The 124004-nt window shown below is 34.6% G+C and overlaps 2 protein-coding genes across 2 annotated transcripts; one reads left to right on the top strand and one right to left on the bottom strand.

Annotated features, from left to right (window-relative positions):
• Positions 1-5005: 5005 nt before the first annotated feature.
• Positions 5006-62019, bottom strand: LOC142978931 (zwei Ig domain protein zig-8-like). Its single transcript, XM_076123573.1, has 7 exons — positions 61843-62019; positions 44065-44254; positions 32605-32741; positions 22902-23112; positions 21886-21985; positions 11345-11502; positions 5006-7498 (listed from the first exon to the last, which is right to left on the bottom strand). The coding sequence occupies exons 2-7, from the start codon at positions 44102-44104 to the stop codon at positions 7212-7214; spliced, it is 933 nt and encodes a 310-aa protein (XP_075979688.1). The 5' UTR covers positions 44105-44254; positions 61843-62019; the 3' UTR covers positions 5006-7211.
• On the top strand, positions 16525-20104 carry LOC142978930 (uncharacterized). Its single transcript, XM_076123572.1, has 2 exons — positions 16525-17040; positions 17419-20104. The coding sequence occupies exons 1-2, from the start codon at positions 16929-16931 to the stop codon at positions 19707-19709; spliced, it is 2403 nt and encodes an 800-aa protein (XP_075979687.1). The 5' UTR covers positions 16525-16928; the 3' UTR covers positions 19710-20104.
• Positions 62020-124004: the final 61985 nt, after the last annotated feature.

Below are 124004 nucleotides of genomic sequence, written 5' to 3'. Positions count from 1 at the left end.
ATACTGCTATTAAAGCGTTACTGTCCTCGGCGTGTTTGTATAGGCCACACGTTAAAATTACTGATTGTGTGCGGTCAAACAGCGTTGAGGTTTCGGACATAGTTATTGTTTTAAAGAGAACCACTAAATCTATTGTTAAATAAGTTATTACTATTGATTCAAATCAGTGTCAATTTTCTCATTGATCTAGATATTTCGAAGCTTAAAATTGAATTTCAGAAACTAGAAAGCCTACTTTATGCATTGAATTTCTTAGTATCAATACATTGTTAGCTGATAACATGACACGTTAATGGAAGTGAAATATTTTAAATTTGATTATATTTTCCGTGATATTCGATGAGGGGAATTGCGGTTCGAAGCTAGTCTCGGCAACTTTAATTGTTCATAGTCTGCCAGTATGTGTAGTTATTACTTTTAATGATAGACTGCGGTACCCTAAATTCTTAAGGGCCTCACTAATTAAGATTCTGTCTGAGTTTGGTCTGGCCTTAGAAAAAGTTTTCCGACATAAAATGTAAAGAATTTTAAATAGCCGCGACGCGACAAAGTAAATATTAAACTTACTTTTTGGATTTAAGTCTCAAGTGACGCCTTTTAAAAAAACTGTGTCTGTAGTTAAAGATTTATTTTAGTCTTTAATTGGCTTAGTTTTATGCAGCGCTTTAGTTTTCTTAACTATTATTAATTGTTATATGTTATTAACTCGTCCTTGTTACAATATAATCATAGCCCCTGCCAACTATAAACTAGAGCACAAATAACTCTAAAAAGTAAATTTATCGTTTGCGTATTTGTCACCCATTCAATAATGAACACAATCGAAAAGCCATAATTCTGTGACACGTTTTTTACAATTTATCATCAGTCGGTTGACTACCCCTCAGTTTGTCTCCTACAGTCGAAAATCCTGTTTGATTTGCGACTTTATTGAAAGGATTTATGTATTGACGACAAGTTAACTGTTTGCGAGTTGACATTAACGTCTTCCGCCTTAGGTAACGTGTCGGAGGCTTATCATCTTAACTTCGTAGAGTAAACACGAAGAAATGAGTGAAAGTGTCTGTTTGTAAGCGACGCTAAACTTGTTATTACTTTGAACGTCACTTGTTAGTGCCGGAGATGTAACTAACATTGTTACGAGTTCAATGAAATAGAAATAACATTGTATTTGTCGTAAGGACCGTTTTTCTAGAGTGTGATAGTTTGTTTCCTTTCATTCGAGATCGTTTTCTTAGTATTGAATTGATATTTCTTTGTACTGGGAACCAATGCAATATAACCGCCCACTTACACATGTCATTACTATGATATGAAAAAGCTATAACTATTTTTGTTTTTACTTTACTATCCTTCATTATTTAATCACCAATCAACACTTGTGTATGTAAAATCTTCTTTGCCTATTAATAACAATCCAAAATAAAAAGAATCAATTCATATCAGGCAACCAAATCCACAAAATACAAAATCCTCTGATTGCTTTCTTTATTAAAATACGGAAACGAAGCATTACGTCAATTTACCAGTCAATCAGAAGGAACCAATAAATCATTCGATTGGTAACAACAGACACCCACACGGCTCCGTAAGAAGCGAAATATAATAAAGGATATTGTTTTTTTTCCTAATACGATCTCAGCCTTAACTCAAGGGTTCGTTATATCCTTAAAGCTTGGGGTAGATATTATGTATTTAATTAATAACGGATATGTCTCATATTGTTTCATATTAAGCCTCCCTCAGCCTCAACCCACAAGGAAGGCGTGCTCATGGAACAAATTAAGTTCTACCGTTAAGGTAAAAACGCTTTCTTTTGTACTGGTTTTAGTAAAACGTTTTCTTGACAAAAAACAATCTAACTTACGTGTAAGTGTTTGTAGAACTGTCATTTTAAATCAGTTTAGGATTGTCCCAAGATTTTTACTTGACATCCTAAAGATTAACAAATTATGACTAAAATTATATATGTATGCGATGTTATAGTACATTTAAACTGCTTAGTGCAAGTAGTAGACAGCATTTACACGATTTAGTATCAAGCTTTATATCGAATCGGTAACGGCATGTAGTATGCAAAGATTGGCGTCAATTTTTTTAAGAATTTTACAATAACGTCACGCGATACTGTCTAAACTGTTAACCACGCTACACCTCGAAACATAAGTATAAAGTTTAAATGTTTAACGCTAAAGCTTGCGAAGCAAACTGCATAATACGTCACTTTAAAGTAATTACTGCAAATAATTAGTCACAGTTATATTTCGCATGCTTTACTAATTGTCGCTAATAACTTTGACGTCAAACTTTCTTAGTACATGAAGTAATATTAGCATTCGAAGAAATGACCGCTATAAAGCCGTAACGAACATTCTTAAACAATCATACGACTTCATTGTGATATTGCATGTATTTAATCATTTATTTCTGAATATATACTTGCATGATATTGCCATACATAGGTACTTATGAGTGATTAAGAAATTTTGCGTGAAAACTTATTCAATAATGAGGTATGGTTTCCCGCTAAGTTATGAGTAGGATGGATTAATTCAGTATTGGTTGACAAAAAGATTATACAATACATGGATACATAAAACCACGCCTTTTTCCCATAGGGTTAGGCAAAGACCAAAGAACGCCATTTGATACGATCCTTATTGCCTTCCCTTGGCTCATTCATGTTCATACATCTTACCATGAGCAGTACAATTAATCTACCAAAATCAGTTCACTTAGATTGAGAGGGCCAGCAGTGTAATGTTTATCGAAACTGCGAATAGACTATTCAATTTTCATTTTATCTTGTAATCGAAGCTTTAATGTTTCTACTTGATTTTTATAGTACTCCCGCCAAAATAATATCATTACGAAGGGTTTTATTCGACTGAAGACGCATTCAAAGTGAGTACATACTTAAAGCTAACGTTCGTAGCATCTCAATGATCTTTTGACTATTAGATTCAGTGAGCGTTCAAAACGACCGGCAAATGCAAAGGATGCGGTGCTACTGAGTTTCCGTCGAAAACGCTATTTAGTCCCGAGGGTTCTTCGTTGACTCACTTATCTTTTGGTCAGTTACTGGCTACCGGCTACAAGAGCAAAACTTGCTTCTTTTATTCGAATTCAAGCTTCCTTTTAAAGGTGGATCACGAGTTTCTTTACGATACCATCTTCTGCCTACGACTGCATCTGAATAGAAGATGTTATGTAATTTCCCAACTATTTCCCACGCTAAGAAGTACCCTATTACTTAAAGTTAAATCATTTTGAAGATTATGACAGTCGAACAAAGTTTAGGAAGGTTTGATAACATTGGTACCTACAGGAAGTATACTCAGTACATAGTTACACACTTCGGTAGTTTTGAAGAAGTCCAATTATAGTTTGGAACACAACAAATCCCTCTATTGTAATAAATAAGGGCCCTTCGTCATTCTTCCAGTTCTTAATCCTCGAATCTCGGTATGGTTGTAATATTGCTATGAAACTTTGGGTCTACCGTGATTGGCAATAAACTCCTTTTAGATGCATTTTGGAAAGACTTCCCCTTTGAAAAATGGAATTGCTATTTGATTTACGTTAGACATGAGCGCTGCAGTGTCTATTCAATACATTTTCCGGTTTGAAATTGCCCATTCATTCATGCAGATGAATTTGCAGTTTTTTGGCAAGCTACCTCACTTAGCTAAATAAGCCGTGCATATTTGAAATATTCTGTAATAAAAAATGAATACTGCACCTGAATTGGCTGGAATCGAGTTAGTCGAAAAAATATTTGGGAATATATTTTCTAGTGGGACGTAGAGTGTACTGAAAAAGCTGAGTTTAATTAATTAGTTTTAGTTATTAAAAATATAGAACTGCGCAATAAATCAATATAAATAAATAAATCAATAGAAATATGACTAATATTTCGTTAGAGCCTTAAAAGATAATTCTCACTTATAACTGTTTTTTTTTCCAGAACTGCATATTTACGTTACATCTCATATGATAATCTGGATGAGATAGTCAAAGGTATTTTGATCTATGAACTAAAGTGACTTCTAGACTGAACACTAACAGAAAAAGTTACTTTCAAATAGAGTACCAAAATGTATTTGAATGTTGAATATAAACAAATACAATAGTACAATTTAAGACTCAGACAATATATTTATAATATACAAAAGTTTTATTTTCAAGAGGCATTCACCTTCATTACCGTGTAAAGACTCTCGACTCAAGATAAATAATTCTATTGAACGAAACTCGTAAAACGAGAGAAGCATTCATCATTATTTCTGAAAAGCTTTAAAGTAAATATTCGTTCGAGGGAGAAATCATAATAATATTGTGTTCGGTTCTTACATGTTGGAATATTAAAATGTATTCTGGTGATATGATAGAATGTATTGTGAGAGGAAGGAGCAACCCTTGCTCATACATCAAGTGAACCCGTAAGACCCGGCGTCGAACACACTCGTGCGATACCGAGATAGGGCCAAAATATACCGCTTTCTCTGTTTCCTTTCATTTAGATACGGTTGGTCTCGGCCCTTTATCCCCTTTCCTCAATTTCGTCTTCATCTTTCTGCCCCACTTCCATGGCCGCATTACTTAATACAATGAATTTTTTTGTCCTTAACTTGCCTAAATGAATTCTTTTTGGATTTTTTTGACAAATCCAGCCGAATCTGCTTCATCTGGCTGCCACTTAAACAGATTTAATTTTATAAAACAACATAATCTTGACAAAACGAGATGTCCATTTCGTATTTTACAGGTTTTTCCTGAGTGTAGTAACCTTCAACTTTTATTATTTACCTTTTGTTAGAATAACGCATTGAAACTATTCCATAAAATCAAACAAAAACAATAACAATTCGGTCGGATTAGAAAGAAAACTTAGGGTAATAACGATCTTGAGTTGAATTTGATGGTTGATGATATTATGTAACCATAACTTAACAAACTGGGGATTAATATACAAATACAAGAACAATGAAACACATAATATTCGTCATCGTTTTTATTACTATGTTTGTATTCTTATAAATCGTTAGATAACATATTTAAATACATCTACAATTTGATAGTTAATTACACAACCCTTTTGTTAACTACTTGTAAAATGGCGTCGCTGGAGTACGTCGCCAAAGTAATCCGAATACATAAAATGTATTTTGGCTGTCAAGTCATTACAAACATAACATTTAAATCTTTTATTTACATCGTCAAATATTTACACAATTTCATCTAGTATTTACACTTTAATCTAAATCTTATAATTAAACATGATTTAATTTATTAAATCTTTAAATACAAACGTACGATAGTCCGCGTCTATAAATCATCTAGAGAAAAAATAACTTTTTATACAATTAAACGTGTCCTTGACAAGTTTTTATTATTTAAGATTAAAACAGATATATCTACAAAGTAACAGAGATTTAATATTGACGTACATGGTAGCAAAACGACCTCATGTTTACCCAGCTTTTTACTTGGGAAGTCATAAAATTGTTTTTGTCCGTACTGCTAACATAAGTAAGGAATGAGGACGAACGCAGAATAAAAACAAAACTAACTGAGAGCAATGTTTAGTACCAATCCGGCAGATTCAGTACATGAAATGAACTCGAAACGAATGAAGGCCGAGGTACGTAATTTGTTGCTTGCTGTCACTTGAAACAACTTTTTGTTGGGATGCCTTTTATTTCGCCTTATAAAGCAACCCTAATTCTAAACTTTGATTGTACAATTTTTTTCAGCAACAAGACTGTGTTCAAATGTGAAAAAGTGAGGCGAGTTTGTGGGAAAGTTATGCGCAGTTTTTGCTCACAAAAAACAGAGTATTTCGGCTGGGATTTGTAAGTGGCGTTTCTATTTGTGGTCGCAAAATACACATTATGCAACAAGTCGGTTAATGGCGAAGCGGTTGAAATCCCGTTCGTATATCAAAGATATTCGTTGTCGAGAAACTTTGACTGGCTCATTCGAAAGCTACTTTAAGATTGACGACCTCTATAAATTCTTAGATCTTTCGTGGAAAAGCGAAGTAAAATCGTCTTGTGGTGGCTAAGGAGTCAACTCGATTGCGTCTCATTTTATGTTTGAGCGAGCTGGAGATGAAATCGTTTGAGGACAGACATTCGCTTAAAAAAGACTTCTCCGGTCAACAACACTTAACAGCGACAATAGAGTTCGAAATTCTCAAGAACAACAAAGAAGATTGTGGTGTAATTTAATTTAACATCGCTTTATCTTTTCAAAAATTGAAGAATGAATTAAATAAAATTGGTAAGATTAAAACAGGAAGAAAGATCATAGCGATATTTTGTTAATTTACCTAAGTAACTTTGTCAATAATTATTTTGTTTGTTACGTTTAAATACTCGAAGTTATTGTTCGTTCATTTTGGTTCTTGTACTTATGTATTGTTTAATTAACTTTTGTCCATATTATTTTCATAACTGTACTCCTATTTTGCTTCATATTTATTTACATAGATACAAAACGAAACTCCTAGACAAAATACAAAACGGAATGAACATTTGAGTGCTAGCCGTAATTTACAATTTTATGGCTAATGTAAGGGTTATTATTCAGTAATATTGTTTCTGGTAATTGTTCATTGTACATTTAATTACACAAACAAGTTGTCTTTGCTTTTCATTACTTGTGTTCTATCTTAGTATCTAACGCGCTGTAACGTGGCAAAGAGAGCAACTGGCGGCTTAGATACGTACCCATAGATAAGCCTCTTGCTTCGATTGAATCTCTCTATATTCCTGTTGGAATAACGAAATCGATTTGCTTGTAATCTCGGCACAGGATTAACATTACCAGCGAAGTTAGCTGCAAGGACAAAGGAGATTCTGCTCTAAATAAGTCATCAGAAAGATTACTTCATGCGTGTCGCATTAATCTTAACGCTCGTAATAAATTGAAATTACTACGGCCAGTTTATCCATTCCACGTAGAAACTTTAGCATCTAATAACAAAACATTATTTTTCAGTTGTAACACGTACGCTATTGATTTACCCTCTTACAATTAAGCCAGGAAACATTAATGTCTATTTTATCGTTGTCTTCCAAACTTTCAAATATATTTAAATCAGATAACGAAATCCGAATCCCCAACACAAATTCGCTTGTTCACTCAATCATGTAAAATACCTCCTTAGTTCAAAACGTTTGGGAAGTCACTTCTTCACTAATAGGTCATCTTGAAGCCGTCGGCGTCGGTTCGGTGTAAGCTGTCGTAAATTTTGATAGGAATTTCATGACCGTGTTGGCGGAAAGAAGGATAATAACTAATGATGGGATGGTGATGTGTCGCGCGAGGATCGGTAGAAGGAGCAGGAGTGCGGGTTTCGGCTGCCGGAGCGTCGTGATTGTCACTAGAGTAACCAGCGTGGCTTTGTTCAGGCGCGGCGGCGTAGCCCCAGAGCTCTGCATGGCCGCTGGCCTTTCCCCACTCAACACGTGTACCAGCACCGACGCTGACTCTGCGAACAAACGAAATTATCATAAATCAGTTTGCTTTGTGTAACAAAAAGAAACGCGTAATAAATAAAGCTACGCTTAACATTATTCATGTGTATTTGTTGAAGCTAAATATTGTGCATCGTTAGCACATGATACATGATCATTAAACTTAGAAAATGCGCGCCATTTGCAACGTTATGCCTAGATTAATTTAATGTTAGTACGTAAATTTGTTTAAAGCGCTACATTTATAGTTCATGTAAGCCTAATGGCACGTTTATAACGCAAAATGCTAGAAACGGCGACATTTAAAGTTTCTAACTAATAACACACATACATGCACATAATTGACCGTAAGCATTATGCCAGACTAATATTACGTTAAATTTAAATATTAACATAATTTTAACTTTAAAATCACTATAGGTACAAACATACACTAACAATATCAAGTATTACATGATAATAATATAAAAGTAAAATCTACAGAAATAAATAACTTAAAACGAAGATAGGTGCTCAGAATCATATTATGTTTAATAATATTATTGTGATACTTTGGCTTATATTTAGCTTGTCGTTGCGCACTAATCGTTACTAAACAGAACGGCTTTTAAAACGGCCTCAATGTGTCGTTAGAGACTTTCCTACACTTACACATTGCTTAAGTGTTCATAAACTCACTTGGCGGGGTTCAATGTTTTTATAATCGCGTTTCAGATTACGCTGCTAGATTAAGGCGCTGTGCAAACCTAGTTACTGGGACTGAAGCTACTCTCAACACTCTTTTTATATTGTACAGAAAATTGTGTAGTTGAGTTCCTGGGTACTATTGGTATTTTCTGATCGATTGTAGAATATTTCTTAACCTGAATCATCTTCAATAGATGGACATAGGCCAATGATGATGTAGAATATTTCTTAACAGTAGCTCGGTGATCGGTAAATGGCAATAGGCTAGCCCCCTATTACATGGCACTAAAATTTGGTAATGGCGAGACTTGGGTGTGTTTCATGCACTCTGCCTACACTTTCTCGTAGAACAGGCGTCATATTATGTAACTGTGTATAAATTGTGAATATAGCGAAAAATAAATAGTCAATTCTTATATGAAAATAGTCGTAGTGAATTTGTGAAACAGAGAGACGTAAGCTACATTTGCATAGAGCCTAAGTTTAAGACTGAACCCGATTCGATCAAGATATATTCTTAGCAGTGCGCAGTTTCAATTGTGTCCGGCAAACAGGCTCGGTTCCTATCGCAGGGGATCAAATATTGGCGGATTGGGACACGGTGCAATTCTATTTAAATTGCAGTTGCGATGTTATACGCTTACTATCGTGTACCTCTATAGTGAGATTAACAACTTTGGTACTTTCATTTCGGCCCTTGTTGCTAAGTTTAAAGCGTTGTATTTTCATATACGGTACGAGCTCTGATTAATTATTTGTTGAAACTGTAATTTTACGACAATGTTTTTTAGGTTCAACTAGATTAGCTATCACAAAATCGATGTCTATTTTGTGACTTTTCTTTCGAACGACAAAATGACGTCAATTAAAAGTTGGCAGCGTTCAAACAGTCGTGTGGGTAATTGTAGAATACAGCAATAATGTTAATCTACTTTGTAAGAATCCAGACTGGAATAATTACACAGCGATTTGGCGCAAATCCTTGTAATTCAAGTTTTATTTTGTTGTGTGAAATTGCACGTAAGCTTTTAAGCCGGCAAAGTGTAAATAATCGCTACAAACGGAGTATGGAGAATAGCAAAATGTAGTTTTTGAATTACTTTTTTTAGTTTCTATGTAATTCTATCAGATGTTCAAACAAAACAGAAAAAGATATTCAAAAATATAAAGGCTCTCCATTTTTTCTAACCTAAAAAGGATCAAAAAGGCAGATTGAACATTCACCTTCTAGATAATGTTCAGTACAAAGCTTTTGAAAACAAGCTCATAACTGTAGGGGCTGTAAAGGCTCTATTATAACCATTATGATCTAGTGCTCTATTAACATGATCTAATGGCTCAATTCCAACGCGCTTACACAACTTACGACGATAGTCAATTCACACCAACATTACCCAATAAATACACACTACGTATTATATTTTACCAGATAGTTTACTACTTCAATAATTTGCCCAAAATCGATAGTCGTAACAGTGAAATATTGACCCGTTTCCCGACATTAATTGGTTATAAAATTTATGCGTTTGCTCTAATTCTCGGCTCAAACGGCAAGCGACGCGCGCGGTCCTTATAATTGTAATAAATAATTACTCCGTACATATTCCGAGTAATACGTTTATGAACTTTGTGATTTATTTTTAAAAGGCACATAATATAGCGCTTTGAAGTTGTGTGCGAGCGGACTATTGAATACGTAGCGACAGACTTTTTGCCGCGGTCATGTTTTGTGAACTGTTTCAGCGATACATATTGTATCAGTCCCTAAAATTGTTCTGCATGGAAGTTGGTGTGTTCAAAATGTTTGCAAATACACTGTTTCGTAACAAAATTGGAAGTACCTTCGTACCGCAATTTTATGTACACAATATTAACTTGCGTTGAGATAATATAATAGAACGAAATCCTACTTGCAAACATGATTTTGTTGATAGGGACTACATTTTGGAAATATGAAACATAGTGGATACAATATAATTTAATAACTAGGTACTTATGGAAATGCATATTGCATTGTTCGTTAGTTAATTTGTTGAAACACAATAAAATAGAACCGTCAAAAATATGCCATAGACCATCTCACGACCTTACTTTGATGGTAAAATTAGAATACAAATGGTGCAAAGACAGAATTAAAAAATCTTATTCTAGGCTAACGCAATCTAGGCATGCTGTAATTCAACACGGATCGTGAATAAGTATGCACTGAATGACATCTAACTGTAACAGTATTCTACACAGGGAACGAACATATACCCCGATCGTCCAGTAAAATGATCGGAATTTAATAACGAATTGATTAAAAATACCAATTCAATATTAATTTTAAAATAAGGCTGTATGAAAAATTCGTATCCGGAATCCGAGGATTTGTTTTTTTGGTTCAAGAAAATGTGTGGCATGCATTAAATTAATATGCAGTCATAAAGACATTACCTACTTATATAATTTAAAGAAAGATTAAACAATTTACAACGTAGTCTTGGCTCATTTTTGAGTCCAATAAGTTACCTTTACATCAACTTATTAATATAAAATGCCATACTGAACAGCAGCTGTGTACAAAAATGGTCGTAAATAAAAATAAAATGATGCTATTATCATTGAAAAGCGAGCGAAAAAACGATGCATGTTCATAAGCAATTTGATATTGTTGTACGATCGCTCCATTACGTATAATGCTGTACATGCCCTTCAATACATTCATATTAAAGTTAGCTTTTACAATCCCTGGAAAGTCTCTCAGAGATTTATGTTGCCCTTCATTAGAAGTCAACTGAAAATTGTCATTGTACACACTGTTTTCATTTTTTATTTTTCTTAGGAGAACAAATGCTCCGTTTGCCAAATAATACTTTTGTGACGAGTAACTTTTATCCTTTAGTTCCAGAATGGAATATCAGAAAAACATATAAACAGAAAATTTGCTAATTGTATAAAATAACCTGACACGCCATTAAAAGTTTCCTATCTGCTATGTATTACCAGTAGCGCAACTTTCTACTGACAATATTGACTTGCGAGCGTTCGTCATTTGAAATGACTTGAAGATATTAGTTCTTACGAAATACGCTAGGGGCGCTGGCCATTATTCCAATCAAAATTTGTCGATATTTAACTACATAGGTAGGTTAATTAATCTAAAAAAAAATTATAAATTTTGTATGTATTACCGCTGCTACTAGGAGCGCAGGTGTAGTTCCCGGAGTCGTGAGGCGCGGCGCGGGCAATGAGCAGCCGACTGGTGCGCGTGCGCTGCACCGTCTCCACGCTGATGCCGCCGCGCTGCGCGTAGTTCACCACTTGCTCGCCTCGGTACCAGTAGATAAAACTGTCAGACAAATAACAAGTAGTAAATATTGAATATAAAAAGTTTTTGAAACATATAGCATGGAAGTGTATTTAAGTCTCGCTTAGGATACTGCTGGCATAAGTTCAGAGTTTTGGATGCAACGGTGACTCAGTTCATAGGCAATACAGGATCTAGTCAACAGTTGGAGAAGTTAACTGAACATATTTCTAATTTGCTAATAATTTAAAATACTCTTAACAAAACAGCAATTGGCAACTCTGGCTATTAACTGGGAACTCTATGCTATATAAAGGCCAAAAAAGTGAGAAACTTTGGTATAATAATAGTAATATGTGGTGAAAGTAGAACTACTGAGAATTACCATCGCGCCGTGCCCTATTTATATTTAACTGCGTATTACAGAGGTCAGTGTTCCCTACTACTTTATTTTTACGGATTGGTCGACATGAAAGCTTGGTTTCGACCGCAACGGTCCCGACTCGCTTACACGCACCCTTTTATTGCACACTATTACAACTTTTATGGTACAGTGCTTAATGCAATTTGGGCAGGCGATAGCAGAATAACACAGTAGGATACGGGAAACAAAACTTATTTAATTTTGGCGGTTATCCCAGTTTCCGTTTTTCTTAATGTCATAGGGTTTCAGATGCTTTAGTTGGCCACTAACCACAAGGAGAAAGGAAGTTAAGAAAAAATATGATAAGAACTATTATCGATTTATCTCACACATCTTCAGTTTCACAAGTAAATCGAACGGTACCCTTTCTCTCCAAATACGATTTTAGGTGGTAAAATAAATGTGTACGCATGACAAATATTTTCCTCCTTCAGGCTTTGTTAAGGTTGACAAACATGGCGTCTCGAGGTAGACCTTTGTATAACGGATTTAAGTAAGCCGTCTTTATAGCAATAAATGTGATGTTCGCCTTTGAATATAATAAACAATATAGGTATACGAAACTTTCCTTGATTTTCAATATGTTTGTTGTAGTAACAGTTGCATAGTATGTATATATTATTATACGCGACGATAAATCTCTCATTAATATGTAAGCGTAAGTTAGAGTGTGTTTACATCTTGGCGGAGTCTAAAATTTCTAAATGAACTCCAAAATTTTAACCCATTAAATTCGGTTTAACTATTACTTAATTAGTTATGCAAAACAATTACAAAGAATATCTCATTATCAAACTGAAAAGATTTTAAGCACTCACTTTAAATTACATTTTTTTATTTGAAAACATTTTAAAAGGTTTCTTTCTAAAGTTTTTTTTCTTTTCTTTGGAGCTCGTGTGTTACAAGACAGACTTTGGATACTTAAAAATATTGAGATCTCAAGGGTCATGATAAAATCAAACCTAAAAGTTTGGAGTGGCTTTTATAATAAACACGTAGTTTTTTAGTTTCTTTAGAAATGTACTAGACAGGTCTTAGATCTAAAGTAAATAAAACTACACGAAAATACAGCTTTTATATTGTTACCAGCTCGAGGCCTAAGATTCTTGTTTTTCTGCAGAATTTCGTACTAAAGCCGATCTTGTTACTTAGAGTAGGTTGAAGGTATTGAGTAGTTCGTGCATTGCGACACCATACAATAAGATTATCTCTTCTATTCGTATCACGAAAGCAATGCTTTCTCGAGCATCCTTCCAAGAGGATCTGGACCGATTCCGTCCTTGAGTGTAATTGCGATAGCAATCTAATTTATGTTTGTTAAGCTTTAGTAAGATCGCAGACTGGCTGACAGCAATAAACGTAGGATTAAAATTCGACCGCCAGAGTGGTACAAATAGAAATGCATAAATTCTATATAAATGTTAGCTGAAACATAAACAAAACATTTAGCGCAAGAGCAAAACATAACAGAATTTGATTGATATTATTTATTCAAGTTCGGAGAGTCGCTTTGTCTGTGGCAGCTTAGACCCCGCCTGTTTTAATTCATTTTGTTTAATTATTTAACTTCACCAAATATTTATCGCCATCTTTGTTTTGGTTGCCGCATCATCGTAGCGTTGATACCTTTAATTATATTTTACTTTATCGGAAATATACTATTTAACGATCGGTGTTACTCTGTCGAAACATCAGGTAAACAAAGAAGGTGACCTTAAATTTTCGATCACGTAAAAGACCCGCTGCATCATAATATTATAATATTATATATTATATTAATAATTCCTTTCTAGATAACGTATTAGTTTCGGTTATCAGGGTGTCCTCTTCAGCTATTAACACTTACACTCCGGTTGTCGTGATAATTAAACGAATGGAATACACCCAACTGTAAGGTAATAATACGGACTTAAGATCACGGCTTGGCTATCATATTTTTGTTCGTGAGTCACGAATTTCATGTCGCAATTAAGAATGTCGAAATAATCTTGTTATGTACAAATATAAGTACTGGCTGTACTGCTAGTGGTTTTAAATACTGTGGACTATCAAGAACCGGCTAACTATCGAGAAATCAGCGCCTCTAGGGCACCGTAGGAACTATTTTTGCAGTACATTCTAAATGTCAAGTTTTCGATACTCGTTACCAACGACTGATAAGAATCGCGCTACCTACATTTTTCGTGAAATTATAGTTTATACTCACGTAGCATCTAAATAAAAATATTTCTATTTGGTTTTCCATAGATACTTTAGAATACGTAGAAAATATTTTAATGGCTTGTTAAATCTGGCGACAAGAACTGACGTTTGAGTGGATAAAGTTCGTATATATTTTTCACTTTAAAAATAAGGTTTACCTCAGTCTAATTTACATTGAACGTAATAGTTTATTTAAAGGCTATATAATATGTATATGTATTAAATATTTGGGTCAAAATATAGGGACTAAAAAATGTATTTGACATATATTGGAAACATGAAACTAGTTCTGTCTAGAATATTTTATTCGTCCCAAACCTATATTGATTCTTAAGTTTATTGGTTTTGCTTGAGCAGGTGATTTTTCTAGTATTACTCAAATTGAAATTACCTTTATATTTCATGTATCAGTTACCCTTTACTGATAAATGAAAGAAGTATTTCTATCCTCTTAAATTGATACAAAAAATTTAGCAAGAATCAAGTTATTATATAATAGAAAAAATGTCAAAAACATTGTGTAAAACATTTATTTTCAATTTATAATATTGTTAGTAAATGACTAGCTTACATATAAACCAGAATGTAAATAGTTTATATTTGAATTAATTTATTAGGCTGTTTCAACATTAATATCCCACTAAAATGTTTCATTTTACAAAAAGCTCAATTAATGTTTTCATAGAACCGTTGTACAGGTATATGATGGAATACAATACGTGGAATCATTTTGGCGTTGTATTTTAATTTGTGGTTAATAAACATCAGTCAACCTTTTTTTGATTTATATATAATGTATATTATTTTACTTGTTTACACCTATGCTTCTTTTTCTTGTCCTTATCCCACGTTAGTTGTAGTCGGCACAGCTTATTTTCTCGGTTTTGTAAGACGTCATACCACTTTTAGGCATTTATACATTAAGGAGAATTTTAAAAATATTAAAATATATATTTTCCTTTAATGAAAGTTTGTTGCATAAGGCTTAATTCTAATACATTCTAATGTTTAGTAATTGAAATTTCGGTTCTGTTAATGTGTTCATCAAATGTCTGAAACTCTATTTTATTTAACAATAGCTAATGTGAGTGAATACATATTCATTGTTGAATCAATGCTGTCGCTATTGATGGACGTAATAGACATGTTTGGGATCATTTTCATGAGTACCTTGTTACAAACACAGTGCTAATATCGCCCATATCATTAAAGTTGACCCGTGCAACTTCGCTTGCGTCACATAAGAGACGATGGGTCATAATTGTCCTCGTTTTTGTGACATTTTTTACTGGTACTCTGCTCCTATTGGTCGTAGCATGATGATATATAGCCTTCGTCAATAAATGGGCTATCTAACACTGAAAGCTTTTTTCAAATCAGACTATTAGTTCCTGAGATTAGCGCGTTCAAACAAATAAACAAACAAACAAAAAAACAAACAAACTCTTCAGTCTATATATTAGCTTATAATATTAGTATAGATTGATATTAAATGTTCAAAAATAAAGTACTACGAATTTGTGAATTTTCAAAAGCATTTATTTTTTATTTTTGAATTATAGGCGCCCAAAATAACCCACGGGCTTATTTGAATAAAAAATATAATGTTTCGGCATGGGGCATATAGGCGCATCAATATTCAGATTGGATGTCCCTCGATAGATCTCAGACATAGGGTACCATTAAACGGTGATAGGCAAAGAATGCCTCACTTAGGGACCTCAGCCGACCCTTTTATCTGGAAATAAGCTTATCATGTTTATGGATGCGAACACTAAATGTATAGGCACGATGCGGTGTGAAAAGGTGCTTACACGATAACACACTTCCATTATAAGATCGTAAGGTGGAAGGTGGGGTCTATTCACCCCGCAACGATTTGTGTTTGGTATTTATTCGAAGTTACCCGACCGCAAACACCAATAACCAAGATCGAATTTTTAGGGAATATAATTTCTGTGCCGTATTTGTTGTTTGGTACGAAAATAGAGCTGTTTTTCTTTTGAAATGTTTGAGATTGATTTTTCTTTTGTGTTTTAGTGATTGGGCAGAAGCTTGATGTGATCTCGATGTGTATTCAAAGCTTGAGAGACACACAATAAATTATATCAAGCGTTTATTTTATACCTTTGTTTGTTCGCGGCCTTTTTTACGTTAGAGGTGCTTATGTGACACAATCACTTAGTTAATAATTTAACCATACCTAATGTTGTACTCATATGTTACTAGATGACCCGCGCAGCTCCGCTCACGTTTTCTTGTTTTTATTTAATACCGGGCATTTTCAAATTTATTCACCGTTCACACCTTTTCTGGACTTCCACAAATAATTCAAGACCAAAATTAGCCAAATCGGTTGAGCCGTTCTCGAGTTTTACCGAGACTAACGAACAGCAATTCATTTTTATATACAAAAGTATATAGATATACTTCGACGGCCCCTACGTACATAAAGACATGTCAAAAGTGGCAATTTTTTTTTATTGCATTAATGGCTTTAGATTGTCTTTATGCACATACCTATATATTTTTTTTTCTTAAATATTATGCATTTTATGTAAACTACAAGTCGTATAAGAGAACAAGTATCATAATTACAACGCATAAGTGTCGTAGATGCGGATATCTGTAGTTATCGTTTTATACGATGTTTTAAAATGCGCGCCACTCGGTGCGAGTGCGGTCTTGTCTGACATAACGTCATTCACGGGAATTCCCGAATAAGTCGTGTCGATTCTTGTTCGCGCAGTGAAATATTTAACGTTTTGATACAATATAGATTCAGTAGTGTATTTTATAGTTATAAATATCCATAATATAATCTACAACAGTACTGTAAAACATGAATAACAGTAGATCAAAGTTATTGGTGGATATTGCAAGCTCTGGCAACAATGTTTTAACCGTTTCTGAAGCACAAGATTTGATTAATTATATCGATGAAGCTAATGATGGTAAGTAGTAATTCAAATAAGTTTATATTAGACGCTCAATAATATTTAAAACAGATTGAAATATGATATTCTTTTTCTAACCTAGTGCGGTAGGATGACAATGTAAAAGCGGTCATCTCAGACTTATCCGCTTATACTATGATATACAACAGAATATTATTATTTTATGAATAATTATGATAAGTTGTAAGCGTATTTAAAATATGATTAACTTACTATTTTTTACAAAGAAAACAACGTTTTATTTACTATCGCGGTATATGCAGTCATGTCCTACATGTTTGTTTATACGTGTAACTATTAATTTTTTAATGGATTTGTATTCATTTACGTTTATTATAGTTTAATAAATATAGTTTTCTTTCTTTCGGTTTTTAGATACACACGTATGTACCGGAAAATATATTTCATTGGATCTTGAGGACCGGCCTTTGGACGTTTGTGACGGCGAAAGAGAGATTATTACCGAAGCACCTAGATATGAAGAAGAAATTAATACATCAGCTAATATGATATTATCTCAAACTGATTTAAATTATATAATTAATACGGTAGGAGAAATTTCGAATGATGAAATTCAAAATTACTATCTTAATAATTCTGTATGTGAAAATGAAACACCACAAGCAACACTTCAAAATGATATTAATGAAGGATCTGCCCGTGATGTTATTTCAACAGCTTCCGAGTCTTTAGTTTCAACACCAATGCCAAGTCCATGCATGTCGTTTGGAGACACTGTTAATGAATGTAACTACTTAAGCGAAAGTACGGTTATCCTATCTGATGCAACATTAAGATCAAGTCCTCTAGGCTCCAGCGAAATGTCCGGTTCTTCAACGCCGCGTCAACGTAAAAGAAAGCGTCAGTATGTGAAAAAAGCAATTACAAAGAACAGAATTACTAATAAATCTAACTGGCTAGATGAAAAAAGGAAGGCGCTTGTCAACATAGGTGAAGCTCATACATCTCGATCCGGAAAACAACAAATGGCAAAACAAATGAAGGGTCCATGTGCATCTAGTTGTCGATTAAAATGTTTTGAAAAGTTTGGTGTGGTAGCTCGCCAAAATATATTCAAAACCTTTTGGAATCTAGGTGATCATTCTCAGCAGTGGTCTTTTATTGCGTCACATGTAAAAGAAATAAGAAAAAAACAATGGACACAAGATTCTAAGAGGTTAAATGTTTATAAGTTTTTTTTGCCTCTTTTGTCTAATACAGACCACAAGGAGAAGGTAATGGTTTGCAAAACCATGTTTAAAAATACATTTTCTATTAGCAACACTTTTATACAATCTGCCATCGATAAGCATGATAAAAATACTGGTATTTGTACTAAAGACATGAGAGGCTTTCATCTAAATCATCCAACTATAATCAATACGGCAATGAAGGAAAATGTAGTTCAACACGTTAAATCTTTTGCACCCGTAGAAAGTCATTATACGCGCAAAGACTCAAATAAACAGTATTTAGACTGTGAACTAACCTTTAAAAAAATGTACGACCTGTATGTTATGTGGTGTAAAGAGCAAAATATAACTGAAAATGTAGCTACTTCTGTAAGACAATACAAAGACATTATTAATAAGGAATTAAACATAGCTTTTCATATGCCTAAAAAAGACCAATGTGACCTATGTCACGCAATGAAAAACAACACCTCGCCTACCAATGATGATAAACTGAAGCATAAGGCACACATGGAAAATAAAAATCTTGCCAGGAATTTAAAAAACGTCGATAAAATTGAAGCTCAATCTAATCCTTCTGATATTTGCACAGCGATGTTCGATTTCCAAAAAATAAATAACACTCCACACGCCGAAATTAGTGTACTGTATTACAAAAGGAAATTATCAGTTTATAATTTTACAGTTTTTGATGCTGGGTTAAAGGAAGCTACATGTTATATGTGGGATGAGACAATTGCTAAACGTGGCGCCAATGAAGTGGCTAGTTGTTTGTTTTCTTTCATTAACAATAAGGTTAAAGATGGCGTAAAAGATTTTAGATTCTGGTCAGACAACTGTGCTGGTCAGAATCGCAATCGCATTGTTTTTTTTATGTATTTGTATGTAAGCAATACATTTAAGGTAGATGTGTGCCATAGATTCCTGGAAAAAGGACACACTCAGAACGAGGCAGATAGCGTTCACGCATTAATAGAGCGAACAGCAAAAAATAAACTCATTTACACGCCAGATGAATGGTACACACTAGTTCGCTGGGCAAAACAGAATAGCCCACCCTATAGAGTCGTAGAAGTGAACCAAGACTTGGTTTTGGATTTTAAAGCTTGGCTACATACTAAAAACTGGATTAAAGACACAAATTCAGAGAAAATTAATTGGAATAAGATAAGAGAAGTAAAAGTACAAGGGAACAATCCAGACATCATTGAATTTAAGTACGACTTTTTTGAAGAAAATTATAGAAAACTAAACTGTGGTAATAATTTAAAATTGACTAGAGGGCGGAAAAGGAAGGAACAAGAACTAATACTGGAGCAGTTATATAAAAATCCTATCCCTATCACTGATGTGAAATATAAAGACCTAAAATGTTTATGTGATACACTGATTATTCCGAATAAATATCATGACTTCTATAGAAACCTTAAGCATAGCACTGAGGCACAGGATACTGACAATGAAGCTTGTTAAGTTTAAACAAGTTATTAAGTTTTTTTTTTATACCTGTCATTGAGACGAACTAATAAGAAAAGTTTAATAGGAATAAGATGAATCAGTCTGAATAAAGCTGTGATGATTAGATAGTATTATAAATTAGGAAGATTAGATAACTAATTAAGCTAAGACGTATACTCAAATAAAGCTGTGATGATTATTAAATATTAAAAATTATATTTTTAGATTGGTCTGATGCACATGTTTATGCAAAAATGTTGATTATTATCTTAAGATTATTATCTGTGATTTTTTAATGTTTGGTTCCTACTTCAATGAGACTATAAAAACCTATTGTTTAGATGTAAGAAAATTGATAATTAACAATAAATGATACTCAAATTATTATAAAGCTTTTCTTTAATTAGTAAAACACAAACCTGGTAAATTTTATTCTTAGGACATGTCTTTGTTTACTTTACGAGAAATATATTTATGTATATCCTAATGAAACCGCGTATAAAGCGATATGTCTACGTTGATGTATATTTATATCGATGGGTGGCCATTTAAGGAAGTTAAATGTATTCGTTTGAAAACAATTACATAAATATACGTTTTCATAAAACATTTAATATCAATTCTATTTCAGATACTGTTTTCTTCTTTCCTGCGTATAATAAGATATCTTATACTTGTCTGACATGGTTTTATTTTAATATCACCGTAGAAACAGTCATCTATCAATTTTTCCAGGAAAGCATAAAATAAATAAATAAGTATATATACCATTATAAAGTTTCTAAGTCTCATAAGACATTATAGAAATAAAATATTCATAATTGCACATAGAATTATTTTCAAAGCGATTTGAATACAAATTCTGCTCTCCTGTAAACCTCGGTTTTTGACATGTCTTTTTATACGTAGGGACCGTCGACTTAATACAAATTATTTGATATGGAAGTAATATTTATGATATAGTAATACTAGCTGACCCGGCAGACGTTGTTTTGCCATAGACATAAAAAAAATGTGTCACTTAGGAGTATGAAAAATAGATGTTGGCCGATTCTCAGACCTACTCAATATGCTCACAAAATTTCATAGGAATCGGTCGAGCCGTTTCGGAGGAGTATGGCAACGAAAACTGTGACGCCAGAATTTTATATATTAGATTTAGTGATATTGCAGTACGTCCAGGAAAATACATAAGTACGTATGTATGTAGAGATTGTTCTAAATATTATATGGCACAAGGTACGCTTTCTGACATTATAGTGTTGGCTTTCAAAATAATTATAGTTAATTCAGTTGGTATTACAAACACGGTTTCGAACAAAGCAAGTTATTTAAACATTTTGACATTTCGCAGGGTTTATTTACTAAACTAAATGTAATTATACAATTCGGATACCGGACTAAATTAATAATACGTTCTAAAAATACCCAAATATATATTTTATATGTTATTCGCTGTGATAAACTTTAACATTGCGTTATTTTGGCCTCACGAAATGTGTGGTTTTGGCAGTAAAATAATACTAAAATATGTGAGTATCTCTAAAGTAAATTCGTCACGTTTGCTAAGATATGATACTTTAGTAGGTCGGAGTGCTGACAAATATGATCTAACTGAACAAGATGCTCTCATTACGCATTTGTCACGTAGGCACAAACGTCTCACTCGAGAGTTATACCTCTCTACCTCTTTTTTATGTTGGCAACCCACACTTTCATGGCTGCCGTTACGGTCATAGCCAAGTTAGAATAAAGTGCCCATCCCATTTTCTCGTTTATTCATATAAGATGCTCGATATTTAACTTTTATTGCAAATGCAATCGCTTATTGTTTGCAGAATATTCTGACTACGCTTTCCAAATGTTTTTTTTTGGTATTTCATTTTTGTTCTGTTAATTGGGTATTTCATAACTAAGCTTTGTTATGACAGGAACTCATGTTCGAATAAATACAATCAGAGTTTATTAAATGAATAACCTAGCTTAATGTTACAAAAAATAGCAATTTTATTCATTTACACGCAAAATGTCTTTATATTGACTAAAAAAATACAGGACATTAAGCGTTTGTAATCAGTAGAACCAACAAGAAAATGTAACAAGAAAAATAAAGAAATATATTCAGTAATTTATCAACATTTTTGTATGTGAGGTTTGGGTGAAGGTCTAGAACATTTTTCACATTACTTACCTCGGCGGGTCAGGGGCGTATTTCGCTTCACAAGTGAGATTGATGTCTGATCCTGCCCTGACGAACAGCTCGGGTCCAGACAGTATCACCGCTTTTGACACTGTTGATAAACAAAGTTTATTAGTTCTATACCATGTATGCGAAGAGCATTCTGAATCTGGACTGTGAAGAGATAAGGAGTATACCGATAGTTGAGCCGTTTGATATACGTTCTGGAAGTATAAGGATTGTAAATTGTAAGTCACTGAAGCGTGAAATATCAGACGCAATAAAAACACATTGGTGCCGCAACCAAGATTCGAAGTGTATCAATGTTTCGCGTCGAGCTGTCCAATCGTCCAACAAAGGTTATTTCTGATTCGATACGATGTCTAATCCTATCATTTCACTTTGTTAACAGTTTATTAGATTGACTTATTGAGAAAACTAAATGACCTTTACAGTCAGATCAAGGCCTTTCAGAAAAACCCTCTCCTCTGTCGAGCCCAAGGGCATAGGCTGTCTGATCACCTAAATGTCAGTAAAAAGCGAATTCTATGAAAAACGAAACATTGTCAAAATAAAGTTTAAGGCTCATTTAATACAGTAAGTAAATAAAGAAGGTCGGCATTACGAACGATGTTCAAAGGAATAAAAATACCTCAGAAAGATGTCTCTAAGAACAGCTAATTTGTTTTTATTTCCATTGGAGAAAGAACGATAAAAGAAACGTTTTTGGGGCATAACAGGTAAATGATGTCAAGTATTTTGTCAACTTTGTGGTTCAATTTTCATTATCGCGTAATAAGTAAAGTGCTGACGTATACTTAATGTACCTGATAATAATAATATGTATAGCATAATTAAAAACAATAGCTTTACGACTGTTTCAAAAGGTTACTTAGCGTCGAATCAGTCAAAAAATATTGATCGATTGGTCTTTTGTTTTAGGTAATTGTCAATCATCAAATCAAAAAGTTAAGATGAGAATGAGATGCAAAATATGTGATTATTTTAATTAGACATTATGTACTCACCAACAACAGTAAGTGTAAAAGACAAACTGATCTTTGGTTCCGTGGAGACCTGGCACTCGTAGGCGCCGGAGTCGCGAGGCTGCGCCGGAGACACTTTGAGCGTCCACTCGTCGGAGCCGTCCGCGTGGAGGGCAGCGAACCTTGCGTCGCTGCTGTACGTGTGGACCCCTACTGTGAGGATGTGCAGGTCTCTTTTGCGGATCCATGATACCTTGGGAAAATACAAGATATATTTATAGACTATTTAAACTCGAAAAATATATGGTGTAAATAACCCGATAAATAAGAGTCTGTTTGCAGTATACCGAAGATTATGCAAAAATGTCTTTGCCCAACAGTGGGATAACGTAGGCATCAAGTAACAGTGTGACGGCGTTACCCCCGATTTCTGAGTACACTTAGCGGTAGTTTATCTATTCAATTGCGTTTTTTTATATGAGTTTTAATGCTGTTAAGTGTGCCTTAGAAACCGGGGGAGAGTGGCGTAGCGGTTTATGTGGACGTTATATGAAAAAAATATAATGAAAATTGATAGAGGAAAAAAAGCAAAAGCAGGCTGGTTGATGGAATAATGTACTACATAAGTATATGTTATACAAATGACGTAAAAAGCCCGAAAATTCATTCTTATTTAAATGTAGGTAGGTGTTTGTGTACGGTAACACTCCATTAAAATAGGTGTAATTAAAGTTATACCAACTTCGTTTAAACAAAGGGGAAAATGTGTTGGGTGTTTTTAATTCCTCACATTATTTATTGAATAAATGATGAAGCGGTAAACGAACGCCAGAGTTTGTCTGAACGTACATAAATTAAAATTATTCAACTTATTGAATGATTGAATGAGCTACCGTGTATTAACAGAGCGGTAGCAATTTTAAAACTTTTCTCGTTATAATGTTTGGATGCTCTAAATATTGTATAGCGGGGCTTCAAAATTGAAGTGACTTCCATAGAAAGCCTTGTTTAAATAGAAACCGACCAGAAATAAGGCATTTTACGAAGAATTTTTAATACAGATATTGGAATTTAAATTATGCCTCGATTTCAAGTTTGTGCTATGTTTTGAAACGTTTCCATTTTGGTTTATGTTTGTAGGTAAATAGGATGAATACTTAATTAAGAGGATGCCTTGCCTGTTTCACTATGTAAACTATTAATAACCCTTGATGAGTGTAGGGTTCTGTAATTAATAACATTCATCCTTCACAATAATTACCCCATAATTTAGGCTGAAATTGTTTCTCAAATTCTACGCAATTGCTTTGATATAATTGTTGTGTATGGTTTTTTATGTAATTATTGTTTAATTAGTTTCCCTAACGTAATGTACTGATATACTAGGAAACACGGAACACCGTTTTGTTATGTAATATTCAAGGCCTTTATTACTATATGATATCATTGACACCTTTCCGGATTGAGATTGTTTAGTATTTAGGACCGTATCAATATACTCGTATTATTAAAAAAATCTAACGTAATAATATTGTAACATAAATTACATACTTTAGTCAAAAGCCTTAATTTATTCTTACAATAATCCAGCCGAGGTTAATCCAGATTTGGAGCTCAGTCAGATATTCAGCGTTAATTACAATTAAACTTTTATACGATTACACGTAGAGAAATTATATTACAACATCATATGAAATAATAACATAAAGTTAGCAAAATATAAATGGACCTACAACTCACTAGTACAAATGGAGAGTTTACAAAGCTTTTGACGGAACCGAGTTACTTTTCACAGGATTTTTATCTTACATTTTCCATAATGTAAATTAAATCGAGTATTACTTGAACTTCGTCCATAATCAAGATCTTTGAAGCGTTAGCGTTTTAAAGTCTCAACTAAGTGCAATTACTCTACAATTCTCATCAACTTTTTATAAAATCAAACAGTTGAACTAAGCAAGCATTTATTCTCTCCCACGCTCCCGAGCATTGCTTTGTAAAAGATAAAGAATAGTACATTTATTTACTTGAAACAATTTATTACACAATGTAGGCGTACTGTACTTCATTCTCAATAATCTCTTTCAAACTAAGGTTCAATAATTCGCGCATAAAAACCAGGATAAACATAAATTTCTTCACGTAAGTGCAAATTTGATAAATTTGTTAAGAAAAATTAAGAGGGAAAATAAAAAGCCCCAGTAATTTATGGAACGCCCGTCGTGCAAAGTAATTGTTAGCGAGGTTCGAGTTGTTCCAATTTTTATATGACCGCATCGAGAGAGTTTCATTCGAATTTGTATTCGAGACTATTCGCTGCGAGGTTTTAAAACTTTCTTGGTGGCACGGTTTAAAGCGTGGAGACAGAACTAACTGGATATAACTAGATATCCCTTTACTATTCTTTCTCGCGACGCTCAAGTTTTTGTGGGTCAAGCCTAGATCAAGTAGGATTGAATTCGCTGTCGAATATACTACGATATTATTGACGCTTCAACTTTAATTGGATCAATGACGTTTATGTAATTCAACTTGTGCTATATTAGCATCAAATATCGTTTGTAGCTATTACTTTGGTTCAGTGACATGTTAATGTAATGCGACATTAAAAACAATAGTCATACGTAATTTAGAAAAACCTTATTTAACTTTCCACATGCGACACGAGTATATTTTATGGCTTTTGCAGGTAACAGCATGGCATGTCACAAAGGTCGATACCCTTACAAAGATCGTGCGAAACATAAAAAAACCCTTCTACATAAAGGTGATCACAACAATTTCATAAAACGCTGTTTATAAGCAGGCTCCATCTCTTTTCATTACACAAATGTATTAAAGAGAAAAAGAGCTTTTATATTTGAAATACTTTTTCTCTGTAATGGGATCACTGGATAAAATGTGAGTGGAGTAAAGTGAAGTGAATCGGCGCAATCTGCGGTTCGAATGAGTCAGCCCTTCACTAGCAATTTGGACACCATTCACTCGCCGCTCACATCGGAAACCACATAGAAGATTGCCCAAATGCCCACTCCTCTGAATAGTTACCCACTAGAAAGCCAACCTTTAATGTCTTTCACTAATCTTTCGGCCAGTCTTTGAAAAGGGGATTAAATATTGAACCCATTCGAGGTAAAGTTTCGCCATGAATTGCGAAGACTGAAACCGCTACCGACCTCAATACTGTTTTTGGAGAATATCAACGAATATGATTTGTTGAAGCTACGTCATATCACGCGTAATCTAAATGAAATTGACATCCCATGCTCGTCATGATTTTGTTTATTGAGGCATATTTTTTTCGGATTCAGACATTTGATTTCATCTCTAATTTATTTAGGAGGGAGGTATGGCGTTGTTGTTCTTGTTTGTATATTTTAAGGCTTCGCTTCACCAAATTATATTAATGCTTGTGTACTCTCAAAATACCTCGGGGAAGCTCTATTCCTTGAAGTTTGTTTTGATGTTAAAGTCTACCAATTAGTTTATTATGTTCCAATTTGATTGTAAGTTACATTAATTAATATACGTAGCAATACATTATGTGTTATACACTATATATAAACAGAATACATACATTGACGTAAATACATTGACTAATTCATTCGTCAAGATTGGTCGAGCAATTCCGTCCGGATATGGGAACTATTTATACATACCTGTATGTTAAATTCATAACCCTTCCCTTTGCGGTCTACGATACATCTTATTAATATTGAAGGAGGGAGTGATAGCGAATCTCTACTTGCCACTGCAATATACATATTTACGTTTGCTACAGTATATTAGAGAGATCTATTTATACGTATGTTCTTCAGTAAGATGTTATGCTTCAGATTTGGCCGACTAAAATCAATGGAAGGCAAAAAAGTACTTATTAAGTAAATATAGTTGCACAACATAATATTTGGTTGTTGATCAGTTTTACCCGCGACATTTTTTCAGAGAACAATTTCTAAAACAATAATTATTGTATTTGTTAACACAGGCTTTAAAATGTCTATTTGTCAAAATTTAATGAAAATCCATCCATACAAACATCCGCATTTAGTAATAAGTATGATATACACAGTAATACACACCCAATACACCTACTTCTCGCTAGACAGAATATCGAATAACATCAATAGCCAACTGCCCCTGCTCTGCCCACGGTTCAGGTAAAGCAGGCGGTAATCTATACTAATATTATAAAGCTGAAGAGTTTGTTTGTTTGAACGCGCTAATCTCAGGAACAACTGGTCCGATTTTCCGACGGTTTCGATGACCAATAGGAGCAGAGTAACAATAAAAAATGTTAAAAAACGGGGTAAATTTTGACTCATTCTCTCTTATGTGACACAAGCGAAGTTGCGCGAGTCAGCTAGTATAAAATAAAACACAGTTTCGAAAAAAAAATCATTGGAATAAAAAATAATAAAGAGGTATTTAGTTAACATGTTAATTCAAACGTTCTAGGTGTGAGGTTCTCTTTGTTTTCTTTCCTTCTTGCTATTTGCTTTTGATTAATTTCGTTGTGAGCTTTAGGATAATTTAGCGTTGTTGGAACACGCGGCCCATGAAGTTCACCGCTCGGTAAATTAATGTGGAAAATTCATGAAGAATGTGTTTATAGAGAAAATTATTTCTATGCTTATGAACATAATAGTATCTTTGTGAACCTATGTAGCTATGGTTTGTAATAAAACATTAATAGAAATTTTGATTGTTGAAGTAAGCTATTTCTATTGTTCCCTAGCATTGTCAGATGTTTGTTATGTTCAGTCTAGGAAGAAATATAAAAAATTAATGGGTCAAATTGTAGTAGGTAATCTAATACAAGCAAAGGTTATTATGCAACTTCTCAATGTCACGATATATTATTATGTATACAGAAACCAACAAAAGTATTTAGTTTAAAAATAATTTGGCTACAAAGTATGGCTGCGCAACATAAATTTTCAACAATCTCGACATTTCCGACGAGTTTTCATATCAGTCAGTTCCGCTGTTTTGGTAGGACATCCGAAAATACAAAACAAAGAATAACTTGCGTTCAGCTTTCGCGTAATATTTATACAAAAAAGACGTACCATTTATCTTTTCGTTGACGTATATTAAGATTTCCATAATGTGATGCATGATATTCATTGGGCTAAAGAGAAAATATTCGAAAAAGGTTGCCCGAGGACATATCATTTGTGTTTGTGATTGATTAAACCACAGTTTGGCGTACATTTGTCAGTGTAATTGGAAACTCACAGCGAATATTGTAGTAGTGTTCAGTGATGTTTACAAAATGTTTCCTTTGTGATTTTTAACACGATGAATTAGGATAAAAATGTTTATATTATTATGTTATTTTACAATCTTTGTTTGTTTGTTTAGACTTTGTTCTAATTGTATTTAAGTAGTAAAACTAGGTTGGCAATAAACATCGAATTCCCAAAGATCAATACGCATCTCAATATTCTTAGGCTTCAGTATTATTGTGACGTTAGTGTATACGACGTGAATTCTGTGGCAGTGCGGCAACCTTTAAAAACTATAATTCAACTATTTTTTATTAAAAAAATATAGCGATTCTTCTTCGAGCAGGTTTTATGCGACATTTTACGCTTACTTTCACCGTCAACCATGTTCTTGTATCATTTTATCGCTTTATAAACTTCCTTATTCAAATCGTTACAATTTCCTTAGAAATAAAAAAGACATTTTATTCAAAGGGTTGTAATAGTACGATGTAGTGATAAATTACAAGGCGTGAGAGCCAGTGTACCGCAGATGTCCCTCTCTGATTAACACTTTATCTGAATCGAACCGTCTTTTTGTTACCAGTATATTGAATCTAGAAATACTACGACGACTCGCTATTGAAGTTATGTAACGTGGAAAATTGTACAAGATCTGTTAGAGAAGTCATACGTCTATATTGCTATGAATCACTTTTTTCCCCGTTCTTACATATTTTTCTGTTAGAGTAAGTATTTCACTTACTTTTACTCGAGTGATCTGTGATATCGATCAAGTTATATTAAACTACTTTTTGTATTTTGACTAGGACGATTTTGCTTATACTATCATCAAACGTATGCAAACGATTTTAATCTCTAAAAATAATCCTAAAAGTAACTTACGCTCCACTTTAAAAAATCCAGTCTAAATTCAGACCAATACAAATATTTATTCAAATCGGAAATGGATCCACGCTGCGGTTGGCTGTCATAGCATCTCAAATCTCTCTCCACTGAATATTGGACCAAACGTTTTCGGTAATATTCCGTCTGGCTCACTTACTTATTCCAGTTTAGTGATTCAATTAATCAAATCAATTCAGGCAAGCCTTAATAGTCTACAACAGACCGGTTTTAATGAACAATCTGAGGAGAGTACGGTCATAACGACTGCGGTCAGCAGTCAGATCAACGATCACTTGTAATTGTGTTTTGTTAAGCTGTCAAATTTCAAACAGACGAAGTTCCTCTTTAAACCAGAACTTAAGAAAAAAATTGGCTCTTATTTTTTTATGAAACGTAGCTGTCGTGAGCGAAAATTCTTTTGTAATAAACACTAGCTAGTCCTTCAAGATTTTTCTTACTTGTTTTTTTCAGGTCCGCCGCGTTTTGTTGGCTGTTTTGAGGGATCCAGTCGGTTCTGATTCACCTGTCTATCATCTGATACACGACGGACGTGTCCGGGCAGTTCTATTTTTGCTTGATAATTTAGTGAGCGACGTACGTTATTTGAATTTTGTCACATACGACAAGACAAACATTTCATATCTTGTCTAACACCAACAAAGAGAAATAATATGAAATGCTATCAAAAGCCTTACCTATACGAAATTTAGTGTCGTCTAGCGAAGATACTAGTTTTATTGTTAAGCGATTGAAGCTCGCGATAGCATCGTTGTCGTGCCCAGAATTCTTGTCACGGCATGCCTCCCACGATATGTCTATTATAGCCCGCCCAATTTTGTCGCCCTAATGTAACATGAAGGTGGGTTTCATAGTTACATCATTCGTTATTCTTCCCTCAACATGCCCTTCGAAATGGCGTGTCGATTCACCTTGAACGCAAATTACCGTCGCGACGAGGATAAATCAAGTGCCGATCGTTCATACCGATGATCGACACGTAATTAAGTATTCCTACTCACGCAAAGTCAAACTACGTGCTTGTAATATTCTTTTATAATTAATGTTGAAATTGTGTTGTGATTGAACTCACGCACCTCGTAAATTTTATTTTCCACGTGGCAAATATTCTAGAAAAAATAATTGAAAATGACACTTCTTCGATTTTCTGTGTACTGTGTACCTTGAGACCCTTGCCTTGCAGTGGGACAGTAACGTGTGAAAAATATATAAAAAAAAACTTTCTCCACATGGGTGGCACAATCACAAACTTCATTCTTACAATTAACAGTAAAAACAAAAATCCTTTGAGACTTAACTAATAAATAACGTAGCAATAAACATCATAAAGTAAATACTCGTAGAACATATTGAGCGGTTTCCTCTCTATCAGACAAATATAGGAGTAAAACATATTGCACAACTTACGTCTACAATTGCCAACAGCCAACTTGAAACAAATAATATGTCCATGCCAAGTGGCCAAGTGGGTGATATTAAAACGTAAAATACTAGCCGCTTTTAAAGCTCTAAGATTTTCATGTTGGCCGGTTTTTACTGACCTAAATAGCTGACTTATTAAAAAACTTGGCAAGTACTAAGTAGCCAAGCATATTGCCAAGTTAGTTTATCCCGATCACGTCGGCTTTACAAGTAGTAGAGGTAGTTACCATGTCGCAAATTATGTAAATATCAACCTTCCAAAGAACGCTGATGCCATTTACATGCGATATGAGCTCACCTTAGTAGCTGTAGGATCCTTTAATATTTTATCGTATATATGAAAGGATACGGCGATAAAATAACAGTATTTCCATGTTGTGTGGCCCGTGAAAGTGAACTGACGGACATTGGTAAATAGGTCATATTGGTATTATTCTTATACCGATAAAAGATCTTTTTTAATCACGGGTAGTCTATTATTATTACGTGTACTGTTAGTAAGCTATCAATGCAGGAAGGGCATATATGTATACATACAAATGTAAAATCATAAAATCTTCCCATAGGTGTACGCAGACACCATAGAAGATATACCTACTTATTGAAGATAGTTGTGTCGGACATGATCACAGTTTAAAATCTTTACATACTTTTTTAGTGAAATAAAGCTTGGAGCACAAGTTTTTTCATTTAACCTATTTTATTTCTACAGAATTTGCTTTACAGCTAACAGCAACACAATATAGAATTAAAGTTGTGAATTTACTACAGCAAACTTTAAAGTGAAGGCACGTAGTCTGTTTAGTGAACCACACAGCGCAAAAGCACATTTTCCTAAGCTACCCATAACGGCATTTCAAAGTCAGAAAAGCTTTACTGCAAAATATAAGCAGATAGTGACGCAGCTGCAACCGTATCGGTAAAATGAATGCGAGTGAAAATCTAAATAAATGCATACTAGCAAAATATGTGAACGTCTTGAAGTACGTAAAGCAAGATGGATACCGTCTTTTTCATCTCCGGGGAGTACCGTTCGCGGTAACAACTTGCCGGTAAATCCTTTCCTTTTAGTTTTAATGTCTATCGACCTGTTTGTACAAGCTTTCGTTTGAATTTACAGTTTGATATTCATAGTTTTGTAGGACAGCGGGAGTTTGTTATTATTTACCCCGGAATAAATTAAATGCCTAACTACTTATTTAGGTAGGTATATTTATAGATGGGTCCTCTTTTTGTTATGATTGGTTCCATTCCAATGACTATCTTGTATAAGTGTGGCCAACTCATCCGAGACTTCTCAAAACTAGAAATGTTTAAGTGTAAGAGCTAGGTCCAAAGTAAACGGAAATCTCGAGTATGGATTCATCTTATCACAATAAATTGTGTTCGAATAATACAAACGGAATAAACTCCCTAGATTCAGAATATAAAACGTTTATCGTCAAAGCGAAGAAGTAGCTACAATAATAGAAATATAAATATCGGAACAGAATCGGTAATAAGTTATTGACGTCATATAAAACTAATTCATCAATAGTTTTAATAGGTGAAAGCTTGATTGCTTAGTAACGAATGAACGTATAAAATTCAGTAAGTAATATTCACGGTTGGAAAAGACATTCGAATTAATTTAGTTGCCTTATCTGCATTTTCCGTGTGCGCCACTTCAGAATTCTTCTTATGAACAAAAATCTTAGCAATCAAATAATGCCCTAGAGTCCCGTAATTACGTTGTGACTACAGCAAACCAGAAGATACTGTACAGAGACAATTAACAGACGCAAAGTACAACCGAAACTACTGCCTATCTGTGAACCGCATAAATATTTGCTCTGATTGAGACTGAACTCTAGCGGTGTTTTCGTCGTGTTGAAGCTCCCAAAATTCGTTAGGTTTTGTATGATATTTCTACGACTTATTATTATCTTTCTAATACGTTTGCATGTATGTTCCTAACTCAATCAGGTCAAAACTACTGGATGAATTTTGATGACATTTGTTGTTACTCTTTTAGATGAATAAAGCTTGTTCATTGACGCGGAGAAACGGATCGGATCGGAAAAAGAGCGGTGATTTGGTGCACTCCTATTGGCTCTGTGTAGCAGGCACATGTAGCCTAATACATGCTAAATAAATGTTGTCCACGTCGGAAGAAGGTTAGATAAGAGCTAGTAGTAAACGCTTACCGCTCTATCAGCAAGGTTGCGCACTCTGCAGTGCAGGTAGGCAGGCTGTCCCACGGCGGCGGTGGCCTCGCGCTTCGTGCTGTTGTCGAAGTACGGGGTACCGAGGGGCTCCCAGCCTCCGCCGCCGGCGGTTACACCTGCAACAACAACCATCATTATTATCACTAACATCACTTACCCACGTTATATTGAAGTTATCCGTGCTTTGCTCATACGAGTAACATTTTGTTGAAGGTTTAGAATGGCAGACAAAAGTAAATAAAGGTGTAATATTAGGTTTTTCGCATTATAGTATGTATGAACTCGTAATAAAATCTCTTTGGCTTCAAGAATCATAAATGAGTACACGGTTCATTAGGTTTCTTTCAGTGAGCTCGTGAGGTACCCAAATATCGAGCTTTTTTGTGTAGAGAAAAGATTTTATTACAAGTTCGTACATACTATAATGCAAAAAGACTTTTTCCCGGACCTAATATATTATAAGATATGGAAATTAACGCAAACACACATTTTATTTTAAAATGTCTATCGTTTGGTTTTTCTCAGGAAATCAGTCTGCGAGCACGGCGAGTGCAACCTGCGCAACGTTAGGTTATATTAAACATGCAACGCAAGAGTTCAAAAGTTATAAATAAAAAAGGTGTGTTATCAAAAATGAAGTCTGATAGTATAAATAGTTCCTCAGTGAGAAGGTATTAAAAAACGAAAATCTCTTATACCAATTTTTTTAACACAACACAGAACGATTTAATAATAAATATAGTTCGTAACGTGAATGAGTTGTCAAACACAGGTTTCATTTTTAAATCGTGCGCAGTGAAAATCATAAGCGTGGGTTGACACCATTAAATGATATTGAACGCGGTAAAGACTATATTTGTACGCTATTATCATTATTTGTAATGTCCACTGTGTAACGCGAGTCCTTATAGACCGTTAAACTGAATGATCCTGTTACGGTTCGGCTACAACCGCAGTCAGTGGACAGATTGTTGATTGCGGTTGAAGATCTTATTAGTTTAATTAATGCTTAATAATGGTTAATGAGTTATAAATTAATCGTCAATTAAGTGACGTTTTTTGTGGATTCTAGAATACTGTATTGGGGGAATATTTTTGATGTTTTACAAATTCGTTTTAAAGGTTTTTTTTGTATGTGTTTCCTACTAGTCACATTAAGTAATATTCTAAGAGTAAAATTATATGACAAGCTTAAATTCGATCCTTATAGAAAACAGAGTGGTTTTACTAATAAAATTTTTTGTGTCGCGGGGACTTTTACAAGCGTGCAAAAAACGGACACAAAGCACAACCGGACCCGAAACAATTATTTGTGGATCGCACAAATAATTGCTCCGTGTGGGAATCGAACCCACGATCTCCCGTCGACCTTTGCGTGGTGCGCCACGGAGGCAGTTCGCTAATAAGTGGTAAAATAAGCGTAACATTCTAAATTACACAATCCGCAATATAGAGGTATGAAACATATATTTTGTTTTATTTGGAAGTACAGCTAATTCATTCCGGATCTCATAACCGGTGTTCGTTGCTCAGCTTATTAGAGGGACTATTGACCATTGACCTTTAAAATTAATATTCCCTAGAAAAATAAAATAACATATCGCTCCTTCAATGCAAAAGGGCCACAACTCAAAAAAAAATGAAAATCGTTTTATTGCAAAAATGACACCTGAACCGACTATATTTTATAGTAAAAAAAAACCCCCATCATTTTTGCTTATATTATGGCTGCACTGACTTACTGCCCTTTTTGCATTAGCTCACTTTGACAGGTAATGTCAGTGTAAAACAGCCACTTTGTGAGTTGCGCCCGGAGATTCAACGCAAATGCTCGTCAGTTGCATGAAAAAGTGCCACAATCCAAAATATGTCTGTGTTGGGTGCAAAATTTCGAGTTAATGTGATTATATTTTACAATACAAAACTGCCATATTTTGGAAAACGTCCTTTTTGCATTCAAACATTAGTATTTGTTATTTTTTATTTTGTACTACAAAATTGCCATATTTGAAATACGTCCTTTTTGCAATCCAATATTAGTTAAGTATAGTTATATTTAATAATATAACAGTAGCATATTTTGAAATACGTCCCTTTTGCATTAAATTATTGTGGAATAAATAAACATTTTTAGCGTGCTAGAATGGGAAGGCCAGAAATATGACCGTTTGGCATGATAATAATTTTAGTTTTCGTTACAATTTTAAAAATAAAATAATACATTTTGATGCAGGCAAAGGCAAGAGGCACCCTTTCCTTTCAAATTCCTCTTTCAGGGGCAAGATCCGACCAGTCCTTTTCAAATGCGTCTAGGTCTTCCAGCCATCTCCACTTAAGTCTCCCGCGTCTGCTATGACCATCCTCTGGCATCCAGTTGGCAGATATGCGGGCCCACCTTTCCGAATGCATGTGGATAATGTGGCCGGCTCAGTTTCATTTCAGCCAGGCGGTCTTCTCCCCTACATCGGCTATGCGAGTTTGGGAGCGCAGTATAGAATTTCGGACGTGATCTGTTCTTTTGACGCATAATATACTATGCTCCATCGCTCTCTGGCTCTTTCTGGTTTTCCGTAATGGACCATGTTTGGGCAGCGTAGGTAAGGACGGGTAGTAGGTATAAACATGTCGACGAGCTTTCGCTTCAGTGACAGTGGAAGGTTACCCTTCATTAGCTCTTTCCTGGACCAGGATCTCTTTCAGGCACTTGTGACACGTTTGTCCAACTCTTTGTCCCGTCGGTTGTTAAAAGAGGTTATCTGGCCCTAGCAAGTGTACTCGTCGACATAGTCTATGACGTGCCCGTCTTGCTTCTGTCTTAAGTTATTACGTATGTTATTATCATGCCAATTAAAAAAAAAACCTTTAAAACAAATAGACCGACCTGGCCATCGCATGATTTGATTATTAGTATGTATCACACTACACAGCACGACGAGAAGTAAATGCTCCTGAAATGTTAATGGCGAATTTGTGTTTTCTTGCGATGACCAAGTCGATCTATTTGTTTTAAAGGTTTTTTTTTTAATTGGCATGATAATAACATACGTAATAACTTAAGACAGAAGTTCCTTTAAGTAGAGACTAAATAGATTAATCGACTTGGTATTATATAGATCTCACAACTTTTTACGGCGAGACTTGAGGTTTTTTACAGAATGTTTTTGATGGCATCTCACTTCTTTTTGTAGAGCGAACATAAGTCCAATTTGTATGGAAAGACGTTTTTTTTTCATAATTCAACATATTTTCCTATGGGAAGTTGTTCAGTTTCATGGGCTAAACACCCTTACCCACCCTATACCCCCTCCCGTTATGCCTCATATAGTAGGTACCTATTTACACCTATTTATTTTTATTTTATTTTCTACAGTAATAATAATTCATTAACTGCAAATGTAACCTTGTAATCTTATACATTTATATGAGATTACAAAGTTATTGTTGCAGTTGGTGTATTTAGAAAACTGGACCGAAATTAGAAAATATTAAATTTTTCCCATGATTAAGACACTAAACCCTATTTGTATTCTAAATTTGAAGCTTCTAAGTCTGCTAGAAGTACCTTAGACTTTTGATGATCGGTGAGTCAGTGAGTCAGTGAATCAGTGAGTGACAAAATTCAAAATTTTATCAAGTTGTCATTCTTAAACTACTGGTTCGAATTGACTGAAATTTTAAATATACCGTGTTTATACAATGACTGATTAGTTGCTGAAAATCCAGGCTTCTTGTTTTATCCACAACGAAATTATGGGGGGGTCAAAAATAGCCCGAATTGCTTCGAGAAAAGGATGTTACGGCCGTGCCGCTTTTTTTTTGCTCGACTTGCGGGGGCACTTCCGTGCCCCCAGATGTTGTAAAAAATACGTCGCTAGATTCGGGACAATAATTAAGAAAGAATTTTCTCGGCGTGACAAGAATGGTTAACGAAGAGACACAATTATAAAGGACACTCAACAAAGAAAAATTACTAGATTTACATAAAGCTGATCTTATTTGAATTGTATACGAAACTAGCGGAAAATCCCAGCAATGCAGTACTATTTTCACAAGTCATAAAAATTTTCATCAAATTTGTTCGACAAACAAACTTTAACTCTTTCTTATTAACGCTAACCATTATACATAAATGTTTTTTATGACGTTTTGTTGTAGTTTTACATTGTTGATAACTTGAAAGAAGTTTACGGGCGTTTTATTTTCGCGTTTTTTGTGTGTTTCTATGTTAGTTTATCAATTATCAACATTCTTAATTGACGATGACGCAAAATCAGTTCGTAATTGCTCCTTTCTTCGTACTTTACGTTTTGTATTCAGCGGTTGAGAGTGAAAGCTCTAATTACTATGATCAAGCAATTTATTTTAGTGCCGGTACTCCGTTTCCAATTCTCCACTAAGTCAAAGGCTTGAGCCAAATAAGGATGGAGCTCAGACGCTGGATAAGGATTAGGCACACAGAATAGAGGCCGTTTCTTTTGTGATTAGATGCCATGCCTTTCATCATTGAGTCGAGGGAATTTATCTTAGTCTTGTATTTGGTTTGCTCTGATAGCTTAATGTAATGAGCGAGAAGTCTAGTAATTAATTTTGTTGTTAGAATATTCATCAGTATGTAGGATATGTGAAGTCAATTTAATTTATAAAATTGTAGGTTTAATTCTCACTATAACCGTAGCCACTCACACTCTGCAGTTGGACAATAATGTTTTCTTTAATATAATTGCCAAATTATTCCCGCGTGGCGGACTTATGCAACCCTTCCCACACTCCGGGAGCAGCACCCTTGCCTAACAGTAAAAGAATATTAGATTATCTTTTAACTGTAATAATAAGCCTATGAAAAAAAAAGTATTGGAACTCATATTTACATCTCTCTTGCCTAGTAAATACCTATATAAAAATTAATATTCTCACCTACGAAATAGTAACTAGACATTTTTTAAAGAACAGTAAAGCTCTAAGCAAGAGTACATTAGTACGCAGCAGGTTATTTAGACTCTCAATGTCGCCATTTTAAGAAGTTATAACGACAATATTTTGTGAGAATTGTAGTAATTTACGTAATAAACGTAAACATTACATTACACTTATGAGTCGGCGCGGGATACAGCCTCCAAGAACTGTTACAATTAGAGACGAAGGACTAGAGACAACAAATGGAGTAATTATGACTATTTATGTTTAGCTTCAAAAAAGATTATGAGTCTATATTGTGTAGTTACTACTGGGATTAAACGATGTTTATTATTGCCTACTTATTAGCTTGAATTAACGATAAACTTTTGGCAAATAGTTAATGTGCTGTTCTCTTCTACGTTTTTCATATGTCGATAATAATTTGGTATTTTGATATATTTAGATTCATGGAAATCTATATATTAAGTAGGTAGGCGTAAGATATTGTTTACCTTCGAGAAGTGTGGCGTAAACTACAAAATATTGGGTACTTAAAAGATTAATTCGTAGAATTTTCGAATATGTTAAAATATATAATAATATGGTTGATGTTTTTATTCCTATAATCCGATAGGTAGCTACAACATGGCAATATGACGGACAGTCGTTCTGAGAACAAGGGTCGCTCGGCTGTTCAAATATTGTTTTAATTAGCAACTCATTTTAGAATTTTCAATGAACCCTTAGTAATTAAACAAACTGAAACGAAATTAAGCCATCTTCTTTTGTCAGCGGGATAATTGTGTAATGGATATGATATTTTGATTCGGTGCGCTACGAATATAGATTTATGTAAAATCCACAAGCTATGAAGTGCGAACCGTTCACGTTATGAATTTTTGAAAAGCTTTTATAGGTGTACAGTTCTATTCATAGATCAGAAAATCCTATATTGTGTCGACAAAGTATCAAGCTTTAAACGTGGCATACCGACATTAATCCCGTGACGTACATATGACTCCTACAGAAAAAATAGTGCCTGGGGACATAGAGCTGCCGTGACTAGTCGATGTCACGTCACGCCAATGTTGCCGGCAAAATGTTTGATTGCTTTGTTTGTAACTCGGAATTGGTGTTTTAATGGAACTCCATTTTTGAATGTCGGTACGGAGTTACATTGTGGAGGAATACTCTATGATAGCCATTTAGATTACTGTGTTCGTATTACGATAGGTTGCCAGTCACACAGCGGACGGATTTATATTTTAATTTAATGTAAACTATGTACATTGCAGTGGATTTGCATTACAGAGAATGTCTACACTAAGCTGTAACAAGGAATAACGTTGTGTGAGTACAGTACGTTTATGTTAACGACACACTTAAACTATTTCTTAGCCTTTTATGAGTGTTTATGGCAGCACTTTACTTCAGCTTGTGGTTTTTCTCAATTAAGTTTCACTTAATTGTGCATGAAGCATTTACATAAAAGTCGCGGCTTTAAACTTAATTTTGTTCCTTAAGAATTTTTAATTGAGTGGTTAATAAATGAAGGGCAAGAGAGTCGGTAAGCCTTTAATTAGGACAGCGGGTCCTAAACATCAGATAAACTAACTAAAAGTTTGTCGCGAAGTTAGCCCACTTTAGTACATTCGACAGCAAAGTTCAATCCCTGTTCCACTTTTGGTTTTCGCCAAGTTGAAAAAGTTTTCAACTTTGTAAATTTAATAGTTTATCTTTGCAAAGAGTTTGTAAATGTATTAAAAATTATGACCCTTGGGCACAGCAGGCTTAATTCAGTCATCATAATGTTAATATTGTAGGTTCCGCGATTCCGAGAATGCTCATTTTGTATTAAACCAACTTTACTGGTTATCTCTGGGGAGGCCCCATGTTTGAGCATAACTTAAAAAATACTCCGCTGAGCTGCTGTACTTAAAAAAGGAATGGGGAACCACTTGCGCGTAATGCTGGTGAAATGAGGATTTGTTTAGTAAAGTCTCTAAATTGTTATTCGTTTTTTGTAGACATGATTAAAACTAACACCAAAATGAATGTCAGGTTTAAGATTTACTTAAACAACAAGCATAGAAAAGATTGTCGCATGTTAACATACAAACAATATCAATCTTGTAATAACTAGACAAGAGTAAAGCTAGCTAAATACAAATTGCACAGAAAGTAATGAGAAACGAAGAATGAGCTAAGCAACTTACTAGTGACGCGCAACCGCGAAGTTTTTGCGTGGGAGCCTCTAATACTTGATTTCAAGTACCTACAAGGTTTCTTACCTCTTTTTATTTATTGAAACAGCAAAACATAGGTCTAAGGCTTACAGAAAAGAACCTTTGATCACAATTGATGGAAACAACTTTACAAATCAAAATAAATACGAAACGGTTAAGGCAAATCTTTTTTCTTTTTTTATATTGGATGTATTTTGGGACCTTTATAACAATTTTGTAGCGGAACGTTTATCCTGCTTAATCCTTTTTAATGTTATAAATAAAAATAATTAATGTATATTAATAAAAGTGTATTTGTTACACTTTCACGCAAACTGTATAATGAAATCAGATACACTGATAATATAATTTATGACCTTTATGAATACCCTGGGGAATCTTTTCACGCGGACGAAGTCGTAAATAGAAGCTTTTAATTTAATAAATCTGTAGCGCAATTCTCTACAGCCGATTTGACATTTAAAATATGCTGAACATTTAGTTCCTACGGTAACCGCTAGGGGTGCTTATCAGGTTTTTGATAGCTAGCCGGTTGTTAATAGTCGCTAGTAGTAGGGAATTAATAACAATAGCCCCTCTGGTCATCTGCTGTGCCTCTCTTAAAGGCTTTAAAATATTTACTATTTGAAATATCTTCGAAAATAGTATCTCAAAGCCGTATAGCTAGTACATGTTGCTGTTTGTTTCGAAACTATTCTATCCGTATCTCTGATAAACTGCAAATATACTTAGCATTACTCCATGCGTTTTCCCAAGTGATTTAAGTAGGTTTCCAATCAGACTTAATAGAGTTGATTACTAATATCGAGTATGGGAACGCTAGGTAACTTCGTGACCCGATTCGTAGATGTATATCGAAAAGCCAAATAGACTCCAGTAGCGCGATTCTGTTCGGCCGGTACTATCAAGTATCGAGAGTTTGACATTTAAAATGTACAGTAAAAATAGTTCTTGCGGTGGCCGCTAGAGGCGCCTATCAGGTCTTAATACAAATGTCTTTTCCCTATGAAGGTTTGCTACAATCTCTACACTAATCTAAACCTCCTCTAAATATGTATCTTGACATCCATACCGTCGGTAACAAGTACTTACTACGCACATGATTTTATTTTTTGTCTAGTAATTTCTAGTTTGACTAGTTAACCAAAAGTTCTCCTTTTTTACTATATTTAGAAAGTCAAGTCCAGTCAATGTAGGTCAAATATGCTTAAATATTCGCTGAAAATATCTTTCAAATAGTAGTAAATTGCTTCACGTTATATTCAAGCATTTTAAAGTTTAATCAACTCCCATTTTCCAAAGCACAGTTTTAGAAATTTTAAACTTGCGGTACCGTAGAAATATAAACAACAAAATATAATAACACGTTCCATATTAACCTCGAAAATATATGTCAAAGACATTCAAAACTAATAATCCACGATTGAAATACTTGTATTTTAGTTAACTTTATTAAAATAATAAGAAGTATGTATTTAAACTGGCGGCCATACTCGACTTCGTCCAAGTTTAAAGTACTATTTTTTCTTGTTGATCCCTCTCCTCTCCTCTGAGAATTTGGGTCCCGTCGATCCCATACAAACCTTGTCTTAACAATTAAAAACACATTAAAAAAGGAAAATCCAATATAGTTTAACTGTTTCAAAGTTATACGTACATACATTTTGAGAATACTTTGTATTTATATATTTAGATGCAGGAGAAAATGTGACAACGTAAAAAAATATGAGTAAGTAATGAACACAATTATTCATTTCATTGTCTATTTACACAAACATTTTAAAGCAATGCAATTATTCTTAATTTCATTTAATCGCGTGCTACACCTGCAATATTCGAGTAACTTTCGAGTAGCTTTTAACACTTTTTTGCCGCGAATAGTTCTCAACGACACTTTTCATGGAAAATATCTACTACTTCATAACTAACATGACAACTGCATAACTAAACTGCACCGAATAGACATTAACGTATTATTAACAATATAATCAGAGTCAATTTTCGGTACATATTATCTTCAAACTCTCTGTGAACAATTTTTTCTCCCAGCACACAGTACCATGTTCGAACATAAACTGGGTTTTTTATTCAAAGTAGGCTCATTGCATGCCTGCTTGATAGTCAAACTCTGCAGTGGTTTTGTACGTGTTATCGCTACGAAGAAGAAACGGAACAAACTACATGAGCTGCATTGCGATTAGTTTCCTTGAAAAAATATCTTAAAAAGACTCTACTCCCACGGTAGGAAATCCTTTCTTAACAAGCTTTTATTTTATCTCTTAAATCCCATTGTTGAGCGAAAAGTCTTATATTTGATAAGCGTATATCTGGATTATTTGGCTAAGTACCTAAGTAATTGTTTATTATTATAGTTTAATGTTTATGAAACGGTTCGTGTTGAACTAAAACCGATAATCTATCGGTAAATTAACATATTGTTGAGAACGCCTACGTTGAAACCTAGTAAAACAATGTTTTCTTACGCACTGATGATGTTTTTTTTACGTTGTACCCTTAGAAACATGTACCTTGTATTGTTACAAGGCACTTAACGTTAGCAACATACTGTATAAATCTCTGTTGAATTCATCTTTCAAAATTCTATCCTTGTCAAGTCAAGTTAGAGAATAACAAAGGTTTCAAAGACATTTGAAACCTGAAATCAAATAGCTATTGTTACCGACGTTTCTATTCTAGATCGTTATCGTTGATCAGATAATACGGGAAGTGAAGATGGCTTAGCCTTGGTAGATGTCGGGGAATAAAATAAATAAAGATATTCTTTGAGTGGCCAAACTCGATACGTCGTTGGTGTGCCTCCGTATTGTGATAAGGAAGTAAAGTAAGTAGATACGCGAGTGTAAGGTGTGGGTGTCGCGGAGAGCAATATCTTGATGTTAGGAGTTCGATCGCTACACGTGAAGGTCTTATTGCTTTACTTCACATATCCGGGGCTATGTAGTTTCTTTCATGTTATGTGTAGGTTTTTGTTATTTCGTATGAACAACGGTAAAAGTTTTATATACTTGCATCTTTATATAGATATTGTTGTACGAGTCGTTTCTACAATGTTAACAATGATGAATTCAATAAAGATGTATTTCTAAATTGCCCGGTATAGCTTTTATTTCTTCCGTTAAGGAAAAATCGTTCCACCAATTATTATAATTCTCGTTTTATTGACATTGATCGCTCTGCAAACGCTCATTCTTCTCATTTTAAAAGATAAAGTGTATCTAAACAAAGCGATTTATATAAAATCGTTGGGGTGTAAGAGTGCTTTAATTAATTAATTCAATATGTAGGTATGTTTGCGGCGATTTTTCCCGAAAACGTAACGATTTTAGCCGAACCCGTTAGGATCCAGCATCCATTAGTGCGATCCCTCCAGCGATAAAAACGTGCTTTGTTCCGCGTCACGTCCCGTTATTTTTTATTCCTCCACTTTTTGAACATTAAACTGGGTATTTTGTAAATATTTCATTATGTAGTCGGCCTATTGAAAAATAAATTTCAGTCGAGATAAAAGGGTTTTGTTTGTTTGCATTCGAAACCAAATTGCGATTAGGTCATGACTGTTCTTTTTATTGTTAATCTGAAGGCAAACAATGTGCTTTTATAACTGAATTATACACGTCCATTGTTGTACTAATGGCGTTACATTACATTCGCAGCTGGAAACATATAAAAATATCTTTACGCTGATTGTAATTTTACTTGAAATCCTCACAATGGTTAGCGTTCGTGAACTTCGAAATTGTTGGGTGTGCTTTATTATGTGCGGATTTAGAACAGAATATGTTTATGACCAATTGTTTTATAATTCGTACTGTAGGTAAGGAAGTTTTTACTACATCGACATAGTCGTCGGAGAAAGGTTCTCTAGGTTTTCTGTGTCCAGTATGCGCATAAAATATCTCAGTCGACAAATAGTTTACGTCATGTTAATAGTCACTATTCAGTTCATTGCTGCTTTGACGTAACGTGTTAATCACTATAATCTTATGGGGAAAACCATATATGGCACAAGTATTTGTCCTTGGCCTGATTGACAATTTATCTACATTATAAGTATGTATCTGGAAGTATACAAGTATGTTTATCAATTATCCGGTTACCATAGTAGGTACAAGATCTGTTTAGTTTTAAATTAAATGACCTTGTATGAGTTGTCCAAAAATGTTTGTTTTTGTAAATAGTTATGTAAATTAAAATATAACTTTAAGAGAAATACATATTTATAACAATCTTAATCGGAATAAAACTTACTTACTTAAAAACCAATAACAAAACTTACCAAACAATATGAAGATACAGCTGAGGTGTGCTGCCCACATTTTGTCTATCGTCTGTTCACATCATGTGTCAAGCACTAATCACTGTCCACTGGCACTCGTCTGTCTATTGTCACAAACACACTGATCATTGTACTGTTTAGTTATGTTCAGTCCGACGATTACGATACTCGGTGATCAAGCTGCAAGTACCTGTAGAAAAAAAACGTTGTTATAGATTTTTTTATAAATAATTCTCCTTGTTGATTTTTTAAACCCACGTTTAGATTTGTTCTTGTGCCGCGGAGACTTTTACGAAAATACTAATAAAAGAAACAAAGTACTAAACATGTGGGAGTCGAATCCACCTCCCACAGCACTGGTAGTGGAGCGACGACCTAACCACTGCGTCTCGGAGGCGACAATGTAAAATATAGGTAGGTACAGTCACGTGTAATCAAAATATCATTAATATTATTGAATAGAAACATCAAAGTAGGTGTTGTTATAAATTAATAATGATTGTATAGTGATTTAAAGTAAAAGTTTCAAATTTCATAGCCGCTGTCAATTATTTGGTCGTGACCCCTGTACAACGTTTACTCCAGAGAATAGAACCTTGATTTATACCGATCAATAGAAAAAATAGAACAATTTTTAAAATTACACGAATGTAACGTATAATTATATAAATTATACGGCATTACGTATGGTTATAATGTATGAAAAGTGTGGAACTCGTTAATTTAATAGGAGTATTATGAACGATAGCTGCTCTATTGTTATAAGTTGGTTTAAGCCGGAAAGACGATTAATTACACACCAACGCCTACACAAATATGATATTACCATACAGTAAGCCTCCCATATAATTTTGATTCTACTTTCGATTTTAGTTTAATGTTACAAACTAATGGTATGTGGTTTACCCTTCATAGTTTCAACAGCATTGAGAATTCAATGTATTTTTAGAACAAGGCGTAACCTTCAAACACTTCTCGAGTAAGGCTTCTGTGATATTTGCCTAACAATTTAATTTCCACTCTGATTAAAATAACTACCGGTAGTACTAACCTTCAATACAATAATATCAACATCATTAGTATTTAATTTTAACAGGCGATTAAATTCGAAAACTCATAGGAAAAATATAATCAATCATGGAATAACTACATTAGTGTAAAAGAAGAATGAAATGTGACAATATAAGCAGTAACTTGTTACGTCAAACTAGGATAAACGCAAGACTATTTTTGGTCCAACTCTCTAAAACTGGGATTTAAAATACATTTTTATTCATATGAGATTAGTTTCTGCCGCCACTCTGCCTGAAAGGTTTTTCATGATGTTATTCAGGATAAATCCATAACCACGGCCGAATAAAACTAAAATTGCAAACAGGTAAATATAAAAAAAAAATATTTTTACGAAATATTTCATAAAAGAGCTTTCAGGCTATATTTTGTCCTTTACGTTTTACATATAAAGTCAGTCATGACACGGTTTTTTTAACACGTTATACTAGTAGCAACTAACACTGTAAGTTGCCCTTATTTAAATTTGAACCATTCCATTTTGTTCATATACGTAATTTAGAGTATAGTTCAAAGTTTTAGATATACCTAGTACCTACTTTTACGAATAGAGCAAATTAAATGAAGCATTTTTAAAATAGCATGTTCTGCCTAAAGTCCAAAGTATTCATATTTGCCTTTTTAAATATCTTTCAAATGCTTTATAAACAATATTGCAACTTTAATAAACCAGTTCTAAAGCATATTAATTTCAACTTCGTTCTAACTTAAATAATGTTGATTACACATTTCTCAAAAATATTTTAAAGAAGACTATTGACATTTTCTCTTCAATATTTTTAGGCCTTTACATTTTTAGTCATTATACTACAAGTATCTCATTTCAATTCACTGCAAAATTAATGAAAAGAGACTTCTAAGAGTGTACTACATTTTTATATTTGAATTATAATATGGTTATGTATAACTTTAACGCAATTTTCTACAGTCGGTACTATTGAGTATCGAGAGTTTGAAATTTAAAATGATACTGGAAATATCGTTTCTACCCGCAAGAGGCGCTGATAACATTTCATAAAAAAAATGGCCGAGAGCTAGCCAATTAATAGTAGTAAGTTAATATTCAATAGTAGTAAGAGGCCTCGGCCTTGAGAAATCCATACCTTTTTACACGTTTCCATTATTTCTATTCTCCTTAACTCTATTGCTTTTGAACACAAAATGCAATAACATCTTCTCAAAATGTATGCGTGAAATTGCAATTAGTTTAGTGCGACGTAGGATGTACACTGGCCGTAATACCTCGTGTAAGCCTTGGTGAGAGCATGACAGAGCGTGCTCCAAGTACTCAAGAACCTGTAAATACAATCAACAATTTGTCGGTTAAGTAACGCGCTCGTTTGCCGGAGTCTAAACAATTAGTTCCCCGGCCAGCGTAGTTAGTTAAGTGCCTAAGACCTGCACACGACGTGGGTCAGTGCCGAGATGCGGCTTTTACATCCACTTCTGTACTTACTAACAGCTTATATGTGCTTTAGAATCTCATATAACGTTATATAAAATATATACGAATACTAATGTAAAATCAAGTTCTGTGTAATGCATTTGTTATCTTAAAGTAGACCTTAATAAGAAGTCATACAAAAAGTAAGCTAGATTTTATTTTGAGATTTTGGAGCGATATGTAATAGCATGCCATATATAGCTCTTCAGGTATTTTTCCTAATGAAATAAGACAATGTGTAACATTTATAGTGCAATGAATATTCAAATAGAGTTCCTGCTTAAACGTCGCGATTGAGTCAACCGATACGCACTCGACGCCGGGGTCAATTCCGTGCAGCTAGTGCCTTCTTCAATGACTTTGCAAAGGATAGCCACTGGAAACTATACAGCCATACGAGAGCTCAAATTATTAAGAAAGACAGAGTATAGTAATGAATTTGCTGCAGTGTCAGAGCACTTATCGGCTTCATATACACTTACATAATACGAAATGCAATATACATTTCTGGTTGTGAAATAGTAGTATGTGCTTAAACATACATACATATTATACCTAAAGTTGTAGGTGGAAATGTATGAAATATATCCACGTTTCGTCGTTTACTTACAATGTATGTACTAGATATAATATTTAGATACCAAGAGTGTGAGAAAAAAAGTTATAAATAGGCGATATTATTTATAAAAATGTCGTCAAAGCTAACGTATTTCTGAACATTATGAATTACATGTCACCCCATCGACTGTTCTAGTGATGGATTATTTTATTCTATTTTTGTACCACTAAAAAAATATTTTAAGAACTCAATTATTTCTTATTCAGTTATTCAATAACCACAAAGCGATATTATCACTGTATTATTTTTCAACACATTTAATGTTGGAATGTTTATTTAAACAAAAACGTTTGTTAAACATTATACTGATTAGTTTAATGTTTATGTGTTTACCCTTTAAAATAACAATCTTTTACGACTCTCTAGGCTGCCGTTGGCCTACACACATTCCCTCGTTTCTACCGCATAGACGCCGACAAAAAATATGAATACGTATTCTCTATTATTTATTCAATACAGGTATAAACATGCAACGTTTATTGCGTTCCGTGCTTTTGTAATAAATCAATAGAATATGAAAGACAGGGCTAGGAAGCATTTGACGTCCGTATCAATATTACGAATTGCTTATGAACGATTAGACGTTAGTTGTTTTTTACCTAATATGCCTGTACAAAGTACCTGTAGATATAAAAGTATCGTGGGATAATTACTACCCTGGGACTCTTGTGTTTGTGAGTCTAATGCCGTCACTCACACGATAGCATAATTATCTACGACCTACTCACAGTGAATATAACATTTTATACATAATAACACTCATAAGTTATTCGAAAGAACACATAAAGCCTCGTATCCACTAGGCAACATTTGACGCGCGACATGTTGCTCAACATGTTTCGCAACTTGTTGAATGTTGACGCGGAACATTTGTTTAACAACGTTGTCTGTCCACACATTCTTCAGTCGTCGACAACATGTCGCCAGAGGAACTTGTGTTGATTTCAGCACTCGTTCGTTACACCACACTACGGACATTGTTGTGCGTCACGTCTCCACTCGACAACAATTGATGCTCAACTAACGATGCACTTTAAACAAACAACAAGCCGCGCGTTACGTTGCGCGGCAGCTGGCAACGTCGCGCGCAGTTGTGCAGCGTTGCCGTACATGTTGAGATTCACGTGTCGCGCGCCAAATGTTGCCTAGTGGATACGAGGCTTTACGTAAGTACAACGTCGACAACGAATTATAGAGGTATGTAGATTCGTACAACGTATGAAATCGGGGATGTTTTATGTCGGGCATAAATTAATCTAGATTTCCACGTGCCAGATCAAAAAAATGTACGACATGCCTACGTGCCTTATTCATATTCGTTTTGTGGAAACATAATTTAGCTTTTATATTTGACCTTTTTGTCGGGTTTTCTAGTTAATTAGAGAGGAAAACGAAAATTTCCATTCACGCTAAAATAGGCCTCAATTTACAATTGAAGGAAAAATATAATAATATAAATCAATAGTAGGGGCGTCGATATAATTTCCCCACTCGATATGTTCGGTTCAACCCCAGGTATATATTTATTTGGCGATTGACAAGTGTTTAACAAGCGCTTGTCGGGTTTCTACCTGAGAACCGATTTAGATCTATCCGGTTCAAATGCTCGCTTCAATAATTTCCTTACTATCGTAGCCAGATGTCCGACCGTCCGATTTATCAAGTCAAAGCGGGCTATGAAGCAAGCGTGCACGTTGCACGGAGCAGCTAACGTGTTCATAGCACGGTAGTAGTTATTCAAATATATTTGCGGAATTAACTCTTGAATTTGCAACCTCGTGTAACTTAGTTCAATGCAAATAAACTATAATGAATACGAATACGAGTTTACGAAGAGAGTTTAAAGGTAACGGGTTATAATATGTTTGGTATACATTGCGGCACATAATTACACGGCTTTGAGTCTCCGACGTATATAACTTAGCATAAACCACAAGCAAACCAAGCTAGTTGCCTTGTTATCAGAGACAAGTCAACTTACTCATCATATTAGATAACTATTTTGATGCAAAACGAATGAGAAAAAGTTCTGACACCGACAAATGAATATATCACCGGAGGTTCGCGTCCAGTTACATTTTTAAAATTCTATAATTATGCCATGGCTACAATTTATCCCAAAAATATGAACAAACTTGTTTGTTAAAATGAAACATTTATAACTCGCATCATTTCATTTTAAACTTTCGTAATTAGCTGTTGTAGTTTTGTTAATAAAATACCGTTAACAAATATTTCAGAAATGTTTTAGTTATGTGCTATTAAAAACATGAATATCTGCACTATTATTTGATGAAAATACATATTTTGCTTGTGTAATTTATATTCATTAATGTGAAACGTAAATTTTTGGGTTTGTTAAATACACAAATTATTTTTATTGTATTGGTAAATGCAGTATTATCATGAGATTAAATGTGGTGGTATTAATAAACCTATATGTAGCGTGATTCTTTATCTCTATCACTATTGATAACAACCGGTTAGATGAACACTATTTTTGCAGTACATTCTAAACGTTAGAGTTTGATATTTAGAATGTATTGCAAAAATAGATCTAACGGCGCCATCAGCGCCTCTGACGGGTGTCATAGGAAACATTTTGGCAGTACATTCTAAATGTCAAAATTCGATAGCTAGCCGGTTGTCGGTAGTCGATAGTGGTAGAGAATCGAGGTACGGTTGTCGATACTCGAAAGTAGAAGAGAATCTTGTTGCAAATAGAATTGGTTATTACATTATATTATGATGTGTAGAAAATATTTTAAGACATACCTAATTTAAATGTGGTGCCAAGAGTCACAAGGGCAATTTGCATACGTTTTTAAGTTTCATAAAAATTCCAGCTCTCAACGTTGATGTCATTACAAGGCACACCTTGTGACATTTTTGTCTCTATTAGACTGGGCTCACGCTGTGGGGTAGGTAATTAATTAAGTATCCGTTAAAAATAAAAACTGTTCTATGACTACTCGTGTGTTCTCGAAAATTGTAAATTGACGTTTTCTTTGAAAACTAAGTTATTGCTTAATTTAATTGACTTAAAAATAATTAGCACAGCTTAGTTCAGATTATTTTAAGCTGTTCTGATTATGATTATATACTTTGAACTATTTTATCTATTTATTTATTTATTTGAGATATGAGTACTTTGTTTTCTTGTGCTTACTTAAACACAAAATATTTTACAACATACGCGTATAACTAATGCAATTGCAAAAATACAATACTATAATTGTCACGTATTTGATATCGTCCTGTTATAAAATGCCATAAAAGTTATAATGACCAAATCCAACTCGATTTCAGTAAAGCTTAGCTTTGAATCCATAGTAATTATCCACCTGCTTTATTTCGTAGCTTTCATTTTCAATTGAAGTAGTCCGCGCATAAGCGGTCGAGTGACAAATGACAGCACATTATATTATTCACTTAGCGCCGTCGCATGTCATTTGGAAATGTAATAGAAAATTATGGAAATTATAAATGTAGAGTCAAGACACAGATATATACAGACAGTTAGGTATGTTTCCTATGACTTATACTATATAGTAGCTATTAAATAGGACTGTAGTTTAATACCTTACAATCTGCTCTATCGAGTAACGAGAGTTTGTTATTTAAAATGTATTGCGAAATTAGTTCCTGCGGCGCCCGCTAGAGGCGCTGTCTAGATTTTTATAGACAATTCATCGATAGCTAGCCGGTTGTCAATAATCAAATCGCGTCAGAGTAATACAAATATTTACATACATGGTTTTGGTTGAAATGAGACTATAGAACAGAATTCAGTTAAATAGTGAGTGGTGGATATTTTGCAGACAAAAAGCTAGTATGTGCGTGACTTGATTAAAACAAACATTTATTGCATATTCATTTGTTGATAAAAATAAATCCGAAATATGTTTACAACAATATTTTTGCTCGTTACAGTTTGATCTGTTAAAATAAATAATATTTTTAAACTTAATTATTGGATTTTACTCCATTTATCTAAAATAATTTTTAGCAGCTTAAAATTATTCGAGTTCTGAACAAATAACCCAGATTAATTAATAAATTGCAAATATGTTGATATTGGCCAAGTTTATTTTAGATTGACTTTCAAATAGATTCAAAACTTAAAAACGCTTAAGGCATACAATTGTTATTTGTTAAGTTTGGATTTATCTTAACTTCTGCGGATAGAAATCGAATTACAAGTCTGTTTTGACCCTGCAACACTACGACTCCTTTTGACGTTTGGTATATCATCATCATTGTCTATAAAAATCTGATTTCAATAATATTCTTTTACTCTATCTATACTAATATTATAAAGCAGAAGAGTTGGTTTGTTTGATTGTTTGTTTGTTTGAACGCGCTAATCTCAGGAACTACTGGTCCGATTTGAAAAATTCTTTCAGTGTTAGATAGTCCATTAGGAGCGGAGTAGCAACGAAAAATGCTACAAAATGGGGAAAATTATGACCCATTCTCTCGTCGGTGACAAAAGCGAAGTTGCGCGGGTCAGCTAGTCGTATAATATTTACGTAACTAAAAATAAAATAAGTAGGTATATATATTTTTATTTGGTTTACTTATTTTTATTCAATCGGGTTGGTAAAATAAACAAATGTTATATTTTTATATGGCTTCGCAAGTTAAAAAAACAGTAACACAATATTCAACGAAAAACTTATACGATTTTTAATAATCAAAACCGTTACATGATTTTTATTATTTGATTATAATTCCCATAATCCCAAAGACACTGGCAAAATACAAAATGCAGAGAGCTTTATAAAAAAACTTGATTGAAAAATATATTTTTAACTTGAAGCTTGTGATATTTGAAACAAATTGGAGTTACATTCGTTATTTAAAAATCCTAGCGTGATTTTTGACGGTGATATTTTTGAGGTAGTTTTAAAAATAATATTTCTAGTATTTCAGAATTGTAGCTGACAATATAACGACCTGTATTGCTTTGGTACGAGTTATTATTATCGTTATTCTCAATTTGAACACGATACACTACTCATCGACGATACACATACTTAAATACATATATCTTTACACGATATTTGAATATTCAATATAATAATTTGTGATTATTAGATTAACTATTAAAATTCAAATTCAAGATATTATTATCCTTTATTTCGTAAACTTCGTCCAAAGTAAGTTTTTGAAATAGCTATATTTTTTTTTACGGTTCTGGAAAAGCTCATGAGAAGAAACGGCTTGAAATCACGGCTTGCCCTTTAGCCAATATAACATTATGTGGTAAATTATTAGCAAATCAAGATATGCACTAAATAATATGCACAATGATTTTAAAGACCGTATGAAGTAACTCAATAGTCATACAACGTGAAAGTTTTGAAGTCGTCTCGTTACTGTGTCGAAACTCGAATGTATATTTAATCAACGTTACTTCTCCCGCGTATTTTCTAGCCATACTCTCAGAACATCGATAGTTATACTCGTAATATAGCTGTGCTTAACCATATATGTGTAATTTAATTAACAGAACTCAATTTGTCGACGTAGAATATCAACTTCCTTCGCCGATAGGAAATTAATGAGAGTGATCGTATATCAGCATATAGGTACAAGTTTCTGCTTTAATTAAGAAGCTTAACTTGTGGAACACTACAACCTGTTATTATACAATAAACAGATATTAAGACTCTTCATTCTGAAATCTTGGAATTCGGGAGTAAGTTAAATAACTACCAAATAATTTTTGTATACGGAAATTAACTCGGCAAGACATAATCAACTCATGCCCGGTTTCTGAGGTACATTTAGCGGTAGTTTATTTATTCAATAGCGTTTTTTATATGAGTTTAAACGCTATTGAATACATAAACTACCGCTAAATGTACCTTAGAAACCGGGGGTTAGTCGTCGCATTTGTTATTACTACGACGAACAAATGTGTAGTTAACAGACTAAGTATTATTTAGTCTAAGTATAACATTGGTTGTGTTTGGAAATCTCAATAAAAAAATGCATAATTATTGAACGATTGTCTTCTAAATTGTCCATTAAATACTACTGGAATCACTTTAGTTCAAGTTAAACGACTACGTGCAATTCGAAGCGTTGACATCAATCTACAAAGTGAGGAAGCTAGTCTAACCGTCAATGGGTGACCGCTTTGAGCTTTGAACGCTTGCAATAACGTCGATGCAAAACAAAAAGTCAGACATTTTCAAGCGATTTCAAACACACCGGTCCAACGGCAGACATAAAAAGGTAATACATTTTTTTATCATCATTATAAAATGCTATCTTTGTACGAATATGATAAAGTGGCTCATTACGACTTTGTCGATAACAGTACTTGTTTCTTTAAGGACGCTTTATAGAAACGAAAATTGATTCAGTAAAATTGTTTCTGCAGAGTTAAGTTTATTGATTATGTTACGAAAGGTATTGGATTGGGGTTGCTATACAGGCATGAATAAGAAATTAATATTTATAATTTGATATACATAATAATATCTAGTTTGCGGTGTAATAAATAATATCTTAGGTCTAGAATGTAACCGTTTGTAGTGCTTGACATTTACAAAAGCGGTTTGAGGCGTTGCAAAAAGAACAATTGCTTCAATCTTGTGAATAAACAAGCGAGGTAATGTACGCGATACTAATATCGACACTCAACAACCAGTTTGCTATCGAAAAATTGTGGATAAAACCCTTGCCTAGAAACTATTACTGTAGTTCATTTTGTTTATTTATTATTTATTTTAAAAAAATGTCAAAGTCTCGATACTCGAAAGTACCGACTGTGAAGAATAACACATCAGTAGCGTTATTCTGTACAGTCGGCTCTCTTGAGCATCGAGAGTTAGCCATTTAAAATGTATTGCAAAAATAGTTTCTACGGCGCCCGCTAAAGGCGCTGAACATATTTTTCCAAAAGATTTCTCGATGGCTTGGTAGTTGTCGATAGTCGATAGTGGTAGAGAATCGCGTTACTGTGGTAAAAGTACATAAAAGAGTTAATACCCATGGCTGTCGTGCGCTGACGCGCTCGTTTATTAAATTGACTAACCCATTGCGTATTTCACAGAAAATATTACCAACACTAGTATTATTTTTATGATTTATTTTAATTGAGTTATTACTCAGAAATTCTAGTTTCATTAAGTAAATTACGCGCACTGCGAGTTAAATATTCTTAATTAGTTTTCCTGGCAACTCATTTAAATCAGCTAAAGGCTAAATACTGAAAGTTCATTCATCTTTAAGTGACGCTTATAAGGAATTCTGTCCTAAAACTTCTTGTGAAAATGACAGAGACTGTGCGAGATTTAAACGCTACTTGACATTAAAATATGGCAAAAAATACGGCCATTATAATATTTAAAATAAAAAATACAGAAACGCGATTCGCTACAGAGGATACTATCGGGTATCTCAAGTTTGAGATTCCAAATGTACTTAAAAATAGTTCATATGGCATCCGATAGGGGCGCTGAACAGTTTTGAATACAAAATTTGTCGGTAGCTAGCCGATTTTCGTTAATCGATAGTGGTAGTGTATTGCGCTATAGTTATGAGTTACATGTAAAATTGTTCAGACACTAGCATATTAATGATGGAAACTATCTATCACTAACTATTTTATCACGGTTCTCTAAAAATACGTAATCTAATATTTTCCTTTTTAAATGTAATCTCTCAGAAGTCTCTTTGAATATTGTAACCTTTGGTTGTATTGGTTCAGGATGCAAGGTTTCCCGGAAAGCTTTTCTATTTAAGGTTAGGATAGAACGGGTAGCAATGAATTCGAGGAATCAGTTCCATGATATAATTTGTCTGTCTGTTCTGTTTGTGAATACCTGTTATAAATAACTTTCGTGTTTATCGATATAAACTATACAATTAATTAGTGCTAGCTCTTCTCTCTACCCTACTTCAAATGAAATGAGTGTATTGTAAAATTGTCGAAAAAAGAGTGGATTTAGGTTGATGATGGACATAAATATCGTGTAGTTATATAAAGAGTAACATACCCCCGGTTTCTGAGTACATTTAGCGGTAGTTTATGTATTCAATTGCGTTTTTTATATGAGTTTAAATAGTATTGAATAGATAAACTACCGCTAAATGTACCTCAGAAACCGGGGGTAAGTAATACAAAGTTACATCAATCTATTAGGTTAGGGAAAAAGTCTTTTCGCATTATAGTATGTATGAACTTGTAATAAAATCTCTTTGCTTTTAAAGAATCACTGACAAATGAGTACACGGCTCATTAGGTTTCTTTCAGTGAGCTCGTGAGGTACCCAAATATCGAGCATTTTTTGTAGAGAAAAGATTTTATTACAAGTTCATACATACTATAATGCGAAAAGACTTTTTCTTTGACCTAATATAATCTATACTAATATAATAAAGCTGAAGAGTTTGTTTGTTTGTTTGAACGCGCTAATCTCAGGAACTACTGGTGCGATTTGAAAAATTCTTTCAGTGTTAGATAGCCCATTTATCGAGGAAGGCTATAGGCTATATAACATCACGCTACGGTCATTAGGAGCGGAGTAGCAACGAAAAATGTTACAAAAACGGGGAAAATTTCGACCCATTCTCTTAAGTGACGCAAGCGAAGTTGCGCGGGTTAGCTAGTACTTAATAAAGTTCAATACGCTAATAATATATCCATAAGATAGTGTTGATCACACTGATTCTTTGACTAGATATCTAGTCTTAAAACCATAGAAGCAACAAAATATGTGCTCATTTTAAAAACATATTCATCAAAATATACACGCGCAAGAAACGTCTCGATATCTCATTTATTTCAAATACGATCAATGCAAAATACATTTCTAATATATTTTCAAAGAAACCGCTTTTCGTCAACATTAAGTGAAGAAGTATATTATTTATTGAACATCAATTTGAGTTTACAATATACATTACGATATTTATGTAACTGTCGCTAGCTTTATTGCTAAACAATTTTATTGTTTCGAATATCTACAGCCAGCCAGCCCATATGTCTGTACCTCGATTCTCTACTACTATCGACTACCGACAACCGACCTGCCATCGAGAAATTTTGTATGAAAATCTAATTAGCGCCTCTGACGGGTGTCGTAGGAAACATCTTGGCAGTACATTCTAAATGTCAAAATTTCGATAGCTAGCCGGTTATCGGTAGTCGATAGTAGTAGAGAATCGAGGTATTGACGTCTATCAAATATTATTCTGATACCTAAACTGTTTACCAGGAATAATATTTTTTTTGGTAGAGATCACTTTGATAGCAGGGATATACTTATAAAAGGTATACCATCCTTTGCTTTTATTTAAAAGAAAACTTCTAAATATATATTGTTTGTTACAGCTGTTATAGGGGACTTAAAAGGCCTGAAATAACTATCTGAAGATGATACAGTTTTTTATTCCTAACGAGGAATGAAATCTTGTTTTTTCGGTTTTTCATATTGACTGTCCAACTCTTAACATTTGCTGTAGCTCAGTTCTCAACCACAACCGGCTAGTTACCGATAAATTTTGTATGAAAATCTTATTAGCGCCTCTAACGGGCGTCGTAAGAACTACTTATTTTGTTAGTAGGTACCTACATATTAAAATTAAATGTCAAACTTTCGATACTCGATCGTAGAGAATCGCGCTACTGCAATTACGGTAAAAACGTGTTCCTTGTATTACACACTTCGTCACATACTTAGTCAATAACAAAAAAATACCAAATGACCTTTGACATTTTTTGCTACTATTTAGTGACTGCGCCGTAGTTTGGAGCAAAGGGTTAATAATGTATGATTAGGTAATATTATGGTTTAGGCCGGAACGCGCTGTGGTCGGCCACATGAAGCCGCCGGACGCGGTATTACGTGAAACTCGCAGTTACAGTGAGCACAAAACGCGATTCTCACATGCTGCTATTTTATTCTATTGTAACTGCCGTACCGTGTGGTCTGTTGAACTAAGCGGAACATTTCGCTCTACTGCTTCGACATTAGTGAACAGATTTGTCTGTAACCAAATAAATAGAATACTGTGAAATGAATCGTAGAATATGATACGATATTTTATATTTTTATGTTGCTTCCCTGTGCCCAAAGAGTAAAAATAAAACCCTATTACTAAGAATCTGCTGCCGGTCTGTCTGTCTATTACCAGGTTGTATATCATAAAACGTGATACATACACAGTTAAGTTTTTCACCGAAGATGTATTTCTGTTGCCGACAAAAGTACTCTTTTAAAATGTGAAACAAAAATCGAGTCTGTTGCCTCGAAAAAAAATGTAGTTTTCTATGGAAAATGAATAAACATAAATCATTTCGGATGTCTACATATCGAATAATACAAAATCCAATTGAATTCATTAAAGTATCACTTAACTCGCAATTAATGTTTCATGCATAATTGTTTTAAACGTACGTACGTATTAATATGAAACGTAATTAAAGCACTCATGATATTTTATTCAAAGATTTCCTAGAACTCGTTTGAGCGGTATTGGTTGTTCATAAAACATATTTTTATCTTTTAAAGTCGGTTCTAAAAAAGATCTGACATTCAGAAACTTTTTTACAATGATAACCTTATAAAAGTAATAAAAATCACGACCATAAAATCGTTAAAATAATTATTTATTGAATTTCCAACAAGAAATACACATTAAAAATAGAAAGTACACTTAAGGCTAAAATTTTTGTGTTTCCTCAACGATAGGAAATTACAGCATACAAACAAACAGGGTAAAATAAGGGATTTACTTCAATACATAATACTTCACAGCCCAGGGTAAAGTAAAACATATATTTAAAACAGGTATAAAAAAATCTCAACGAACTTTGTAACCTAACATTTGAAAAGTGCGGGCACCGTGCAGCATTGACAAACCACACTAAAGAATGTGGCATAATTACATTTATCTATATCGGAAGCATTGTCTTAAATGCCTACAAAGAAAAGCAGCATGTCACTAAAATGAAATCTGTCAGATCGATACGGATTAGATACTAAGAGAATTCAGTGCCATGTTTCACTGACGAAGAGCGAATTTTGAATGAAGAAAATTAACAATAGTGCTCTAGGCACTCAGCTATCAGATATCGCCTTGCGGCATTCTAACAAAAGCTTTTAGGCTTAGTTACCTTAGTGTTTACTTTAGAATTACATAATGTAGCCCTTGACCGTTTGTTAAACTGACGATTATTATTTATCGGGATAAAGAGAGGAGATATCGAAGCAGTAGCCCGATTCTCTACTACTATTGAGTATCGACAACCGGTTAGCAACATTATCAATTGTTATAATCTCATTTTATTTTTATTTTGAATATACTGACTATGAATAAAAAAATGACAAATATAGATTTAGAAAAAGACCTTCTACGCCCCTTTATAAGGTTGCTGACTTAAGCATTACTAGTAACCCTGAATACTGTATTACAAGCGTAAATAAAGCCAAGTATACTGATTTTTTATTCCACTTGCTACGTTTCTGAGAATAGTCTATACAAACACAGACACAAAGTTAACCTCCTAAAGTAAACCAGCCTATTTACTCCCATTACTTTCCAATATATCACGTAATCGTTATTCAAGCGTAAACCGTTTTTGTATGAGCTCGAAAGACTTGTTTTTATTGACAGATTTACCGTCGTGTTGGTTCAAACACCTGCCGCCGATGTTAAACCAATATTTGCCACTAGAGGTCAATATACAGAGCTGACATCGACTTATAGTATAAAATCATTCTGGCGCGCCATTTTTTTTAAATTGTACGCGTACGGAGTGTGATTGATGAGTGTGTGTTGACTGCATGTTGCTCCGCGGTAGTCATTTATGTGTTAGTTTGATACGAGAGACCTATAAAAATAAATATATGATACTTTTAGCCGATGTCATGAATGCATTGCTTTTTTAGAGGTAAATGCTAAGACACAGTTAAGGAAAACAAGCAAAGTTGCAATAAGAGATAATGACAATGTTTAGCGTGTTTCCAATATTATGTACAGAATAGATGTATAGATTTGCAAATGTATGTATAATTATTCGTATTCAATAAATGTAAGTTTTTGTTACAAACTTTAGAATACAACCCGATACCGCACCGGGGACGAAACCGCCAATTTTCCTTTGGTTTGTGGACAGCTATCAATAGATTATCCCATCGTTCCCGCGGGTGGGAAGTTCGACCGGGAACGTCCCAAGAACGCCATCGAGCAGGCTGACTTGTATCCCGTAGGATTTTGACTGGTGGTCTCAATCCCACGGGTAAAGCTGACAAACGGAAGGACAAAGAGACTGTCTATCACCAGACTTTTTTCTCCTTCGTAGTTTTTTTTATCCGGAGTACTTTATTTCGGAAATCATTTTGATTTTTAACACATCTGTGTAAAGGTACAGAACTTGTCAATGACATCGGACGATACTTCGGAGTAGTTGTTAATGTTGAAAAAATCCTTTCTTAGAAGCCTAGCCGTAAACCTACATATAAGAAAGTACAATTGCTACTAGTGGTCGGTAGATGTCATTGTGTAGTTCAAATTGCTGCAGGTTTTCCATCGTACAACTTTGTTTAGATTAACTGAATTTAACTTTTGCGCTTATAGTAAGTGAATGGGCTAAAATTATATAATACGAAATGCCTACTGGCAGGCACAAGTCGGCAAAAGAGACTCTATTTTATGAAATAAGTAAATAAACATAAATTCACAATTTTATTGAAAAAACATGATTAGAAAGTAAATGTTTTGTAGAACTTGATTCTAATTTATATGAAAATACTTATAAGGATTAAAAATATTGACACCTTTCACATATAATCATATTATGTCTACAATTACAATAGACCGACATAGATATAAAATGTATTCAAATTACTGATTCCGCAAAGCCTGCAGCGAAACCATCCTTTTTTAATTTTGCGCGCTATAAATGTAGTCCTCAATAAAATTCTAACACAAAATAAAGTTTTGACTCGACTCTACCATAACTGAATAAAAAATAGAAAAGCTATTAAAATATGCATTTTGACTATACGGGAAACTAAAAGCTGTTGGCTAAAAAAATGTTACCCATACGCGGCCTCTTCGATAAAACAGAATAAAGTAATCAGTTTATAAAATTAACACAAGCCGAAAAACTTTGTGATTTATGCGCGTATTCTTTCTTACTTTTATGATAGGTAATTCCTTTTCTCCCTTATTAACGTTAAACGTCTTAAAAATACAAACTACCTGTATTACAAACACTTTTACGTTAACACGCAACTATTTGTAGCCAATGAGAAATAATAATATTATAATATCAATTTATTTTTATTCAAACTACTATTTCTTACTCAAAATAAAAGCTTTGCACTTTTAGTTTAATATTATATAATCCTGTAGCTAAAACTGCCGTAAAGTCTGGAAAGGTAGTTATATTTTAAAGCTGCTTAACGAACGCCGGCGGAGTCAGACTTATGAAGGAGATATGCAGACATTTCACGTTCAAATTCGGATGCTCCCAAATTATACCGTGACGCTGACGGGTCACGTATTTAGTAGTATATCCGAGAATTGGAACAAAGATTGCGTTTGTTGTACGCCAAATTATGTCATCCATGTCACAGCCCTCACGTGCATGAGCGCCGAGAAGTCATCAAGAGCCAACGATATGGAATTAAATTTAAACGGGATTTTTCCAAAAGCGCGGCTCCAGTGAATAGGTGGAAAATCAGTTTCGTTTGTATTTCATTTGTATTTGAATCACGATGTACAATTTCAATTTAACGCCCGATGCAATACCGTGACTATAATAACCACGGAACACTTTCCAAATAAATTCTACGGAAAACCGTTTTTATTACACGTTGAATAATAGATTTCGTCGATAAAAAAACTGTGTCAGTCGCCGGTCTTTTTCAGATGACCGTTAAAAGCCGACGGACAGTTGTCCGACTTGACGAGGAAAAATTCTAACAAAAAGGCTGAAGCAATTTGGATTATTGCAAGAGAAAAGAAATTTGTTTTACCAAATCAAACGGAAGATCAACATTCCGGAATGTAATAGCAATTTTGTACGAACATTTTATGTTAGAAACTAAATTAATCTATTCAATTAACGAAGAAATAATTTAACCTAGATAGAAACTTGGTTTCGAAAAGCTTTTTGCTATTATAATTAAGTAGAAACTCACTTTCTTCAAGACACTATATCTCCATATTGTTTGTGTTGCTTTTCACTTAACAAAAATAAAATTTTAAAGTATTCAGTTTTCATTCGTGCTAAACGGAATGCTAACTATTACTATTTTTTGTAATTCTCTTTCGCTGTATTATATGACGGGTATTTATGATTGATGTAGATTTAATATGCGTAATGAACATCAATCTATTTCCTAAAAGTTAGAAAGAAATCATGACTAACAAATTACAAGAAAACGAGTTAAAAATAAGTCACATGCTATGAAAACGACATTGCGTGATGAGAGTTGCGGTTAATGTTCTCAATACACATTAAAACTAATTTTTATACTCATTTTGTGTGACTGTATAAAGTTCGTACTGAGCGATGACTCAGGTTTACATAAAATAGTGGCCTAGTTCTGTAAAAAACTTCGTGCGGCGCGTATTTTAAAATTAAATAAATACTTAATTATATTAAAATTACCTCGAGTAAATACACGATATATCACCGAAGAACAAGGTAAACTTTTAGTAACTTTCACACAATAGTCACAAGTACGCTGCACCAATTATAAAACAACTAGTTTGTAGTGTTTACATTGCGGGTTCGCGCGCGTCGAGCGGGCGGAGGACGCGGCGCCCCCGGGTTCCATTCGCGAACTGGAGTGGTCCCTCTCCGACCGACTTGCAATGTGGCGCGGCGGCCCGTACATGCGCACTCACCGCCTCTCCCTTTGAAACCATTGTGGAAGACCCCTGCAAACGTTCCTCTCCGCATTATTGAAGGTAAACCTTCTTGGGATAGTGTGCAGATGGTTTTATTGTTTTCCATTGTATCGCGAGATCTTCCTTAGCGTAGCGTTCACAAGACGACAGCTATTACTTTGCAGACTGTTGAATGTTCAGATTGAATTGCGTTATTTTTAAAAAGCCCTCCTTTTTACTTACAAATAAAGTGTGGTTATAAACCATTTGTTTTTCTTTATTTCGATTTCATCTCAATGACCGATTTTTTATATCATGTATATCTGAACATTCTGCTTTTCAGTCGTAACGATTTCAACGGTACAATATTGTAACATTTTTGTTGTCATCGCTGTTATTATTTGCTCCGATTTCCTTGCTGACTGAAAATATCGGTATAATTGTAGAAATATTTTAATGAATGATTTATAAAAATTTAAAATTAAGCTTTTATAAGCCGCATGTCAACCAAGTCAGCCGAGTGCCTCTAAACTTAAAGTAATATTTTATTGAAACGCGGAAAAGTACGAGGTAAAGGTGCCTTTAATTGGAAAATCTAGTTAAGAGGATTATGTTCCCTGGTTCTTGCCAATCAACCTCAAAAGACTCAAGGCTTGCTTGCAAGCTCTTTTTAATAAGTACCTACAGAGTCGGCTGGCAATAAATTCGTAATGTTTACAAGTAGATAGGCCAGAGATTAGACGTGCGAATAGGTCCTTATGTGTTATCTTATTGAAACTAGTTAGCACCTCACCTCTATCTCATTCAGTGTAGTTACATAGATTATCATGTTATTATTACTATTTGGCATTATTCCCGGTATATCTTATGATACACCGAACACCTAGCAATTGTTGTTTGACCAATTATTTCTGTTTTATGCTATCTATAATTACTATTTATTTTATGTGATAGAAACAATATAAGCTTGTATTTGCTCAGTTTTGGTCGGATTATTGCGTACTGTAATTGTAGATTTGTATTTCTAGGCTTTTGTTTCATCTTAATATATAAATGTGATTTATTTTGAGTAAATATCAAATTACGTGTCTCATTAGACTGCTATAAAAAAAGAACATTTCATTTGATATCCTAAATCAAAAGAACATTAATATTAAAACAGTAAATTGTTACTATTCTGCCTAAATCTGTAGCCCAGCCCAATCGACTATCGAGAACCGGTTAACTACCGGCTAGCTAGAAATTTTGTATGAAAATCTGATGAACGTCTTGCGGGCATCGAACAAACAATACTATTGAAATTTATAAACTTTACCGGCTGTATAAAGTCGCATTACTGATTTTGCAACTCCATGCATTAGTTAATAAGTAAACATCTAATACGTAAAGTCAATATTAAAAAAAATCAATAAAAATAATGCGAGTAAAATCAAAACGCGCAATGGGTGCTTCAGGGGTTAATTAGAATTTATCTATAAAAAGTACACAACATTTTTAGGTAAATATTTTTAAAGATGATTATGAACAATTCCGCCCACGCCCATTCTCTTCGGATTTTTTCAATGAAAGGTGTACGCGGTTGTTGTTAATAAAAGATAGATTGATATAAAGAAAGAAAGTATATTAATTAAACACGATAGATAACAGATTTCAAGATTTTTATAGATGGATACGCGGTGAAATGTTAGGTCGCGCGGAGTGCTGTATTGCAACTAAAGTAATTTGTTAAATATGTAATAAAAATATAATGAAGTGTCCATTTCACAGCGCATCGATGTCAGCGTAAAATTAAAACTATTGAATTGTATGGGTTTGCCCGTACATGCTCCCCAACAGGAAGAAACAAATAACATTTTTTAATTATAATTGATATATGATAGAAGTGATGATAAAATATTTAAAAACAATGCAAAAGAAAATTAAATAATCTAAAAGTGTCCAAATGCTTAAGGTCCATATACTGAATGTGAAAACACAATAGTCACTCTCACAAATTACAAATGCTAGCATAAGAGCCTAAAATAGGGGAGGTGGCTTTATCTGATAACCGAGCACTTGCCACCTTGGCCCTTTTGCTCACAGTCTGATATACTACACTTTCACTACCGGGAACCTCCAATTGGAGGCTAACTTTCGGTGTAGGCGCCGCCGCCGGCGCTGCTCGTGGCAGCGCGGCAGGGGCGGGCGCGGCGGTTGTTGCGGGTGCGGGCGGCGCGGCTGCGCCCTGCACGGCCGACGAGCGGCGCGAACGCGCGCGCCGCCAGATGTACACGCCGAGTGCTGCTACTCCCAGGCCTATCGCGACGTAGATCAGCGTGTAATGGTGTATGTCATGATACGATAGGCTGCTGGCCAGTTCTCCATTTTCCTTCAGAATCTTTATCTTGTCGTGAATGGCTTTCAACTCAGCTTGATCGATCTCTGTGCTCGTTTCGTTCCAATCATAATGAGGAATGGAGACGTTTATAATGTGATTAATTGATGCAACTACTGGAGTGTATAAGTTTGGTGTGATATCAATGCCACTGGATCTCTGTCCATGGGCGATTACTTCAAATTTGTCCGATTTTATGACGCAACCGGGCTCTATAGAGATAAGACCGGAGTGTGTTAACCGGTGTGTTGCAATTTGATCTCGGCATATAGTTCGTACTTGACATTGACCGCAACAGAAATAAATATAATAATTAATTGTATATGTCTCCGACCATATGTTTTTGCAGGGTTTGATATCTAGAGCGCAGTCAGCGTTCCTTTCTTTGCAGAAGCCTTTACCTCCACTTAATTTATAAATAGGCGAGTGTATATGACATAACATCACGTTTGTAGACTGACAAGTATTCAATCCATTTTCACTCATGATTATGTAAGCGTCCTTTTTCAGATTAACGGCTACAAAATCAGAAACTGGCTGAACAGTTAACATAAGGTTGTGTTCCTTTTCTAGTGGTATAGGAATAAGTTTGAAAACTTCATACGAGTCTCGACTTATTAACGGTATTTGCACCTCAAATATTAAATACTTTCTAAGCATTTTTGCTTTAACGCTTAAGAGTTTATAAATTTGCGTTAGATCGGTGTGAATATTTTCAATAGGTAAGGTGACATCACTCGACAGATGGCTTGCTATATAGCTGAGCTGTTCTTCTAATTGTTTCACTGTTATGAGATGGGGATTGAAGCGGCCGTGATACACGTCTGTGACCGTATCAATCAAGTTGTTCTGTAAGTCTTTCAGGTCATGCAACAGGTTACTTGCGATGACACTACCCATAAAAGCATTGCTTGCTAAGCTGATATTTTGAGTTTCCGCCTTCAAAGTAGATAATGAGTTCTCTAAGTTAGTTAACTGCATATGAATCAATTTGTGCTGTTTGTACATTGTATCTTCTGTTCGCTTTAAAAGGTTAAATTCTGCTTCTAAAACGGAGGTTTGATTTTTCCAAAACGATGCTATATGTTTTTGATTGTTGCGAAGAAGAGTAATATCTTTCTCGTACTGTTCTGCGAATCTTGCGTCCAGTACGCCGAACAGGCCATTTGCGATGTAACCGACACCGTCGATAAGACCCCGGCGCCACCTGTTCGCTCGCGTGTCAAAATGCTGAGCGAGTAACCTTTGATTGTTATACTCGAGTTGATTGTACCCGTGACGTAATTGCAGTAATATTATATCACAAGGTGTTACCTCCTGTATCAAAGTACACGATTGTTTAATCGAATGTATGCTTTTGTTTAGTGCCGTAATGCCTTCCCAATAAGGTTCCATGTTGTAGTATATAACTAGTCGCCAATCATCGCTTATAATTTTCATATTTGTCAACTTATCAAAGTATAGATGTTGATTGTTTCCGAGTTTGGTTATGTTAAAAGCACATTGGGAGGTTGCCATTATGTTCAAAAATAACATAATAGCTGTAAATACCGAAACTAAGCTTAGTCGAGTTGGTTTGTTTATCATAGTTTTCTGTGCACTACAATAAACTTGAGCCTTATCGGTCTTTTGTTGGTCGACTTCGGTGTTTTCATTGATGGGTAATACAGATAACTTGGAGACGGGACGTCTCAAAGTGCCGTTTTTCGTCTTTAATGTTACCACGCGGACACAACTGTCAGAACCTGGATGCAGTTCGATGATTCTGCCCATTAGCCACTTGCCGGGTGGCAGATTGTCATCATGGACCATAACTATGTCGTTCAGTCTGACGTTATCTTTAGCTTGTCGCCACTTGCTTCGCGCTGTTATTTGCACCAGGTATTCATTTCTCCATCTTTTCCACAGATCCTTTACAATTTTTTGCGTCAACTGACACCGTGTTCGGAGATCTGTTTCTGTATCATATAAATTGACATTGGAACCGCCAGTGAGGAAATGAGCGGGCGTTAAAAAGTCCAAGTCGTTAGGATCTTCTGATATAGCACATAATGGTCTCGCATTGAGACAAGCTTCTATCTGGGTTAGCACTGTGTATAGCTCTTCGTAAGTTAAAATTTGTTCGCCAATCACTCTTTTAAAATGAAACTTAAAGCTTTTGACGGCTGCTTCCCACAGACCGCCTGCGGTTGGCCATAAGGGTGCGTTGAAGTTCCATTTTATTTCCATGTTTAATAACTCTGCTGATAATTCTTTGCCGTGCATAATATCTAGCAGCTCTTTGTATTCTTGCTGTAAAATCTTGTTTGCGCCGACAAAGTTACGTCCATTATCGCTATACATTTGGCTGGGGGTTCCTCTGCGCGCTGCCATCCTTTTCAGTGCTGCGAGGAAAGCTGAGGTACTTAGGTCACTGACGAGCTCGAGGTGTACAGCTTTTGTGACCATACATACGAATACCGCTACGTATCCTTTCGTTGTCCGTATGCCTCGTCCTTTGCTAGACTTGACAATTATATGACCTGTAAAATCCACGCCCGTGTGTGTAAATGGACGCGACGGATTTGTCCTGGCTTCGGGCAGATCGCCCATAATTTGAGGTTGGTATACAGGATTCTGTTTCTTACAAACTACGCAACGTCTTAACTGCTTCTTTGTAGCTGAGTTACCGCCTATAATCCAATATTTCCGACGAATAAAACTCATAGTCAGTCGAGCGCCAGCATGAAGCATTGTTTGATGAGCGTTTTCTATTAATAATTCAGTTAGGCGACCCCCGTGAGGAAGGATAATGGGATGTTGCATATCAGCACTGATGTTTGCTTTTTGTAATCTTCCCCCCACACGCAAGATATCTTGTTCATCCAGGTAAGGGTTAAGATTTAATATTTTACTTTTAGAATTCAATTTACCTATTTGTTTCAAATCTCTTATTTCTTGCCAGAATTCGTTTTGCTGAACCTGTTTAATTATTTTTCGCTTTGCTAGAGAAATTTCTGTTAGTGATAAGTATTGATCTCGCTTATTATCTTGCTTTATAAAAATAAATCTCAAAATCCATGCTAGTATGCGCGTGATCTTGTTGATATTGCTAAATTTTTGTAAAAGTTGAATGATAATGCTCGATTCTTGTTTGATAACGCTATTAACTTGCTCGTGTAAAGCCTTGCTGTTTATATCCTCTTCAGTTGTATATATACGTTGGCTTTCTTTCTTCGCGTCGAAAGACTGTAACCACTTTGGTCCTTGCCACCAAAGAGTATGATCTTTTAGCTGAGATACTGTCAACCCTCTGCTTGCACAATCCGCGGGGTTGTCGTTGGACTTCACGTATCTCCAACTATGTGGTGGTATGATTTCCGTAATCTGTTTGGTTCTATTCGCTACGAACGTCTTCCACCGACTGGGATCACCTTTGAGCCACCCCAATACCGCTGTGGAATCGCACCAACCAAAGATGTTCATGTTGTAACCAGCTAAGCAATATTTGACCTTTGCCATTAGCTTAGCAAGTAAATGTGCCCCACACAACTCTGAACGGGGCAATGATAATTGTTTACTAGTCGGGGCTAATTTTGATTTAGCCGCAACTAAAGTAATTGATTTTTCTGAGTTATATACTCGGCAGTATATTACACACGCGTACGCTTTTATCGAGGCATCGCAAAAGCCATGTATTTCAATTATGCTATCTGATTGAATTGAGTACCATCTTGGAATGTTTAACTGATTTATATGTTCTAGTTCGCCTTTGATTTTGATCCATTCTCTTGTAATATTTTCAGGTACTTCCTCATCCCATTTAATTTTTAACAACCATGTTTGTTGAAAAAGAATTTTCAATTTTGTGGTTACGGGTAAAATCCAGCCCATCGGGTCGAAAATTTTTGACATATCAGACAGTATAATACGCTTAGTGATTTTGGAGTTTGACGATTTAATCTGTGATAAAAACGTAAAACTATCAGTGATGGGATTCCAACGGAGACCTAAAGTTTTAGTTGAATCCGTTTGTTGAAATGTTATACTTTGCTGTTCGTGAAGCTCTTGGTTTTGCTGTGGTAAAAGTTGACTGTCATTAGAGACCCATTTTCGAAGATTAAAGCCTCCTAATTTTAGTAAGTCGCTCAAATCTTTTTGTAGCTGTATGGCTGATGATATAAAATGGCTTCCGTGTATTACGTCATCCATATAAAAGGATTCCTCGATAACTTTGGCTGCCTCGGGGAATTTGTGCCCTTCGTCTATTGCTAGCTGCCTCAGCGTCATCATAGCAAGGAATGGCGCTGCTTTAGTACCGTAGGTGACCGTCGTAAGCTGATATTCATCTAGAGTTTGATACGTTTCGTCTCGCCATACGATTTTCTGTAGTGGCTGATCTTCTGGATGTACCCAAATTTGCCGGAACATCTTCTCTATATCCGCGGTAAACGCGTAACGATATTGCCTCCACTTTAAGATCAAAGATTGTAGGTCTTTCTGCAAGTTTGGTCCAGTATACATCAAATCATTCAAACTTTTATTGCTGGAAGTTTTGGCGGACGCATTATAAACAACACGTAACGCCGTAGTAGTAGAATCGTGACGTATAACACAGTGGTGCGGTAAGTAGCATTCCAGTGTCTGATTACTTACTGACGGTTTCATGTGACCTAATTGTTTATAGTTATCAATGAATAATTTATATTCATTGTAAATATTAATGTTTTTATGTAATTTTTTCTCTAAATGTATAAATTGTGCGATGGCTTTGTTCTTAGATTGGCCTAACTGTTCGCTAAAATTCGGCTTTAATGGAAGCCTAACTTGGTATCTTCCGTCATCCAAACGTTGTGTTGTTGACTTATATAACTGGATACACTGTGCGTCTTCGGATGACAATGAATGCTCTTCCGTAACGTCTTCTATCTCCCAGAACTGTTGGATATTCTCGAGGTCTAGTTGTACGACATTACACGAGAGTGATTTGAAGCCACCGCATAATATCCATCCTAGCTGTGTCTGTTGCACAATAGGAAGCGAATCACTTAATCTACACATACCGCCTAATATGATGCGGGAGTATACGTCAGCGCCCAGCAACATGTCTATAGGGCGGCTAACATTGTAGTCGGGATCGGCTAATTCGATGTTTTCCAAAAATGGGCATGCTAGCTTTGTAAATGTGTACGATGGTAAATATTTTGTTAGATTTTTCATTATGTAAACATCAATGTTAAACGAATAGTTATTAATTGTAGATGCGCAATTCAAATTTAACATACCCTTACAACTGTTTTCAGTATGCCCTATGCCAGTAATGATGTTATTACATTTTTGTCTCGATAAACCTAGCAACTGAGCTCCGTTCTCCGTGATAAGAGATGTTTGAGATCCCTGGTCGATAAGTGCTCTCATTATTTGATAGTTGCCATCTGCCTTTTGCACCTTGAGGAGCGCTGTAGACAACAAAATTTCCGACCACGTGTTTTGTTGAGCTACATGAGTGTTTCCTTTCTGCACACGATCGCGATCAGAACGCACATTTTCTTGCTGCGTGCTAGTAGAGGGTATTGCTATGCTCTTTTGTTGATGATGGTACGAATCGTGCAACAAAGTATTGTGGAAATCATTACATTCACGACAGCGCTTTTTAGATAAACATGCTTTACCATTGTGATCATACAGACAATTTTGACAAAAATTCAGGCTAGCAACAAGTTGTTTTTTCTTTATTGGTTGCATTTCTGAGAATTGTTTGCAAAAATACAAGGCATGTGCGTCATTGCACACTGGGCATTTAGGTATATTGAATTGCAATTTCCTGTCGCTCGGCGATTGCGACATTACCTTGTTATTTGTAAATGTATTTTTGGAATGATATGATTTTTGATGATTTGTATGACTATTTCCTACTGATTTTACGTTTGGAGAAACAGGTTTTTGGTAAACATTTTCTTGTTTCCTCCTGCTAACCTCCATGCTTGTAAATTTATTCTCCAAAAATGTCAAAAATTCATTTAAATCGGGTAATTCTCGAGGTTGTTTGATAGATGTATTGTACTCAAAGAACGTTTCCGAATCTAATTTTTGGCATAAAATGTGTACAATCAGAGGATCCCAGGATGTGACGTCCACGCCCAGATTCTTTACGGCGTTTAATGTTTCTTGTGTTGTATCATGTATACGCTTGATGTGGCTGATAGATACTTGTTGCGTTACTGGTAGATTCAATAGAATGTTAATATGTGACGTAAAAATCATTCTTTTACTGTCGTATCTATGGTTTAAAATATCCCAGCTAATGATATAATTATCAGAAGTTATGGGTAGATGCTGTATAAGGCGTTCCGCTTCGCCTTTAACCTTTGTCTTGAGGAACTGCATTTTTTGAGCCCCGGAGAGACTAGGGTTTTTGTGGATCGATTCAGTGAAGAGGTCCTTGAATGAAGTCCACTGATGATAATTCCCGCCAAAGGTTGGTATCTCTATTTTCGGCGTAGCTTGTTCTCTGTGGGAAACCGACCACATTTTCTTGTTGATGGCCTTGACTGCGTCGTTATACGTATTCTCATATCTAATGTACATGGTGTAATATTCCTGGTTCCTATCTCCAAGCTCGCTGTCTAGCTCCCAGTGCTGAGTATCTATTCTTGACCAACGGTCTTGCACGGTTTTGAGCAGATGTTCAAACTCCCATTTCTCGGAGACTAGGTCTAAGTTGATTTTAGATACGGTGTGTTCGAAAGCCTTAAAGTTACTTAATTGCTTGCGTACTAATTCGTCGGTTTTGCTATTCAAACCCTGGTTCTTAGAGGAAGCTCCGAGTGACTGCTGCGCAGAGCCCGATAAGCCTAGCGGGGTAGCAGGCCTTAACAATGGTGTTGACGGCTTTTCTTCCGGTTGCCTATACTGCTGAATAATTCCTCTGATTTTTTCATATTTCTCCTTCACAATGTCATATTGATCGGATGTAAAATAGCTGTGTGATGCAGCATACTCAATGCTGCATAACTGCCTATGATTGTTTTGATAATCTTGCCAGTAGGCGTCCAATGTCTCCAATCTCCGGCGTATGTAGTCGGAAGTTTTACGATCAGAGCCATCCTTCTTAAAATTAGTGTAAATCTGCTCTATCGCACTGAGTAGTTGCTGCTGGTTTGCTACAATGTCTTCTACAGAGGACATTTTGCCAAATGAAAAATAAATAGAACGATCTTACTTGAACGTCCAAGGGTAGAGCCTTGATGCTCCAAGGGCGGATACTTGTTAATCCGAGATGATTGCTGCTATGATAACGTACTGCACTCTTGTTGGCAGTACCTACCACCTTCAGTGCTAGTTCAAATCACTTCACTCGCGGCGTAAATTAATGCACGTTTTTTGAGTTAGTTAAACACTGCACTAATGTCCGAAAGTAAAGATCCGGCTCGAAGGACCATAAATGTACGCGGTTGTTGTTAATAAAAGATAGATTGATATAAAGAAAGAAAGTATATTAATTAAACACGATAGATAACAGATTTCAAGATTTTTATAGATGGATACGCGGTGAAATGTTAGGTCGCGCGGAGTGCTGTATTGCAACTAAAGTAATTTGTTAAATATGTAATAAAAATATAATGAAGTGTCCATTTCACAGCGCATCGATGTCAGCGTAAAATTAAAACTATTGAATTGTATGGGTTTGCCCGTACAAAAGGCAAAAACCTTTTTTTACGTCACAGTTCAAGTTTTCCTTAGAACAATGAGGGGTATTTTTATGTGCAAATATAACTTCGTTAATATTATTTTATTTGTTATTTCTTCCGTCAAAATTAATTTACAAGTATACAACGAAAAATAAAATAATTTCGCGTAGGTATTTTATCTTTTAGCGAGACTGTCTGTAAGAAATATTTATCGTAACAGCGTCAATGATCGTGCATAGTTAATAGAGTTCTAAAACTGTTTCAGTTTAGTCTTTCAGACGACCTATTTTTTATTTACCGGCCGATTTAGAATACTTTTTGATTGGCATAATTTTGTTGACAAACTGATATTTAAATTAACTATCTAGATTTTAGATATTAAAGTAGATAAAAGTGTAATTATCTATTGTTATAAATTGGATCAATGTCATTAAATTCATAGCAATCGTACGCGCACAAAACGTATCGTAATTTTTTATATGTATTCTTGAAGTTCACCAGTTGCCATGTCATACGATGTCACGAGGGGAAAACTTTGTTACAGAACAATACTTGTTAACGTGTTTCTTGTATATTACATCCTCCTTCCTAACAATTTATATAAACATAAACAAATCTTATGCGAAAGTTTTGCCGTCGTCTGGCGAAAATACCTTGTTGCCGCGGATGCTACCGGGAAGGATTAAGTTTATCAGATTACTGGAATCTTGGAAGTCAAAAGTCTAATAAAATAATACAAACAATTGCCGTAAAGTATTGTTTTCTTCTATAAAGATGAATCCTGAAGTATGACATAACCTAATCAACAATATGCCATTGGTTTAAAATTGAAATGTCGAAGAGAAGGGTCGTCACATAAATCCAATACTGGGGACCATGCCAATGTGACACACGAATTTGCAAACGCATCGCACGATCTCGTTCGAGACTAATCTGTTAGACAACAAAACCTTAGACGGTCGCTACTGCGTACACCAATCAAGCTACGATCCTAGTGCTACGCCGTAGCCTCGTAGCTGGTGCTACACGAATGTGTTCCTTCTCAAGATTTACGAAGGTATATTATAACAAGCACTTGGTAACAGGTAAGCTTACATAACTCGATATCTCGTAAACATATTAATGCCACCCCCACCCCCGCCGGTTGACTTAATGCTCTAATGAAAATAGCAACCTTCCTAGCTCGTTCATTGCTATAACAATTTTATTACCTTATACCTACAGATAATATTATATTGTCCTCAATATTCTGTGTCAATAATCATAAGTTGTAGTTTTATGAGACAATAAAAAAACTTTAATTGATTTTGGTGCTGAATTCTGTCATCACTAATCAATTTAAAAAATAAAGATGATTACTGCATTTTCTAAATTAAAGAGCATTGAGCAGAGAAATACTTATTGCATTCTGATTTGATTAGTTTCTGCAAAAAAAACTTATTTCCAGAATCTGTAAATATCTGCGTTTAGGTCATTGACCTACATATAATGACCTTAAATCTAACTTTGAGGATAAGCAATATCTCTATTCAGGGTTTTTTTTTGTTTCAAGTGAAAACTATAATACCTGTTCGCAGAAATCAGAAATCTCCGATTATACTTATTTCTAATCATTGATGTTAAATTAAAAACATAAGCCGTTTTTCAAATCTTAAGAATTTGAAGACGTTTTGCGTCTTTATATAATAAATGTTAATATTTGATTTTGACTGTAAATATAATTTTATTTAAGTAGTTTCCTTTACATTTTTCTCCTTGCTGGGGTTCCGTACCCAAAGTTCATACAGGAACGCTATTACTAAGACTTCGCTGCCTGTCACCAGGCCGTATCTCATGAACCGTGATATTAAGACAGTTACATTTAAATAAATCGGCATAAGCCCTATTGTTATTTGAATAATTTTTATAAAATATGACAATCTAGATTCTTACAGTGACAAAAAAATATACTATGTTGATACATTAGGATTAGGACATTTTTTTGCTTTCTTTTGTGTACATTTTCATCAAAATCCGTTCTGTAATTTTGGCTAAATTGAGTAACAAACATCCTTCCGAGCACCCAAACACCTTTACATTCACATTCTTAATATTAATATAGATACAGCTGTCAACATGCTACTATTTTAATTAATCTAATTTCAGAGCAAATCAAGCAACGATCCTAGTGCTACGCCGTAGCCTCGTAGCTGGTGCTACACGAATGTGTTCCTTTTCAAGATTTACAAGAATACATTTTCATAGACGATTTGTAAACTCAATCCTAAACGCTCTTATTTCACATTTCACTCGCCTTATTAGTAGTTCTATTTTATTGATAAAATAGAACTACTAATAAGGCGAGTGAAAGAAATCATAAACAGTCATAACACAGTAAGTTAGTAAAGAACAATTGATATTATCTATTGTGCCGTCAGTTTAGCTGCAGGCGGTCGGCAGGGCCTTATTGTCGGTACGCGGCTACGTGATAACACTCAGATAAACTATTGACTTTATTCCCAACATTATAATACGTTCAGCGAAAACAATGGAACTAGTTCCCTGGATAATATATTATAACAGTGTTCGTGTGAACGTTTGTTATGTTAATTGTAAGTACGAGTATATGTGCTATTGTATCAATCTTCTGACCCACAGATTGGTGAATCTAACTTAAGATTTTGAACGTCGAATATCACACTATTCTTACACGAGTTTTTGCGCTATTTAGTACTTAAGGCCAGTTTCATTAGGTTATTTATCACTTAACTATAAGTTGTGAAACTTGACCTCAATTTTTTTTTATACATTTGCTGAAATTTTATATACCAGAAAGTATATCACGTATATGAAAGTCGTTTAACTGTTGTTATTGTCGGAACTTCCGCCGGTTAATTTTGATACCAATCTAACTAGATTATGACAGTAAAGAATTACTGTGCGTCTGTCTATATTCAACCAAATTTTCACCGTGGCAAATCGGTGCAAAATAACCGGTATCTAATAGTATACCGTTTCATTGATGTGCTATGGGACCCGATTTGAACGAGAATTGACAGCTTTTAAGCCGCGCTTATTATCGACGTAGGCCGTGAACGTAGTATTAAAGCGTATTAGTTTAATACATGCATATTGCATAGCCAGTTGCAGTCAACGGTAGGCAGGTGTTCAGTGCTACTTATCATTATGACATTACTTTTACGCGTGAGCGTCATCGTAAACGTGACATTACTTTTACGTGTTTGTGTGAAAAAATTATCAGCGCCTCTGTCGGGCGACGTGAGAACTATTTTGGCAGTACATTTTAAATCTCAAACTCTCGGTATTCGATTGAACCGACTTTAGAGAATCGTGCTACTGGGCGCACATAGCTAGTTCAAACATAAATCAAGTGGGTAAAGGAACACTCACGCATATTCTTAAGATGAATTTTAGCAGTAGTATTTGAGATGAGCGTCTTCGTGCTTCGGAGGCCGCGAAAAATGTCGAAACCGAATGTTATCAATTAGGTAACAGTCGTAAGCCATGTTATAGGCTTTCCGGCATCATGAAAAATTTTGACACTAGGTTGACCACTAACTGAACGATATAGATATAAATATACTATATACTAATGTTATAAAGCTGAAGAGTTTGTTTGTTTGAACGCGCTAATCTCAGGAACTACTGTCCGTTTTGAAAAATTCTTTCAGTGTTAGATAGCCCATTTATCGAGGAAGGCTATAGGCTATATATCATCACGCTACAATCAATAAGAGCAGAGTACTAGTGAAAAATGTGACGCAAGCGAAGTTGCGCGGGTCAGCTAGTGAATTAATACATGTGAAATAAATGAAATTTAATCACTGCTTTAAGTATGCTTGTCTTGAACTGATATATTGTTGAAGACAGTTACAGCAGTATTTTTTTATCTTTTGACAATGGCTTTATTTATACAAACGAATGTCACATTTTTTTGCGTGTAAGCTTAAAATTGTAATAAATTTTTAAAATTAAATTAAATGTGTTTCAAAGCCATTTTTTTCAACACTGGATTAAATTATTCGAAGAATCACTTTGATCTGTTGACGGATAAATATTGTATGGAAAACCTGCGCAAACAGCGGCTATTCTTCGAATAAAGCTATCTGACAAATAAAAAATTTACCTGCGTTTTTACTACGAATAACAATTATTTTACCTACATGGTTTTTTCCAATTAGGAGAGTTAAATTACATACATATTTCAAATCTCGGCTTTTTCTCATAGAGGTAGTAATAGACCAAAGAACGTCACTTCTTACGGTCCTTACAAATGTCCTTTGCTTTCACACCTATATGCATATTGTCACACAGAACTGCCGGACACGAGTACTTACTATTTCTTTTCAATCGGTTTTCTCTCCTCTAGAGATTACAATGCGTACAAACTTCCTTTGTTTTTTTCACACCCATGTGCATGTTGTCACACAGAACCGCCGGTCACGAGTACCTAATACTTCTATACAATCGCTTTACTCACGTCTAGAGATTTTTTTTTAATAGCTAACCGATTGTCGGTAGTCGATAGTAGTAGAGAATCACCCCTCTGACCTTTTTGCAAGCTAAATTATCTTTCTGTATATTATTCGGTATTAACAAAGTTATATTTAAACTTCTAATCTATAATCGCTGTATCGATCTGTGTATTGCAATCGCAAGAATCAGTCGCACCGCGTTTCCTGTGAACACATACATCTCTTTGACGCAATCAAAAATGCATTAGTGTACACGATGTTATTACGTGCAACCGGAAGATATCGGTTTGATGTCGACAGTGAAAAAAGAATTTTTGCTGTTGTTTAGGACTTTATTAATATTAAATCATTTAAAAATTAATCGTTTACGTGTATTAGAAAACACCCATTGACAGCGTCTCTTGTAAAAAAAGTATGACTTTATTACGTGCATTCCAAATTGACAGGTTGAAAGGTAAATTATTGCTTTTTTCGCAATTTGTCCCACGGCTGGGCAAGGATGTCCTTCCGAATTAAGAGAGTGATCAAGCCTTGAGTCCACCACGCTAGCTTATGCGGGTTTAGGACTAAGCATGTCATAAATAAATAATGTGGTACTTAAATAATTTAATAATGTTAGATTTCTACAATATATACATCGAATGTTCAATATCTCTTGTTAAACAGTGTACACAAACGATCTTACAAAGAGTAAAACTAACAATACAGTTTTCTGCAGAAATCCCAATTTTTTACCTGCTAAAGACATACGACCATCATAAACAAACCCTATTCAACAATTCACTTAATCTATAAAGTTTCCAAACACTATTTTACGTAGTTGAGTATGTAAAAGCCGGGTGAGTCCCGGAGGATTTGAGATACGTATATTAAAGCCTTAGATATAGGCTTGAGTGATTGTCAATTAACCTTCGATAGTAGGTAGCCGACTGAATGATAGATGTAACATCGTTAGCATACATATTAATATCAACACTAGTTTCTGACGTGACAACGCTTCATATACCTCAACATTCTGGATATATTTTGGGCGTTATTGTACAACAAAAGTTATTATAGTGCCTTTTCCTAGAAGTGATTTTTTTGTATCGTTTCCAGGAGACGAAGAAGGTAAACTAAAAATAGGTATTCGAGAAAAAGTTGATTGGATTAATATGGCGGTGAGCCGCTTGCTTTTTTTGTCAGTAATCAAATCAGTAGATAGGCTACAATGGAAATCTTTGGGGGAGGCCTTTGCCCAGCAGTGGGACGATACGGGCTTATAATAATAATAATAATAATAAATCAAATCAGTCTTTCGTAGTAAATCGAAATTAACACTAGTCACAGCGACGCGACGATACGTTGACAACTTAGATATAACTTAAATCTTGTTTTTATTCTTTTAGGGAGCTATAGAAAGATGTAGAATATGGCCATATGAAACCATTTTGTAGAGTCCGAATTTATTGGCATTTTTATTTAAGTACTAAAACACAACTACAACAACTACAAACCGCGTCACAATTGCTTTGTACAAAAATTACTCTTGTTTTGTTCAGAATACAATGAATTGATAAATAAAATAGTAGTGCACATTTCAGGAAGCGTGGGACATTCACAGTAACTTTGAATTGAGTTGGGTGTGAATGCTAGCTTCAATGAACTGAACTGAGTGCCAGTTTTAAGTCCTTTAAGTTGAATAACCACTAACGCGATGAATGTTTAGTGCCGCTTTTTACAGCTTTAAAGACGGGAAAGGGCTTATATAATTAATGTCAGTAAAGAAGTACGCTCTTTACTGACATTAATATCTCGGAGGCTAAGTAAAACATTGATATCTCAGTGTACTTAAACTCTAGCCATATCTATTATTGTTATAGTGGAGTAAAGCTCGGAATAATCTCGAATAATCATCGAGTTATTAAAACAATGAATTCCAAATTAATCGTCAAATTGAAATCTATTAATAGTTCAAGATACACAATTGAAATCATTTCAAATATATTAAAAAGAAATCAAGCGATACGTATCTTAATAATCAATCCCGATGTGTTATTAAATATAATTTGTGCCCTTTCGGTGATATCAAAAAGCCTTTATTGTAATTTAGGTAATTGCGTTATTGATAGGGGACGCCGGCGCGTGTTGAATGAATCATGTACGAGTATGCTTAGCTTTGACTTTTTTATGAGTTCATTTCGAACGCTTTCCGTCGTAAGAGTAAATTGACTGCGATAAAGTTTGCTTAAAAGAGCTTCAGCGATTGTTTAGTTGATGAATCTCGGGGAACTGCGAAACCTTAAACTCTGTTGTAATATATTCACAAAACTGAAAATAAATTGCAAATGAAAACAAGCATGAAGTAAATAAAGTCTTTTGTTAAAGATTGAGCGTCTTATTTTATTACAAAAATAAATTATTAATTGCTACCTACCCATGAACTATTACAGAATCAGCTGGAAATGTTCAAATTTATAAAACTCTGATTATTTAACTATTTCGAATTAACATGAAATGTTTGTGATCTATCCATACTAATATTATAAATGCGAAAGTAACTCTGTCTGTCTGTTTGTCTGTCTGTCTGCTACTCAATCACGCCTAAACTACTGAACCAATTTGCATGAAATTTGGTATGGATATATTTTGATACCCGAGAAAGGACATAGGCTATATATCATCACGCTACAACCAGAAGGAGCAGAGTACCAGTAAAAAATGTTACAAAAACGGGGAACAATTTCACCCATTCTCTCTTATTGGACGCAAGCGAAGTTGCGCGGGTCAGCTAGTTTAAAATAAGTGACAACAACCCTGTTATGTTTTGTTTACGCCTGCATATAGCTGGAAATAGTAAGGGCTACACTTCTGCCCAATGGTCTTCAGGGGAAAATCCTTCCAAAAATGTAGATTAGGTATTGCATCGTAAAAACTATAAAGCCTTATTAAAAATAGTTAGGAGCACCCTGGGTGTATTTGTTGTGAATAAAATTATCATCGTGCGGCGAAACACAAAGGGTTTATATACTAAATGCATTAAAGTTCAACAATGCCACAAGTTTATCGCTACTAAAACTCTTGTTTCAACTGAAAAAGTTTCAAACTATGCAAAGTTTGTAAAATTGTTCGCGTACTATTACTACTGCGACTAATTTGGAGACTAGTAAAAATATTGTGGTGAGATGGTTTGTTCTTTGTAACGGCTCATGAGCGCAACGCCTCATCACCGCGTCTTTTGTCACAGCGGTTTCCAAAAATACAAATCGTAGAAACAATTTGGTCATTGAAACACTTTGGATTACAACAAAATTACTTTTAGCATTAACAGTCTTACCACAATCGGCTATCGACACCCGAGTGGCTATCAACAAATGTTGTATGAGAAACTGAGCAACGCTTTAACATTCGCTACTGGTGAAAAAAATCGCTCTACAAAAAAACGATGGCAAAATTATGACGACTGCTTAAATTGTTGTATCAAGGACATTCTTAACTTTTCCCTCGTTTACTTTAATAATTGTTTGTTACCTAAAAGGCGGTCCAAATAAATTTTCACCAAAATTATTAATGTACAACTTCGTTATGTGAATTTCAGTACATCGATTGCAATTTGAAACGAAATGACACGTTCTCAGAACTTATTTACAGTACGTATTACAAAGAACCCAATATTGCTCTTAGAGGTGAAATGTAAATATATGCTCATATATTATTTATAAATATTTGGTATTTATATTTTGTTTATATGATTACATATTATAAAACAAAGTCGCTCGTCTCGTCTGTCTGTTCGCGATAAACTCAAAATGTACTCGACAGATTTCCATGCGGTTTCTACCGATAGATAGAACGGGTCTCTAAGAAAGTTTTGGTGAATAATTTGTAATTCGTTTTTTTTTTAATTTGGGTTCTATAATATATTTTTACACCAAACCTGGACGAACCGCTATACTATAGTAATATAAATAAGAAAACACTATACTATACACAGCGAATACACATGAACAATATCATTATTCTCTACAATTATAGGTAAACTTTCAATAATATATCTTTTATAATATTTTGTTATTTTTTAAAATAACAGTTCAAATACATTTAATTTTATCTTCGTTTTATGTTACAACTTTAAAATCCTCTTTAAACTAATACTCATACTAGATTAAATAAAAACTAAAGCACACATATATTAGAGTAGTTTGTAGGAACCGATGATTTAACGTTCCTCACCCGTGTCAAGGACAAAAACCTAGTCACTATTATGTTTTTGTTACACTTAGTAATAGTGACGTCCTTTTGTAATTATGACTCGGTGTTTGTAATTACGAGGATGTAAGCTAATGTAGCATCATTTTGAACCAGGTTCAAATAATTTACTTGTTCTTTTTTGTGGAAAGACAAACTCCGCTCTAAGAATTGGTTTTGTATCGCAGAGACAGACAAATAAGTACAACTAGACGGGCTATCACGTATTACAATTGACAACTATATCCACTATGCTGTACATTGTTTTCTCTCTTAGATTATGGTGATTAATACGGTACGTCAAAGCAGCAATGTACTGAATAGTGACGATCAATTTGACTGACACTAGTTATAAGCCCATTGATCCGATACTTTAAATCTTATCATACGTAAACTATTTTATTTTTATAACATCGTTTGTTTAAAATAGGAATGAAACTTTGTAGGCCAATCTCTTTTTAAAAGAAGTTGTTATAAAAGTCTTGAGTGTATTTTTAATGGTAGCTTTCTGTCACTTATTTCAAAGTCATTAGATAATAATTACAACTCATTAGATACACGTGTATTTACACGTGCCAGCTGAATAATTTTACTTTATGAATAGAACACGAGATTCGTATACTTCAAGTATTTACATGTTATAACGTAATGAGTTGAAATTAAATTAATTTCGTGTTTTGATACAAAAATTACCAACATAAAGGGTTTAAGCGATTGTCACAACAGGACATCTGTTTATGAAAAAAATAAATTACGATTATTTTTTCTAATTCGTGAGACGTTTGTTATATTTTGACTAGGTGACCCGCGTAACTTTGCTTGCGTCACATAAGAGTAAATGGGTCATAAGTTTCCCCGTTTTTGTTATTTCTTTTTACTGGTACTCTGCTCCTATAGGTCGTAGCGTGATGATATATAGCCTATAGCCTTCCTCGATAAATGGTCAATTCAACATAAAAAATATTATTTCAAATCGGACCAGTAGTTCCTGAGGTTAGCGCGTTCAAACTAACAAACAAGCTCATCAGTTTTATAATATAAGTAGAAATTAAAATGTGTTTTTAGAAGCGTGATTCTCTTCAGTCAATACTGTAGAATATTGAAAGTTTGTCATTTAAAATGTAATTAAAAATTTGTTCAGAAACAGTGAAGTAAAATTATCAGCTAAACTGAAATGCCTAAGAATTATTTTGATAGTCTTTCTATTAGTGGATGCATAGTTTGGTAAAGCCCGATGAACAGGGCCAAAATTAATTAAGGTCTTTGAAACAATATAAGCATAAAAAATATGACATTTAGCTGCCGTTCAAGTAAATAGCTAGACTTTGTATGCTCTACTATGATTAGAGATAAGAGAGGTGACCTACAAACCCCATCAGACTAGTAATGATACGTCCCACAAAAACACAAAGCTGAACACTTAAAAACGTGTAAACATCCACGTATGTGAAAATTACAATGTACACTCACGGCAGGTTGAAATTTATGGTGCGATCGTGTGGTTTAATATTGGGGTTCCGTGTATCACATCCTGTGGGGTGGTGTCTAACCCCACCCTATATACTGAGCTTGTAATTTGCATTTTGAGTAAACGTCGTGCAGTTAAAACTTTCGCCGCTAAAAGCCACAACGTCTGCGCTCCGGTGTATAAACTTGGAACGATCATTTTGGACTATGTCTTCTAAGATGTTATTTAATGATCCTGTAGTCTGTCTCACAAAATTCCCTTTAATAAGGTGTTGCAATGATATTCAGTTAAGTTCCGCTTGGGGTTGCCAGATGATTGTCGTAATTGTTATGTTTTTGTAGAACTGTTCTAATTTAAAGGACACTCTCAATATACTTATGATATAACTAATACTACGATTTGGGATTTACTACTTATATAATTTATTAGTTTACTCTTTATGTACTCTTTGGTTACATAGAGATGACAACAGTTTATACAAAAATTATACAACTGTAACCGGTGGAATAAGTAATAGATCATAAAGTTTAACTAGTTGAAAGAAAAAACAGCTATTTAGACTTTGCATGGTTGCATGTGTGTTTGTAGTACGTCTAGACACTGTTAAAACTCCCCTACTTGTTTTAAAGTGTAGTTCAAATCCAACGTATGTCACGTTTTGCTCCGTGAAGCGTGTACATTATTCCTATGATACTTGCGAGTACTAGATATACCGGCGACTGTCACGTACTATAACATATTCATGATTGAGACAGTAATGACCGGTATTGACTGAATAGTAATTATTTTTAATATACCTATTGAGCATATAAAATATGTTATAGTATTTATTTGAATATTGATAGGTTACATTTCATAATATTTAATGTGATAGAAAATCTAGTCTTATTTTTATATACATTTTTTGCTATCGCAATAGTCAAAACTTCGTATAATCTTTGAAACGGCGCTTTTGTGAAAATGTGAGCGTTTCTTTTAAGTATTCTACTTGTGCTTATTTATTTCTCTCCGAGTATAGACACTTAAATCTTTTAAAACTCGAAACTCGAGAGCTCTATAAAAGTTTTGTAATGTGGCCGTGAAATATGTGAAGCCGGTATCGAACTTTGTCCGGAGAAGTTCCGACCGCGTCTGTGCGGGACACCCTGTCACGATTCGACGCCCAAATCCTTATAACTCGAATAAGCTCCATTCTCAATACATGCACACCCCACTTTCGAAACCGGTTTGTAGTCAAATAAAAATTTTGTGCATAACAAAACTGCTTTATGCGGTGACGGATTTAAAAACATAGAATCGTCCCTACTATTATAGATAAATATTGGTTGATAGTTTTTGAGAGGTAATGTAACCCAATCACTATTAGTCCGATTGCTCTAATTCCACCTTTCGCCTTAAAAAAATAACTTTATAACATGGATTATGAGTATTATATAGCGTATTATTGCGCAGATTTCATTACAGTAATTTTCAAACAATTGTGCTATGAAACTTGGTATCGGAGTCACGTTCACTACAAATATATCACCGAGGCGATCAAAGTCGACTCGAAACAAAGACCCGTGTTTATTATTATTGGATTTTCCTTACTTTATCGGGGCTGTAGTTTTTTTTACGACGTCACCACTCGTTAGCACTATAAAGTGTTTGCACGCTCTTTCACCCATTACCTGTTCTTTTGTCTTAACAACCCAAGTTGTTGGCACTTTGATATGGGTATGACACTTTATGATATATAGATACACATTACAAGTTGTTCGCTTTAAACTCGTGTCAACTAACAAGTTTTGATTCATTGGAACTTGTTAAACTTGTTGTTGACATACAAAGTCGTGGTATTACAAGCGGTTGCTATTTTATATTGTGGAGAACACCATTTGGAGTTTCGGGAAGGGTTTGTTGTTCTTTTTAATTAGTGTTTTCTGTGTCCTACTGATGGTCGTATGCTTGTGCTTTTATATTAAGAATATTATGGTTGTGTTTGTCGTGTGGCTATTTTTGCTGCGGATCTTACGTAATTAACTACTCATTCTTCTATTAACAGTTCATTTTGACACATTTTCGTAGCTCAATTGTTTCGAAAGACCTCTTTTAAAATGTAAAGTAGTTGCAATGCAAAAAAGTCTGTCCCAATTTTTCGTTTAATTTCATGTAAAGAGTTTACGTCTGTGAAATAAGGACACAATATCGATGGATACGATCCCAGGTATAATATGTAAATTTATTTTAATACTAACTTTGCATATTCATCGATAGTTTCAAATACTGAAGGAGCTCTGAGAAAAATTATGTAGTCGAATAATGGCAGCTTCGTTGCTGCGAGCATTTATAAAACACGTATCGTTTGCTTTGAACGTTCAAAGCGATATTGGCGCAATATTTAATATCACTGGAAATAATAATACTTTGGAATGTAAAATACTTTTAACGTGTTTAATACTTTGTATAAAGGCGATGGTAGACTAAAACTTTTAGTAATATAGCTTACTAGCGAAATATTGTGATTGTATAAGGCACGGCGTTAAATGTACCAACTATTCATTTACTCAAATACTCACACCAACATTTTTGTTAACTATTTCATTAATTAATAAGCATATCCACTCTCGTGTTTTAACAACATTTTATGAAAGAAAATATTGTAATCTTCAAAAACTAAATTCTAGACTTAAATTAGTTTAAAATTAATAACAGTATGTATAAAAGATAGCATTAATATAATAAATTCAAAACTAATTAAACTCGTCTAGGAGTCAGTCGACAACGTTATCTGTTTGGCCCGTGTTAGACAATAGCCTGCTCCAACTTTTACATGCCTCTCCGTTTTTGTAGGCTTTTTATAGCTGATTCTGTTCATTGTCCCTTTTTTATAAGCTTTTCTTTAATCTACAGTGTTTGTATGAATTTGATTCAAATTGGAGATTTATTTTAAGCCTGGTGTTCTAATTGTATCAAGCTTTCCTACAAAATGAGAAAGAATTGTCTTTTGCAACTCGGCGTTCTATTTTACCCACTAGTATTTTTGGTATATATTTTGGTAAGTAGGTACTCAATTGTCAATTTTGGTTGTTGTAAATTTAAACTGGTATGTGCATTCATCTACCCGGCAAAATGCGCAGTCAAATTTACTTTGTGTTTGTTATTTTAAACCCTAATACAATGTCTATAATGTCATATAGTAAACTTAATATGATCATTTACTTCGTGTAGAAAATTAATGTTTCATTTCAAAATCCAATTAGATTAGATCGTGCATAAAATTCGGTCAATTTGAAATGATAATAGACATAAAGGCCTAATGTGTGTACGCATGTTATTAATGTCATTCGTATGACTATGTAAGTAAGAGTATGCAACATTGAAAATTGCTCTCATAACCATTAATGTATTCAAACATAATTTATAAAGTTTGTATTCGATAGGTGCTCGTACTCAAATTGCTTGGAAGCTTTATGTGCTTCTAATTTATATTAATAGCGACGCCTATAGCAATCAAGTCGGCTCAGCGATCTATACATAAGGTATAAGTGTCTTATAATATCCAATCTGTCCCTAGGATTGAGAGTAAATTTTACGTCAAGTCCATTCCAAGTGTTCCCGACGATTTTTTATTATTGGGTGAACGAATTTAGTATCTGGGGAGATATAAAAGGAAATGAAGCTAAGCCCTTCGGAAATCTCAGAAATTGGTCTTTTTCTCAGAGTGCGTATGAGGACAATGGTACGACTCCGATCCAATGAAACAGAGTTACTTTCTTTGCTCTAGGGAACAGTTTTTACGATCGACTGCGAGATTTACGCTTCAATAGCATTTCGAATACTTGAATATTTTAATAAGTTAATAATACCTTTTTCTGGGCGAAGAATAATGGTTTCCTTTTCATTAATAAGGGCCCGATTGGCATTTTTGATCGGCCGTTTATTGGAAACGACCCTACTTATCACGATACCTTTGAAGTTATGCATTGTTATTTAAAAAAAATGTTTTAATATGTTTCGATTCCGTTGAGAATTAATAATGAACGTTGAAAAGCTTTTCAGCCAGTTAATTTTAGTGAAATTCGTCTCCAGCGAAGCTTGACACAGGTCTGAGCGCAGGTATTAACACAAGTATAAGTATAGTTGATCGTACCCGCGGGTCCCATTGCAAGTTTACTGCTCGAGTGGGGCTTCTAATGAAGCGACAGTCCGCCTCGCTCCGGACATCAAACTCAAAGGACGCCGACGTCGGAAATGAAACCATAAAAAGAAAAACAAGTAATTTCATCACACATTTTCCTCAAAAAGGCTAAACTAGTAAATCAAGTACCAATGCAGCTGTTTCCGAGAGCTCGTAAATGTTGAGATAATCATGTTTGCTAGAGTTTTATTCCCGTGAAAGGGTCAATTTAAATTTTTAAGTCAAACACTGCTCATGAACTGTGACGATAATGTAAATACAGTGTAGTGCACGTCGCAGGCAAAGTTTTCGCTGACCTCGGAGCCATCGCCCAAAGTCTCTGTTGGAAACAGTGGCTCTATATATTTTGCGGCATATTAGAAACTGGCGCTCACCTATGCTAAAATATGGAAGTTTACGCCGCGAACACGCTTCGTTAATTGTAAAATTTGGAGTTTGATAACTTCACCCGAAACTTTTACATTGCCGGGTTGAATTTAGTGAGGCAGGTAAAGTTTTGACAATAACTGGTCACTTCTGTGTATACGTGGAAATCTGTGACTTTTCTCTTCATTAAATGTAAGCGCAGTTGAGGGAACGGGGACATAGCCGCGTGACGCATGAATCTTAATTTCACAAAACTAAACTCGTATTTCAACAACTACTTCCGAGTGCGGGTGTTATTTCATTCTCTAACTAAAAATGTTACGTTTACAACATTAGCTTTAATTTACTGCGATAGTGTAACTTGGTGTAATTTATTCAGACCAAGTTACATCTACTGATTGCCTTTATGAACTAATGGTGTAATTGTTTACAATAAAATATTACTGTCAAAAACGTGCCTAATTTTCGAATATCAATTTAAATACGCGCATGGCAAAGCAGTGGCCTAACCGATAGCCTGATTCTCTACTACTATCAAGTTTCGGTAACCGGCTAACTATCGAAGATTGTGTATGAAAATCTGATCAGCGCCTCTAGCGGACGTCGTAGAAAGTATTTTGGCAGTACATTTTAAAAGGTCAAACTCTCGATACTCGATGGTTCCAATTGAACAGAATCGCGCTACGATTCATATAATATTTTTTGAACACTTGAGAAGCGAACCAATCAGAGCTCCTAAATGAGCAGTTAATAAGCTAATTTACATGATCAATGGAGCTCGTATCATGCATCATCATAGCAGATTGTGGTGACATCGATCAGAATAGTTTGCTTGCAAATTTGGCAGCTGCAAACCAAACGGGATTATGTGATACTGGTGTACGAGCATTCGACAATAATCTGATTTATGTACCACGTGCGTATTATGGTTGGTATAGTTTATGCACTGCATATGTCACCTTACATTGTTCAGGATCATTGTAAATCACGTTAGATAATTCGCTTTGATGTGCTAATTGACTAAACGACGCGTTGAGGTACCAATTGATCTGTTATGCCGGGTACCGAATTTGTGTATAGTATAATCATTTTAAAAATTAATTGCGGACTTTTGACATGAGAGTTATGACTGAAAAAATATATTCAGTCATAGAAAAATATAACTTTCTTAAAGTTTTTAACAGACTTTGCAAACTTTTTACAAGAACTTTAGTTTTCTAAAGAGTCAGAGTTGAAAATCATAGAGGATTAAATTTATCAAAAAAATCCTATGATTTCGATGTTGTGCATTGTAAATTAAAGTTACATACAGTAGTAGAAATAGTATCTTAAAAATATGTATTTAATGTTCTTAAGAGCAAAGTTGGTAGCGTATGTTCGTTGTGCACTCCGTGCGTCTGTTCCAGCGTCTGCAACAAAGCAAGATTAATTACTCACTTCATCACAAATTCTTGAGGAGTGTTGGTTTTCACACTCGACAACTTTCCTCGCTATAATCCTAGTAAGAATCGGCATAATAAAACCGCACACCACTAACATTGTAACTGATAAATTGCAACCGTATTTATAAAACGTGTGGTTCTGAAGTAATGTGGTTTACGGAGAAAAACGTGCACGAACGCTAAATTAAACCATTCCGAACGGATAGCGTGTGAAAGACTTAACCACTTAAGTGAACTTGGGTCAAAGTCTTGAATAAATAATATACCTCGAAATACTTAACCTTTATATGCATGTCCGACCTCGCACTGTTGTCACCTAGTAGTTTTCTCGGTAGCAGTTTGTGTTATATTTTTTAATCATGCATGCATTCCATAAAGTCTTTTTATTGTAGGACTGACTTTTATTTACTGATAAAACAACTATTTTCTCCGTTTTTTTTTATTAATATTTATAAACTGTACAACTTAAGAATAGTTTTTGATTAATTGTTATTTATCAGCATTTTAGCCCCAACCCCTAGTTGCTATCAAACAGTAGCAATTTTTAAAGGCATAGATGAAAGATAAGCAGAACATTAGTCAGTCTGTAGCGAAATGTTTCAGCCATATCTCTTGACATACTTTTGAGTCTCGTAGATTTTGAAACACACCAAACTTTTATATAATTCGGAATAATCCTTAGTGCGAAATAATTTGATTCGTTTTCCCCTCGTTGTACAGCGACTGTCATAAATCTTTAAGAGGAAGTTGAACTCGAATTCTTTATTCAGAGATTTATAAAGTACTTATTTTCTGAATATTAAGTACGACACTGGTTTGTAATAAATTATTTGACTGATACTAATGTGTACACTATTCAATCTCTTGAATGAATTATTGTGCACTTATAAGATTGACGATATGCGAGTGGTCGAAACATTTACCTCCCATACAAGTAGGATTCGAATCAAAAGCAACACACCAAAAATATTTCGAAGAATGTTTATTAAAAATAATTATCGCCGTGATCCAATTTCCCTACTTAAACAATCTTAACAACAGTTTTTGTAGGTACGCAAGGTTTCCAACCCGTAAAAGACCAACGTGGTGGAGTCAAGACCTAGCCCATCCTTCTTTTCATCCCTCATTTGCCTGTGCTTATCTGTGGGACAGTCATCGTTTCAATTTATTAATCTAAGCGCACATAAAAGTAGTAAATATCTAACTTTATACACAAAGTGTTTCGTACTGCGGTAAAACAGATATTGAAGGCGCAACTAAGATCTTTGTTCCGATCAGTATTCAGTGTTAGCGATAGAGGTTTCGAGCCCAGCTGTTGTATCGTAAGTACCGTTGAACAGACTTCCTTGAATCCGCTTACTGTATTTAGTTATAGCTATTGAGGATTACGTTTGAGAAGAGGATAATTTCGCGAAGGAGCATTTAATTCTGTTAAAAAGTGATGCTTTTATTACGCAGGCGTATTATTTGATTGGTATGTCAAAATACTGATGGAATTTTGTCTCAAAATTCTTTGTTTCGTGTTACTTAGATAAACGTGAAAGTTGATAAGGATGTATGCATGTATGTTTGGCACTCTTTTACTCGAAATCGGGTCTAGACCAAAATTTGATACGTTAGTTTATGCCTTGGATAAAAGCATAAGATGCTTTTGCCCCGGAGAGTCTTTTTACGTGGACGAAACTAGTGTCGCATTAACACATTCACCATTCATTCATTTTACAAATTCGGTAATACAATGTATTGTTCATACAATCAGTTTGCTAATTCGATGACAACTCAATTATAACATTTGGCATTTAATTAGAAAATTTAAATAGAATTACTAAATCATTTCAGTAACACAATATAATAGGCATTCGTCTGTCAAACAGCGGTTTTCCGACTTTAGTTTATTAATATCTAAATTTAATTACATATCGTTGTTGCAATTTATAAAAAATGCTTATAATATTTGATCTTCTAAGTAAAGTCGTAATATTACTCGATACGAAGCCCTTATTCCTACGTTCTCGTTTATACTACTAATACATTGATTTATAGGTTTATGTACTTAAAACAACTGTCACAGTACAGTTTCAAAACTAGTATACATTCATGCTGACAATGGTAAAGACTGTAGTCTTTAAACACAATATGATAAGATAATATTAATATCCAGACTAATTAAGATTGAACTCTGTAGAACCAAATAAAAAAGTAAGTACTTAAATATTGAACCATGTAGAACTAAATGTTTAAGTATATTCCTAATTCCTAAATAATTCTGACTGTATCGCAATTCTCTGCCACTATCGACTGCCAACAACCAGCTAGCTATCGAACATTTTTTTATGAAAATCTGATCAGCGCCTCTAGCGGGTGCCATAGGAACAATTTTTGAAGTACCTTTTGAATGTCAAACTCTCGGGCCTCAATAGTACCGACTGCACAGAATCGCGTTACTGGAAAGAGCCTAAAAATTTACAAAGATAAATATATATAAAAAATCAATACGGTGTTCGTTTTTGTCGCCACCGCATCTAGACGTCCGAATGCAGACTCATTCATGAATGATGAAAATTGAATGTCCATTCGCGGTTAATGTTTGGCATTCACTCAACGTATCCCCGGCCCGACCGCAGTTTATGATCAATTTAAAAATGCATCTACCTATTTACAAATAAATTGAGTTATAGGAGCGTAATAAATATTCATATTTATTGCGAGTAAATGTTTCCAATGATAGAAGTAGGTATTGTGAGTTGACTCTTCAGTAAGTATTACAGATTTGGCGGAAGTTTGTGGCTACAGGATCCCTATTGTTCACAAAAACTAACGCTTAATATTAATTTCTGGTGACAAGTAGACAAAAAAGTTTAAGGTGAAATGCGTGTTCGCGTTAATTCCCGTATTCTATTAAGTAGACAAAAACTTAATAACACAGTGCATCAATCATTTTTTCACTCATACAGAACACAAATTCATGGAAGCTAGGACGAGCAATAATATATTTTTCCTCGAAAGGTATTACCGAGTTCGTAATCGAATGCGATTACAAACAATGACATTTGTACACCGTCTTCTACCGACGCTTTAGTAATTAGTTTTCTTTAGTTCTATCGATCCGTAGTTTTGTTTTCGCTTCCAAGGCAAGGACTATTTGCTTTTTCTTCCCATTGTTTACGCCGTTTTGTTTTGAAACCGAGAAATCGTAGATAGAAAGCTGATTTACAAAAAGAGTATTTAGAATACCGTGTCGTTAAGCGCGCCATTTTATTGTCTCCTTGCTTTATACTTTTAAAAACAGTTTCCTAAGAATATAAACTCTTAAAGCTAAGTTATTTTCCTACCTAACCGTATACTTACTGAACCAATACTATATCTGTGATAAACTTAAAAAACTACTACTGCTTTAAAGAGCCTTTATCGACAAGCAACGTACTACGAGCAAATACGCAACTCACGTGAAAAAAAACGTCAACCCCATAATTCTCCGTACACTGCGTTTTTGTCACGCACCGCTCCCCTTCCAATCAGATATCGTCCGGAGGATACAAGTCACTAATTACAAGATGACCGGCTCGCACTTGACCGCTTTTTGCGCGAGGCGTTTTTTACGAGGCTACGACAAGACGGCTAACAAGCGGGCACATCATTAGGCTGGGTCTTAATGAGCGCCCTAGCCTGAACGTCGAGGATTATAGCACACGTTCGCTTGCTATACACACAACCCGTTTTAAAACTGCCCCTGCTTTATATGAGTACGCTGTGCCGATGATATAATTAATCGTGCAATTGCGATCGAGATATGCTTTTTGATGGAATTACAGGAAATTTTGACGTATACTTCGTTGATAACTACTTCTTGTAATTTTAAATTGGTGTTATTAAGTCTATATGCTGCCGGATTTTTTAATTAATGAAACTTAAGTTTGTAATATAATAACAGAAGTCTAAAACCTGAAATTATATCTAACAATTGGTTAGAGTACTTTAAAACGAAAAGTAAATTGGTAGACTCGACAAATAACTGCTAGAATAAAAAAGAATATCTTTTCACCTTTACGAATTATTTATAGAATGAGAAATAAAGGCCGCAGTTTAACTATAAGTGTCTTTGTTTAAAAACTTATTTAAAGGTTTTTATTTTTTTTCCCTCTACAAAATTATCATCATAATCACATTTTTTGATGTCCTTGTTTTTCAAATATAATCTGACAAAGAAATGAAAACCGAATTAATTGCTAAGAACCGACAATAAATGAGAATTGAAGAAGTAGAATGCTATTAAGCTAATACAGCAGAAATCCGCATTCGGCCCGCAATGGGCCATTTAGCTACCGCTGGATTTACAAAACATTGCTCCGTAAGCCGAGGCCGGAATAACGTTTATTAGGAAAAATGTGTTTACCCACAATGTAACGCATGCTTATTTAAATACGCGTCATGACGATTAGAGGTGCCTTCGCCCCTCAGATTTCTCTTTGTTCACATAATGATATGCTACGACCGACGGTAGATTTACTCCTTGTACATGTTTGGGTTACCAACATTAAGAATAACAAGGTTTCAAGGATATTGATGGTGCTCGCACGCTACGCCGTAGCTAGTCTCGTGTAGGTCCTACGACGTAGATCCGCTACGGGACTAGCACGAATTGTGTACATAACCGCTCCGCCTAAAACTTGAGTTTATTGCGGCGATATTGTGGAACACTTGCTTTGATATGATTAGCAATAACAAGTTACTACATATAATCAGTAAATCGCAGAACCATTTCGAGCGAAACTATCATTAAAAAGAGTTTTCAAAGCCAAGTACTTTGAGTTTTATTCTGTACACTTATAATAGAGCTTGAGATGAACTACAAACTACATGGTACCCGTCAGCCATTGATGGTTTGCTTCTACTATTTGCTACTACTAGCATTACTGAATCTCGAAAATTGATCAATTTGTAGGATAACAATTCTATCTCATCCGTAAATCCCAGATAAGGTAAACAGTGCATTTGCTCACCGACGAAATTTCAGAAACAATCCGGGATTGACAGTGCGCTTGGTAAATCCTTCATCTCCATGCTTTTCCCATCACGTTGGAATCCAAAATCAGCTTCATTGAACTATACGAGTGTAGATGTATAGTAGCACTACTATTTGTAGGGATATTTTACCTTTGAGGAGGTATTTGCTATGCACAAGACAGATTACTAGAATATGTTATTGACTATCAGATTGCATGGCCCGTATATTTTGTTGTTTTGCCTAAGATTTTTACATTTAGCAAGTGGTTTTACGATCTACATATCATATTTCTTTTGAATCTACTTATTTGTAGCGTCCGCGTTTCACAGTTTTTTTTACTAGATTTACTACAAGTGCTACCATCCCATAATATTTTTAACAATAAAATATTGATACTGTATTCTGTTTTATGTCGGGCTTTAATTTATATTATAAAGAATATTTCCGCACATAAACTCGTCGATATAATTGATGTATGTCCACTTCAGTTTATTGATAGTTCCCAGTATCCGATAGCTCATAGTGTTCGTATTATCATGTCCATGGTTCGTACAACACCCAACCGGATGAAGTAGCCGCGGGGCGCATTAATAAAATATTACCCATAGCTGGGAACATATTTCTTTCATAAAATATTTTATTATAAAAAGTAAAAAGCGGTAGTTATTGTCGTATACCGCCAGTGTTGTTTAACGGAGATTAAATAATGCTATCCACTGAATGTTCACTCGCTTACGATATGTTATTTTTTATCGTGTCATTAATTTTATTGATATGCTATCATTGTTTATCTATTCTGTCGTTTTAGATTAAAATAGTTACGTATTAATTTAGGATACTTAGATACTTTACGCGTTTATATTATTCCTGAAAAGTATCTTAATTAATTCAATTCTATAAGCACTCTAACTTCTAGTTACAATATTTAAATACAGAAACGTTAACAGTTTTAGACGTCATTAAAATACTAATCTCAGTATAAAAGGCTTACCGGCGTAACTAGTAACAAAATTGCTAATTAGAGCGCGGGATTGTGACAGCAAGAGAAGTACCTCAGAGCGAGGTTACAAATGAATAAAGATATGTTTATAAATGTCCTTCTCACGGCAGTCAGCATCACAGGCAAACGTTCCTTAATCAGATTCCGAGATTTATTAATTAATGCGAACACTTTGACAACTTCAAGAGGTTTCGGAAATTCTCTAATTGGTTTAATTTATACTTAAGTCATTCATCACATCTGAAATCCAAAACAACGTTTATTAGTCAAAGGTGGGCGTAAAGTAATTAATTAACAAACTTTTAGTGAGATTTAACATCGAGAGGTTTCCTATTAATTTGTCTTATTGGTTGTAGCTGTTGTAGGCCCAACAGATTTCCCTCGGTTCACTCAATTGTGCCAACTTTAAATAACTTTCATCAACAGGTATTAAGTTGTTAGTCTTTGTTTAAAGCGAATCAATCTTATATTGTTTTCACCTTCACAATTTCCTATTGCTTTTAAGTGGGTTTGAAATTCTTGTAAAATTGGGGTGGTCGATAATTCTTTTCCTTCCTTCGTTTTAAAATATGAAGGTACACATTCTACACATATCATGCAGAGATTAAGTCGCGAAAGCATCATCAGCACAACGTTGGTATGTCAGTAAGTTATTATGACTAATAATACTTCTGGCCGTTGCCCAAGGCATGAGCTGTATGGAAATCAAACATGTTTCGGTGATATTATTCTCTGAATACTGCATTGACTTATGTATGTAAATGGATTTCCTCGCCGATGCTGTGCATAGGTGTATTAATAGATATTGATTGATGTCCGACAGCTGTGAAATTGGAATGTCTAGATAATTAAGTGTTGATAATTAAACTGTTCTAGGAACTATCCAAAATTAGTTCTTAATTAAAATTATTCCCGATTGTAAACGAAAACCCCTTCATTTCCAAAACCATAGATGTATTTTGTGTATGCTATATATAAATAATGCGACGTAATGAAATATACAGATATTTAAATGTCCTTTCGCTTGCATACAAAACGCGATCTAATATATTATTACTTCTTGATATATTATAGTCACGAAATACAATTGCTTCAATTCAACAGTATTGATAATATCACCTTGAACCCCTCTACTAAATTAAATACTATACAGACACAGTAACATAAATGAGTAAGTTATCAAACTCTTCTGTAATACAATAGACTGTATCGTTCGTTATCTAATCAAGCGTGTTTCCGCAAACTGGCCGAGGTTGCTGAAGCGATGCCACCCTTAATACAGTCTACTCGTTGCCGGAACGTATCAGCACTATCAACGCTTAAATAATTCAGTTCCAACTATTAAAAGTTCCTAAGACATCTAGTAATATAGTATAATAAGTTACGTGCTTAATTAAAAGAAAATTGTCATTTCGGAAATGGCAACAATGTGGCAACAATGATCCTACAAACGCTTTTGCTTCAATGTCCTCTTCTATGTGATATATGACTCAAAACAATACTGTTCTTAAAAGAAAAGGTAAGAATCTAATCACTATAATATCTGCAAACAACGTTCAACACAAATTTGATTATACCTACATCTTAATTAAACCAAAACTACTTTTATCCATATTGAGATACATAAAATAAAAATCTTGCAAAATATTGCGAAATAGTATTTTTACTTTTATTTCATAGCAACGACTTGACCTTGAAAACAATATATTATTTATACACTATTTCTGGCAGTGACACTGCAGCCTACTTCAATTCTATTTCTGAAAAGGCAAGCCTCGGAAGGTTAGAGGGCGGCCGTGAAAAATAAATATAAAAATAGAAAAACTACGGCCGAAGTATTCTGTATTAATATATCTCGGCGAAGACTAATAATATTGTTTATTATCTGTTGATGTACTAGTTTCATCATAACTTGATGGTAAATGAAAGTAGGAAACTTTTCCGTCTATACATAAGTTCAGCCATCAACAACAACTATTTAGAAGGTGGATGGAAACATTTATTAGTGCTTTTATTTGATATTTACTTTTGCCAGATTTCGTACACGTCGAATTAGAATAAGGTGCTTTGCGTAGTCAATATTTTTGATATATATTTTAATTGCAATCAATTTCAATCTTCAATTTCATTTCCATAATTCATTTTTATTTATTTTATCATATCATTCAATTTTGATTTTATCCTCATAACTTTTTATTAAGTGTACTGATATTGATGTTTTCTGATTTTTCATTTCAAAAGATGTTACTTTCTTCGTGGTTACCTAAAATTTTGATTCAGATTCTTTGAGATATAACTAAAAAATTGCATTTGAATACATTGTTACTGGTCATGTTTGTTCGGGGTCCAACTCAAGTGATATTTTGCTTTGAAGTATTTTGTTTATTATTTTAAAAAGTTAAAATAGAGACTGTTGTATTTAATCAAATTTCAACGGCGGTTATTAACCTGTCTGCCAATGAGATAAGAATATGATACAGTAGCAGGGATGCTAGGAATTTAAATGTTTTTCATTATCTTTTCGTGCAACTACAAAAGAGGTATTTAATTTATTTTTCACATAAGGTTAGTGAACTAGCAAATATTTATATAGATTACAATATTAATGACATAGCGTTCTGAGTAGTGTTCAAAATACAAAAGATTTAACGAAATTTAATAGTTCCATATTAAACCTACCTGCACTTGGCCAGCGTAGCGGATTCAAGGCCTCAGACCTCCCTCATTACGGGAGGTGGTCTTTGCCCAGCATTGGGATATTAATAAGTTCATTTTATTTTTGAAAATCCTGAAGTATTGTATTTAAATATGCCTCTCTAAATTATAATAGCACTTAACTAAAATTCGTATTTAAAAATGCAAATACAACTTATTTATGAACTTAAGATATTATGATAATTTCTGCCCGAGGGACTGGAAACAGTTTTTTCTCTGTTTTATATCTGTAGCAATTATTATAATAATGCAATGAGGTCGTTGGCATTACATTTACGAGTCGTGTAACACTCGTGGAATGGGATTTGCCTCTTAAGGATACGTCACTCTGAACAATCGATCAAAAGTTTGGATATAATTAGTGTTACTTTTAGATAAGTATAAATAAAATAAAACCTCTATAATATTTGTTAGATGGCTTCATGCCTTTTGAAAAGTTATAAACACTAAATTATAATCTACGTATGTGGATATTTTTTTTAACAAAAAACTGCAACCTCTCTGCGATTCGCTAACTCATAATTATTATGACAAACTTTTTAGAGTAATTATACTCGTATTGCGTTTTGTTAATATTGCGTTTTTTCGGTTAAGAAACGCAAACGATTGTTATAAACATCAAAATTAATAAGTTTTCCGAAAACTAATTTGAGCCATTTGTGTGAAATTCAATAAAAGTTCTATTTTACAACTCGGCAGCGGCACTTGGAAACTTTTTTGGAACTTGCTTCCTAGAACGAGTAGTTTTACTGTTTTCACACCTAATTAAATGAATATTTTTTAACAACTTAACACCTTACAGTATTCTGAATTATAAAATATATTTTATATTATATAATAAAATATATGTATATGGAAAGGAATACGTTTCCTTGTGGCTAAGTTTTAACATCAACAAAAATGATAAGATTTTGGTAAACTAAAATAACACTACTTCATCAAATAAATCGTAAACTATCAACTTACAACGTATTGATAAGTTATCTTGACGGTATCAAAAGTAGTAAAGTTGGAGTTCGGAAATCACATGGTCAAAGTTTGAAGGTATATCCCAAAAGTTGTCACCATATCCGTGCATACAACGTTCACATTAAGTACCTACATACAATTGTTTTCTTATCTCAACACTAATTAGAGAGCACAAATAATCTCAAAATCTCTACCCACTTCCTGTCGTTGTAACAAGAGAAACAATATATGCAATTATATATTCCGGGTACGCCGGGCAATTAACATGGAAATTCTCGTTAGCGTCGCAAAAGGGAACTTTTGATGTTAAGGAAGTGGGGAAAAAATTCAAGAGCGGCTCCCAGTCTCATTAACAGGCCTTTAATACTAGTGAGATGCTTTCGGCCAACGGCTTCGTGAGAATTTTAAGTCCATTGCATTTTTAAAATCTTACCCGGGGACCTCTAGTTACTAAATACGAGCGCTTTCGCCTTAACTCGCTATGAGAAATTTAACTTAAAACATTTTTACAAAAATAGTTACATTTCCTCTGCTTCACCGCTGTTTTTAATGCTTGGAATAACTAAAATGATGAACTACCTTGCTTGTGCATTTTAAGTAAATAAGAAAGTGAAAATATTTCCATACTTACTTAAAATAAATTTTAGGTCTGATGGCTTGAAAACGAGCAAACTTCAATCGTTCGAACATAAGTAAAGAATGGCCTAAAAGGTGAAAAACGAGTTAGCGCTCTCGAGTATATTTGTTTGTGGGATATTGGCACTCACTTTTCTTCGTCTACCTGACGGCGGGCCTGACTTGAATGTGAGTACGTTTTGGTTTTATGAAATAACATTTAGATTTGTTGGAATTTTTCTAGTGAATAAGCTACGTGGTCTAGGTTTGTCAAGTATGGTCGTAGATTTAGGATAAAACAGCTTGGAGAGCTACTATTGGTGTTTATGCCGCGGACTCGGGAAGGGACGGAGCGGCACGTGCTGACATTGAACCGTAAACAGTGTTTCAGTCGAACCTCCGTACGTGGCTCACCCAAGAATGTTATTAAGTTTCATTCTTTTATAACCTTCGCCAAGTTTTGGAATTTTTGCGGCAGTGCTGAATACACTTTTACAATATTGTGTCGGATAAAGGAATAAGGACGAGATAAATATGAAAATATTTTCTGCGAACACCGGCTTTTCGTTTCATTTTGAGCTCTATTCACTTGATAATAAAATATTATATCTCACCTGGGTTTTGTGTAAAAAATGTCCTAAATAGTCAGTCGACTCAACAAATAATTCAAGTATTCACTCAACCATACAACAGTCTCTTGTGCTCGCCGCTTGATATTTGAAATTGAGATGAATATTTCATTTTGTACTTATACACGAATAAACCACTATTTTACTGAATTAGTAGTCCGCAAAATTAATAAAAACTGGTAGAGACCGTTCCCGGTGATAATTCAGAGAATTAGAATGGTTGAGCTCATCTACATACTTTTTACTGTACCAGTTTTGATATTTGAACCACTTAATATTTTTATACAACACTATAATAGAATATAGTGTTGTATAGAAATATTATGTTTATTTTCAAGTAAAGTTCGAACATTTTTGCCCTATCTAAACATCTAAAATATATTTCAACAGTTCGTACTTAAAAATACGTTAATAAAGGAAATATAAAAAGAAAAATAGAGTAAATAGCACATTCATACGAGTACATCTCTTTACAGAAATATAACTGAATGCGCTCATCATTCTACATTCAACGTCAAAAAGCAATTCTGCAATTCAGGGAAGGTAAGTACATATGTCTGAAATAGAATGAAGTAGGGCAACAAGCTTTTAAAACGGGGCTGAGAGCTGTCGGGGCGACGAAAACTAAAGTTTTGTAGAACAATAGAGGGACGGTCAGTTTGGTCACCTGCGGGCCGGCGACAGGGCCGGCCGCTCCGACGAGTGGCGACCAACTCAACCATCACTCTTATTTTTTCGTTGAACTTGTATGTGCTCAAACGCTTTGTTTGCTTTTTATTTGCTTTGTAGTTGAAAAGCATTGATAGAGCCGATGGAAGGCCTATTTTGTTAGTTTTAAGCGAGACTTTTTAAAATGTTTATGTATTTAAAAGGTTTTAGTTTTACTGATTTTTTATACCGACATCGTCAGCTTCAGTGTTTTACAGCTATTCTTTTTTATTATAGTTCCAGCTAAAACTTTATAAATGCAATTTGTTATTTTAAAACATGTGCTCAATAACGTAAAAATAAAGCATGCCAAGTAGGGTAATTAAAACAGTTTCAAAATTTCTCTTTCCTCAAAAATATTTCACTAAACATAAAATATAAATCCTATAAAAACGCTCGCATGACAAAAAGAAAAGTAGAAAGAACTTGTGCCTAAGTTAAGGAAAATAAGGTTGTAATTTGAACCGCCAGTTCTAGGCAAGACAAACAACAACAGTCCCAGAATCCAGCACATTTAGCTTGTTACGAAATATTTAGAGGGATTTTTACGTTCACTAAATATTTTAAGAATTTTAGCTCTCAAAAATACGTAGTCGTTGACAAAACCGCGGGCGTCAGCTTGCTTAAAATAATACCTCTAATCTGGCTCGTTCAGCCCACAGCTGCTCTTGTCGGCCGCTCCAATAATCACACTACACTCCGCGAAATTTTACCATAACACTTTTTTAATTTCCTCGCTTTATTTACTAGTTTCATTAAGAAAGTATTTTGTATTTACACTATTGAAGATAGTGATAATAGTGTTTATCCAGTTTGCAGTTTGCAGTTTGCATTTTGCAATTATAAAGCTGTGTGCTAGTATATAAAAACACATCAAGTTTAATCCTTAAATATTTCCATACAATTTCCTGATGGAATTTTGTTAACAAAACGTGAATAGGAAAGACGAAATGTTGAAGCGCTAAAGATTGAATAAACGTTTCCAAATTTTATGGTTTTCCTCTTTTGATGCAGAAATAATACTTGGGAGGTTTGAATCGATAAAGGTGAGGTTTGAAAGGCCGCCACCCGTGGCGAAATACCTCCGTAGATTCATTGAATGCAATAAAATTTTCTGCACAATTGAAACCATTAAAGAGCGTCGCCACTGCGCCGAGCTGAATGTTAATCACGAGCTTGTGTGAATGGAACAATCACATTGTGGGTAAGACCTCATTTTTATCCAATTTTCATTTGAAACAAAGAAATCTTTGCAAGAATGGAATAGAATTAAAATAATTGAATATGTTTTTTCGAGTGGCTCACCCAAATAATAAACAGAGCGGTCGAATGAAGTGAATATACCTACAACTCATTCAATGTTACTCGTTTAGTCGCAATGACTGCCATTGAATCAAACAAAATATTGTTATTTAATTAAATGAAAACACGTACGAACACACACACTTTCAAATTCTTAACTCATAACCAGCATCCTTGGGGAAAATTTCTTTAATTTACAAGAAGTACCTGGAGAGGGTTGTTGTCGGAATTTCTTTGGTCACAAGAAAGATCTTATTTTCTGTGAGTTCCTTTGTCATTAGCTGAGCAAATTGTTTTTCCTGTGCGGGAGTGTCTTGCTTGGATCTAGATTAAGGAGTAAGCCGAGTAGATTCTGTCCACTCTAAACAATTGTAATGCGGTTATGTATTTCGTTTGTCATTTATAAAATACAATTAACATGCGGTAAGTAAAAAATAACTATATATTATGTCGGGGAAAAAGTCTTTTCGCGTTATAGTATGTATGAAATTGTAAAAAAATATCTTTGGCTTCAAGAATCACGAATGAGTACACGGTTCATTAGGTTTCTTTCAGTGAGTTCGTGAGGTACCCAAATATCGAGCTTTTTTGTGTAGAGCAAGGATTTTATTACAAGTTCACACATACTATAATGCGAAAAGACTTTTTCCCCGACCTAATTTGTATGTACTGTTACCAAAATCTTCGTGTCCACATTACACAATCTTTTCTCTAGAAACTAAAGAAGTCATGAAATCATTTGTATTTAATAATTCTAATAGCTGTCATAAAATTGCATAATTTAAATTCTCTACGCGATAGTTCTATTTCTCCGCTCTAAGCGTGCAAGGCAATTTATTTTTACTAAGCACATAATTCAGATTTGCATAAATTATACCAACATCCATTATTCTACCTTCCGCTCTGAGACGGTATTTGCAATATGCATAAACAGTCATGTTTGAGTAATAATTACCAACCGCAACTACTCGTTACACCTATTAATACATGTACCGCGGTATGTAAATAATTCCGACTATATTATCTACCGATCACAAATTAGTTTGTATATGTCATACATCGTCTGTCTCCCGCGTCGAGAATACTATTGCTTAATAAATATAAATGGGTCGTATTTTGAATTCTTAGCTAAAGGTTTTTTTGAAAACAAGTGACAATAATTTCCCGATCTAAACTATCATTTGTTTTAGAACACAGGACACAAAATTTTGCAAATTGCTGGCAAGTAATAGTGTCTTAACCTCATCCCTGATTCAACCAATATAATCAGTACATTAACCGAGTGAGTATACTATGAACATATTTACAAGGATATGTAGAGTCACGATCGCGATAAATGTCCCATAATCCCGTGTCTCCAGCAACAGAATAAAATGAGTTTCGTTCATTTGTCGGTGGCGGTCGCACGTCCCCACAAAGGCTATCGGTTGTTACATTTTTCGCAGGCCCCGACGACTTTCCCTTCATAAATCAGAGGGGTGCGTGACGTCACGTATCCCGCTCGATGTGTTGGTCACGGACGTGACAAAACACTTTGCGTACTCTTGTTAACTCCCGCCGGCGCATACACTATCCATGTACGGCTCTCTCTATTGACATCAAGTTAAATGAACTCTCCTTTGCTAGGGAGGCACTACAATCGATATGGATTCCGATAGCGCTTAAGTCAACGTGCGACATCGAGATGAGTTTTACTGTCGCAGTTAATGCTTCCACATGTACAGTACTTCAGTGAACATGTTAGATGTTTACCCATCACTGTTTTATATCGGTGTCTCTAATGATGTTGTTTCTGTCTCTCCTAATTTGCGAAATGTTATATAGTACTAATACTTTTATTACGCCAGTAAAAGGGGCTGGGAAAAATTGCGTGAAAAAGCAAAACGGATTTACATAATTCTTTTTTGTTGAGTTCCCAAAAACCAAGGAGTAAAAATTCAATTTAAATAAATTAATACATAAAGTTTAATATAAGTCTTATAGTTAGAATATTAGGTAGGTACATAATAAAACATAGGGAGCCTGTATTAGGATAAATAAATCCTGTATCACAGGCTCTTAGATACGGCGAGCGTTATTGATAAAAAACAAAAATTTACTTATACAATATTTAGATATTAAATAATAATAGTTAAAATTTCTGGCAAAGTAAAGTTTAGATAGCACTACAAAACTGTATCATACTCCAGACCAACAAGACATTATTCCCCAGCTCCCGTGCTAGGTTTGTACCTGTGTTACGGTGAGACAGAGAACAAGGCCGTCAGAGTCTTTGATAACACAATTATTGCAGTACTATGTTAATATAAAGATTATAATGGACCTATACACTATCATTATATAAAAATGACAAAATATGCTAATATGTAACTTAAGTAACGAAACATGTATATTGAAACAAAAATAAAAATCTAGGTCAAGCATTTAATGACGCAGTTCAGAAATTTGCTAACTAAGGAATCGAGTGTAAGTGGGCCAGTAGTGTTTGATGGAATGTTTACATTGGTGAAAAATGAAGTAATATAATAATGAAGTACAAAGTTCACACACATAATTATTACGAAAAATAACTTAATTAAACGCCTATGCACCCTCATAATCAACAGAGTTGATGTATCTCTGTTCAGCAGCTTTTCTAGCGGGACACTCTGCTATTCCTGTTTGGTGTTTATTGGGCTTATTGTAACGTGTGCAAGTAGCGCATTTAGGCTCCATGGTATGCTTCATTATACAAGCGTCTATTTTATGTCCCGTAGCCGCACAGTGTCCACAAATGGTGTGACTTTCACGGCAAGATTTTGCCGCATGCCCGTACTGCTGGCACTTGTAGCATCTAGTTACAAGTGTGAAGTCCCTAACAGGACAAGAGGTCCAGTTTATGAATATACGAGTCTGAGTGATGAGAGCCTTGCGAATATTAGCAGGGACTTCAATTATATAATTACAGTTCGGGGCATCTTTCCTGCCGGATTTGTGAATGAAGATTAAAATTGAAAAAAAGATTACCCTTTAAAAATTAGCGCTACCGTTCTTTTTCCATTTGTTATTCAGTACAAATGCCTTGTTCTTGTTTAAATTAGGATTCCATAGACACAAAGTCCGCTAATAAATTTTAAAATACGCCATCTTTCTTACAGTTTATTTAAGAAAAATGTACTTCACAATAAAATTAACTTCTTATTTATATACAGAAATGAATCAACTGCAGATATTTTTCTATAGTTTATTTATCTTGCGCTGGCTACCTTTGTGAGTTCTATCTGATAACAACTGGCACTGACGTTTCGTCCAAGTCTATAAGCGCACAGCTCAATCACACGGTCAGTCACCTGCGGACTGACCCCGACAAAGACATTCTAACGTTGTCTATCGTTTACCGATAAGTGACTACAAACTTGTTCAGATATGAACTACTAGATAGTTGTGACAAGCTTAAATGGACCGTTACGTACTCAATTTTCCTCAATATTCATTCATAAGCCTGATATAAGAATACAGAGTCGTCTAGTCAAAGCAGTGGTACAAACTACGGATGTGTCGTGTCACACAGTCGTACGCGGGCGACAATTCACCAGACCGACGTTGTTTTTTGCGTAATACTACTATCTACGTCACACAACTTCCGCACGGCTTATTCACGATTTTCCGACTCGACTTGGTAATTTTGATGCCAAACGTAGTCTAAAGTCGCCACAAATCAACGGTTTTACTTACCTTTATTTATTCAGTAGTCGTGTGGTGAAAGAGAGAATGTGTTTATGTAAATATACGTGGTAGTGAGCGGTAAATACTGGTTTATGAATAGGCTCTGTCAGTAATATGTCGGCTTAGGAAGGCTACCTATCGCTACGTAAAAAGTAAAGGTATGTCTTTGTCGGTCAAACTAACGGTCAGACTATTTATAGGTTTTCCAGACCAAAACTTCAAATATCTGACGGCTGTCAGAATATTTCAAAGAGCCTTACTTATCATGACTTACAAAAATACCAAATTTTATTTTCTTCTCAAATTTTCTTTAAGTTAGCGTCGTCAGTAATAAGCATTATACTTTTAAAGTTAAAGCTTTCAACAGATAAGTAAAATTGTCCCCAGTGTGTTGTTTAAAACACGTACTTTGAAAGGTTATCGTTGAAGCATTTTCTCTCATAAATCAAGTAGCGGAATCACGTAGCAACTGATACGTCACTTCTTGGATTTCACGACGGGGTTTGTCGTTGAAATAAATACAATAGAGAATTACTTATTGTTATTTTCTTTTGATATTCTTGATTAAATAAAATAATAATGACATTTGTATGTTAAAACTATTAGACTATATAACTATTAGAGTTAGACAGATTAATGTCTGAGTTATTCATAAACTAGTATGCTTATTCCGAGGTCTCGATTTCGATTATTGTGTTAGACAAAGTGCTATTAAAATTTATCTACCTGTAACTTGTTAGGCTCTCTATCTAATACATAATAACAACTGGAGTTATAAAGCTACGTGTATTTCATTTCTGTCTCAAATTTTAAAGAAAAGCAATAAAATATCTAAAACAATATAGCTACAAAGTAAATATTCAAATAATAATATATTTGTCATTTATATCGACCAAATAATTTAATTTAAACGTTAGATTTCTAATGAATTAAAATTAACATCAACGCTGTTTTAATATTTAAAAAATAGCATTTCAAAATGATCTCATTATAGCTACGTATTAAATACTCCAACCTCTTTCTTGGAACAATTAATCGCTTCAGGATATTGTAGTGTGAATAATACTTTAACAAATGATTAATTATTTTGTTCATTACCACGGCAGCTCCCCGCTTTAAAATTAATTATTATTTTATTGGATTAATAATGATGTTAATACATACATACTTAATTAACTACTTTTACACCTTGTTAATATGAAACGATTATACAAAATAATCCCAATTAGCAGACCACTATCAGTTTAATTTTATGTAGGTAGGAACTTAATTTGCATTCTATTTTATAATATTTATCGATATGAAAAATATTAATTGGGTAAAATTTGAGTTTTTCGAAAATTCTTGGTAGCAAAGACATAATTAGCGAGGTTAATGTTTGTACCGTTATCCGAAATCCAAAAATAGGGCAAAAGTAAGTAGGATGTATTTTCGATATTTTTAACGCAAAATCTGAAAACCAATAGTATATAATTAAACATCCATCTTAGCATTCGACGTATAATTAGTATCTATCTTCATTCAAAGCAATATGATTCTACGAAACGATATGTTACTTTATTAATTACGCGACGCTCCATTTTGCTTAGGCACGAGTTTATAACCACGCATATTGGCATTTTATTTTTACCGTAAATATAACAGACACATGCCCGCGGCACAGTCGGTACGGAAGTCAATATAGCTATTTAGTATTAGTATCACATTCAGGTAAGAAGCTGAAAGAGCTTAGTTTGGGTATTTGTTCTAAGCGGCCACATATATAGCGAACAGCGAATATAATCCTCCGGGAAGGAATGCAAGGCACGTACTATACTTCTACAGTTTCTGCACAGTTTCCTATTTTTATAATACATCTAGTTTACCGCTATAAGCAATTTTGTATTCTTTATAAAAGCAACTTTGTGTCCCGGCATTCGGCGCAAATTGCCGTATCGACCTCGAGAATCGCGCAGTCAAAAGCGCCGGCTGAATTATGTAGAGTACGACGAGGGAAAATTGATATAAAAATTGCTCGTAAAGCATAAAATTAAAACGTGGATCGCGGCGGACGGTGTTGCAACACGCTAAATACCTGTCGTATTTCAAGCGCCATCTGTCCGGGACGGCGCTGAGACTGCCGCTTTTAATTTATTAACCAATTTGCTGAACGCCCTGAACCGCGCTCCACTCCCGGTATTTTGTTTCTTGACTTAATAAATTTGAAGTCATAATCCGCGAAGAGTATTTTCGTGACGATGATGGCTAATTAAGTATTAATCTTGTATTATCCTCAAATTTTTCGGATAAATGAAATTTCTCTTCATACGAGCTCGGAGGTGAATGTTGATTTAGTGAGCACTTTAGGGCTTCCGAAGGAATGAGCGTTTACTTTAGAAGAGTGATTTAGGAAGAATACTTTTTATATGTTTAGGGACGCGTTGGAGTGTGATTTTACACCAAGGACTATTAAAGTTCGGCACTTATTCGCGCTTCAGCTCGGCTCGGAGCTCGGGTGGCGTTAAAGCATGTATACGGTAACTCGCCGCTTTATACGTTACAACATCGTTATCGCCTGTTTAGTGTACGATGGTACGCTATTAGCGCAAAGAATAAACTACTTACTATACATTATGGTTACAAATAAAAACTTTATGAAGAAATTGTTTACCTGTAAATTAACATCACATATAAATCTTTGGGAATCCAACGTATCGAAGTACAGATCAAATAAGTATAGTACTATACAAAAGTTAAGTAAAACTTTACATAATAAAAGGACTTGATCTTTTCATAATCCATCAAATTCTGATAAGCCTATAAAAAAAGCATTCAGCTAAAACCCGAAAGAGATTATTGGGATTATCTAGGCTCATCCTACGCTAGTTGGAAATGGCCTATTTGGTCCAAATTTAGATCACTAATAGCAAATAGAGTCTCGTTAATGTATTTAGCTCAAACACTCCAAATATGTTTAAATCGGAACAAAATGCGTCATTTAGTTACTAAATAATTGACGTTCTATAAATAGAAACCTTTATTTAAAAGACTGTTCGGAAACTGTGAGTAGGGATTTCTGTCGGACGATAAAAGTGGAATAAAATTGGGAGCAAAACGTAAGATAATCCTGTCCATCAGATTAGAATAGAATTATTTTATTGTAAGTCTGCCTCATGGGCATATTTCTACATAAATCTTAATGATATTATTGCGAAATCGTGTTTGTTTGATTTTCTTTGACGTCGAAATTTCTGGCCGATTTTAACATTTCGATTATTTAGCAACAAAGAGGTAGCCTGCGGCCTAAGAATAATAAGAATAGTCTTGCGTCAGAAAACAAGATCCAATGTATTCAAAACTGTTCTTGTACCGTTGTTGAATAGTTAAAAAATTTAACTATATGTTATTTTATTGGATTTTGTATATTATGAATTCAAATACATACAATATTGGATAGAAAATCTGGAATATTATTTGCTGAAGCGTAAAAAAACACTAACTTAGTTATTATAGAACAAAATTTATATTAGACATAATAAGCTTATTGAAAGAAGAATAAACTATGCACTGAACTTGTTTATTCTTCACTTCAATAAGCTATAAATAGATTATTTAAAAGTAAGTAATGGTGTATTTAATAGTACTACTTACGTAAGCAAAATGCGATTTAATTCTTTAGCATATATAAACAAACCAATAACGATGTTAGCAGTCGATAGTAATCCATTTCTCACTGTTTGCCATACAAATATTGACAAAGACAGATAAAAGAATAAAATTAAGTGCTTTCTTTTATCGATGAATATTTAGTTTCCAAATAGATTATCCGTTTGTTTATTCGGTTCAATCGTGTTATTAATTCAGACAAACGCTTTAAAACTTAAAGTAATTTCACTTTGCAACTTGAAATTGTTTGTTGTTTTGTTGATAAGTAGGCTATTACGTTTTAGATATATTACAATAAATTATCTTTATCTCGGCATTAACTTACAAAAATATGAAAAGATCGATTAATATTTAACACTAGCAGACTGGCCCGACTTCGTCTGATATTCGTTCTTGATCCATTCCCTAATTTTGATCCCATCTATCCCATACAAACCTTGCCCCGTCAGTTACAAACATATAAAAAAGAACTATGCATTTAGTTTAGTTGTATAAAAGTTATGTGCGTACAGACATTTCAGTGATTCATTTATATAGATTTTCAGGTTTAATTAGAGCATTAACAGTAAACGATTTCTTCCATTTAAAAATAGATAGAAACGTAATTAGTTATTTCATCTGCCTTAATAAAGAATCGCACATAAATACCTATGCGTGGTACGCTTACCAAAATTCATCATAAATCTTATCCGAAATTGTTACATCTCTGCTACTTAAACTATAAATATCACACCTACCTAAATCCTGTAGTTACTCCAATGATAAGATAGCTGCAATATATACTTGTTTATCGTGCAAATTAATAGGGTATTTATGACCGTCACGGCCGTTACAATCCCCAACTATCCCAGCATCATATTCATCGGGGGTACATTATAGTTTAAGTACAACCTCACCTTAAACTTTAGGGCACATTATTGCCATTAATGTGACACTAAGTACTAATATTACATGTAATTTTGCGTCGTAAAGTACCTCGAAATGTGTATTGTCTACAGTGTTAGATGAACGGCTCGGTGGAGGCGCCCGCATCTACTGAATATTGCACTGAACTTGTTAGAGAGTATTGGTCTTACAACTTTCCAAGTACACGTACAGCAATTGTTGTTAATCACAAATTATTGTACAAGCTTCAGTGGCGCCAGTCTAGCTTAGTTGTGTTCGGACTGGTTTGATTTATGTATTTGATTTGATTTTATAAAGTCATTTTCTTTTTATTCTTATGTAATTTTGTTGTAATGCCGTGCAGTGCTATCTGCGAATTTATCTGCTAAGAAGCCTTTTAAACACGTCTTATTTTTACCGTGATTTAAATATTATGTACACAAAATTGTTTACTAGCTATAAAATAATTCAACGGATTAAAATTACCCGCCTAGTATGAAGCGTGTTCGTTACTTATTATGTAAGAACGTAAGCGTATTAATATCTCACCAAAGAGCATCTTTGACAAAGTAATATCAGAATAACGCTTCGTAATTCTAGCAGCGTTACAATTTCGGCGCGAGACACACCGCACTCCGTCCATAATAACAACCTTGTTAGCCTTTAATTAAATAATAGATGATATCTATTACACGATGATAGTACTAATATTGCCAAAACGTACTGCAAATGTCTTCAGTAATCCAATATCGGTGTTAGCGATAAATTTACAACTTATTGCATATTCATTACGGTTAAACTGAGCCTTGTTTCATTTGACCTCAGATGGTACTCACATTGGCAACTTTATCGTGTACATTATTGCATTCTCCACAACGTAAAGCATCGATAAATTTTATTACCCAAATACGCCGCGGTAAAAGATCCCGCTGTTTTGTTTCTGTTCCCCTTTGTTTTATACGAACAAAACGCATCAAAAGCAATTTCTGAAGCCGAATATGCTCTAAATCCAGAAAGGCTTAACATCGACAGAGGTGCTCTCGGTAGTGTGTGTCACGCCCGAAGCGGATTGGGGGGATTTTCCGATTTTCCGACACAACGCCACGGCTGCTGTTGCTCCATCCTCGATTTTCCGACGCTCGAATGGGGACCAAGGTTACCCAATACGCCAAACAGATGGCCCGCTGTTAACCTAAAAAATACACTCTCGAATTCGTTGTCAATAAAAACATTTAGGCAATTTGGCTAACACCGGATTTAGAAAGGGGAAAATTCAGGTTAAGAAATGGAACATAGTGTATGCTACTGAAAAATAGAACACGTAGTGAGTTTATCTAAGCGGTGGGAACGCTTACTGGCGTGTTTCGCACTTAATCTCCAACGCTAAGAGGTAACTTAGACTACCCAATGAACGTTAACAACGCCTTCAACACGCCACAATAAAAGCTCGGAAACCTCTTATTAAATACGCAGCGCCTTTACAAAGCAACTATCGAACAATGAAAATGGAAATATAGTGCAAACGAAACAATGCTTATACAGAATAAGGGTAATATTTTCCTTGGAGAGGAGTTTCCTTTAACGAAATGTAGGAAATTAACGGTTAGTGGGCCCATAAAGCGGCCGACGCGACTTTGTAAGCATTGAGTGCTTTTGGCTATTAGGTTAACTCGTCCATTAAGTACGCTCAGATTCGGCGTCTCGTGTTGACTTTCTTGAATTGCTTATGTTCTCCCACTTTATTGGTTCACGCCCACCGCTCACTATCACGCAACCCTGTCAAAATCCTCTCGTTCCACTTTATTCATCCGCACCCTTTATTCGGAGTTTAATTAAACTTTTTCCTTAATCCGTAACATTCAGTAGCAATAAGAATCTCGCCAAAAATCTTTTGCCACGGGCTTTAAGAAGCTTGTATTCCATAAATGTGGCACCTAACATAAATTGTTTTCGATAAAATTAATATTTAGTTCATCTACTATAAATAAGTGACTATTACGCAAGAATATCTAAATTGCACTTCAAAGATAAGACATTCATCGCTCGATATCTCTCGAACGATTCGACACTAATGTAATATTTAAGTGACTTTCAAAAACACAATTACTAAATCTTCAAGTTTTGCAAAAACATAAAGGACCTTTAAAGTGTAGAGAGTTTTGAATAATTTTATTATGATGTGATGTTGAAACACTCGTATTTTGCACGTATGAACAGTGCAGAGTTAATTATATTTATACTACAAAACACATTCATTTCAATTTACTTCTATGAAATATTTAGCTCACGGCCACATTTTATAACCTAATTTAATTTTTTTCTATATATAGTATGGTTAATTGTTATCGACACAAAGTAATTGTATTGTATGTAAGTATGTATTGTGCAAAATATTAAGTATTCTCTCAGATATTAATAGCATATCTTAATTTTTCGTTCTAAGAAGAGAATATTTTTATTAGTTTTCCAAACAATCACTGACCTAGACGATGATTTTAATTGCCTTTTATTAATCGCATCTCAAATTAAAAACAAATTAAGATCTGTCCTTTAAATTGAAACTAGAAAAAAATGTAGTAGAAAATATATGGAGAGTCTTGTTATAAATCTGTATAAAAAGCAGCCAAAAGGTTTTATTGGCACTTAGAAAACATTCGAAGTAAATATTTCAGAAGGAAAGCCGCAGAGTTTACACTCTTTACCAAAACATTCATGTCAAGAGCTCAAGTTAGCAGAAACGTCGGCGGTGGATAAATAAAAGCGGAATGCAAAGATCCGTGCGGGGAACGTTTCACCGCCGCTAGTGATGTCCCCGCGGAATCATTCGACTTGTACTCAAATGTACTCTTCAATTGCAAGTGAACCAAATTGATGCGGTCGAGACGAGTCAGGATGTTATCTAAAATGCAGAATAAAATATTTTATTATACAAAAATCTTTTACCTCAGTAAACCTCAATAAAATCCTGAAAGATAAATTATTTTAAAATGATAAATCAGGAATCTTAAAGTTTATTTTAAAGATTCAATTTATTCTATTGCCATCTATTTCGAAGTGCACAATCGACTTGATAAAATACAGAAAATTCGATTTACAATAAATTTCTAAGAACACCTTTTAATAATATCCTGACAGTCACATTTTCGCCGGACCCATCCAAAGTCCTCCATAATTAACACTAAGTTGAGTTGATACTTTTTGACGTTAAAGAGGAGAGAATTCCGGTTAGCGAGTTCGTTATCTGATCAATAACTGTTATTTTGTCACTTCAAGTGTCTTTTTAGCACATTAATTAACGTGGGCGTATTTAAATGTTACAAATCTATTTAAAGTTGAATTTGTTGTAAATATCCCGAGCGTATTAAACGTTGAATGAATGTGGGTGGAGAACGCAAATGGCTCAGTGTTTCCGTTTTCCTTGTCAAGTCGTAATCGATACATCAGAATACGTACATATAATCGATTCTCGTAACGAGCAACTCGGTGTCTCGTATATAATTGTTTGCTTGGGCGGCAGCTGTTTGTCGACTGGTGGCGCCCTCTGCTGAAGATTGAATTCCGAATTAGGCCGGGTCATGCGTGCCGCCGAAAGTGGGCTACTGATTGTAATTCAATCATTAATCATTACTGTTGAAGCATTCGTGAAACGTTACATCTGTACTAAATGTGCGGCAAATGCCAAGTTTATTTCTTGTTCCGATTGCATGGAGCGGAATACCGGCAAATTATTGGAAAACTGCTATTTTTTTTCTGTTTCACCGACTTGAAACTCGGGGAAGTTTAGTTTCAGTCTTATTTCTTGAAAAATCCATTGGATTCAATGAATCTTTAGTGGATGATAAATTAACAATCATAATAATAGTCTCGTCTTCATTAAAATTTAAGGATTTCGTAAAGGCGCATCTATTTTCATACCTGTTAGTATGCCTATCAACATGTCAGAACTCAGGGCCTATATTTCGAAAGCTGTCTCAGTGAAGTTCGGCGTCACGTGTCAAAGCAGCTTTACTAATAACCTACTGTATAATGTACATTATTAGAGGCCTTATACTTGCGCTTCAGAATTTCAGACGGTATCGTGCCAACGTCAGCGAAAATAGATGGATCAAAACTGTTTAAATAGAACTAAAATGGGAGAATAGAGCAATATTTACTACAAAAAAAGAAACTATCGTAATTTTTCGCTTCGCCCGTTACCAAGTGGCGGGTTTCGTACACTATTAAGCAACGAATCAACATAGTTCCAAATGCTATAAACATACTTTACGAGAGGCTAACTACGTCAAAATTACTTTACAAGCCGTGGTCGCTACTGAAACGCTTGTATGCCCTAGATTGCCAACAATACATTCTTAATTATCGCCTCATTTTACAGAAAGCAGATGAAAAATACGCTGGAAAATTGTGTGAAATTGCCCTAAGGCTCGGTGCAGAGCAACAAGCACGTTTTGCAGCCCGCCTTAGCCGTTTTAAAGGAGCTTAGCTTACCGCCGCACAGTCATCGAGCACTTTACACCGTTCCGGTTTTTATGCCAAGGTGGATTCTCTATTTCTCTCGTTTATTTATTTAGAATCACATGTTTGTATTTGTGGTAACTATTAAACAGTTTAAATAAACTGTGCGTTAAGGCTGCGAGACTTAACTCTATGAAAAAATATTAAGGAGGTAGTATGATCCACTTTTTGGTTGTACTTTTTCTTTTAACTAGAGGTTTTTGAAAGCCCTTGAACCACATGATTTTAAGTTTTAAATGACAATGCTGGTCTTAACAATTAGATGAGATCGAAAAGAGCTCGATACCGGCTATAGATTGGGAAAACAAAAGGGATTTTTATTTTTTGCACAAATGATTTTTAACGGCCATTGACAATTTAGGTTTCAGACATAAATCTAGTAACGGCACGCCTTTGTTTAGGCGCACAATTCTTTTTTCAGATTAATTTTAATCGGAATTCCATCTACATTGTCCTTTCTATTGTGGTCTATTTTTGGAATAGTTCCAGCCAGTCGCCAAAGCATACATGTTTCCTCTCTGCTGTGCTCTCCTGTCGGTGACATTTTTTCATTAACTATGAATAATGTTGCTCTGACAGCGAAACGTTGTACGTGGTATCTATGTAAGCGTGCTTTTATATAAATGAAATATGCAACCGAGCGATGTTACCCTGCAGAATATGTACCTGTGGAGTAATTAAAATTGAATTCGTTGTTCCACAGTAACATTTACATTGGCACGCATTACGTCACTACAAATATGACTTTTGACCTACAGTGGTTTACCTTTCGCTGTACTTTTATTGGCGGTGTTGTCCTTGATTCATTTTCATTGGACTTTTTATTGTTCTCGTATTGATTTGCTACTGAATATTTTCGAAACTGAATATTAACGAGTGTGATTGCAACAATCACTTATTAATACTGTATCTCGAAATGCAATGTAGCAATGGCACATTCTGGCAAGTATTCTCACCTTTTAGTATTTAAAATCCTGATTAACAAAATGACAATTTTAATCGTTTGCTGCTGTTGATGCATTTCGCATCGAGTTCATAATAATATTAAAATTTTTATTTTCTCTTTGTGAAAAATTAAGTTATATTGAAAAGTCTACGATCCCAAAATGTATTAAAGATTGAATAAACTTCATTGATTCAGTGAAAACTATAAACTGATAAGTTTTATAAACGAAAAAGCTTAAAAGACAAGACGTGGGCAGTATATCCGCTGAAGTCTAAAAACTCTCACAAAAGATGTGAATAGTATTACAAAACTCTGACCTAATATTTACCCACCCGAAGATTATGTGGGTACTTTTATTTTTGGCAAAAGGTTCGTCTAACATTATTTTTGCTTCACTCTTTTATTACCGTCTTCCTCAACGCCTTAACAATATTTTACTATTGAGTTAACCCTTGTCAATAAGTTAATCCACGCGTTTTCAAAGGGAATATCCGTATTTTCTTTACAAAATAGTGTATCAGTTTATAGCTCAATAGTTTTCGGTACAGCTTTGCTATATAGAGTGGTTTATTCGGGCGATTTGGCGTGAGTTGTATTGTTTGTATGTAGATATTGTAAATACATACGAATTTATACAACAGCAGGAGTCGATGTTTCTATCGTCAGTTAACCGTATTTGAGGAATGTTAGAAACATTTTAGCATTTCATTAAGCTAAATTTAGCATGTCTCAAAATATCAGTCCCAACTTTTAAAACTTGGATAATTTGACACAATAGGTCTCTAGGATGCCATTAAAATTGTTTGAACGATAATCTAAGTAAATAACGAAATAAAAAACCCTTACGAGAGATAAATAAGTAATATTTGTCACGAAATTAACTTCAAAGTAATACATAAGTATGTAGAGCAATATTTTCCGTAAGACGTATTTAATAACAGTGTTATATTTCCTATTATAATATGTGTAAATATGGATGTAGTTTACACGTGGGTCTTTTATACACTATATAATAATATGTTGCATGTATACTGTAGACACGTGAACAAATACGTATACGGAACTAATTTCTACAAGAAACAACACAAAGTTATTCTGTAAGTATCATAACTCCGTAATAGCGCTTCTAGGGATATACATAACAAAAGTATAAATTAATTACTTAACAGGATTTGAAAGAAGAGGTCTACATATCTGTCAATAGCATAAACTAGCTGACCCGCGCAACTTCGCTTGCGTCACATAAGAGAATCATAATTTTCCCCGTTTTTGTAACATTTTTCACTGGTACTCTGCTCCTATTGGTCGTAGCGTGATGATATATAGCCTAAAGCCTTCCTCGATAAATGGGCTATCTAACACCGAAAGAATTTTTCAAATCGGACCAGTAGTTCCCGAGATTAGCGCGTTCAAACAAACAAACAAACAAACTCTTCAGCTTTATAATATTAGTATAGATGATAGATCGTGAGAATTATTCACTCAAAAAACACTCAAGTAATTATTTCCAACACAACACAGATATAGTCCAACAATTTAGCACATCGCGGTTGGCGGGGGCATAAATAGTTTTTAATTTAGAATATCAGTAACCCGCAAGCTTTAATGCAGCTGACGGTGGCCCGTTTGATACAGCTATTAAATTTAGAAATATACTTATACATATCAGCCTAGCCTTTCTTCCAACTATATTGGAGTCAGCTTCCATTCTCACCGGATGCAGCTGGATACCAGTATTTTACATGGAGCGACTGCCTATCGGACTTCCACAACCCAGTTAACTGGGTTATAACACGATACCCTTCGGTACGATTGGTTATCAGACTTTCAAGCTTCTGACTACTGTTAACGACTGTCAAAGATCTTCGAAAATGACAACCGGGATCCACAATTAAAATGCCTTTCGAACTATAAATAACCTATTAACGCGAACGAAGTCGCAAGCTGGATAAATCATATAATTGATCAACCAAGTAGTGGTTCAACATAGATGCTTCAATCAGTAATGCCTTAAAGATAAACTTATTAAGTTCCAATACCGCAGTAGTAAAACATTTAAGTTCGGTTTTGATTGCACTCTCGATTAATCGGTGCGCACTCTCGACTTAGAACGGAACCGAGTTAATAATTTCTAACAGCTAAGCTTCCTGTGGCAATATCGTTAGAAACAAATTGAAGACTCGCTTGACGTTGTGATTAAAATTGTCACCTTGCCAATGTCAGAACGATATTCGACTGAGGTTCGAGTCTTTGGGGATATTTATGCGTTTGAAATTTACATTTGTGATATGAATGTTTTAAGTCAGTTTTGTATTGTTTACATTTCGCCTACATAGCAATCAAATGCTTATTTCAAAGACTGTACTGCAGAAAGTAGAAAAGGAATAGTACAAAGTAAGTTTTTTTGCTCATTAATAATTAACTAGAGACTATAAAAGTATCATGTCTCTTGCGTGTTATATACTTAACTTTAATTTGGGAGGAGTACTAATGCCCAGCAGTAGGAAAGCAATGGGTTGAAAAAATTAACTGCACTGCAGATATTTAAGCTCTAAGTAAGAGCACAGTATTAGCCTGACCCCACACTAATCAACAATTCTTGTGAAGGTCAGCAAAAGTGTACTAAATTACACCTAACAGTTTGTCGATGACAGTATTAGGTCCCAATGTCCTCTGGAAGGTCAACCCATAACGATATATCATGTAAAATTACAATTTCGACCCATAACTACCGACACTTTTACTCTGGAAAAAGCCGGTTTTTCGCGAAATATTTTTCGGGGTCGATCAATTTATTTATTTTTAATTAGCACGATAAAAGCCACTTAGGTTAATGAGGCTACTTTTTTTCGTATCTAAGAATTTATAAAGCGTTTTAGACTTCTGATTGTGACCGCAACTAACTAGTTTTTAAGAACCTGCGGCGTTTTCCTTTTTGTTTCTGCGTTTTCAAACGTTTAACGAAAAAACTATCATGGCTTCCAACACCCGAGTGGGCTCGTAGTGCAGTCAATTAAGCTTAAATTAGGTAAGAATCTCGGAATTCGAGATACCCAGCTGTAAGTCTGTAAATACTTGTATATTGACACCCTAAAAGTTAATGTTTTTAAACTCTCGCGACTAGTACACATAATATTATAATGCAACGGGTCTTATACGCGATTGAAAATTTAAAGGTTAGGATACCTTATTTGCTGCCCGACGTTTCGATCGCATTACAACGACCGTGGTCACGAGCTGACTGATGTGGCTGCTAAGCGTTGTCTTCTTGCGGCGCGAGTTTCGACGCCTACCCTCACTTGGTTTTCACTTAGTGTACATTGTTCGGAATTGTCGGTACTTCGACACACAACACTAACGACGTCTTTACACTGGCGCGTTACGTCATGCCGGCGACGGCTGCACTTGCTGATGACAGGATTCCACGTAGATGATAAACGGTATCCCTCTTCACGGTTGAAATTGGTATGTTTTTTGATTTCAACCGCTTCTCGTTCTATTCTGGAGTAATAGTGACGATCTGTGGAGAGGACCCGGGGTTGATGTAGCTCGATCCAGTGATTGGTTCCTGCTTCCAACAAGTGCTCAGCTATCGCGGATTTGTTGACTTGCCGGTTCTTGACAGCTGCGATATGTTCCTTGACCCTTTCAGCTATTGTTCTTTTGGTCTGTCCGATGTATGAACTACCGCAGCTACAAGGTGGACGGTTCACCGTAAAAAAAAAAATTCAAACAAAATTTGTAGAGAATTTTATACTGTACAATATTGGTAATGAATACGAATGCAAAAATTCCATAGGAAATGAGATATTTACAAAAAAAGCTCAAAAAACCGGTTTTTGGGACTTTGGACCTTGAAATTTTATAGTTGCGTACACCCTACCATATGTAGGTTTTGAGACAACTTTTAGGGTGTCAATATACAAGTATTTACAGACTTACAGCTGGGTATCTCGAATTCCGAGGTGAACTTACTATAATGACTGGACTATCGGTAATCTATGGGCTTTTCCGCAAAAGGCAGCTAAATTGAAATTTGCCGCTTCTAGGTATTTTAAAAACGGCACTTTTTTTCTTTACAATATAGCAAAACCTGTTAGTTATATTTCTATCAAAGCCTAACAATATTGCCCGAGCTTCGGAGAAAAATCGGAATGAAAATTGAAATGATCGGATATATTTTTTAGGTCAAAATAACAAGTAGCTCAGTAAACGTAGACTTAAAAGAATAAGCTGATTTTGTTCGTCGAACACATTCGCACTAAAACACTGTAACTTTATAACTTTGTTGTAAATTTGTGTACTTGACACTGAAACTTATTAATTTTCTTATGTTTGGTTGAACTCAGCTCAGAACACGTTATCTGTAGTACTTAAAATAAGGTAGGCGTAAATATTTACTCATTGCGTGTTGAGATTCTTTCGATTAATTTTAAAACCAACATAAATGCTATGTAGGATTGATGTAATAGAAAAAATAAACTACTTACATAAGAATAGAGAAGAAATCAAGGCTTCATCACACACAAGTGGGTGCGGAGGCGCAAGGGTAGCACTTTCGTCGGGATCACGCCTTTGGTAGCATTTTACTTTTAAACGGCATAGGCTTGGTATGACTTGAGCTAGAAAATACGACAAGTAGCAGGTCGATGCCGTATTTGCGCGACAAACGATTGCTGAAGAAGATGTAGTACATGACCAATAATACCATGTATTTTGCAAATGCGATCGCAATAACGTTTTAACTGATTTTGTATGTGAGAAATCACTTTTAGTCCCATTTACTACTTCATAAACATAAAAAGCTGACAAAAAATTCATCGCAATAAAACTGACACTCAAAGGAATTTATTATAACCAAAAAGATTGCACAAGTGGTTTATCTTGTTTGTTGGTGCTACAATGTCACCCAGGTTGACGCTAGTTTATTACTACACATAAAAATGCTACCCTAAAATTCTCCTACTACTAGTCTAGCCATAGAGCAAATAGTTTTGGTCGGGGTGTTTATGAGTTATGTGTATCAAGTCATAAATCATTGACACTCACACACTAACTATTTCGTGGTAGACTACATTTCACTTAACATGATTTGTGTACGCGATATTAAACATTTTAATATAATGTATTACATTCTATGTCTGATAAACACTAACTCAAATTCCTAGAAATTGTTAAACAGAACTCTTCAATATAAAATTCAGAAACTTTGTACAGCATCCAGTCGGCCGTGTGTAATTTATTTCTAGAAAAAATAAAACTAGGTCCTTCTATTTCAATCTACGATCCTAAATAACAAAGGTTAATCAACAACAACAATTTCCAAAAAATCAAGACAAACTTTCATCCACAAATATCTATAACGAACGTAACTAACCTTTAACAAATAAAATTCTGCCGAAATAATAAAACATGAACAATAAAATTATGTATTAGGGCGTATTCGTAGATTTCGTAGTACAAAGTAGTTGGAATCCTTCAAAAACTGTTCCAATATAACAAGGCGGCGTTGACATACTCGTCGCAAACGTAAGTACACAGCCACAAATCCCTCCGACACGCGAACAAACTTGACATTCGGAATTTCAGAACAATTTGTCCGAAAAATCGTACATCTTTTATTTTTATTAGTTCTATAAACTTTTTTATCTGGAGCTTTCAGTTACGCCTCCGAGTGGGCACTTTGTTCTCCAAGTTTCGCGTAGTTAGCACACTAAACTTGAACTATTCATACCGCTAGTTCAGTCTTATTTGATTTTCTTACGTTATTTACTATATATAATCTCAGATTCATTTCTTAGAAATCATCAGATAAATAGACCATCACTGAAGTATTTTTATATCACAAAATAAAAGCACCGTGAATAATTTGTGTAAATATAAATAAGTAGACGTCAGAAATCATTTCAGAGATGTAACAAGTAAAACGTTAAATTACACAAATTATTCTAATGTGATTCGTTTTGCCTACCTTTGATTAAATTATGGACGAAGTTGATTTTCATAAAAACATTAGGACGAGCGAAACAGTATGGAATAATGTTTTGTGAATTTGAATAAGTGTAATATGGAGAGAGTCTATTTTGTCAGCATAACAATAGCAAACAAAGCTCGGCATTTAGCTAGCAGCCTTCTAGCGCTGCGACATGTCGTGACAGCGACAAGCAAGTAACAAGATAAGCGACGGTGTCCGAACACGCGACCTACCCGTCGCGCGGCCGCCCGTCCGCCTTAATCTCCTCTAACCTCCCACCACTTGCGACACCGAATTTAGATCGGCTTTACATCGCTCCCGCTTGTCAGAATACTCATCTTAAGACAGCTGCCCTAATGCGCCACGAATTGTTTGCTCAGGTCAATTGTTTGCGAGTGAATTATACGAGCTAATTAGTTAAGTACATCATTAGCCACTTGAAGTTTACGCTTGACCAGTATTGACCACGTTTCAATGACATAATAATAACATGAGTATAACCGAAAGCTATCGATTAGGAAAGTGTTACTGTAGTATCTTTGCAAAAAAAATTAAAGTATATGTTTCCAACCGTCTCCACTCTATAATGCATTATGTTTTGTGCATAAATATTTTATCAAGAAACTCAGCAAGGTTTTGGTTTTCGTGAGTAAATTTGTATGCGCCGGTATGAAAAGCTGGTGGCTGCAAAGGAAAGAATTAAGTGAGGTAAATAGGTCAAGACGTTGGCGGGCAGCGGGCGAGCAACCTGTCAGTGCCTAATGCATGGAGCATTAAGGCATTAAACCTAATAAATTGCAGCTGGCTTGTGAGCCACCCTCCACACACTGAGTTCTGATGCTGTATCGATCGCTCGCTGAGGTGATTCCGATAAACTAAGATCTTATGGTTCACTGTAGATGAATTGTAAAATTGTCGGCTTTCGTTTATTCTAAAGCTTTAGTTTTGACTGGTTTATTTTAGGCCTCACAAGCTTTAGTCCAAATTTGTGCATATTGTTATCGCCGACAGAAATATTACTAAAAACGTTTTCCCTATAAATACTAAGTGCTAAAACATTTTTGAAATAAAATGAAATCTGATACGCATCAAACTCATTCAGTTAACTGACACGTTACGTGATTTCGGAAAAATAAATAAACAAAATTTCGCGGTGCTTTAAAACTACCCTTTCATTTTAATTAACGTATAGTTTATCTAGCGCAGAGTAAATACGAGTGAACAAAAATGGTGGACTCAAATAGGACGGTGCGTTTCATTATGATATACCGTTTATATATTAATTATTTAAAACTATTTTTTACCATTTCGCATATTTGTTAGGTAGAGTAGTCAACAAAAAGTGTTTAAATCTCACACGAGTACTCCATCTACTATATGTTTATCCGTACGACATCAACTTAGTAAAACATTCTTAATTCTATAGAACAAATCTGGGAACAACAAATTCGCTAAAATGTTAGTCGGCGCGGTGTCTACGTCATAACCACAACTTGATGTAAATTAATTAATCTGTCTTTTCAAATAAGTACGAAATTATTAATTTCTCGGTTACTTAATTATATTTGTCGCGAGTTTAAAAGCCTCAGTTAAACTCATTTATACTTAGCCTGAAACTTTATTTTTCCTGTTACCACAACGTTTGTAATTAAAATAAACAGAAAGTATTGGAAGTACGAAAATTGTTGTTTTCTCTGCGTTAATGGGTTATCTTAAGACTTTGAAGTGCAATTTAATTGATGAGGCTCTGTTCTAAATCTGTTAACAGATTTATTTACATAAATAAATCTCGCACTCTGTTGATGGGTTAAGAGGAGTTTAAAACATTCTGGAATAAGAGCCCAAGGGACGAGGATTATTATGACTAACTTAATTGTATGTAGGATGCATGTTTAGCTTTGTATAAGGGTGAGTCATTGGAGTTATAATTTTGAGCCTATTCATGAAAGAACCCGTCATATGTTGCTGAATAATAGGTTATCTCGTGGCCGTCTTTCTTCACCTTTGGGAGTCTAAGAAAACATTTTGCAGAGTAACAGTGAGTCGACCATTTGAGAGAACGTCTGAAGTGCGAACGAAGACAAAAAGCGAAAAATCCCTTGAGAAATAAAAACCTACTCTCTACAAAAGTATCAATGACGCTTCGCCACATGACTTCAATTTTCTGCACCTTGTAGAAGTTTCTTTGAATGAAAGTTAGAGGAGAATTGGTTCGAAAATAATTTCCTAAGTCCTTTGTACAATTAAACTATACACCTATAGAAACTAGTTTTTTATTGTTTGTAGCAATATTTATTTATAAGATAGAATCACAGAAAACTACCGGAACAAATGTACATTTCAAATATTTTCAATAGCTATTCTAATAAAATTACCCAAACTATATTTTTAATTCTAGAGTATCTGTATTCAAACTCAATCTACCTCGCTAATCTAATTATTTTTAGTACTATAGTTCGGATTCTAGTCTAATTAGATTGAGATGAGCTCAGTTTTTAAGAGCACAAGAATTACATAGAGAAGCATAACCATATTATAACGTAAAACCACTTATTAATTACAAAGTTGGTAAATTAATTGTGCAATTTCTAATAATATTGAAGCAAATATCAATTTGTGAAACCTCTTACTTTGTACCGCTATCATAGCGTCATCAGCCCAACGTATTTTGTGCTAAACGTTGTCACAACACTCGACGCTTAAAACAAAGACCAATCGAAAGCAATTTAAATTCAAGACCCCACTCGACCGCAATTATTTACACAACGGCACTACACTATCCTTAAATCTGTATAAATATTCATGAAACTGTTTTATAAGGAGACCCTTGCTCTCTTTAGCAACGTAAACGAAACTTGAGTGACTTTTCAGTTTTCCTTCAACTGTGTACGGCGTACGGCCTCACGTCGTCGTATCACTCTCAACTTATGAACTGTTTTAGCATAATATCATATTATTAAGGCTCACAAGTGTGTACACACTCTGTTGTACCGAAATTCTCTTGAAAAGGCATGACTTAAACGCTATTACAAGGGACTATACTTTTAATTGAAATGTATATCCCTGTGAATTCGTACAAAATGTTTTTTTATTAATTTAAGGAGCTTACTTTTGCTGTAACAAACT

This window comes from Anticarsia gemmatalis, chromosome 15 (genome assembly GCF_050436995.1).
Source record: "Anticarsia gemmatalis isolate Benzon Research Colony breed Stoneville strain chromosome 15, ilAntGemm2 primary, whole genome shotgun sequence".
Lineage (NCBI taxonomy): Eukaryota > Metazoa > Arthropoda > Insecta > Lepidoptera > Erebidae > Anticarsia > Anticarsia gemmatalis.
Note: the sequence above shows the minus strand (reverse complement) of the source record. Positions and strands in the feature narration are given on the sequence as shown.

Bases quoted from the DNA above. Each gene is read 5' to 3' on its own strand.
- LOC142978930 (XM_076123572.1), top strand. From the start codon at position 16,929: ATGAATAACAGTAGATCAAAGTTATTGGTGGATATTGCAAGCTCTGGC. The intron at 17,041-17,418 runs GTAAGTAGTAAT...TTCGGTTTTTAG, and splicing joins TATCGATGAAGCTAATGATG to ATACACACGTATGTACCGGA.
- LOC142978931 (XM_076123573.1), bottom strand. From the start codon at position 44,104: ATGTGGGCAGCACACCTCAGCTGTATCTTCATATTGTTTG. The intron at 23,113-32,604 runs GTAAGCGTTTAC...TATTTTCCCAAG, and splicing joins GCAACCTTGCTGATAGAGCG to GTATCATGGATCCGCAAAAG. The intron at 11,503-21,885 runs GTAAGTAATGTG...TTTGTCTGACAG, and splicing joins TACGCCCCTGACCCGCCGAG to TTTTATCTACTGGTACCGAG.